Source organism: Barbatula barbatula (genome assembly GCF_947034865.1).
Source record: "Barbatula barbatula genome assembly, chromosome: 1".
NCBI lineage: Eukaryota > Metazoa > Chordata > Actinopteri > Cypriniformes > Nemacheilidae > Barbatula > Barbatula barbatula.
Genome location: NC_136766.1, coordinates 6,904,152 through 7,010,328, shown reverse-complemented (window position 1 = coordinate 7,010,328; position 106,177 = coordinate 6,904,152). Strand labels below are relative to the sequence as shown.

General features: G+C 38.8%; 4 protein-coding genes across 12 annotated transcripts in view; 3 read left to right on the top strand and 1 right to left on the bottom strand.

Moving 5' to 3' along the window:
* The first annotated feature begins 3,120 nt into the window (after positions 1 to 3,120).
* On the top strand, positions 3,121 to 60,184 carry tead1b (TEA domain family member 1b). Of its 4 annotated transcripts, XM_079459570.1 has the most exons (14): positions 3,237 to 3,362; positions 3,783 to 3,891; positions 23,400 to 23,652; positions 42,938 to 43,002; positions 45,025 to 45,087; positions 47,800 to 47,811; positions 49,539 to 49,673; positions 49,907 to 49,953; positions 50,956 to 51,011; positions 51,091 to 51,215; positions 52,435 to 52,608; positions 54,153 to 54,293; positions 55,940 to 56,092; positions 57,170 to 60,184. In XM_079459570.1, exons 3-14 carry the CDS (start codon positions 23,505 to 23,507, stop codon positions 57,281 to 57,283), a joined length of 1,233 nt encoding a protein of 410 aa, XP_079315696.1. In that variant the 5' UTR covers positions 3,237 to 3,362; positions 3,783 to 3,891; positions 23,400 to 23,504; the 3' UTR covers positions 57,284 to 60,184. The 4 variants fall into 4 exon arrangements, with proteins under 4 accessions (XP_079315698.1, XP_079315697.1, XP_079315696.1 ...); XM_079459571.1 differs by lacking the exon at positions 47,800 to 47,811 and having other exon boundaries at positions 3,172 to 3,362; positions 45,025 to 45,096; XM_079459569.1 differs by lacking the exons at positions 3,237 to 3,362; positions 47,800 to 47,811 and adding an exon at positions 45,180 to 45,248 and having other exon boundaries at positions 3,521 to 3,891.
* Positions 60,185 to 62,210: 2,026 nt separating this feature from the next.
* Positions 62,211 to 64,254, top strand: rassf10b (Ras association domain family member 10b; the record flags this gene model as incomplete). The annotated part of the gene is made up of 1 exon (XM_079451136.1): positions 62,211 to 64,254. The coding sequence occupies one exon, from the start codon at positions 62,211 to 62,213 to the stop codon at positions 63,570 to 63,572; it is 1,362 nt and encodes a 453-aa protein (XP_079307262.1). The 3' UTR covers positions 63,573 to 64,254.
* A 23,942-nt stretch (positions 64,255 to 88,196) lies between these two features.
* bmal1b (basic helix-loop-helix ARNT like 1b) lies at positions 88,197 to 102,949 on the top strand. Of its 4 annotated transcripts, XM_079486779.1 has the most exons (22): positions 88,225 to 88,332; positions 89,606 to 89,669; positions 89,892 to 90,023; positions 92,128 to 92,190; positions 92,307 to 92,445; positions 93,009 to 93,029; positions 94,067 to 94,135; positions 95,854 to 95,889; positions 96,317 to 96,355; positions 96,473 to 96,630; positions 96,714 to 96,793; positions 97,131 to 97,223; positions 97,306 to 97,423; positions 97,618 to 97,767; positions 97,844 to 98,090; positions 98,905 to 99,011; positions 99,104 to 99,254; positions 99,366 to 99,448; positions 99,866 to 99,974; positions 101,170 to 101,266; positions 101,812 to 101,905; positions 101,990 to 102,949. In XM_079486779.1, exons 5-22 carry the CDS (start codon positions 92,315 to 92,317, stop codon positions 102,148 to 102,150), a joined length of 1,944 nt encoding a protein of 647 aa, XP_079342905.1. In that variant the 5' UTR covers positions 88,225 to 88,332; positions 89,606 to 89,669; positions 89,892 to 90,023; positions 92,128 to 92,190; positions 92,307 to 92,314; the 3' UTR covers positions 102,151 to 102,949. The 4 variants fall into 4 exon arrangements, with proteins under 4 accessions (XP_079342904.1, XP_079342905.1, XP_079342907.1 ...); XM_079486778.1 differs by lacking the exon at positions 89,892 to 90,023 and having other exon boundaries at positions 88,197 to 88,332; XM_079486781.1 differs by lacking the exon at positions 94,067 to 94,135.
* Positions 102,950 to 103,092: 143 nt separating this feature from the next.
* Positions 103,093 to 106,177, bottom strand: part of btbd10b (BTB (POZ) domain containing 10b) — a 6,526-nt gene continuing 3,441 nt past the window's right edge. For 2 of the 3 annotated variants that reach the window (XM_079464119.1, XM_079464120.1), the window contains 6 exons: positions 105,983 to 106,177; positions 105,591 to 105,693; positions 104,717 to 104,837; positions 104,335 to 104,532; positions 104,134 to 104,244; positions 103,108 to 104,008 (listed from right to left, as the gene is read on the bottom strand). The exon at positions 105,983 to 106,177 is cut by the window's right edge and continues 85 nt beyond it. In XM_079464119.1, coding sequence (XP_079320245.1) covers positions 103,686 to 104,008; positions 104,134 to 104,244; positions 104,335 to 104,532; positions 104,717 to 104,837; positions 105,591 to 105,693; positions 105,983 to 106,177 — 1,051 coding nt within the window. In that variant the 3' untranslated portion in view covers positions 103,108 to 103,685. Of the gene's footprint in view, positions 104,009 to 104,133; positions 104,245 to 104,334; positions 104,533 to 104,716; positions 104,838 to 105,590; positions 105,694 to 105,982 lie in introns of all 3 variants that reach the window. The other variant, XM_079464118.1, reaches the window with a different exon arrangement.

The following is a 106,177-nucleotide window of genomic DNA, read 5'->3' as shown; positions in this document are numbered from 1 at the left end:
CTCACGATTACTATTACTGACGTTTGTTGATCCTTTGTCGTTGTAATGTTTTGTAGTCATTCTTCTAAGCTTTATCAACTTTGCACATCTATTTGCACATCTAGAAATGTTGAATACAGAACTTAACTAAGGACCAATTTATCCAAACATATATACATGTTTTCATGTTGAACTCGCAAGTTTAACAGGTTATTTACTCCTGCTGTACCACCAGCACCTTTCTGACACAGATGCTCTCAGGTTTCTGCTGTGCATCAGTCGCTTTGTTCTGTGGCCACACCCAGCGTGTTAATTCAGGTGAGCCCTGTTTGTGTGCGCTGGCTGTGCAAGCACATGGAGAGGGTTGAGCGTGTGTGTGTGCATTTCGGTGTGCATCTGGATCATGGGGTAGACACTTGAGATTGTTTTGGGGTAAACAGCTTACAGCCTTTGAATTCATCACAGCCCTTTCGTTTTTGCCTGAGGACACAGTCTGCTGGTGCAGGTCACAACCAGAATAAAAAAGAAAGCGTCAAATAATCATCGATTTAATATTTAGGTCCTTCTTTAGTTGTGCATTGTGTCTATTTGTTCCAGATGTAATTCAGGTGTAAATTTATAAATGTCACAGTCAGTCATCATATCCAAAATGTAGTTCCATAACTAGGCCAAGGTTCCAGTGAATTGTGTAAGTCTTTATATTGCTTGTGATACATCAAACTGCGGTTGAACGATCAGCCCCGGGCATTTCGGATTGCGAGAATATTGCTCAATTGTACCTTGTATGAAATTGATTGAATCAGATTGCAGAATGCTGCATGAAGCTGGAGTGCTTATTGGCTTCTCAAATGAGCCACTTTATCATTTTATCTGCGTCTACCTCAACCATGCCATAGTGAAAAATCTAGTGTCATCCATACATTGAAAGACTGTTTAAGTTTTGTGGTAGTATGAGACTGTCTTAAATTGTTTGTGACTGGGACAGGTGTGTGTTCTGTACTACATTAGCCAATATGTTTTACTTCTATTTATAGCCACTGACATTGTTTTCGGGCTATACGTTTGTATATGTGGATCTGCATTTCCTGGGATTTGAACCCACGTCCTTTGCATTGATGCATGCTTAAGTTAACCATGCTGAAACACTATTTAAAAAAAAATTATTTTATTTTTGGCTGGATCTATGCATGCATTATAAACTACTGTACGTTATACGCCATTTCGATTCGGTCTCTAAGCATTGACATCTATGTTTAACAGCACCATTCGCTTTGACATTATTTGTCAAGAACGATATTTCCACCTGAGTTCAAAGACACCGGCCGATTTTCATATGGCTGCCTTCCACCAATCGAATCTGCCAGGGCAGCTCAGCTCTAAAATAAGGCAATGAAAACAAGCTCTGATGTAAGGCTATGAAGCCATTTACAGTCTGCTATTATGCAGGGATCCTTCGCTTGGCCTTCTTGGATACACAAAGCTAATGTTTAACAAGGAGCTTGTGAAACCCTTCTGGCAGATGACCCATGACGGTGAATGAATCACTGCTGTGACTGTACTCAGGTGTTGGATCTCTGCACGTAGCCGAGGGGGCCGAGGTGGTGTTTACATTAGCCCGTTGTCGTACAAAAAAGGAGTTTTAAAACGAAAACGATCCTCGCTTATAGTGCCGTTTCCACATGCGGTTTAGAAATAAATCTGTGCTTACACTACACTACCGAAAACGCATGTCACATGACAATTAAAAATTAAAATACTGAATCAGGGAAGCAAGCGTAATGACGCAGACGACCCAATCAGCAATCGAGCCATGTTTTCTGGATTTGAAAACTCTGGAGTAGTGTAAACGCCAGGTGTAACCGTAGCAAGAATTATGCGTGTTTAAAGGAGTCATATGACAAGTTTAAAATGAATATCATTGTTTGTTTTAGATTTAGTGCAATGCGTATACACGATTTAACACTGTATTCTCCACATACCTTGCATGTTTGTATCTCCTCTTTGCCCCTCCTCTCTGAAACATCAGGTTCCAAAGCAATTGTACTAACAGGTACGCCCACCTCACTTGCGTTTACATATAGGCGGTCTTAGTCAAATCACACCAGGAACGGATGTAGGTCTTTCAGGCAGGTCTGGATGAGCATTCACTTTTAGATAGAATGCATCTTTTGCTCCGACACTAATTTAACGTGTCTAATACATACATGGGTAACTTATAACACACCTGTTTTCGCGCCATATGACCCCTTTAAAGGAAAACGCAGCAGCATAAACGCCACCTGACTGGCTCCTTCAGGGCTGGCTGTATTAACATAGATAAGCCTTTCCTTTTGATGCTTAATAGTTTGGTATTGAAGGAACCGACACCATCCGTGAGGAGGAGCAGCAGAAGATAAGCAAGCTTTGAACAGCAGACGTAGCGCTGATTTTACAGATAAAGCGTGGCGAACGAAAAGAATTGCAATTGTACAGGTATAATATCAGTAGGCAAAAGTCATTGGATTTTAAAGACTGCAACCGTAATATTTCATATAGATCACACTTTGTAAAACATTTCACCTTTTTGTTTACTTTAATCGTACCATGATGCAAAAATATTTTAATCGCATGCATAAATTGAAATGCAATTGAAATGTCAGGAGAATAAATCCAATATATTTAACACAATTTTAAAGTTGAAACACCCAAACAAAGAAACATTATGACATTAAATGATTGATGCAGACATGAGCTATATCAATTAATAACATACTTTTACAGCATTTATTGATGTCTGTAAATAACAATAGTAACATAGTAACAATAGTATTCAGTGCACTACATCGATGTCTGTTCATTTTGCATTAGCTATGTCAACTCATACAACTTTTGATTTTAATAATACGTAAGTTAAAACTAATATAATTGATATAATTAGAAATACGCAAAATAAAGCATTTTATGAGACGTTTTAAATACATATCGCAGTAAGAAAGTGCAACGTATTCAACCGAAACCTTCAAACGATTGGGTTATAAAGTATAAACAAGCCTGTGTCCTCTCTTATTGGCGGATGGTTTGGACGTGTCCTGTGAGGTCATCCCCATGGATGTGGTCCCTCCTTCCCGGGAGCAGCTCTGGGATGGATGACGCCACCCTCTCGCTCCGCCCTGTCGCAAACTCGACGCTCGCGTTCATTTCATTCCTGCTCTCATTCCGAGCATTCTTCGCATCTCTATCGGTGCGGCGGAGATTCACGTTCACATTCCCGGCCGGCCCAGAAACACAAGAATAACTTTACACAGTTTGCAAAGAAAAAAATTAACTATACAATCCCACACTAGAAAAAAGCAACATCAAGGGGGCCGAACTTAAAATTTGATATTAATAAAGCGGACAGCAAGGTAAGTTTAAAGCCCACAATGGTATGCGGAACGGTTTGAGGTAAAACGGATTAAGTTGGGGCGGACGGGCAGATATAAAGTGTAATGCGTTATCGTGACCATTTGATAGGCATGTTACGAGAGGGGTCGGGCTGAAAGTATCTTTTCAATGGGCTTTTTAGTTCGACGCGGCTGCAGCAACAGGGTGCTTTCACTTTGTGCACCGACTCAGTGTGACATAGCGCGAAAATCTTTGACATTTTTCGCATTTTTGCTAAAGAAGTCTGACCTCGCGCGCGCGTGCCCTGCCGTAAGTCCCGTAGATACACACCAGAAACGATAAGCGTCGTTTCGGGGGACATTTACGGACGTACGTTATTGCATGAAAATAATCTTTGGACGAGATGACGGATCCAAATGTTGCTGTTTTCTCATCCCTAGTTGGCTGCTCTGCACGTTTCCTCGCAACGTTGCGACAATATAGCGAGGAGAGACTTGTTGCTTGCGTATCTTTGGCGTTTATTCACCGTCTTCTGTGGAAATCCTACCCGTGAGTATACAGAGTTTTCTTCTTTTCATTTACCTGACTTAACCCAACCAAACGCATCACTTGCTTGACAACCGTCGTTTTAATTCGAGCGGTTGATACGTTTGATGGATGCCAGATAAGCCCGGTGCTTGATGCTTGTCTTGCATTTAAAAACAACAACTCTTGCTAAACTTCAGACACGCTAAAGAAACTTCTGGCGACCGCTGCGGATATAAAACGAACCGTTTGTTTGATCGAAGCCGATATTTACGTGTGTGTATAATCCTAGCTGTCGTTGACTTTGTTTTAGACGTATTGGATTGTTTCAGAAAGGTTAACATGGTAGAATCTGGCCGCTATTCCTCTGTCATTTCCTTTGTTGGGATTGCCCGCCCTGTTTCTTCATGGAGTCGTGTCGGGCTTCGGTTTAACGTGTTTGGACTTTATGGGCGATAATGTCAGTACAAGTTACTGTGTGTTACAAAGTCAGTTGTCGAGAAACGCAGTTTCGTAGTAAAGTAACGAAATTCGTGTAAATGTACACCGATAAGAGTTGAACGGCGTGACTTAGCCTAGCACCGTATCAAAGACTAGCCCTACCAAGTTTTCCATCCAGATTATTATTCTAGCACGCTTGAAGTGTTGCTTAACTATTTATCTGCGTTTTTATGAGCTGTATTAAAATCCCAGAGTAAACGTGGACATGCGCTGTTATTACTGTTGTTATTATCGTGATGCGAATAACTATTAGAATAAGATTTTATTATAGCCACTATATCATAGGATGACACGTTTATAGCTTTCAAAAGTGTTTAGAGACCACATAGATGTTGTATTTTTTTAGATGCAATCTAAAGCAATGTACTCTGTGGTAGCATCTAGGTTTATGTAAATGTGATTAATTTGCTTGACCGTTTCGCATAATGTTACGGCTGTAATTATACTGTAATAACTGCATGTTTTACTATAACGTTTAGCAGCTTTTTATCATCTTGGCTATGACGTGTGTGTATCTTTAGATGGAGTTTAATTCTTGAAAGGAAACAAGCTCCTCGTTGTTGAAATAAAACAACAACTTTCCTTTCATATTCTACGTAAGCTCTTTTATAAGAAGGGTCCCAGCGACACAATGTGTAGTTTGCTTGTTCTATCCGGGCCATTATCATGTGCCACAGTAAACAGATTGACATCTGTCAGATGAAACTATAGACTTATTGCAGTGACACAAATCGGGCAAGTTGTTTAGTTTTGTGCAGTGTATATTGACCTGTTGAACATAACCATGTTTGACAACTTGGACTAAGAAAATGAGACGTTGTCTTATAACTCATCAGTTGATGCAGGGCATCCAACCGTATCAGATTTGTTTAGAAAGTGGAGAAACTATCCGAAAGCTACATCTGAGAAATCTATATATAAACAGTGCCTAGAACGTTTAAAATGTAACCTTTTTTGGGGTGTTTTTGTTATTTATTTTGTACTAAACATATTGACTGTTATCTGTTATATAATATAATGATGTAGCGCATTGGATATAGAATAGAGAGCACCAATATGTACATTTTGGCCAATAGCGATAACCCTTAATTCCTTAACATCGGAAGCCGATAACCAATATATTAGCCGATATTCAGCATCTAAATATTAATATAAAATTCCCCAAGACTGAAAAAAAAGGCAAAAAGTGGAAAACATTTGAAAACATTGACTGCCGAAAGCAAGGAAACCATTAGAAAATCATGTTCTAAGCCAACTTTACACTAGTTAACGATTCTTTAACCTTCAAGCTTTTTTGGTATATTTTTTATTTAATAAACAAATTATAGATGATCTTCCAGAGCAACCCAGAAAACGTTTCTTAATGGCCACATCTATCCACGTCTAACAGGTCTCAAGACAAAAGTCATTCAGACAGCAGTCTGATTCGAACAATATGCTTTTGTTCTTATAATTTACACATTCATAAATATCTACTTCACAGAGTCTGACATCAACAATGTTTTGCTAATAACAGTAAGTGAATGATCGCAACAGAAATATAGAACTGTACTGTATGTAAACTGTTAGAAGCATACAGCTGAAGAGGTTTAACCAGAGGAAAGGTTTTATGATTAATCAGCTATTGTTAATCGGCTTAAATGTTATTATCGGCTGATAATACCGATGCCGTCGATACTTTATCGTGCATCCCTAATATAAAAGTATGTTCAATATTTAGTGCATAACAGTAAATCTTTAAGTTGTTATCGATTTGTCAAAACATGACTGACAAAAAGCAGAAAAAAAAAGAGTTTTAGGGTGGATATGTTTTCTTGTTGACCACTGCAGGTGTTTAACCTAATGTTTATTTTTCAAAAGCATGATTTTAAAACCAGCTGTTAAAGAAAATCCGGTGTTACCGGGCATGAATAATGAATTTGAATCCAGAGGCAAAACCATTAATTTCAACACTTTCTGTTTGGCTGGTGCTCTTGAGTGTGGCTGAGGATGAAAGACGCCTTTCAGTTGTGAAATGAGAAGAGAATAGGTGCATTGCTTTGACATAGTGGATTGGGTTACCTCTGGGAATGGAGGATTGTGGGGGAATGGGAGCGCACAGAGAGAACCTATTGTTTATCCTGTTGCTGTGCTGGGTAGGAGTGTGTGCGCCTGTTGAATTGCAGAAGGCAAACAGTGTTGTGCCCCAAGTCGACATCTGGTTTAGTCCCTTTCTGCACCTGTAAGGGGAAAAAATGCAAATATGAACGATTGCTGTTGCATTTACTGCTTAGGGAATCCAGGCTAACTGCCATTGGTCACACTGTGCCCGTCATTCGCTGTCTAGACCCGGCCATTGTTGTGCCAGCAACAGGCGGCAGTGGCCATGGCACCATATGGACTGTGTATGCTTCAGATAAGATAACTGTTCACTTACCTTATCGAGGCATTTCAAATCAGTTCATGTTCGAGTCTCTAACTTTTTGTAGCCCTGAAGTTAATTTTGTGTTTTGTGATGAAAGTCAAATATTTTTCGTGTGGTCTGAGTGACATCCTGATCGCCAAACAATAGCATTTCCTTAGTTTGTATTTTTAACGTTCCTCCGTGGGATATTTGTTGAGAATTTTATGTAAGAGCAGACTCGCAGATGGAACTCGTACGAAGTTGAAAATGACATATTTTAAGAACCTGTTGATTCAGTAAAAATCATGTACAATTTACAGCCTGTGCAGACTATTTGATTATACGCCTTCATAGTGTCAATCAAATTTTTTCATTGGTTAGTCCCCCTGTCCCCCTGCTGGAAAAACTTCATCATTTTGGTGATTCATTTGGAGGTTTGTTTTGAATAACGTCTAAATTAGATGTCATTTTTGAATTTACACCTGGCGCATGGAATTAAAATGAAAACAAATAGGCTTTCAGGAAAGTGTTGAGCTTTCTTGGGCTTGTTCTCTCTCACATGTTGATGCTTTAACTGACTTCATTTGATCTCTACATTCACTTTGCGGGCAGCATGGAGCAAATAGGTTTATAATGGCAATACACTATGAAATAGGGTTTACCTCAACAAGGATAGAACAGATATGAATGAACCACACAAAAGTGCCTTTGCCACTTCTAGAAGCAGCTAACTCACTTTTCTTTCATCTGTGGTTATGGGGTAATGTGAACTACTAAACTCTGCTGGGATGCAGACCAACACAAACAGCCACGTCCTGTGTGTTTTACTCTTCATAGGCATCATTTCCTATTAGAATCTATCTGCGGTCAAACAGGAATCGGGATTATTGCAGAGAGGGGAAAAAATCAAAGCGATGGAAAATATTGTACATTTGTGAGGTCCTTGATAGGTCCTGGTTTTAATGACTGACATAATAGCAGGGATATGTTAAAAAGGAATTCCCCCAACTGTATTTCATTTTATACACTAAGGTGACAAAATGGTGGAAATGATGGAACGGTTATATAAGAAAAATATTCTTGTCTTTTCTCACAAGCGCATACTTTAAGAAGTGGAAACAGCTGTTGTAAATAAAGGGCTGAATTGATCAGATGCACTTTTACACAAACCCGAGTATTAGTCACTCTTTCCTGTTTGATGAAACTTGAACAGATGTATTTATGGTCTTTGGATAGATTGACTGCTTTTGTTTGTAACACTATAAAATTTGAAGAAAATGATTCACAATACTGTACTTTCAATGGAGAAAAAAGATCATAATGGGCGAGTTTGGTTTTAACAACGGTTTGACCCTTTTCAACCTGTGTCGATGTGCAAAGAAACAGCAGCTCGTACATTTACAGTTTGTTGGAGTCAAGTCTAAATTAGTCGCTGTTGATGGATTTAAGTGTAATGTTCAACATATTTGCCAATTAATGTAAAATTTCAATTTTTATTTCAATCGTTAATCCATTTTAATAGTAAAGACATGAATATGAAATCATTAGGTTCATCCGTTCTTGTGAATAGCAGTGTGCGTATCTACTATATCTCATGATAGAGGAACATTTCTGTTGTTACTTGTAACATTTATCTCTTTTATCTCTTATGGTCTGGCTCCACTTATTGTTGTTATTCTGTTTTTTCAAGTTGCTGCTGGCACCCAATGAAGATTGTGATCTGTTACTTCACTCTTGAGTCACTTAAGCACCGATCAGATTTGTTTCAGACATATTGGACCTTGTGTTAAAACCTGTAATGAAACTGTGTAAAATAATACGTCAGCATTGTTAAAAGTGTTAAATAATGTGTTAGTAGCAAAGCGTTATTATTATGCTGACAGCTTGCTTTGTTTAGACAGTCTCACAGCCACAAACGTGCGGGGCAGGCGTCTTTAGGTATCATGATGCGTCCCTTAAAGATGGGGTAACATGCTAGTTCATGCGATCTGACTTCTTTACACTCCTAAACGTCCTGGCTTCTCGTGCTTAACATAGTCAGCTTGTTAAAAAACGAGTTGGACGAATATAACGTAGTATTTCTGTGCTCGATACACTCCCCCAGCACTCAAACTTTTTTCAGAAAGTTTTTTATAAGTCTGGATCCCTGTTGGCATTCTCCCGGAAAAGCACGGCCGAGTGAAAGAGCGCGCCCTCTCGGTAGCTGCAGAGAAAGAGCTCGATAATGCAATGATGTGTTGGCCTGCCTCGGCTCGTCTTTTTCCGGAAATTATCGCATTCTCTCTTTTATAAATATGATCAAACTAAATATTCTTCGAAGATACGACGTATACAATACTACCGTCCATTGACTTAAGATAAATTTGAGATTTGCTGAAACTGCGTGTGTCACCCCATCTTTATTACGGGTGTTCTACAGGTAAGAAAATTTGTCTTTGAGACCTGTTTCATCCTACCGGGCCTTCATTATCTATTAGTCTTTTGCGGTGTTTGCATCATAATCCATTTAGAAAACGTGTGCATTTGTTGCGTGTCAAATTGTGCATTTCGCAGGTGGTCAGGCTCTTTTATTTTGTAAGAAAATACTTGTCTCTTACCGACTGTTATCTGTTATATTGTACAGTAATCTAACCAAAGTCACTAGTCAAAATTGATGCTGTAAAATTGAAGCAGAAATGTTTAGCCTGCAGCCTGTGCGCGACCTTAGGTAAATTGATTCTCCAAGGGAATAAGCGAGTGTGGTCTGCTGTTTAGTTGTATCAACAAGGCCTTAAAGAAGCTGAGGTAAATTGCCACCAAAATGAAAAGCTGGCTGCAGGCCACTGACGTCATGCAAGTAAATGTATTTCAGGACTACTGCCATAAAATGACTTCCAGCTATGAAGTGCACTTTGGTTCTCACTACCATTTCTGTAAGCACAATTTAGCTTTTTACCTAAAAAAGATGTTTATTATTCAAGTAACAGTAACAGTAACAGTAACAAAGTTGTCAGTCTATGGACTTATAATGACACACAAAAGCATATTTTTTTAAATTCTACTTTAAAAAAATAAGACCACTTTAGTTTTTAGTAGTTCTAGTTGCAGCATGATATTGGAGTGCCCTTTTGATAAGACATAAGTATATGGATGAGACGTCTGGAGGATTTTTTCTTGCTGTTATGACAGAAATGACTAGCGACACCAGTGCGGCAACATTTTAAAGTTATAGCCTTGTAACTCGTACCAGATGGCAGGCTTAGTCACTTTGGGAAAAAGTAATGTTGATACAAACAGCATCTGAAATGGTTAAAAGAAAACAACAATTCTGATGGATTTTGCATTATATCTAATAATGCAATACCTTTCATATCTCCCACATGTGTAAAACATTTACGTTCTTTTTAAAGCAAGTTTTTCCATGACCAGAGACATGTGAAAAGCAATCTCTAATCCATGAATCATTAGATGAGTCAGTTCCTGAAAACGCCATAAACGTCCAACTTCTTGGCCACAGCTGAAAGCAGGAAATCCAGGCTCCAATAACTTCCTTTCCCAGCGCTGGCCACGCTAGCGATTTAGTGTGCCCTGTTTCTTACTAGCAATAGTAAGATGTACGCTCGTGGAACAAAGACACCCAGTCACTTCATTTACTGAAACTGTGTATAATGTGTGGCTTGTATTCAAATGTCTAGCGTCCAGGCTTGCTGGCACCATTTTCTGTGTTCCTGCGTCGTAATAAATCCAGAGCAGTCCTTTCATTAATTGCTGCTGTATTGTTATCATGAGCGGTGTAGACCGGGCAGATTCCCGCTGGCCTGGACTTACAGAGGGAATATAAACAGTCTTTAGGCAATCTCTGAACATTAGCATGCAAAGTGGGTCTTTTCAGGGAGTTTAACATCTCACAAGAGTGAAACCTCAGCTTTGTAAATGGTGCGTAACTCTTCAGTTCCTTATGCAAATACTACAAGAGCCAGGGTTTTGTATTTACAGGTTGTTGTCAAGATCAATTTGAAATGTTCTTGGGATGTTGACTAATAAAATGTTCAGGTAATGTTGGGATAAGTCTCATTTTGTATTTTTTGGGGAATGCAGCACATTCTTACTAAAGATGTGTCATGTTTTCTTTTTCTTTAAAGTGTTAAAAGTGATTTTCATTTCAGACCGGTTTGTGAAGATATTTTAAAGAATGTTGTCAACTGGCACCATTTGCTTTGGTTATGTGTCTAGAAATGAAGGGGTGCCGACGCTATTCGGTGCTGTTCTTCAAAATATTTTGTTTTATGCAGAAGATAGAAAGTCATGCAGGTTTAAAATGACAAGAGGGTGAGTAAATGATGACAGAATTCTCGGGTGAATTATCACTTCACTTAATCAATATAGTTTTGCAGCTAATATAGTTTGTAATAATATAAAATAGAGCAGTTTTAACTACTGGTGTCAGACTTTTGCACCCCACCATACTTTTCAATTATACAATAAATACCTATGCTTTCAGGTGTAGGCTATATTAATATATTTTAATTGAGGTTCTCATTTAGTCAGTAGGCTGTGATCATTCACAAACCTCCCAAAGCCGAGCTCTCTCTTTTAATGACAATAAATAAATAGTGTTATTAGACCTGCCCTGCCAGAGTTTTACTAACAAGTAGTGCAGGGTCTATTGGACGGGTCTCATCTGGTCGCCTCTGTTCACGAGGCACCAATAAACCCAGGCGTATCTCTCTGCCGATGGATGACAAACAAACAGCATGTCAGAAGATTCCATGTGACCTTTCCGCCATTAGAGCTCTGGTGAGAAGAAGTGATTTATGACAGATGGAGGTGCACTCCAAACAGACGCTGTCTTTGACATGCTGGGACTTGTGAAATGCAGATGGCTTCGCCGCTCATGCTGCCATCTCATTCCTCATGCCTCGCCGCGTGTCGCTCGGCCCGTGTCCGCAGCACTGGCTGGGGAAAATCTCTTACAATAAGCTGGCTTTATTTGCAACATTTATTGTGAGTTTTTATATGCAGTATTTCTTTAGCGTGACGGGATGGTGGAATTTGTTGCATATTTTGATGGATAGTTTTTTATTAAGGTCAACATATGCATTCTAAAGAAGCATAGATAAGGTCAACGATATCAAAGTAGGATTGATTTCTTAGTTTATTTTTGGTCTAGCCTTTATTTGTGATAATGCTATTGGCACTATTTAAATTATTATTTCATTCAAAGAAAGTAAAGGATGAAAACTGGATCGGTATACAAGTCATCCACACGACTCATGTACATAATACTGTATTGTTAATACATAATTATTGTTTTAAAATAGGCAGTATCAGCCTTTTGTTTTTGACAGAGAAAGTAAAGTCCCACATGTTTAGGATGACATGAAGGGAAAGTAAATAATGACAGAATTGTACATTTTTAGATGAATTATGTCTTTAATCCTCGGTGCTAAAAGTGGGGCTTCTTCCACTTCATGCACCATGAGTGTGATCTGCCAAACATTGCACCTGATTGTGGCGCATTGGAGGCAGGTGAACAAAGTTGTTTTGACAGGCCCTGTAAATCAATCCAGCATTCTGGCCCGCAGAAATTGATCCCAAAGTGGCCTGTACATGCAGCACCAGGCGGTGGGTTTCAGGCCTCAGGTTTGAGTTGGATGTTATTAGAGGGTTTCGTCGCGTCCAACCTCGCCAGTTTAAAGAGGCATGAAATAGACGCTTGGGTCTTGCCAGCAGGAGAACTCCGTCCTCTCCGCTGAACCATTGCTGTGTGTTTGGGGAGATCGGTCGTGAGAGACTCGATCATTGATTCATCAGTGCACTGGGCTTTAGATTTATTCATGAAACCTGGAGAAATGTCCAGTACAAAACAGATCTATTGATTTCTCTTACAGCGCTGCCAGGAATTCTTGTGAAGTCCATGAATTTGTTAAGAATTTGAAAGGCATTTCTAATGACCTTTATATACCTGTTTAATTTCAAAAATGCTTTTGTAGATGCAAAAAAAGAGAACCGTAAAATAACACAAAGGTAATATGCAAAGAGTTTGGCACACATGCCATTTTGATAAAACATTTAAAAACTATGAAAATGTAATCATACAAATCATGTTAATGAAATTCGAATGGTGCCTTTTTAATTTGGACTTAAAAATTTGTTAAATTAGCTTTCAAGGTTCATGCGTTGTATTAAAGTCATTTCGTACATTCCAGCCATAATGAATGTGTTATAATGACGAGCACACCGTGCGGTTATTCGCTTATGTCCCGTCGCCATGAATATACATAATTTGATGCTGCTTGTTCCAAACAAGCATACTTTAAAATACTTTACACATTACTGAAATAATTAACCAGAGAAAATAATATGCAGTATGCGGTATTTAGCAATTATGGGGTAATTATGGCTTTCGATTCGAGGCTTCAAATGCTACGGGTCATTACGGGGTCAGTGGAAGTCATTCACGGAATCATTACTGGGCATTCAGAGATAACAGCACAAAAAAAGCCACACAGAAAATTACGTTTCAGACCTCTCATCTTCTTTTTCATTACCCCGGCCCTGCGTGATGGCTCAAATTGGATCTCTTCATTTAGGGAGTCGAATTCCTGCTTAGCAAGAACCCGAGTGGTTTATGTAATCCGTCGATAAGTGTCGTCCCCCATCATGCCGTGTCACAGCCAAGGGCCGCTCTCACGGCGCCTTTCACTTGTTGCCTGCTTCCTCCTTTATCTCACTAATAAGACCATTTCCATGGTGCTGGAGACGAGCAGATAGGAACATGCAATTATTTGTTAGGGCTGCAACTGTTTCCACAGGTGACATTCCGGTCTCTAAGAAGCTGTGATAATTAGTCTTCTAACAGGCTATAGCACACTAGACTTTGGCTTTGACGGACTTGTGGCCAAGATGTGGCTCGGTAAAGTTAGTGAGAGACTAATCTTGCATCTCTGGATGTTCTGGGCTGTTGCATTTATTTCATCTCGGAAAAATGATGTGGGATGGTAAAATGAAATAAAAAGTATTACAAGTAAATAAAAAAAATGTGGGGTCTGAAACTGTATTTTGAGGATTAGCATGGGGTCGTGCTTTTGCGTGCAAATCTTATCATATGACTATGAACTACATATTAACAAACCGGAGTTTAGTTCTGGATCTTAATTTATCAAATATTTTGGCATATTTTATCATTTTTCCTGCTACGCTCAATACCACTTAATACATTTTATCATATTTAAATCCATTTCACAGATAAAGTATACAAAGCGTGCATGGTCCCTGAAGGACTATACAAGAATCCTTTGAATATTATAATTATCTACAAAAATTGTATATAATAATGGCAAGTGAATGCACATGTAAATGAGTCTTTTCTCTATTCAGCATATAAATATGCCGCTAATGGCTGTAGCGTAAGAGCGGTAATTTAGAGGCGACACTGCAAAACAAAAGAGCAACCTTATAAACACCTCATGTTGGAAGACCTTAATTCGTATTCCTACTAACTAAAGATGTCCCGATCACACTTTTTGTGCCCCCGATCCGAGTCATTTTATATTGTGTATATGCCGATCCGAGTCGTGATCCGATACTTGTATTTTCCTAGTGCTAGGTGCACACTCCAGGTATATTAAGGTTATTAAAATATTACTATTTAACAGTTCAACATAACTATAAATGATAGCCTTATATACTGTAGCTAACGTATTCATATATCTCAAATTCTTGCGAAATGCTGGCAAGGCCAGAGATGGGAAGTAGTTTAATACAATGTATTTAAAATACGTATTTAATTACTTTTAAGTATTTTGCCATTTGTATTTTCCTCAACAAAAAAAGTCAAATGTAATTTATATTTAAATACTTTGAGAGACTGTATTTTGCATTTTAAAATATTTATTCAAATATGGTGTTTTATATTTGCGTAGAATAACTTTCATCACCAGGCAGGGGTGGCTCGGAAATTTTAAGAAGGCAATATTTTAAGACATATTTAAGCATACCTTTAATAACTTTAAATGACCGATTTAAATAAATTCCAAGTATACTCTATGCAATAATATGGTGTATACCTCCTATATTCCAATACCTCCCTAAAACATATAAGATTCTTAACTAAAGACTGACTTAGACAATTACAACAATTGAATTATTCCTATTGATATAATTTCAAGCAAAGCACAAATTTATAGTTATTGATGTGCTTCAGAAAATCAAATAGACATTATTGCACAGATTCTACATGCATACCTGACTGGTTCCAGGAAAATCAGTTTAATCATCTTTTTTTCTTTATTTGAAGGATTGTTGTTCCTGAAAATGTTAGCAATAATGCAATTATGCATCAAATGAGATCATGCACTCCGATATGTCATTGACTTCCACTAGTTGTCCATTCTTATTTTACTATACTTTCTCATATCCCAGCTTTATATGCAGAATCCTTTTAAGTAAGCCATTTGAAGGTTCTTCCGATGGTAAAAATATTGTGGTTCTCTTTAAACAGTTATCTATTTGTTTGAGTGTTCAGAGCAGCTTGACATGGACACATTGGTTCAACCAATCACTTGGGTTTTGGGTCGGACTACAAGTTGTGGGGTCGGAGTGAAAGAAACCTACTGTGTCTGAAACATTGATTATTTCTGCAATTCTATATGTTGACGCTAGTGGTGCATACATTGGGCAACTAAACTTGACAACCTGCGCTCTCTCTCTCGCTCTTTCTCGCTCTTTTTCTCTTTTTCTGTCACCTCATACATTCCCTTTCTTCAGCATCCTGAGTTGTGGAGTTGCTTGAGGGAGAGAGAGCCTTTAATGGCATTGAGTTGTGAGAGAGGCATGTTTGGGCACATCCTCGGTCAGATCTGCTGGAGTATTAACAGCACCTCTCTCTCTCTCTCTCTCTCTCTCTCTCTCTCACACACAACGCAAAATAAATATGCTGACAGACTTTGGGGGCTAAACGAATTTGGTCCCGGCTAGGGCCAGAGCGTCTCGAGCCAGGGCTTAAATTTGAAGAATGTGCAGGGCTCTAGTTTGAAGCACGATCAGAGCGATGTAGAAAGGGTTAAATGAAGTGCTTTTGGTGCTAAATAAGGATATTAGAGGACATAGCGCAGAAAGATCATCATTATAAATGTCATGGGTGCACGTGATGCGTACAGCTCTGTTGGATAGATGCGCTGCTCATTTTAAACGACAGAAATTGTGTTTGTCAAATGTCCCTATATACAGACTGCTATTTTGGCTGGAAATAATATGGAATTGAACATAATGATGCTAACTATCTGTTTGCTTTGTCGTACACTGATCGAATCACTACTGGTGTATTACTGCAGTGAATATTGAAACATGGTTAGATTTTACTTACCTCAAACGATGTTGTATTCAGTAGGCCTATGGCTTGTCGACGTCTCAAATCCTAGCCAGTTCACGTGTCTGCGTTTCAACTGCGAAAGCTGAAACATTAGCAAGCGTGCGTTCCGACGTACAGTATGTTTTTGTTAGTGTGCTGTGCACATTGTGTTGCAACAACAGAACGGGGTGCATTTCATCTAGCTGTGAACAGTGGTACAACAACGGAGCAGAATTCAAAGTTAGAAATATTTATGTTGTTATGGCGGGCCGCCATAGTCTCGTCAATGAATGGGAAACACAGAGCGTACAAAAACTGTAACCGAAAGTTCTTCTGGAACAGCGTTGCATCAGCTTTTGCTTCCAAATATAGTTTCTATACAGCTGTGGAAAAATAAAGAGACCATTCCAAATTTTCATTTAATCAGAATTTCAAAATGTATTGTGCCATTCCAGACCAATATAAAGGTATTCTAACTGACAGCATGACAAGACATGAAAACTGTGATAAAAATCGAGGTTATCACAAAAAATTTATGAACTTTTCCTAAATACATGAGCCAATATTATGTTGTATTGCTTATAAGTGAATATGAACTTGTTTTCTTTGCAGTATTTGAGGTCTGAAAAAATACAGAGCATCTTTTCTGTGATTTTGATCCGTTTCTCCAGTTTTCAGTTTTCCCAGAAACAATTTGGGAGAAATATTGTTAGTAGTTCATAGAAAGAAACAAACAATATAATTTTACCTAAACACATACCTATAAATAGTAGCATCGAAAAACTGAAATTGGTCTTTGAGCGGTTTCTTTTTTCCACAGCTGTATTTTCCCTAAGTGATTAGACGTATGGCTTGTCTACACTCATTCTAGAAGTAAAAAAGTGATCTCAGCAAATAAGCATCTCCTGTTTGTTTCTACTTAGACACGATGTGCAAGAACTGACAGTTTGGTGTGAAATATTTCTGAGAGCTCTTAGAATAAGATGATATACAGGTATACTGTATGTGACCTGATACAAAATAGAATCTATTAGATCAGTGGTGTCAAATGTTTTTTGCTCATGAAACACAGCAAGTACATTTTGTATGTTTTTTGATTGCTGCAAGGTGTGAAGGATTTTTTTTGCACGGTTCTGATGAAAGGTGACAAGGCTTAAAGATAAAAGCTTGCTTTAATCATACTCCCATTTCTTGTGCATGTTGAAGTAATCCAATAACAGAGAGCTCTCGAACTAGGCGGAAATTATCATTATCTTTCAGGCCTCATTGATCTGGGCCTTCCCATGAGAAATGTTGCATGAAATAGTGGCAGAGGTAAATCAGTTACTGTGATGTATTGAAAGCTGAACGATCATCTAGGGACTCCAGCCATGTAGCGTGATTATGCTGTTAATGCTGTTGATTTTGCTTTTACTTGTTTGTGTTCATTCGTGCTTGTTTGTCTTGAAAATGTCATCTTGGCAATTTCAGATTTCTGTATTTTTATGTGTAAAGCAGGGTTTGGACACCTTTTTGACATGGCGTACCATTTACATTTTTCTGGGTAATTACTGTGCCGTATCAACAAATGTATCTCAATATAATTAATCAGAATATGTAATCTGCTAACCGAAACATTAAAATAATTTTCAAATCTATTTTTGAAGAAAAAGTGTGATGCGTATAGGGCCTATATTTTTATAAGAAATGGTGATCAAAGTCAGATAACAGTTGTGTTATCATAACTAAGATGATTCAATGTTGTGGAAGTATTTTTAGTTATGCTAATGAATGATGTAGTTTACTAATGTATTAAAGGAAACCTTATTGTTTTCTGTGACTACACACAGCAGATGCGCCATATTGTGTCTGGTGGTGGCGCTCCGCTACAGCTCTTGGCTCCACACATAAATACATCTACAAAGTACATAAAAACTTCATCAAAGAGACTGCAAGATATATTTATCTGTTTGGGAATAACGGAAAAAAACGTGCATTAGTACAAAAAGCCTTTCAATAAGGTGCTATTAGTTAACCTTAGTAAATGCATTTGCTAACGATTTATAATCTAGTTTTATTAATCCTTGTTAATGTTAGTTCATGTCAAAGCAGTTACTCATGTTAGTTCGTGGTGCATTAACTATTGTTAACAGGGACAATGTTTGATTTTAATGTATTGGTAAATGCTGAAATGATCATGAACTAACATTAATAAATGCTGTATTAGTATTGTTCATTGTTAGTTCATTTTAGATGATGCATTATTGTAAAGTTTTTCCAAAAAGCCTTATTTGTTACTCAATTCTACCACATTAATAGCAGACACAGAACAACAATAACGTTTTAACCAGGATGCAATGTGATGCATTCTCTCTTCACAGTATATTTGAAGGCTAAAACTGTAATACTATCAAGCACATACCTGTTTTTCTTTAAATTCTTGAACGGGTCGGGATGCTTTGCCAAGCTCTTGGTCTGCATGTTTACAACATATTTTAAAGGCAGATTTTGTGGTGCCCCATCGCGCCTTTTATCTCAGTGATCTTCTCGTGTTTAGTTTCAAAGTAAGATTGGTAGACAGTCTTTAAAAGATTGTGCGGCACTATTTCCTTGATCAGCACCTGGCTGTGCACCAATTCCCGGAACGCTAATGGTGTTATGGTTGTGGACAGAACCCAAGCGCAGGCAGACATGTGTCGAACAACAAGACTTTATTTCAAAACAAAGACCCTCGATGGGGAAAACATGAACACAAACAAGACTGAAAACTAAAACTTCCCACAAGGGGGACAAAACAAACAAGGTCTTAAGAATAACAAACTAAGTCCACAAACTTGAGTCCAGGGAACAGGAACACGGGTAATCCAGACAGACGAAGGGTAAGTGTGCAAAGTTAACCGACAAGGGACAGAGGGGAAACTGGGGCTTGATAAAGGGAAACACTAACAAGGACTGATGACACAGGGAGAGTGGCCGCAGGTGAAATGGATGAAACACTAAAGGAAAGCTAACAGGAGGATTGCACGAGGCAGGTGAGGGGACTGAAACACTAAGGGAAAGATGGACCAGGGCTGGAGACAAGTCTAACACTAATGGACCGCTAACTGGGGAAACAAGGGGGCGGGACTAAAGGACGTGACACCGGAGAGAGAGCATGGCTTCTCAAACCAAAACAATGCTCTCTCCACACAAAACACATGGGACTGACATGATCCTGCCACAAGACTCGAAAACCAAGACAAGGAGAGGCAGGATCATGACAAATGGCTGACATGAAAACTGTAATTTGATTATAAGGATTTGTCGTAGGAACCCGAAATGGGCTTAAAAGTCTTCGTAAACTAAACCAATAATATTTATTTTGGAATTCATTTTACATTTAACTGCATTTGCTTGGCATGCCACTGATTCGCTTTCAGCGTGCTAATAGTGGCACGTGTCTTAGGTTGCCAACCACTGGTGAAAAGGCAAATCTTTGCACACGCTTCAACCCTTGGTCTGGATCCTGGGGCTTGTTCAAGCTCAAACCGGTGTACAACGGGGATTGAGAAATGTTTTCTCTTGTTTGGTGGGTGTGTCAAAAATGTCGGCCCAATCAGCGGCAACATGTATATAAACCATGCGGTATGAAGAGGCAGCTCACACAATGGGTCCAAGTAAAGTCTTTTACAAATGTGTCCGCTGCAGCTCGGTATACTCAACAATTCAAGATATTAGAAGTGATGTTTGTCCAGAAATTCTTCAAATAAAACACAAAGAATGGCCTTTTCAGTTGCCATAGTGGGAACTCTTGCGTCATCAGAACAGGATGTTTAACGCACAACATTTCCCTTTAAAAAACATTTTGCATGTTTTATCTGGGCTGAACCTGGTTACCTGGTTACTCAGCCATGTAGCCCTTGTCTATGTCTACGATCTAATACGTCGGGTCAGTTGGTCCATCCTTCCCCCCACTACACTAAGATCCCTGCCTATCTAGATTTAGAAACTCCTCTTTCCATTACCATCAAAGGCAGAAAAACTTAAAATTTACATTTCCACTTACATTAATTGAAGAGTAGATTCATCTTGTTTGATGATACAATTCTGTGAACTGTATAAGTGGTTATAAGTTGCCAAGGCCCAGTTTTGCAAATTAAGCTTTAATTGTTTTATCATGTTTTTCTTGAACGGATTAAGTAGTATTTAATAGTATGAAAATATGTCACATTTAATGCATTCTGCTTCTGGTGTGGTTTAATAGGCTTTGTAATTCACTTATACGTTTTTTTGTATTGCAAATCTCTTCATTGCAATTTTCTAAAGGTTACTTTGATCATGAGTCTAATTTTGATTTAGTATTTTTAGAGCTTTCCTAACTGATCAAGTTTCTAACTTTTAAAGGGATAGTTCACCCCATTACTCATTCTCTAGTTGTTGGAAATTATCTACTTTGATCATCTGCTGTTTTGGCAGATTTTTTGGTAAATTTGTAATGGGAACTGAGCTTCCATTAAAATAAGTAGACAAAGTTGAAGACAACATTTGCAAGTACATTTTTCATGGATGTACACTTTGAAAAAAGTGTATTATTTGTTGGCTTTGCCTACCTTTTTGTAATATTCGATGACTCGGGAATCGTTCATTCTTTTTTGATAGTCCTTAGGACCAAATGCATGTGAATCGGCATTAAGCAAACGTAAATGAATACGTTTACATGCACCCTCATAATGCGATTATAATTGGATTTCGGCCAAACTTCGAACACTTTACTTCTTGTAAACGCGATCATTCCATGTAATAATGTGATCAAGCGCATAATTGAAGTAACATATGTTATCGAAGTAACGCCGCAATATAAAGGCATGCAAACACCTTAATCGCATTTAAGCTGCTCTGATCAAGGAGCGCATGTGCTTCGTCACACACCTTAAGCGCAAAATTATGCCAAACATGAAAGTCTGAAGTTTTACCGTCAACACACCTCGCTGTCAGCAGTCTCTGCTCCTGTTTTTCATACTGAAACAACTCGAACGCAATTAAAACGTACACCACCGTTACGGAGAAAAGATTTAAAAAGAATATAGAAAGATATATCTATATTCATCACACGGCTGAATAACCATAAAATTCGTCCACATAACAGTGTTTTGAATTTGACGCGGTCACGCGAATATATTAAAACGATAGCCAGTAACAGACACTTCTGTATCTGAGATCATCGATTGTGTTGTGTATTAGCAAATAATCAGACTAATAAAACTTCCATGTAAACGGGAGCAAAGAGATGTTCTCCTGTCATGTAAACATGTTACTCCGATTAAGTCCTTACTCTGATTATCTGAAATAATCGCATTATTGGTGTTCATGTAAATGTAGTCATTGTCTATTTGAATCTACCTTTAGGGGCAATCTACCTGAGATTTTCAAATCTACTTCAAAACCGCACCCTCTGCCACAGGTGGTGTCTCTTAAAGGGACAGTTCCGTTATTTATGCATGGCTTTTCTTTCACCCATAAAGCACAAACTGAGATGTTGATGTCAATGTGATCAGTTCTTATTCATTAGGTGGAATAAAAGTCTAAACAATATACTATAGAAACAGAGTTTTGAAGAAGTAATGTATATTAAGAATGATATGAGGGTTAGTAAATACATTTCAGAATTGTAAGTTTTGGGTGAACTGCTTAATAAACTTAAAGAATATGTGCCAAAATGTCACTGTGTAGCGATATCCAATATGCACAACAGACACGGCCAAACATTTGCTATCACATAGGTCCACTTTGAAACAAATCTACCATTGGTGCCAGTTTCCCTATGGTAGCCAACAATAAAAGGATTGTACTTAGCTCCTAAACTTTACCCTTAAAATGTCTGTCTTATAACAGCATGTATATCCGATAGTAGGGAGGATGAGGAACTGTACATGTTTGCTCTAGTTCTGGAAATCATTACCGATGTAGTTCATTATTCAGTTAGAAAAGATCAGGGCAGAAAGAAGGCCCAAACCATTTAGTGGTCAGAAAAGGGGAGGCTTTTTTTCCTCTCATCAGTCTGTGAGTCTGTTCTGCAGCGTCAGCATTCGACACACAAAAAAGGAATTCAGTAAAAGCTCCCTCCGCTCGCCCAGAGCGTTTTCCCCCCTTGTTTCCAACAGCCAGCTCCCATCCCCCCTCGCGAGCTGACATTTTAGAAGAAACATATGCTGCTAGTCCCACATCACAACAGCTTGCGCTGTTTGCCTGAATGAGAGCAGGCTGGGAGAGAGGAAGCTGTCAGGAGGGAGGGGGCCGAGGGCTCAGGGTGCTACCCGGAGTATTGGGGAACACTTCAGGAATGCTCACAAGTCCCCCGAGTTTTTGCATGTTCGCATCTTTAGCGACATTTTTTAAATTGCGTTAAGATTAGAACATGCATGCAAATTTTGTGCTACGTAATTTGCAAGCCAATAACTGAATAGACTACACAAAAAAACTCTTAGGTTCATATATGGGAACTGTCCCTGTAATATGTGGATTGTACATTGCTTTTGATAAAAGTGTTTATCTACTTGCTCATGATTGCAGTTCATGTTTCTTCTTGCACTGCAATTTTCTTATTAGATTTCACTTTTGGATGGTGCTTTGATTATTTACATTACGGAAACACCAGGCATATAAAGAGCTCTCCGAGACATTTGAATGAAATGACAAATTCGCTAAGGGCAAAAGTTGGGTTTCATTATTTTTCATGGGGTTTTATTATTCATTTCATTTGGTATGAATATGATGCCAGCATTGCCCTGGATGCTTGCAAAGAAGGGCAATTTGAGACCAAGCAGCAGTTTAAATTGTTGGCATTTTTACAGAGGAATAGGGCTTTACGTTTTACGTTTTTTATGCAATTTTATGCAGAAGGTGGTTTTGGGAAATGTTTAAAGTTATATACCCTCTAGTCACAGACATAATTTCCTCAAGCAATTGGATTTCAGTTACAGCTATTTTGCATGTCTTAAAAATGAATTCAGTCATAACTCTCCTCAGTGAAAAAAGAAGCTTATTCAGGGGTCTTTGAGAACATTTTTATTTGGGAATTCCTGCATTTCTCTGTTAAATAATATTACCTGCAAGTACTTGTAAGTTCACTTTTGTGGCTTTGGGAGCCTTTAAAATGAATGCTGGTTGTGTTTTGGAAAACTGTTCGAAAACAATCATTATTTTTACATTTCTGTTTGGCCCTTGTAGTGAGGAAAAACACACCTTTAAATTGCTTTTCATTCTTTATAACACATCCAGCGGCACCTGAAACCTCCTTGTGGGCAGATGTCTGTGCTATAGAGAGTAACCACTGTTCTGTGTTTATTGTCTGATTTTTAGGATTCACCGTAGTTTGCTCCAGGCTTCGGCTTGGAGGTCTCAACCGCCATCATTGATCCCAGCAGTTGGAGTGGCAGTGAAAGTTCTGCCGAGGACATTGAGAGGATGAGCGACTCTGCGGAGAAGCCGATGGACAATGATGCAGAGGGGGTTTGGAGCCCTGACATAGAGCAGAGCTTCCAGGAAGCGCTGGCCATCTACCCGCCCTGTGGACGCCGCAAAATCATCCTGTCAGATGAGGGCAAGATGTATGGTGAGGCGTATATTTATTTGAGACAATTAATTTCATAGGAAACCTAATTTGTTGCTGAGAAAATGTTCTGCAAATTGTAGCTCTATTGGAACTGTAAAAATGTCAGTCCTTTTCAAATAAACATTTTATGTTGACTGCATGTACATTTTTCAATTGGCTCTTTTAAAGTTTTGTAAATTTCCCAAATGGCTGAATAGACTTTCCACAAGTGATACATTACTGAAACCTGAACCAATTAAAAAATGTAGATGTTACCAGTCACTAGAAAATGTTTGGCTACATTTTTTACAGTATTCATAGCAATAAAGGGTGATTTATAGTTCTGCATCAGACCTACGCAGAGGCGCATACCCTACGCCCAGGCTAGTGTTGGGCGATATTCTTCATAGTCAGATCGTTCTATCACCAGCCTGTGGATTGCCGATACACGATAGTATGGAGGCGCTGGGCAATTTCCGCATTTATCTATGACAAGCTGGATTTGTGGACAAAAACAGAAGTTTACGTGGCGAGAAAATGCTCATGTGTGACTGCAATTAGCATTCTATCTGAGTATGAGTTCAGTGAAGTTGGCCACATTGTTACTTCCCACCGCAACCTTTTAAACGAGAGAAAGTAAACTATTGCTATAAGTCAATATCATTAAACCAAATGCGTCATTGATGACCGTGTGCGCTGGTTTTAAACTTTCACGCGCATAGCAATTCCTGCAAGGAAAAGCCAGAGCCGCACGCATCACAAGGTCTCTCTCTCGTTAAACTAAAACTGAAACTGAAACTGAAAGCCTGCACATTATAAACTCTAAATATGTCTGAGTATCGTCGATACACGATAGATCCGTCAATCGGAACAACCCTAGCCCGGGGTATTCAATTGGGGGCCAGCGGGCCACACCCGGCCCTCCATGTAATTTGTTCCGGCCCTTCAAGTAGGATGGTGTGAAAAAGAATCTCTAGAATAAATTGAGTTCAGTAAGGAACGGACCCTGCAGTTATTAAGTGACCCACATCTTTTCCATTCAGCACGAGCTGCAGCAGCACAGAGCAGGAGTCACGTGACGTTCGGCAAGTGGCGCGACTCGCAAGCAGCCTCTCCTGGGAGACACGGTGAACAGGATAATCAAGGATTAGAACTTTTATTAGTTTCATTTATGACATTTTGCTAGCACGAATAGGACCACCATTTCAAAACCCGGCATTGGTTGAGAATGGGTATGCATTGACGTCACTTTCCCACTTGAACATGCCGGGATACGCTCCACTTGAGCGCCAGGAGACCTTCCCCTGAGTGGTAAAACACACAGCAAAATGGCTGAGGAGAATAGGAGAAACAAAGAAACCAGTTATTTGCTGAAATTACAAGCAGCTAGACTTGACGGTGATCCTTACGACTTACAAAGGAATCAGGTGTGTCCTGAACAATGCAATGTTGCATTGAATTGCGTTTCCTGGTATTGTAAGCAGTCATTTTGCTGAATATTTTTCCCCTCACAGGGGCGCGCTCTGGCTTGCTCACGTAGTGTTTACGTGATAAAGTGACGACACGTCCATACCCTCTATAGCGCGTTGGAGAACAGCGCCTGTGTAGGTTAATGTTGTTTCACTGAATTTCCCTTGTTTTGTTATGCAGTTTCAAAATACAACAAATGAACATGTTTGAATGTAGAAAAAGCCTGCTTGGGCGTCTTACAATGCACCGATGCTGTTGAATTGCGGAGTCCAGGCATACAACATATTTCGCTGTATAACGCGGCATGGCACAGAATACATTTTTTGGCATATGCCAAAGAAAAGCTTCTTTGGCACATGCTGGATACTGCCAGCAACATGTCCATGGAAACTGCCCACTAGCGGTCGGCATGTGCAATTGCACGTTGGCACAGACAACAACGCAGAAGTATCAATAAAAACACAAGCGTTTGGTCTGACGCAGAACCATAAATCACCCTTTTGAGTGTCTCTCCTCCAAGTTAGTCAGGTTTATGCTTAACCAGTCACAATCTTTGGTTGCTTTGTTTATATTTTTCTCAGATTTGCTCTATGTTTAGAGGTACAATCACAGTAAAATATCATATATTTCAAAGTCAACATGAAATCAAAATTGAAATGTTTTTGGCAGACTTTCAGCATATATCCCTTGTCTAGTACTGTAAGTGATTAATTTGGTGAACGTTATTCCAAAGAATAGAACATTTATTTATGGGCCCATATTTCTCTGCCGTTCTACTTTATGCGATGCAGTCATTTCCTTATGGATTAAATCAATTAATTTTTTTGTAAGCAATTTTGGATAAAAGCATTTACGAAATGGCAAGGTGTAAACAAATATCCTGTTTCAGTTAGCAGTAGGTCACATTACAGAAGTACAATAGGTAGCAACTGCCATTTCGTGTTTCGCTGCGGACAGTGAAATGATGTGGAAGATGTGTTGTAGGAAACGTGTTGCATCGCACCTGGTTCAAGTACACCATAAGTGTGCCACATGACACGAAGCTGTATGTTCTTCAGCACTCTGTGTTTGAATCAGTCCCAGAGGTGAACGCTGGAGGTGAGAAGTGAAATTCAGGGCTCAGAGGAAACAGGCTGAAGTAACAGGGCGGAGCTTACAAGAGTAATTGTAAATCAGGGGTCTCGGCTTTTGCGGGCCTCTGCAGCAGGCTGCTTCCCGTTCATTTGACTGTTTTCTGAGTAGTAGGAGTGTAAGTAAAGCAGTCTGAACTATTAGTCAGGAGCAGATGGTACCACGGCTGTCACCAGCTGTGCCACCCCCCCTCCATTCCTGGCTGGTTGATGTCATGGAAAGAGGGTATATTTTCTTTCTGCAGCGCTGGAGTCTCTTGGAGCTTGTCAGTGTCAAGTGAAAGCAGAACACCCTGGGGCCATGCGTTTGCAGCTGTCATGTGACCCCTCCGGCCAAATGAAATGAAATGTAAAGTTTAGGAGTGGCAGCGATGCCTCTCAGCTGCCACTACAGAAAGCGTTTAGGGCCACGCTGATGCCCAGCACGCCCTCTGCTGCTCTCAGATTCACTTTCTCTCTCTCTCTTTTCAGGATTATAGTGTAAAAAATGGATCGAAATGTTTCACTCCAAAGGCAAAATCTATTATTTTTTGTTTATTTTTGGGGGGAGTTAAAAAACTGAACCCAACACGACTGTGTGATAATATCTCAAAATCTCAATTTGTTTTGCTTTATCTCAAAGGCATTTGCGTTGCTTTACATGTGTTCTAGGATAATGCAAAACAAGACAAAAACATTATTTAAGAAATAGGAGCCATGCACAATTATTTTGTACAGTTTTTGTACTTTTGTGCACAGGAAGTTGCATGAGAACAATAGACCCTTTTAGACAGCGGCTACATCACCTGATTTTCAAGTGATTTTGAGCAGAGAACTTGGGTTTTGTGTGCAGTGGGTTGTGTGATTTGTGAATTGACCGGAGGTCAACTTAACCAGCTGTTCCTGGTGTCCGGTTTCATGTTTACTCAACAACTTTGTCCATCGTAGCCTCAGGAGTATTGTTTCACAGTCCAGGAGACCACAGGAAGAGACAACAGAAAAACAGCACGCCGTCATAGATCGCAAGCAGAAGATCACATAATGTAGACATTGTTTGAGATTTGCCTCAAAAATCACTGCTGGCAACTTTTAGACTTATAAAGCTTATGGAAACAGATTGTTTCACTGAGATTTTTGATTGTGTTCTTAATCTGCTACAGAATGGGAGCATTTGAAATCAAAGACAGATCAAATAGAAGACATATTGTTGTGCCGTTGGGATGACATGTGTCGTGAGGATAGTGAAAGACTGTAGGCAGATTTCAAACAAAAGAGCAAATTGCTTTGATGCAGCTAGCTTAATTAAAATGTCATTTTATTTATTTATTTTAAAGCAACGCACAAACATATACACATCAGATTTGGTGGTATTCAATCCTTTTCAATATGATGTTAAAATGATCGTCATCATTTATTCACCCTCTTGTCATTTCAAACCTGTTTGACTTTCTTCTGCAGAACATAAATGAAGATATTTTGAAGAATGTTGTTAACTTAACAGTGACTGTCACGGCACCCATTGACTTGCATTGGTTTTGAGTCCATACAATAGAAGTGAATGGGTGCCGCCACTGTTCGGTTACCAACTTTCTTTAAAATATCTTCTTTTGTTTTCTGCTGAAGAAAGTTATACAGCTTAGAAATGATGAGAGGGTGAATAAATTATTTTTGGGTGAACTTTCACATCTATGCCTTCATGTACACAACACTTAATTGTGTGTATATGTGTGATGTGTTTGATAATGTTTTTGCAATGTAAACACTGTAGACATCACATTTGGCCTTTCACAGTTGAAACGAAGTTTGGCAGTCTGAAGACTCAAGCGAGCTGAAGACGGCAGATTGCGGCTGTCCTCTATCCGAGCGTGGAGCTCTTGCGTAGCATCGCCTTTCAGTTCTGCAGCTGTCACTGGGTCCTAGTGCCAAATCTGCTGCACCGTGAACTGTGACCTGCTGGCTCGCTTAAACATTAACAAGGGCCGTTACAACTGTCAAAACAAGAGGGTGCCTCTGTCAGCGGGGTTCCAGGGCAAATTAGAGAAACGGGTTTGATTGGCATTTTTTGTGAATGGAGTTTAGTTAATGGGACGGTTTTCTATAGTGTTTTCTTGACTGTTGGGTTGTTGTGCTTGTCATTTGTGTGCAGTATAGACAAAATAGATGAAGTGAGATTGTGGTAATGCATTTTGTTATGCAGTTTTTTCCAAAAGCTAATGATAATCCAGTAAATTTAATAGTAACCTTGAAATTGAAGGGTGTAGTTTCTCTGCCACTAGCTGCACAACATTAAAAAAATTATGGGGACGTCGCCCTATGTGTGGCCTAAATTTTTATAAATCTTCCCTTTCAAATCTGTCAGTCTAGAACCAGTGACCTAAGAACGTCCAGACTTATGTTTCCGCAATGGTTCCCATGGTGCTATAATGAAACGCACTAGCTTGTAGGCTGTTCTCCAGAATGCCACAGGATCTGATGAGATCCCACATGAGTGGTCCTTCATGCTGATGAATCACTCTGATTGGCCGGGGATTCGATGATTATTTTTGTTTTAGGGCAGCGGACAACCTGATGGCATCAGGACTCTTACATTTCTCTAATTGGCCTCCAGCCGCCTTTAGTCTTGATAAAATGACGACCGCACATCTCCTACAAAAAGGAAGGAGAGGCGCAGGTATTTTGGTACAGAGAGACCCGCGGGATCGCACACATTCACAGCGCATAGCTCTCTGTGAGAGACGGCGTCCTGAGCACCCTTAAGCCCTTTGTTCCCCTGGCTGAATGCAGTTAATTAGCAACAGTCACTATAGCAACTGCCTCTCACTTCAAAACAATGTCTAATTTTTGAAGCAAAGCTTATCATACTGTTTACCTGATGGGTTCTCTAGCGCCCTGAGTTGCGCCATGGCTGGCTCCTTGCCCAGCCTCGGAGGTTAATTGTGACAGTGGTGAAAAACATCACAACAGCTGCTTTGTGATGAGAGTCGCATGAAAAGGGTTGGAAGAAAGTGGCGGTCCCCTTCATCAGAAAGAGGCGAAGATGCAGCACTTACATAATTCACCTGCTTCGCCAGCCTCTATTCAGCATGCCCTGCGTGATTGCATACCCTCTGGAGTATACAAATGAACACATGACCAGATGTAAAATATGGCACAAGATGCACAATAGGACATTGAGTTCCAAGAAATTGCATTTAATGGGTGTTATTGTGCACGCAGCAGAGCCTTAAGTCAATTTGGTATGAATAACGCCTAGCAGCATGCTGCCGTCCGTAACGCAGACACGTGTTTGTGTGTAGAGTATATAAACTTGCATACTTTTATTTCACACAGATTTGGTATTCCTGTTCAAGCAGGCAAACGATTTTAGGATATTTCTCCGCTTGATGCCTTTTATCAGTTTATGTGCTGCCCTAGAAAAATCTAACTTGATGCAGGTAGTCACGATCTGGTTTTAAAAAGTCGGCAACAGGTTTAGGGCCAGTGATTTTAGAGTGACCTTGAAGGGGCAGTTCACCAAAAAACAAAAATTCTGTCATCATTTACTCACCCTCAAATCTGTTATTCTGTTTTTTGTGACATTTATTAGTGTCTTTCCTCCGATTATTAGCATACAGCAGTGCAAATATCACAGGATCGTGAGAATAAACAAGACTGCTGTAATTATTACTTGTGAAGCGACCATCTGTTTCACAAGGTGCTTTAGTGGCAATGCGTCCTGCTTCTGTAAGCCTTTTGCCGTTACATTTGTTCCCATAGTTTATTGAAAGCAGCAAACGTTTATCATATTGTGTCATTTCAACGATGACCAAAGGATGAAAGAAATTTAAACCGATAGCTCTATCGCGCTAACATTGGCTGGACCGGTTTGCCAGAGTTACCAACGCTATTGTGAGGCCTTTTTTGTTTGCCATGTTATTATAGATATGCAGTGTGCTCAGTCATCTCATCAGGGCCGAACTGGCGTCTCCGACGGGCACTAAGTGGCACTTGGTTTGCAGGGCTGCCGTGGATCATTTAGGCCTAATGAGCGAGCCTGGCCTCCCCCGTGGGGCTGCCAGAGCGCTCTTCCCAGACCTGCCTCTGTGGCGGCCCGCTTCACGCTCACACCGACGGCGCACCCTAGCTACCCGCTGTGAGGATAATGAGGAATTCTGGGATCCGCTCAGGTCTCTGTTTCTTGCGTGCGCTCAGAATGTAGTCTGTAGAACTTTAGTCGTACACACACCTTCAATGTAATCCTTTGTTTGCGTGCAATTGTGGTTTTGACACGTCGCAATGATTTTACACCTGCATGAAACACATTTCCGATTACAAAACTAATATATTTTGCGCTGTCAAAATGACTCTAATAACTTTTATTTCTTTATTCGTATTTGACTAAATAGGCAGCTGCTCTGGTTTTTTATGGATAATACAGACCTGAAAACTAGTCTTTCTCTCTGTGCCTTGCAGGATGTCTTCATTTTGCTGAAATATTTGAAGTGCTTCTAACAAAGCAGATTGAATTTTCGTTCATTGTGTGCACTAAAATGATTATTACGGCCGTCCCTCCATCTTCACATGAAGATTGAGGGGGGGGCTGTATTCATTTTGTGATTACAAAAATGTGTACCAGAGTATTTATTACCAAAAGCCAGGCATTCATTTTTTATATAAACAAATATTTTTAAATAATTACATTAAAATTGTGTGAGCAATTCATTTGCATATATTTTATTTACGTATTATATATGCTTTGTAAGAAATACATATCTTATTGTCATATATCATTCCACCCCAGTGGCAGTGTTTTCTAGCATGATTGACGTAGAATTTATCTTGAGCCCCTTGCTTCTGTCACACTTGACACAGCTCATTGTTAACGTCCTTGTTGGGGCTTGTCAGAACCTTATGTTTTGTACTATGGCAATTGAATAGGAAGATATTTTGTGTTCAATTGGACCCAGTTACTGAGATGTTGTAAAGACATATGGACCTGTCAGAGAACCGAAATGATCATTTCAACACACCGCTTGTATTAAGTCAAGCTGATTTAAAGCTGAGGTTTTGGATTTCTTTACAGCTGTAGGATCCGTGGCTTAAACGTGCCCCTGCGTTGACCTTTTGAGTTGTTTAAATGACCCAGGGGTCCAAAGCTGCATGTCCACACTGGTCGGACATTCTCCTTTCCTGCCAGGTGAAAAGAAGTACAACCCAAAGTGTTTTAGGTTGTCTAGTTCATCTCATGGTTGACTGGCCAAGTCTGAAAGCGAAATGCGCAGGGCATTCAACGTTGATGTTTGTTGACCATTGTGTGACATGATACTATTGACAGCTTCTCAGATTGCACAGAGAGCTTGTTTTTAAGTTTGAGACCGTGGGGGCTTGTACAATTTGAGGTCATCTTCAAGCAATTTCATCTTTAGCATTGACGAAACCTGTCAGTTTGTGTTTTCTAAATGATGTGAAGACTTGGAATAAAAGATACAAATAAAAGCAGACACAATATCACCACTTAACATTTTTAAAGTTAGTAAACAACCTGTTATGTCTTATAAAGAGTGATTCTGTCTGTTTGACTGCATTTTTTGGCATGACTGTAGAGATGTGTCTAGTCATCATCATGTGGGCTTTCTTCTTCACTGTGGAGCAGATGCTGGTCTCATATTTCACCTCTTCAATTGGCTGCTTTTGTTTGCGCAAAGTGGGAAACGGCTTCATTTAAAGCTGCAGCACCACCATTTATTGGTTTATATGGTAGCCTACGGTGGTTTGCATATTTTACAGTGAACAATAATACATACAAATACTGAATGTCTTAAATGTTTCAAGTTCAATTAATTTGGCTTTGCAAGTCATTTCAATGTAATGTTTTAAATTTGGTGTAGTAACAATTGCTGTTACTTATCAAAAATCAGTTAATACATTTGTTTTTGTGAATTAAAGGGACAGTTCACCCCCCCTCAAAAAATCTGTCTTCATTGCCCTTGAGTTGATCAAAATCTGTGAAAATTCTTTGTTCGGATGAACACAGAGAAAGATATTTGGAAGAAGGCTTGTAACCAAACAGTTCTTGGCCACCATTGACTACCATAGTAGGAAAAATACAATGGTAGTCAAAAGTGCACCAGAACTGTTTGCTTTCCTACATTCTTCAAAATATGATATTTTGTGTTCAACGGCATAAAGAAATGTATAAAGCTATTTTTCCTACTATGGTAGTCAATGGTGGAGAAGAACTGTTTGGTCACAAACCTTCTTCCAAATATCTATATCTGTGTTCATCTGAACAAAGACATTAATTTTTAACTTGAGGGTAAGTAAATACAGTAAAGAGAATTTAGATTTTTCTGTGAACTGTTTCTGTGTACTCTTTATTTAAATTAAAGCACAAATTATGCACAAATGAATGTTTGTAGTAATGGGTCATAATATGGACAATACTACAGAAATAGCGTGTTGAGGTGTAGTATGGTGTGCAATTCCCAAAATAATATTCCCTTAAATCATGATTACGGAGCAGGTTTACAGAACGTAGTTACATACATTTTATGAAAGGTTAATAAAATAACATTATATTCAGATTAAGGTGCACACATGGAAAACAATATGACTAGGAGAGTGTATTGAAAGTGAATAGGGTGAATATGTTTTAGGTTGCTGTGTTTAATGCTTAAAGATGTAGTGTGTATTTTCTTTACCATTAACATCACTATTTTTATTGATGTATTTTGTTGCAGCTGTAAGGCAAATAGGTGGTCCCATCTGTGTCAGCTTTAATGGGATGTTTTGTTTTTGCCGTAGAGTTCAGACTTATGACTTCACTTACAGCTCTCTCTGCAGCAGGACAGGAGAAAATGTTTAACGTCTGAAAAGTATTACACACTTCACCGTCTTATATGCCTTTAAATAACACAGCTAGACGACCTATTATGAAAGCCTATATTAATGTTTGTTTATTCTGATTGATGGTCCTAGAATCTGAATTGGCACAGGGTCACAGTTCACTTGAAACATCACTTGAGCTCAGAGTTGACAGAGAGCTGTTGCAGGAGATGGGAACTTATAGAACAGGCCCATCATACTCATGAAGTCTGGCTTTTCATTTACACGTATTGGTGACTGCTAACAGGTTTCCCTTTATGTTCCGATGTGGAATTGATCCTGAGAGATTGAAAATATTGATTTAACCCTGTTTCTTGCTCTGAATGTGTGTTTGCGAGGAGGTGCCAGCCACCGTCGCGTTCACACGTCCGCAGGGCAGGAGCTGGATTTCTCTTTGCTCCTCCGGGGAGCCCTGATTACACCAACCAGCTCCAGCATATCTCTCCATTGTCCGACCATCCATCTTCCTCTCCCCTGCTCTCTTAACCCCCACAACCAGGCCTGCCTCAGCAGTAATATATGTGATGATGTACTCACCGCCCCCTAATTGATAGAGTGATTCAGAGGAGTACTAGCTGTAATAATTGGTCCTATGGGAGCTCAAGCAGACCCTGGGAGGGCGGGCGTCTGGATGCTAGGAAACATAGAGGAGTTGATTTGAGTTACACGCAGACCTCCACTTTCTCCCTAGCTGCCAATTCACTGGGGGGATTTACAGTAGGTCATCTAGCGTAATCCTCTCTGCCTCTCGAAAGGTTTTGGGTGGCGACCCACAGGTTTCTGTCGGTGGCCTGTGTGTTTTCATAACGGACATCCACCGTAAATCCTGACGTGTTTTTCTGACTCGTGACCCTAGTCCTGACCGTTAAGGCTTCCCAATTGTCACAAGCCGTAATCTATCAAGTACATTTTGTGTTGCTACACTTTTAATTGATTTTTAAAGTGGTATTTGTTATTTGTAAAGACAGTGTTATGAGAAATTAATCGATCGAGTGTCATGTCGATGTACTGGTGCTAAGACTGATCATCTATTAGGTAGTGTTAAGTACAACATTACTAAATTGTAGTCTTAAGTCATACTCATCTACGTCTTTGTTTTTCGATTTTTGGTTCCCTTTTATCTTGTGAACAGCAATTGTGATGAAACTCTGATACTGAAAATGGCTAACATTTTTCCAAATCTTCAATTGTGTTCAGCATAACAAAGAAATGTATTCAGGTTTTTGGAACAACTTGAGGGTTTTGAGGGGAGTAAATAATGACAAAATTTTCATTTTGGGGGGAACTGTCCCTTTAATGAATCAGTAAATGCAAAATGGAAATCACAGTGTATGTGAGAACTTTGTGTGGAATTAAGTGTGAGATGACGTAAACATAACACAACGTTTGACAGTATATGACTTATTTAAGAGGAAGTTATTCGATTTTATGCAATGAATATAGCCCGAGGCCAAACAATCTGAATCAAGGCCAGTTACATTACCGGTCAAAAGTTTCGAACACTTACTCAGTCATATTTTTTCTATATTTTAGATAAAAACACAGAGGGAACTTTGAGGATTATGTTTCGACTAAAAAATCGAAACCAATTATAATTTAGCATCTTCAATTACATCACCTTTTGCCGTAAATTTGCAGAAATGTGCCATTTTCTCAAGCAGCTCAAAGTGCCTTTCAAACAGTATTAAAATAGTTCCCATCTATTCTTCAAATGCATGGTATTATTACATTTGCAATAAGATGTACAAAGAACTAATTGAAAATAAATTTCTGTTAGTTTGTAATCATCTTACTGCTGTTTATAGCGCAATGCAGGTATTTCATGTAGAAAACTATAAATCACAAAAAATCAGCTGTGTTTTTACATTGTCACATTTTTCATAAGATAATCGCTTGACCTATTAGAATCAGGCTTTCCAAAGAGTCCTAAAAAAAGAGGACAGATCTGATCTGTAGGCACTGGTAGTGTGTTATGGCATTTTCTCTTACTGTGTAGATTTAAGTGATGGTCCGTTAACCACGTGTGCTTGTGGATCCCAGTGACATACCAGATTTCCACTCACTGTAGAACAGCAGCGTGCAGTGTGACAGTGATGGAGCGGGGGATATTTTTGGTCAGACGTAATAGAATAAAAAACATTAGCCAGTTTTCAAGCCTGCTGGTCTGTTTGTTCATCGTTTTAGAGCTACATGGTTATTGATGTTAGCTTTGGACACACTGAAAGATACACACCTCGTCTAGCACTAATTCACCATCCATCAGCATTCGCTATTGAAACATTGAGAAATAATGGGTTCAAAGAGAAACTGCCATTTCTACATTAATGTTAAATGCTTTCAAATAGTTTTATGTTCATTGAAGTTGACTTATGAAGCATAGCCATATAGATATGAAGGCTGGGAGATAAAGCCAGAAACCTTGGCTGAAGTGTTGATTGGAATAAATAAAAGCCTTGGAAGATTAGATTTAATCACTATATGAAAGATGAAATGCGATTGGGGGCCTGTGGTCTTGTGAGAGAGGTTGTACATTATTGGCATTATACAACAGCAGATGAATACTTTCTTATGAGATAAGATTTTAATGCATTCGCAAAAAATATATTGTCTGGTGTGTTGAAAAGATTTCTTAGCATTTCCATGTCGTTCTTTCATATAATATGTCATGCAGTCTGGTTTTGAGCTCTCTAAATGTGTTTTCGGCTTACATTTTTTAAAATAATGGCTGATTTTCTCTGTAGCATGAACCAAATATTTTTTGTTTACAGTTCTTAATGGTTTTGTCAGTGATTTGTTTCAACTACATTTTGACATTTCATAGATTAAAAATGTGAGCAGTATTTTATGTGGCACAACCTTACTAACTGGATACCAGGGTGTTACTATCAGGATGCTGAATTGTTCTGCTGTTGCTAGGGGGTTTTGTGTGGTCGCTGATGATAACTTCGTGTCCAAAAAGCTTACCCCTAATGCTTCATCTGGATTTGGCTCGAGTCCCATTTCTTATCATTTCGTTTTAGAAAACAAAAAATACACCTCAACAACGATGCACAATTTAAAGAATCAGGCATGTTATCATTTGGGCTACAGACACAAATAGGACAAATACATAGGTTTGGGGTTTTTCCAATTGGGTTTGTGTTAGCAAATGTTGTTGTTCACTTCATCTGACTACGCAAGTGTGTGCGCGTAAGGCCTTGCTTTCTCAGCAGGTGGCAGATGGCCCTGGCAGAATGGCCTTACCTCAGGCACGCTTGCACGCTTAGGTCACAGTGCAAAATATATAAGCTCTTGGCTTGTTAAAGAGTAACTATTACAATTCTCTTAAAATTACATTTCATGCGGTGTATAATGTTGCTCAGTCTAAATGTAAGCAGTCTACCAAGTTGTAAAGACGAAAGTGAACCAATAACACATTTATTTGCTTAGGAAAAAAGGAGTAGACTGTGAATCACACCAACGAATCGGCGGTAATAATAACTGGCAAGTAGCCGTGTAATAAGCGGGATAATGTACAAGCAGCCGGCTGTTTTCTCGAAATGAACCTCTACAGTGTGTTTGAGCTTCACCTCGGGTCCTGATCACACTGTCAGGGCTTATCTCTGCAATAACAACCTGTACACTATACCTTACATAAACCAAAGTAGGACCTTAAAAATAACAAATTTATTACTCTTTAAAGCCACAGGGTGAGACAAAGGCCAGTGCTTTGACCCAAAGAAATGGCCTTGAGTTTATCTTGCGACCTCTTTAGAAAGCCAGAGGCCCCGTCATGAGACTCAGTCACTCGTAAGAGCCAGCTGGTTAGTATGAGTCAGATGTTGGGAACGGACGTTTTAACTGTTTGATTTGGAATTCAGTAGCTGGGGTAGAATGTCTTATGGCTTTATATCAAATTCAATATTTGAACAATAATATTTTTTTTAGAAAAGGTACATCAGTACATTATTTTGTACGTTTGCGTGTGTGACACTCATAGCTTAACATAATACTTTTAACTCGTGTCACGCAAAAGCAACAGATTGAGAATCACACAAACTTATTTGACATTTTGCAAGAGAAACTTGCACCTGTACGCTTGAATTGGGCACTGTGTCACCTGCTCAACTTTCAAGGCACAAATCTTGCTCTTTGTCTCCTGTCTGTGTGTCTCCCCTCGTAGCAAGCCGTGTTTTTGGATGCCGTTGTTCTTGTGTGTAAAAGGCTTCCTGCCTGCCTCCCTTTGCCCTTCTTTGGCCCTTCCCCCATCCCAGTCGAGCCAGGGACCCTTGGAGTGAATGCCTCCATATTGTTGGTTTAGACTATTGTGATGCTAATGAAAGCCGGAGACCCTCAAGTCATCTATCACGCGTGACAGGGAAGCAGGGTCTTTGTGTCTTGTACTCAACACAGGAGAAGGACTGCTGTCTCCACAGGTCTCACAGGGAGAATATCCAATACAAAGAATTCATGCTTTTGTGGTAGTATGTTCACGGTGACTGTATTGAGGTACTACTTTCTTTCAAATTACGATCTACTTTGAACCACACTATAAAAACTAGTTCCTTATTTTAAATACAGCTATGTATTGGCAAGCGCTTCCCGATACGGATAGATGGGTCACAATACGATATATTGCTATGCATTTCGATACGATACACTTCCAACATATTGCAATACTTTAAATAGAACATGTTAAAGGTAGACTAAGAAATACAACATGCTGTGCACCACCTTGGTTTTTTCTGTAGGGATAAGTGTAAAAACATCCCTTACCATTGCAGAGTGGCCATGATGTGCGATGTGTATGTATGTTAGTTGTTTTTTATCATTGCCATTTATAGAGTTTATTCTTTGTTAGAATGTCCTAATAAGGATAGATTTGTAGTGAGCCTCGACAGTCTCTCTCTTCTTATCGACTCCTCGGACACGTTCCAGCATCCGATGACATCATCCCTGCCCAACCAACCAGATGTGCGGTCAGACCGGCTTTAAACAAATGTGCTACAACAGGAAATGAGCCCCTTAGAAGCTCGGAGGAAAAACCCTGATGTGTTTTAGCAATCCAAGGCCATAGCAGAAGCCATTAAAAGGCTTAAATATGGCATAACTATAAATGAGGACAATGTTTGTTGCATGGGGTCTCAGCTGAGCTGCATGATTTTGCTTTGATTAAATCATCTTTGCTGTGACATGCTGGCAGGAAGGATGATGGGGCTTTATTTGCTTCACCCCCTTAGTGTGGAATCAATGGCAATTTTATGCTGTCTTTTCAATGATATAACACACTCCTGCTGTAGAGGCTCTTTGGCTCCTGCCGAGTGCTGTCTGTGAGGGGCTGAGAGGATGCTAATGGATGTGCTGGTGGTGATGGTTTCATCCCAGTTAGATCTGTGAGGTGGAGGGAGCTGCCACGTGTTGCCTCACCCTGCTGGAAAAAAACTGGTGGGACTAGTCTAAGGTCCTCGAGCTGACCGCTGTGTGCTGAATTGAGATAATTATACATGAACGGTATAAATACAATAGACAATTACTTTTTATGTAATAATGCTAACGTATAGCATATGAAATATTTGCAGTGATGTAATTTATTCTATAGACGGTTTCGGTGTCAACAGCGTAAACAAACATTATTTGGCCCTAACTTAACTTCCGGTAGACCTCCGCAAAGAATCAATAACTGTAGAATAGTTTTAATTTAATAAATGTATTATAAAATATTCATAAAAATGTATATTAATATAAATTAAATATAAAATAAATAGTTATATTATAGCTAAACACTTCGGGCCAGCGTTTGTGTGTGCGATGAAACTGTCAATAGTTATCCTTTTCATCATTTTATTTCTGATTTCTATACTATGATGAGCCTAGTAAAAGCAGGCCGGGGCCAGTAATGAAACCACATGTAAATGAAAGTGTGATGCAGCATTGTAAGACAGAGTGAATGTGAGGTACAGTGGACAATCAGGGGGTCGTGGGGTGCTCGGTGGAGTTAGGGCCCAGACCTAGCAGCTGTGTAAACCTCATCCCTTCAGGAGAAGCAGGAGCCCAGTGATTGACGCGTGTATTTAGAGGATGAACTTTTGTGCCAAGACTGTCAATTGTTTTCCATCAGCTAATGTCCAGCTACAATCGCACATCAACTCCAGAGTGCAATTTCCAAAGACACACCCTCCTCAAAGAAAGCCCCCACAATGCTGTCTTTCTCTGAATTGGGTGTGTCTTTGATAATTTGCACTCTGGAGGTGTGATTGTAGCTGGACAATAGACAATTATAAGTGTTGGCACAAAGATCTGTCTGTGCATATCTGTGCAGTCAGAGCAGGGGGACAAGAACTGGTGTCTAAATTAGGGAGGGACCGCCGATGGGTCTCGGTAGGAAGCGAGGAGGGAGTCTGCTTCTCTTTCTTTAGAGGGAGCTGGTGCCAAGGGCGGAGGTGCATTCCTAATTGAATGAGAGTCAACCGGGGGGACAATCCTAGAAAGAGGGGTGCCGCTGGGTCCCACTGAGAGTCCTCTGCTGTTTCAGGAGCTATTGATATGGACTCTGGTGTCTTTGAAATTAAGGGAAGCCTTTTCTTACTCGAGGGAGGAATACACACTGTCCTTGCTATGCTCAGTTCCCTGTGCTCTGCTTTTGGGAGAGTCAGGTCATAAATACCTAATCCTTACCCTGCTGTTTTGACTGACAACGTGGAGAACTCTTTCAGTAGATTTGCATTCTTCCTGATCTAACCTCCTGCGCAGCGGTCATACTTTTTTCTTCTGTTTTATACGTTTAATACAACAAGGAGAAAACCTGGTGCCACCATTTTATACTCCAGCTCAATTGGTGGCGCTAATGCTCAGGCACCTGCTTTGCCCACTGATGTTCAACACCCAAATAAATCCATAAACAGCTACGAAGCGTTTTTGATCTCTGATTTCTCCCTTTTAGTCTTAGGTCATTTCAGAAACCTTTATTAAGAGCTTTACTGATTTGACCTACTTTTAGTTTGTGGAAATGGTGGAAAAATGCATTGCCACCTGTAGTCTGTAATAACCTTTTTGGCCAGCCTATTTGTGAATAGATTTTTTATTTGAGTGTTTAATAAAGATAAGAGTTGCACATGCACACTAGATGATGTGTAAAATGTTTAATGGTTTGTATTAGTTTTAGAAATAAGCAAAGATCTGAATTTACATCTGTACCATCTACTGTATGTACCTGTTGGACAAATTGCAACAAATGTCACGTGACATCATGAATCTCATTTTAAATATATAGTTGAAACAAAACAATATATAGTACTTAAATCGAAGACATCTTCAAAAACATCTCACATGGTCACATGAACTGTCTTTCATGTACAGTACACCTTGTCACCTCAGATAAAAGCATATGCCAAATGCCTACATGCAAAATGTAAGTTTTAATAACCAATGAAAAGAATAACAGCATACAGACGTCATTACGTAAGAAATATGTAAGAATAAAAGACTGTTCCTTTAATACTTTAAATAAGACACTTTAGGGGTTCCCTTGCATCCACATGCAGAGCCTCTGTTCGCCCTCTTTCTGAACACAACTGTAACACAGAATGGGGGGGCAGCTTGTTTCCTCCGCTTTCCTTACTTCCAGTGTGTGCCGTCCTTCTTTTTGTGACTTCATTTCTCTTTGCCAGTGTTGTTTTGCACGGCAAACGCAGGAAAGAAAGCGCGCTGGCCAAGTCCCGCTGAGCGTGTTTTTTTCAAGGCATTGAAAAGAATGAATTATTCAGCAGTAAGCATGCTTACAGCTGGCCGTTTGTGAGCTTTGATCTAGGAATCAGGCGTCTGCATGAATACCCTCATTGTCGTGTTATGTGTACACAGTGTGTGAATTATTGAAAGTGGCGAGGCTCTGGCTTCATCTGGGGGAGATTACAGTGTTGGCATGCTGGGGACCTGGGCTGAAACAGAAAATCCCAAGATGCTATTTATTTGTCCACGAGGTCACGTGATTCCCGCCGTTGTTACGGACTTAACAAAATGCTTATGTGAGGAAAGAGAAACTGCTTTTTGTGCATCACGCCCGTTGTAATCGCGCTCTCATTGGCTGATGAGTTTCTCCTTATGTTGCAAAACACACACTAGGCCAGAATCTTCATAGAGTGGGCTTTTCCTTTTTTTTATACAGACATATCTTGCCAAAATTTGTATGCATCTGGGATTGGTAAAGTCAGGTTAGGGTAGATTTGTTTTAAATATACTGGAACCAAATGATTTTCATGACTTCTGAAAATGTTTGCGTACATTACTTTACTTTTGCAAATGTTTCCGTTTATTTCAGATTTTGTTTTGGCATCACTTTGCGATAAGTATTTTAAATATTTTCATATTTTTTATATTTCCAGATATCTTTTATTCAAAAGTATTAGAATAATCAGTTTAATTAAGGATTAGTACTTTTTCTACTTCACGCCAGCATTAAATGCTTCATTCAACTGCGGGTTTCACAATATTTGTGTGTGTGTGTGTGTGTGTGTGTGTGAGAGAGAGAGGGAGGAGGGGAGTGAGAAAGAGATTCCGTTTCACACGACAGGTGTGTCTAATAGCAGAAGCTCAAAAGAAATTACACAGCCCACCTGAACACGACAAGCTTTCCCCCAACACACAGCAGGTGGAGGCTGCAGCTTGGCCGTCTCTGTGTGTGCCCATTTGACAAACAACAGACCTCGGCCAGCCTCCGTCACGCCAGCCGCCCCACACTTCACACAGAACACATCTGCTGCCATTCCGACTGCTTTTTTAAATATTCACTTTTGGTCAGATAGTATAACACGTAAGGAAATTAGGAAAAAAGTAATGTAATCTCACAATATTTCTCATGTGAAAATTGGGTCACCCTGAAATGATTGTAAATCGTGCTTTGTGGAAGGAGTGGCTTAGAGGTCTGTTACACTGGGGTTCGCATGGGTAAGATCAAAGTTTGGCTATTTTCAGATTTCCCTTTTCCTCTCACACAAATTTAATGCGTGCCCATCGCATTAAAAATGTCATATGCGTTCAGACGTAAGTGTGTTTCTATTCACTGTTCCTTTTTCTTAATGCAAATTATACCCCTAACAAAGCACAGTTTAATGTTGTTCCAAAGCAAATTGTAAACTGCAGCTACATCAGTTCTGCGGTCGCATGTTTAAAAAAGCTAGTTTTGTTAAATGGACTCCGGGAAAAAATCAAGGGCTCTATGGCAACCGTTGGCTACAGTTGGACACATAATTAAAGTGGCTCCTTACCTATAATTTGCGTAATAGTTTTGGGGTGGCGGTATGTTATTAACATATGAAAAGGCTAAACAGGGGTCATTGTGCCCTGCATTAGTAATTAGAGCAGAGCAGAGGGCGCAAGAATGTGTCGAGCTGCCATTAATTGAAGATCGCTACAAAACCACGCTTTAATTATTATTTAGTGAGAACAGCAGTGTGTTAAATGAATATGTTTCCACTGCCATTACTTGCTGTAAACGTATGAATGTCTGGATCCGTTTCTTTTCAAAGGGTGAGGCTTTGAAGAAATTGGGATTAAATTAGATTAAATTGAAGGCTGTGGAGTTCTGGGGCTATTTTCATGGTAATAATGCGCACGGCCGTGTTTTCATTTAAATTAGCCGTGTTTGTTTGTTCGCCGGGGAGAGGCTGCAACACGATGCTTAGAAATTTTGGCTTTTGCATATGAATACGAGGCCATGCGTGTCTGCTTTGATTGGGGTAATTGGAATCCAAGTATGTTTCTTGCGCGCTTCTTTACGTGTTTGTATATCTTGTCGTAACATGTTTTATTTAAGGCTGCTTTAAAACAATACACAGAGACATAAAGCACTGTGTCATTAAAACTGAAGTCGTCTTTTGTTTTTTCTGTAGGTCGGAATGAGCTAATAGCCAGATACATTAAACTCAGAACTGGGAAGACGCGGACGAGGAAGCAGGTAAGAGAATGCGCATGGTCCTGCATGCACGCTGCTGTCCGAGCTTCTGCAGGAACATTTTTAGCTTACACGTAGACATAAGGAGATACTTGCACTTACTCATTGGTTGGGCGATAGAAGCAAAAATGATGATAGTATTCGATTTTTTATTAGATAATCATATTGAAAATGCACTTATGCAAATCTTTTGTGGAGAAGTTATTTACAAAACTACAAATTGCAATGAATTGTGTCAAATAAAAATAAATTAGGCAAATGAACTTACATTGCAGAACACTGTTCCAAACTTTTTGAATAATTTCTTTATTTACTACTATATGGTCCCTCTGAAACCTAATATGTCCAAATTTTTGTTTTTAAGGAAATGAGATATGCACTGACAACACTGTATATAATTATTTAAAAAATACAAAGTTGACAAGCATTTTTAATGTTTAGATTATTGGAAAGCCGAGTGACAATCATAAAGAGTGACAAATAATAAGGATTTATGACAAAAACCCCCCACAAAAATAGAGATACTAGGTTTTGAAAGGACACAGACCATAAGTTTTTTATTTATTTACCCATAAATAAAATTTGACAACACCTGTTGCTTCTAAACTATTCTAAAGCCTATTAATGCCGAATTTGAAGTTACTGAACCGCATCATTTTGCATAACTGATAACTCGAATTCTGTGTTTGTTGGCCACCCCTACATATAAAGACAGGATATACACGCATGCATGCACACATATTGTCACACACGGAGGAGCATGAAGCTTTGCAGCTGGGTGCAAGAACGCTGGTGACACTTCAGGAAAAAAGAACCATCGACGCTGGGCTTAGCTAGCAGATGTTTTATTCAGCTGCATGAGAGCACGGCGCTAAACCACAGCTGTGGCTGAAAACACTGAGTCAAACATTAGCAAACACAAAGCATCACTATTTTAAAACGTGCGTTTAAAAAATAGCCAGATGTTATTACACAGTTGACTGGTTCAAGAATGTCTGTTTTTACATGTAATGTTATTTGAATGTTGTTTTATATAATATTGTTGAGATAGCTGTAATTCTTCAATCTGCTAGATTTACTTCAAATATAGGCACGTTGTCTTTTATCACCGGAGATCATTTAAACAATCTTTACGTTTCTGCCGCAAAACAAACTTAAATTACAAGTGCAAACACGCTTTGTTTAATAAATCAATAATCTTTTGGCACTGAAGCTGTTGAAAGAGCTCAAATTTAATCCAGAAAACAGGGTTTACAATCACAGCCATTTGATCCTACAGCATAAAAAAAGGCAAATAACAAAACGTTTGTTAACATTTCTCTGACTCAAAGCAAAGTGAAAAGTCCAGAAATCGACCCAAACGTTTTCGCATCCCATTCTAATTTCATTTGGCTAAGCACGAACCATTGAAGTGATTGTTGTAATTAATTTGGAAAGGTCAAAGGACCACTTGTGGAGCTGAGATATGTGTAAATGTGACTTTGCCGGCCTGGAGAGGGGAGAGCGGCGGGCCTCCGGAGACCACCGACCTCATTAACACACCGCGTTCAGCGTGAGGCCCGTTAAACAGCCACTTAAGTGTGATTGGCCTGATTAAGATGAGGAACTCCATCCACGTAACCTCTCGTGACGGAGCCTAGCTACAACATCGCACGCCTCCCATCACTATTAATGCACCATTAGTACATAAATCAGAAACACAACCGTGACTTAGTGGAATATGTAGAGCGACGGTTAAGGGGCCACGGGGCCCTGCGAGCCCGCTCTCGATCTCCTCCCTGAAGAATACTAGACACGGACATTCTCATTCCGAACACAAAAATTCACATCTGCGCTTTCCTAATGTGCTTAAGACGCCTGCAAACTCCTTAATCAGCTCACTTTAGCAAGGTGAGCGGGTAGCCGTTGGCACGCTTTCCCCCTTTAACAAAGCCGAGCTTAAACCCCCTCATCTAATGTTCTGCTTGTAAAAAAATTGTCTACAATTGTTTACGGTTTTCTTTTCTTTTTGTTTGAAAACTGGAGGTGTCTAGTCACATACAGGTCTTAGCAAGAAAGAAAGTTCGAGAAATCCAAGCTGCCATCAAGGTACGTCTGGCTCTGCCCAGTTGCTGGGGGGGCTTTTCATCGCCATGGTTACAGGCTGTTCCTTTGTTTTCCTCCCCTTCCCTACCCCGCAGGTGTCTAGTCACATTCAGGTTCTTGCCAGAAGGAAATCTCGTGAGTTTCATTCCAAGCTAAAGGTATGCGCTTTTCTGCTTTTGTGCTCGTGGTTGCCATGCCTCTCACTTCCTGTTTCCTTGGGATGCAAGTGAATGCCCTGTCGCTCTAATTCTCGTAACCTAGATCGCTCGCATGCGACGGCCTGTTTAACATACATAATTCATCACCTCCACCCCTCATCCAGTCCCCGCGTGCGTCTTCCTTCCACGCTCTGCAGTGGACGTCTGTGTCAATGACTGTTTTCCCCCTGCATGTCGGTGACCGCAAAGTGTACGTGCTTTGAGACTATAACGCTATAGATCTTACTGTAAGTAAATATAGTGGGAATACAGGAAAAGAAGCGTAGGCTGCAGGAATTAATATGAATGAGAAATTCAATATTCTTTGGGGAGTGAAGGTAACTATTACAAGTCTGTTCCATAATGCAGAAAAAATGCTAGCCGAGTTGGAACTGAGGTTTTATAAATCCCTGAATTTTCCACCCCTCTAATTAAGGGGACTCTGGGTATTTTTAGAAAAGTTCACAACACGACATGTATTCCATCTTTGTGGCATACTGAAGTCCTACATCAAATAACGTTACATAAAATTGTTTTGTTGAGTTGCTTCTCTTTATAATCTGGTATAAATTGTTAAACTTACATTTCAGGGAATTTTTAACAAAAGAAACAATATAAGAGAACCTTAAAAGCCTCTTGCACTTTGCTGGTCCTGTGAATGTTGTGTTTGCATGTGTGTGATGTGTTTGGTATGTGTTTTCTCAAGCTGGCAGTATGCTTTCTTTGGTGAGAGAGGCTGAGAGCTGGAGGTCAGCAGGATTTCGGGCACTGCTTGTAACAAACGCGAGCGGCCACACGACCGCAGGGAACAGCGCTAGGGTCTAGAGCACAACAAGCGCCACTTTGCCTTTATTCCTCCTGGAGTTTAATGAGGTCACCTGTTCTCCTCAAACTCTCTGCACTAGAAGTCCAGACCAAAGGGGCCCATTAGAGCTGTCGCTTGGATGCTTTTTGTTGCGTTTCCCTCTTTTCTCTTTCTCTTGGCTTTTTCCCAATAACCCACTGGCCGTCAAACACTTTCCTCCTGCTGCATTAATGAAACAGCGAAATCACCCCTCCCTATTGAGCCCACCATTTCCAAACGCCCGAATCCCCCCCTGGTGAGATTCAGCCGAGTAAACAGCAAAGTGTGCTGCATATAATCACCTAACATCAAATACATCTCCTCCACAAAAGATGCTGCCTACTAAAAAGGAGGCCTTTTGTGGAATACATAATCTGATAATAAATTGACCTGTCATTTAAGACACATCTGCAAGGGTCGTTTCCTAATGTCTCTGTTTACAGAAAAGACCTCGAGGTTGGTCTGACTTCTCTCTTGCCTCTTGTTTCTTTCCCTTTCTTTTTCAGAGGTTATGACTAACTCCTTTTGACCAACACACTTTTCCACAGTTTCCAGTTTACTCGGATATATTAATGACTCCTCCATTTATGTGTGTGTGAGAGAAGTGCGTGTGCGAGCATCTGTGTGCGTTTGCGCTGTGAATGGCTGGTCTTTCAGGGACACTGGCGGCTGCCAGAGTAAAAACAGCCAGCTTTTGTATGGATCTTTATCTGCTCTCATCTAAAGCAAATTAGAAATCAGGAACGGGGAAGAATTTGAGCCTCCTTTCTGTCATTTGCAGCGTTGCATTATAGTAAACCTGCCCAGTGTGCTCTTATCTGAGATATGTTGACTGAAATGACTGTCATTATGGTGCTACTCTTTGAGCTGGTCTGTAATGAAACCCCAGCCACCGTGATCTCAAACCGGCATATTATCAGCTATGAATCTTGCCTAAAGATGCTTTCTGCAGTTCATCTCGCATTGAATTTGAATCTTAGCTGTAGAGGTCTTGGCAAATCAATTTTTAAGAATACAACTGGTTGTATATTGTTGAAATGATAAGGTGCTTTTTGAAAGCAGTGTGATCTAAGGTCGCCAACATTTTGGTCATTGTATTTCAATCCTGCTGAAAAGACCAGAGTTATTTTAATACCGGTGAGTACTGGTGTCTTGCAACTTGCATTGTCTACACCCCAAAATGTTCAAGATGGGCAGGTGTCCGTTTTATAACATTGTGTCTTCCTGGTATATGTTTTTTTACGAAGTACATCTTGTCATAAATCCAAAATTCAACATATACTGGGGATTTCAGCAGGAATTGCTGTTTTGTGTACATGTGTAGAAAAATGCAAAAGGGATAGTTCACCCAAAAATGAAAATTCTGTCATCATCTACTCACCCTCATCATTTCAAACCCTTACACAGAACACAACGGAAGATATTTTGTAGAAAGTTGGTAACCGAACATCTGCGGTGCCTGTTCACTTCTATGGTATGGATCCAAAACCAATGATCGGTCACCAGCATTCTTCAAAATATATTATTTTGTGTTCTGCAGAAGAAAGAAGGCCATGCAGGTTTGAAATGACATTTCACTCAATTTTGGGTAAACTATCCCTTTAATGTACAATGCAATATTAACAAAGAGTGCCGGTTATTAATTAACAACAAACCTTGTTTGTTTGCCCTTAGGTGACAAGCATGGTAAGTACGAGTTTTTATTGCTGTATGTGCATTGACGTGTCGCTCGTCTGGCTGAGCTTGTCTTTTGCTTGCACTGTAGCAGCTGCTAAACACCTGCTGAAGATCTAAGCCCCTCTGCCCCTCTTTCTCTTTCTCTTTTATGTATTTATATTTGTGTAGCTACTGCCAGCATGTTCAGGCTCAATTCATGCTTTATTTGCCTCTTTTCTGCTGCTACGCTGTTTCACATGCTTACAAACAGGACAACAGTGTGAAACACATATTTATTCACTTTAAAGTTGGCACTTGTTTGCATTTATAGCATTCAGGCATATACACTTGAGCGCAGTTAATTAAATAGGCAGTTTTATAAATTCATCTGTGCTTGCATCTTTAGAGTCTTTAAAAGTCTACGTTCAGATTACATCTTCAGCCTCATTGTGAAATAACCAGATGTTTAAGGAAGTAGCAGCGGTGTCCTTAAGCCCCGTTCTCCAGCATGTTCTGTCGCATACTGTTTGAAGACCTTGATTCAAGCTCTTTCAAATGCGAACATTATGCAGTACAGAAAAGAATGTTAAATTACTTAACCTCCGGCCCCAACAGACACTATATCATTATCCAGGGGCTGAGGAATGAAATAACATCAATGTCATTTCTCATTAGTTTTAGTTCTTCACTTCATAATAAACGCTGTCTTATGCCCTCTGCAATACGCTGATAAAAATTGTAGCTATTCATGTTAGCATGCTTTCTGTCTGTGGATCTTGTGTGTGTCATTGTGTGGGCTGCCTTGTCTTTCTGTGTTCATGTTTGTTCTCTGTAGGGGTGTAACTGTTCTCATTTCTCACAGCTCGGTTTGTGTCACAGTTCTGTTGTCACGGTTTTTATTTGGTACAGAAAATATAATAAATCAATGATAACTCTTATTTTCAATGCTGTTTATAATGGTAAAATCACTAAAAATTATTTGTCAGACGTTAACTGTTTAAACAAATTATGTTGCTGTTGAAGAACTGTGTACCAGATCACACAGCAAAAATACATTTCTTAATATTTTGTCTTGTTTTCCTGTACAAATATCGAAACATTCTCAAATCAAGATAAAATCTTTGAAAAGCAATATCACTTCAGATATTACAGTAAGTGAAAAAGATATAAATTGACTTTATGCATAAAACAAGACACAAATATGGGGTACTAAATTAAAGACAGAATTAAATTCAAAATAGCAAATTCATATGTTTTGTGGAATGTTGTAGTGTTTTGTACAAGTGACTTATCTGGCACTTCATAATCTTTTTATTCATGATCTTTAATAGAAAACATTGACCTCCTCCCCTCTCGAGGTCAAATCTGCCTCCTCTCTGTTAGCAACGCCCATCTGCCAATGATCCAATCAGTTCTCTATGTGGGAAATCCCGCCCTACATTTGCTCTCACTTCAGAAGCCGTTTCACCCGGAAATATGTCACAATACGGAAAAGAATGCCATCGTTACGTCTGTTCAGTTTTAATCATATACTCTCTTTTTTTGATGATTTATCAGAAAACGCGACTTCATCTTAGGTCATTCTGCTTCTCAAGTAAATGTATCTTAATTTAAGAATGTTTAGATATTTGTACAGGAAAATGATACGAACATTCTATATAAGAAATCCGTTTTGCAGTTCAATAAGAACAGCTTCATCCCTAGTTTACCCATTCATACACTTTCTGAGTATTAAAGTCTTGTAAATGCTGTTAAAGGATCAAAGCGTGAAGGACAAAGCTCTTCAGAGCATGGCCTCCATGTCCTCGGCCCAGATCGTCTCTGCCACAGCCATCCACAACAAGCTGGGCCTGCCAGGTATCCCGCGCCCAGCCTTCCCGGGAGCAGCAGGGGTAAGACGCCCTCCGTCACCCACACGGCTGGCCGGCGGGCCGATCCATTCAGATCCAATCCCATTACACACCATCCCTCATCTGATAAGGCCACTAATGCCAAAGTCAAGATAACTGCAATGCATGGCACATAGTACACCTCATTTTTCAATCAGCATTATATCTGGAGTATACAGATGGTGTGTGGATGGGCCGTGTTTTATTGTCTTATTTATTTGTTTTTAATTCTCTAGATTTGGCAGGGCATGATATCCACAGGCCAGCCTGGATCATCTCAAGAGTGAGTTTTATTTATTTACCTTCATCTTTCAGTGTTGCGATCTGATCTATTTACAGAACTTACAATATGAAACCTTCTAGTTTTTTTTTCTTCGCACAGTTTAATGCAATTTTATTGTTGACTTTGTAGTCCTAAAGTTTTGAGTTCCCTTGGGAATTTCCTGTGGGTTTTACAATAGCGGTTTTGGGTTTATGTGTAAAGTATGGTCCGTGGCTTACATTAAATAAAGACACTTTCCTGTTTTGTTCTACAACATAAATGACAGACAGTCATACCTCAAAGGTTTTTTTATGCCAATGGTTTTAATGTAAGTTCCTAATTAAGGAATACAACTACCATAGGTATGTGACAACCCTTGTAATCTTTGTATAGCAAGCTTTTTTAACAATTTATAAGCAGAAAGACATAGTGTACAGAATAAATGCAAAAAAACAACTACTGCAAGAATAAATGCATGGCCATTAAATACAACCTAAGCAAGCAGCATCGCAAATTTGCATGGTTGAAACTACAAGTCTAGAGCATAGTTCCTTATTATTATGACACGTAGACTTACATGCATCATGCTTTTAAACAAAGTAAGCAAGCAACATGCATTCTATATCCATCATTCTAAATATATACAAATTGAATTTGACATCTTTAGTTTGTCATGAAAATAGAAGCGCTGTTTTTGAAAAGTACACATGCTCTTGGAACCTAGGCGGAGTGACGTAGGAGGAAATATTGTGAAATAAAACATCAGATAACACAAATAGCCTTTAAACGCAATGTATGTTATCTAGTAGACGTCATTACTCCACCATCTGTGTGGCATCTTTAACTAGATTGCTAAACCAACTTGGTTCTCCGACAGAGTTACTATGGTTTCGGGAAACAGTCATAACTACATCATTAATCAACGATACATGGTACTGCGCTGTTTAATCAGCGAGTTATGTCGTTATTTGCTATCTTATATGTATTTTCTTTTTTTATACATCTCCTATGTCTCTGTTTCAGCATCAAGCCATTTGCCCAGCAGGCATACAATATCCAGCCAGCAACTACAATCACAAGTATGTCGGTCACCATCAGCCATGTTTTTTATCACTTCAGATTCAGAAAAAGGAAGCTTATATGGTTTTCTGTGCACAGGCTATGAGCCCCCGGCAGCACCAGCGCCCGCAGCGCCCGCCTGGCAGGGCCGATCTATCGGCACATCTAAACTCAGACTCGTAGAGTTCTCGGCTTTCCTGGAACACCAGAGAGATCCAGATGCTGTGAGTATTCACCATGAAAACGGACCCTTGAAGGGTAAATCCACCCAAAAATTTAAATTCTGTCATGATATTTCTCACCCTCTAGTTGTTCCAGACATGTATACACATATATATATATACAACCAGCAGTTCTGAATTAGCATTGACTGCCAGAGTAGGAAATGTTTTTGCTAAGTTTTTGGTTCTGTTGAACACAAAATATATTTTGAGGAATGTTGGAAAACAAACAGTTCTGGGTTACTTTTGACTACATTGTAGTTTCCGACTATGTGAGTCGATGGTGCTTCAGAACTGTTGGTTGCTAACATTCATCCAAAATATATTTCTTTGTGTTCGACCGAATAAAGAAATGTATACATGTATGCAACAACTAGAGGAGTAATTCATAACCGAATTTTCATTTTTCGGTGGAGTATCCCATCAATTCTTTATGAATTGTTATTTTGGACAATTCATCAGTGCACATTATTCCCAGGAAATAAATGCAAAACTGTCAGCTTATGTCAACAACTATCAGTTAATGGTATCCTGTTTGCCTCTTAAAAACCTTGACAGTTGTTAGCAGCACAGCAATTTAATTGTAGATACTGTAATAAAATTCATGGTTATAATAGCAAATAACATCATCATATTGCTGGAGAACACTTTGTAATATCATGAAAGTTGAAAATTAAGCTCATCACTTTTCTGTTTTATTTCACAATGAAGACTACAGTTCACATACAGTGAATTGCTGTATATACACCAAACAGAATCTGAACACGCCCAGAAAAAGATTCCCCTCATATTCAGCATATTTCCTCCTGCGTGTTTGTTTAATATATTAATTAATTTAGGTAATGCTTTCTGTGCCAAAGAGTTGTGTGTTCTGCTTTATTTACCACATTTTACCAATTGGGTATTTAAATCAATTCCACTGATGTTTTTTCTTTAAAATCAATACAATACGATATGTCAATACGGTTATTCATTTTTAGTCTGTTATGCATTATCTTCTATTGTTAACAGATACAGCTTTTGATTAGAAATGTGTTTATAAATGGTTAAATTAGCATGAACTAATATTAATAAATGCGGTAGAAGTGTTGTTCTTTTTTTGGTTTATGTTAGCTAATGCATTGACACTTATTGTCAAGTTGTACTAAATATTTGGGATGAAAATGTATTATTATTGTCAGAAACAATTTTCTTACATATGTTTTCTCTGTGTTCTCTGCAGTATAACAAGCATCTTTTCGTACACATCGGTCAGACAAATCACTCTTACAGCGATGCCTTGCTCGAGTCGGTGGATATTCGTCAAATTTATGACAAATTCCCAGAGAAGAAAGGAGGGCTGAAGGAGCTGTTTGGCAAGGGTCCTCAGAATTCATTCTTTCTCATAAAGTTCTGGGTGAGTGAATTTCTCTGAGCATCTGTTTAGTGATTAACAGCCCACCCCCACAAAAGGCACGGGGCCAATTAACTACAAAAGAAGACATTGTAACGCACAATTAGTCCTGGAACAATCATGTACTTTTTATGTTCCCCCCCAAAAAACCACATACGCTCTGTGTAATGTATGCCTATCTGTCCCCGGATTTCTACCCCTAATGAGAGTAAAATTACCTCAGTTTATGTTTACCTCCCATACAACTGCTTATTTATTACAAATATTTATCCATCGAGTGATTACATGCATGAATAATTGTGCATTTCCCGAAAAACGCTGTGCCACTTCTCTCCGTGCATCCAAACTGCCAGCTATATTTGGCACGGCATAGCTGGAGAGTCTGTGATCAAAGCTTTCACTTATTCCGTTTAATATTTAAAAACAATTGGATGACCTGGTTGCCCCTCTAATAGCTATTCAAACATTGCATTCGTTTTGTGAAATGCTAACTAGCGGCAAGCAACAAAGTGAGGCACGGCGTGGCCAGAGATGGGCTCCGTTTGAAGTGACAGCGGGATCTGAATTTCAAATGAAACTGGATCTACACAATAATGCCACTTGAATATGATGTGAATGTAACAGGCTTGTCTTCTTTTGGTTTTAATACCAGCATTGTGGTACCGTGCGGAAATATAAACTTTTTTTAGATACATTTTTTTAGTGGGGTTTAGGACTAGTCCCAAACTAAAATGAAAGTTTAAGCTGTGTTAACTGAAAATAAATTGCCCTGACATACATTTAAATATGTAAATCCCATTGTTTGGTCTCAAGATGCACACCAGTAATGTTTTTATATAGGCATTTTAATAAAAGCGACTTATAAATGTCCTAAATTTGTAGAAGGGCTGTTCCTCGATTAGTTTACATAATATATGTCTGTGCACTATGCATATTAATATCGTATTCATAAACACATACACATCCGTGTATGTAAAATATAAAAATTTATAAATGTTGATATATACTTGAAATGCTATATAAATATTAATATACACATACAGATATCAGATTTCTCCGCGTTTATAATACAAAAAAATATGCACAGTGCAGAGACATATATTATGTAAACTCAAACTTTTATTCTGGATGCAATTAATTGTGGAACAGCCCTGTAGTTTAATATATGGATTATGTAGAAATCTTAAATCATAAAGGATTTTTTTTACCCAGAAATTGAATTTCTGTTTTGACACATATATACATATTTCTGGACGGTATAACTTTCTTTCTTCAGTGGTCTCAGTAGTCTTCTTTATTATATGAACGGGCCTATCAAGGTGTAAAAGTAATACAAATATTAGGCATATTAGGACACCATATGACTTGTGGCATTGGATTTGAGTAGAGAACAGACTACAAAATGCTTAAAGTTGCCACTAGATGGCAGTTTTGTGTTTAAACAATGTTTGGTAAATTCATCTTTTTTTGTTGTCACAGTTGCTTCTATCTAAACATTAAATGTAAGTGGGAAAGTCACTTAAAACTTTGATCTAATTGGCTCTCAGGCGGACTTGAACTGCAACATTCTGGATGAATCTGGTGGCTTCTATGGAGTGACCAGTCAATACGAGAGCCCGGAGAACATGACAATCACCTGCTCCACCAAAGTTTGTTCGTTCGGCAAACAGGTCGTGGAGAAAGTAGAGGTACGCATCAATCATACCTCACATTTTTACTAGCGTTCCAGCTGTAACAGCCAAAGCAGATGTTGTCCAACTATAAGACTGATAGTACTATTTTTGTATTGCTCTTGCTTTCTTTTTTATAGACGGAAGAGACAGTTCTGCTTCTTTCAATTATCAACTTTGTTTCAGTTGTTTCTTACGGAAGCCGTAAAGTGCCAAACAAAACAACAAATCGCAAAACGCAACACCAAATCTGAAAACACATTAACAAACCATAAAGCACAACAACAAATCCGGAAACAAAATAACAAATCAGAAAACACAACGACAAGTCAGAAAACACAACGACAAATCCGGAAACAAAATAACAAATCAGAAAACACAACGACAAATCCGGAAACAAAATAACAAATCAGAAAACACAACGACAAGTCAGAAAACACAACGACAAATCCGGAAACAAAATAACAAATCAGAAAACACAACGACAAATCCGGAAACAAAATAACAAATCAGAAAACACAACGACAAGTCAGAAAACACAACGACAAATCCGGAAACAAAATAACAAATCAGAAAACACAACGACAAATCCGGAAACAAAATAACAAATCAGAAAACACAACGACAAGTCAGAAAACACAACGACAAATCCGGAAACAAAATAACAAATCAGAAAACACAAGGACAAGTCAGAAAACACAACGACAATTCGGTCAAACCGGAAAAGGTAGGTCTTTTGTGTGACCGGGGTAGTTACTGCTGATTGGAAGGAACCCCTGTCAATCAAGATAAACAGGAAGTACTGTTCTGTAGCTAGCGGCACAGAATAACAAGAAGTAGCTGGCGTCAGTGTACACAAATATATAATGTATTATCCTTATTGTGGGTTCAAATTTGGTGTTTTGCATCTGCTCTGAAAGCATTCCTGACATCGATTAATAGGGAATCGTTTTTTCGTCTGAATAAACCTGCATTCTTGAGGTGTCTTTCAATAGAGCGCAAGCTGATCTTAATATCATGATATGTTAGAAGCATATCTAGAATCACGCCATATGAATGTCCTTCTTGAAAGTAGTGCTGAACAAACTCCATTATTTTCTATGAAAAAACACACCTGACTGTTTATCTTGATTGACAGGGGTTCCGTCCAATCAGCAGTAACTACCCCGGTCACACAAAAGACCTACCTTTTCCGGTTTGACCGAATTGTCGTTGTGTTTTCTGATTTGTTATTTTGTTTCCGGATTTGTTGTTGTGCTTTATGGTTTGTTAATGTGTTTTCAGAATTGGTGTTGCGTTTTGCGATTTGTTGTTTTGTTTGGCACTTCACGGCTTCCGTAGTTTCTCCTAAAATGCCTTAAGAAAATAAAAGTAGGAGATTTTTAACTAAAGCTAAATATTAGAAGCAGAAGGACGTTTGCTTAAGGTCTCTATTTTCTTTCCATTTAATCACATCACTGCTTTGGAGAAGAGATTTCATTGGCTATTTTGCTCTCTTAAGTAAAGTAGTTTGTATACCATGGTATTGGATAGTAACATTATGGTACAATGTGTTACTTATAACGGTACGTCAAAGAATGCTTTTGGGCTCTCGTGGAAATCATGGTATTACCGTGGTACTTTTTGTTCGTTTTGTTTTCATTTTCTTCACTCTCTCCTTGCAGACTGAGTACCCTCGCTTCGAGAACGGACGCTTTGTCTACAGGATAAGCCGGTCTCCCATGTGTGAATACATGATCAACTTCATCCACAAACTCAAACACCTGCCTGAAAAGTACATGATGAACAGCGTCCTGGAGAACTTCACCATCTTATTGGTGAGTGTGCTTGTCTGTCGGTCATCTTTAACCAATCAGTGAGAGCTGTCAGTGGAGGGTGGAGCCTGTGGCCTACGAGCAGAGATGAGCCAGCGTTCCTGTGGTGCTGAATAGAGTCTGATCATCTCCTGTAGAGGGGAGTGAAACCTCTTTTAACAGTCATACGCATGAGGATTAGAGCTCTATTCTCCCCTATAGTGAGGGTCTTTCTAATGCACCGGTGGGTGTGTACGGTCCATGTTCACTTCCTTTCCCTTCGGTTCCTCGCATCCTGTCGCTCCGCTGGTGGCAGTGTCGATTCAAACCTGCTTCTGTGTGTTTTGACTCTCGCCTGATGTCATCTGTTAAGATCACTTTCACAGATTGACGTGTTTGAAATGCAAATGCTGATTTGTCAACAGTGAATGATCACCAACCTAACAATAGCATCAAGAGCTCTAAACTAGGTGTGTTTGATAAGAAATGTGGAAAAGCATAATACAATATATTAAGGAAACTTTAAAGAACATTTTTGGTATAGCCTGAGATTACTATAATGTTAAATAAATTCTTTTCAATTATTATTTTAATGTATTTAAAGGAATAGTTCACTGGAAATGGAAGTGCAATGCCATTGAAGTGGTTTCAGAATATTTTATAAAGAGAAACGATATGTTATATATGAGAGAAACTAAAGAGTTAATTTAAAAAGAAAAATGTTATTGTGTTTTATTTATGTATTTTGTTTTATCATGTATTTATGTATTTCGAGTTATTATTACTTAAACAGTTTGATTGATATTACTTGAAATGCACAATGAAACATGATTTTTAACAAATTTTTCTTTATTTTCAAATTAACAAATGAATTTTTAAATATAAAAATATTATTTAGCGATCGAGCCTACCAATAGTTATCAGACTATGGTAAAGGAGACACAGATTTAGATAAAAAAAATTAACTGAATTTTGTTTAAAATAAAAAAAAGTAATGGATCACAGTCAAAAAAATCACAGTGCAAAAAAAGTGCATCTTTTTTCTGATGCAACCCCAGTGTAAATCGTACAGTAAATACTTTCTCTCATTCTCGGTTTCAGGTGGTCACAAACAGAGACACACAGGAGACCCTGCTGTGCATGGCCTGCGTGTTTGAGGTGTCGAACAGTGAGCACGGAGCCCAACATCACATCTACAGGCTAGTGAAGGAATGAACGAGGCAGCTCTTTCACATCCAGTAGACTCTCAACCTCATTACTGTGGCAGTGCCTCCTCAACATTCACTCAACATGATTTTGTCACGTTTGGGCGATGCTTATAATTATATATATTTTTCTTCATTATCCACGTGTTCCACGTTTAACTGCAGCTGTGAATCGCGGTACAGTTGTATTATGTTTTAAAATGGGCAGGAATGTGGACGAATGCCGAATCAAAATTCGGCTGTACATATAAAGTAATATTATCATTTGACTTAAGGTTCGGGTCGAGTGAGTCAGACAACCTCATTTGAGCATTTTCATGCAATGTACACAAAAGATAACAAACTTTAGCCTTCTGTACATGGTATGTGTCTGTCATTTGTATGGAGGCGTATGGGTTCAGCCATAAATCTGTGTGTGAGTGTGTATATATGTTCTCACATACTTGTAGGTTTTCCCAAAGAACAAGTATTCGAGAAATGTCTTTCTGGAACTTTGATTTATTGAAAAGAAAGCTACTGTAGGTGTCAAAGAAAAGATTCCTGTGGCCATCACAAAAAAAGAGTTTCCTGCATTCAGAACGTTCAGAGAATTCAGGGAATTCAGAACCCCAGCCCTTGAAAATAATCTATGATTTTGTACGTGTTCATTTGTGTCTTTTCTCGACATCCTGAGGATTAACTGCACTGTGATAACACAACTTTTTACCAACCTTTCTCTATTTTCACCTGCAATAAGAAAACGCAGAGATTTGACCCGCTTTCCTGTACAACTAAACGCCTTCTACCGACATGCTTTTGTTAAAAGGGTACCTGTAACTCAAGAAGCACTGTATTAACTACCGGGGTTGATGGATTAACCTGTCAACCTTTCCCGAGCACTTGGATTTACTTGCTGGACTTAGATTTTCTCTTCAGCAGGACATTTGGTTCTCAGACACGCAGAGGAAGCCACCAAGCCCATCCGTGAGCGTACTGTATATCACGGTGCGCTCCTGTCTTCTATACGGATTTAGTTATGAAATGAATCCTGTCCCAGAGTTCTTTGCTGCCTTTGTCATTCCCACACAGCCTGCGTCTCTCTGGCCTAATCGTTTTCTAAGACTGCAAGCCTTAAAGATGTTTGTGTGAACTCCAAAAGATGCCACTAAAGCTGTGACCTCTTTCCTAAGCTGGAAGACGTTCTTGTCATTGTCACATGTTGAAGGAATTGTACAGTACGAAACTGCCAAAGTGTAACAATACAAGCAACAGTGCCTTAGTGTATAAAGTGAACGCGGAGAGTTTTTTTAGGGGGAAAATAACACTAAGATTATATGTGTCATCTTTATTATAGAGCACTGGCCTGCGTGCACATTTGGTTGATCTTTCACTACATCTTGCTGAAATGTCAGATAATAGATTTAAGAGATACAAAACTATCCGATCTTGCCTTTCATATAACCGAAAACACCAAAAAGTTTGTGGAGATGCATTTATCTCCTCTTTATGTCCTGCACTGTAGCATGAAAGTGCCTTTGGTTCAGATTTTTCCAGCTTAGAAAAGACAAACGTTACTTTGCGTTACGAAGATGATCAAAAACCAAATAAGTGGATGTAGGTAAAATATTCACCACATTGCCTTCATAAAATTTTATAGATGAATCAACACGGGCTAGTGAGTGGATATGGACTGAAACAAAATGTAATATTTGACAAATTTCTATCAGCATTTGATTTGGTGGTCGTGGCGAACCTGTATTTTTTTCTTCTTCTACGAGACAGAGATTTAGCTACTTTTCTAGTGCATAATCATATTGCATAAGTGAAAAACTTCACTGCACCATTGAGATTATGAATGCTAAAATGGTGTTATTTTCCATGTTCTATGTTTTTGTTTAGAAATATACTAAACACTATATTAAGTGACTTAAAAGTGTGTTACTCCTCAATCCTTAGCAAAGATAGTAGGAAAGGATATTAACCACAATATAAGTCACGTGAAAATCCTTAAAGGATAAAAGCTGGCTTTCACCAAATCATATCATTGTCGCTACATAATTTATTCATACCGTTTGTTTAAGTGGACGATTTAAAAGAACCATTAACAAAGTTAGATTTACAGCTCTGTATGTTGTACTGCTTAAAGTAAACTGTGGAGTCAAGTACGCTTGATATCAAAATGGCAAATGATGTTGATTGTTTGTGTTCTCCTGCACCCTTTGTTATCGTTCATGGTTCATAAATGACTTTTAGAGATCTTCCTGTATTGTTCTACATGTGTGCGATGGTTTCGTGATGACTTCAGAGCCCTTTCGGGTGGCGATACTGTTTCCGCTGCTGTTGCGTTTGTTTCGTCTGTCCCTCCTTAACAGTGCCCTTTAAGGGGCCTGAGAACTAATGCCTTTAATATGATGAATGTTAAACGGACATTATTTTGCTTGTCATGGACACTAAACGAGGATTTTAATGGAACGTGGACTACAGTATGTCGGCGGTTTAGCTCATATTTTTGATCGTTTCTGTTTTGTCTGTGTGTAGGTACTGGTACCTCCTATGTTCATTACCATTTGAGATGTTGGCTTTAAAGTGAACTTTTATCTAGTTCAGATAGTATCGTTAAAAGATATTGGGTTTGTGTGCAGAGATTTTTTTTTCTTTTTGTAAAAAGGTGCTTTGTATAAAATTATATATTCTGGCTTTTCTTGGTACAAAGGTGTGATATCTTTTAGTATCCCCGATGATGGAAAAACAGCATTGGAGCAGGCCTGACAGAAGAGAAAATCAACCTACTATGTGTGTGTTCTTTATCGCAATTGTTCTGTCTTTGCTCCGTAACATTTTGATGCCTTCTTGAAAAAGTGGTAGATATTTTGTAGCTTTCTAGATACTTTGTATGTATACGATATTGAATAAAATAAATCCTTAAAATGCACATTGTCTTTGCCACCTGTTTTTTTTCCAAAGGCTTGAAAATATTTGTTTCTTATTTCATGCATTGAGACTTTAACAACTGCTCTATTTAACAGCAAGTCTTTTTAATTTACTCAAGCATGGATTTGCAGCTCCCTCTAGTGCCAACCTTTACCTTTTCTAGTTTATCCTTTTCATTATAATGCGTCTACTTTTGATAAGATGTATGTTAAAATGTCCAAGAAAAATGTGACCACTCACCAGCATATATCGTAATATAGTCAGTGAACACTAGGAGGCGTGACGGCCGTCATCCGTGATTCGTTTATAAAAATGAACGGCAGGGGTCTCCAAACGATGTTCTGAATTGATCAACAGGTGTCTAGTGTGGAGGTCGACTCGTTTTACACTGTCAGTGGGCCCAACGTTAAGTTTAGGTTTCATATAACAGACAAAAAGAGACTGAAAAAGCTTAAACCATGTATTAATATGAACATTATGTCTAAATTAGAGGTCGTATGAAACGTTTAGTGCTTACGAGCGAGCACGAAAGAGCAAAAAGTTAAGCCAGAGTTTAAGTTCTAATGTGCTTTATCACGCACAGTGTACTTTTAAAGCAGGAACAGATGCTGTGTTAATTTCTAAGCGTAATGGTTGCTGTCACACGCAAGAGGGCGCAGTTGCGCTTTGCGTGCGCTCTTGATACCTGTTGGGTCAAATGCAAGCCTGCACAAAAGTTGTACTCTGTCGGTAACTCAGGTGAGCGTTATCCATCGTGAGTTGTTTCAGGCGCTGATGGCAGGCAAACGAAGGTATCTGAAATATGTTTTGGCAGATTAACAGTGGGTGGTTTGGACAGGCTGCGTATCCAACTTGGAAACGTCTCAGGTTAAAGATGAATTGATTAGTGTGGAATGAATTAAATAATAACAGATTGAACATTGACTAACAAACCACAGATCTTAAACATATTTGGAAAAGTAGGCTGATGTAGATGCTGTGCAGGGAGGTTAGAATTGGAGCCATGAAATGATCAAATCCGAGTTGACAGCAAAAACGCATTTACACCCAAAATAATTGCAGGCTTTTCCATGTTTTGTAGCCCACACAATAGCACCCGTAACGTGTTTTATTTGCAGATGTATTGGTTTTAAACCAAAGGAACTCTTTCTGCCATTCCCCACTTAGGAGGTAGGGAAGGGGTCCGAGCCCCACCTGTCTCCGATAGCCAAAAACAAAAGGGTAATAAACTTTAGGTCCATTGTCTGTCTTAGTTTTCTTTGCTGGTGCAGATAAATGTAAGGCTTACATTTAAATATCGTTGTTTTGAGTGTATGGTCAATAATAAAGTAATTAATAGAGAAAAATGACCTATTCCCCACCAGTGGGGCCCGCCCCACACTTTGAGAAACAAGCTAACTTACTATGTGATAGTATTTGGCTGATAACTGATGGCTAAAGTATTAAAGACATTATTTCGTATTTTTATCTTTTTATCTTGTATTACATTGTTTACTGTTTGCATTAAAACGTGCATAAAAACCTTTCTATAATCTACAAAACAGTACTATTTTAACTATTTAAAGCTTTTAAAAATGTATTTCCAAAACGGATAGGCCTGTTGAAAAGCAATGTCAGTAAAACTGTAGATGAGTTGTTTTGATTTAGTAAGAATAACAAAACAAAAACACAACGAAACACAAAAAACGTGACTTTTGCAAATATGCTCTTGAAACGTTCACGTATGAAACAGGCAGGTCGTGTGTAATAGGAAGAGTGATGCACGTCACGTGACCGGAGCAGAAGAGTTTCAGCAGGAGCGCTGTCCCGTCCCGTCCCGTCCCATTCACTCACTCACTCACAGAGACAAGCGCACAGGGACTCTGCATTATGGATAAATGACTTTACATGGCATTTTCAACACTTTAGAACATTTTCCGACAATACAGAAAAGTACTTTTTTCAAAATAATCATTTTTCATAGTTTTTTATTTATTTATCCGGAATAATCTCCTCCACGACACCTCCAAAGGCAGCGAGCGCAAGAGATGGAGGCGGAGGAAAGCAAAATATCAGTGTGGGTTTGTCGTGAAGAGAAGTACGTGTCGGGCTTAACGAAGCGCACGACCTGCGCGGATGTGATCCGGGTTTTACTGGATGAACAGAATGTGGTTGAACTCTCTCTCTCGGGCTCTCCTCGGTCCTACTGCATTGTGGAGAAATGGAGAGGATTTGAAAGGATTCTACCCAACAAAACCAAGATCCTGCGCCTGTGGAGCGCCTGGGGAGAGGAGCAGGAAAACGTCAGGTTCGTGTTGGTGAAAAACGAAGCGTCTCTGCCCAGCAGCGAGCCGCGGAGCGCGGAGGCGCGCGTCGTGCTCAGCAAGGAGAGCCCGTGCGCGTACAAGGGGACCGCGAGGGTGACCATGGCTCTGTCACAAGAGAAACAACGACGGATCGTCCGAAAGGCATTTAGAAAGTTGGATAAAATCAATAAGAAGAAGGCTCAGTCTGTGTCCAAGGACGCATCATCTATGGAGAAGATGGAGACCATGGTGCACCTGGTCGTATCTCAAGATCACACCATCCGCCAGCAGGTTCAGAGGATTAAAGAGCTCGACATGGAGATTGACAGGTATGAGGCTAAAGTTCATTTTGATAGAATGAAGATGCACGGGATCAATTATGTCCAGGATACGTATTTAGTGGACACGAACCCGGATAAAGCTCTGCTCGGCGAGGGGGACAACGTAAGTTCGGCAGAAGCTCTTGCTCAGTTTGAGAAATATGCTGAGAGATGCGAGGAGGTGATCAAACTACAGGAACAACTAGCCGAACAAGAAGCTCTTATGGAGAGTATCACGACTGAGATTCAGGAAGAACTCAACCAAAGGTGGATGAAAAGGCGACATGAGGAGCTTTCTAATAAAGACCCTGAAATCGTCTCCTCCGATGCGTCTCTCACGGTTACTCCAGAAAGTGATGCTGGACTTACGGCGGCGGATGTATCTTCTGAAAATGAGCTGGTTTTGGAAGAAGAGAGAATCAGAACTCAACTTGACACGAGTTTGTACATCGGTCTGCGGTTGAACACGGATTTGGAGGCCATAAAGAACGATTTGGACTTGACCGATGAGATTTGGAATGCAAAAGAGAATGAACTTATGGATTTGCTGAAGAAAGTGAACTGTATGAGTTTTGAGGAGGATATGGAGGACGACGGTGATCTGCAAGGAAACACGATAGAAACGGAAGAACCGATGCCGCTGAAGGGAGAAAGTGTTTGGGTCGAGCAGGCACGAGGACTTGCGAAAACATGTGATATAAACGATGACGATTCAGATACGGGACTCAGTTCAATGCATAGTCAAGACTCGGATATCACAGCCATCTTTGAATCTTTAGTGTAAATCTACTGTAAATTCCAGTTTCATCACCATACCTTGTATTCATATTGTCAGTTGCTGGATAATGGATCGTCATAATGCAACAAAGCGAGAACACAACTGTGCACTTAAAGTTGTTTTCATTTATTCATGTTTAACTACAATAATCAGTGTTAATTTCATCTAGATGAAGAATATTTACCATACTTTGTTGGATCTGCACATGGTATAATTTGAACCAAATACTATACTCTTACATGTCCTTTTTTAGGTTATGTAACCTAAAGTTATCTAATGATTTTTTTAATTCACACTTTATAGCCTACTATTTGTAAAAATACCTTATTGAGACTGTCCTGGAAAGCCATTATTTACATTTACATTTAGTCATATAGCAGACGTTTTTATCCAAAGCGACTTACAAAGAGTTCGGAGAGCAATAAGCGATATGTCATATAAGAGCAATAGTTCATGAGGTGCTAATACATTATTCATCTATGTATTAAAAACTGAATTATGGTGCTCAAAGATGTGCCCACATGTTGTTGCTCATGACATATCAGCAAGCCTGTAGTTCATTGTCATTTTATGAGCCCTGCATTGTTTATAATTTGGATTTTACGTTACGTTATAATATTTCCATGTTTTTACGATTGTACAAATGTAAATGTTGAGAATGTTATGATAAAGCAATAAGAAGTTGTGATTAAGTAAAACGCTGAAGAAAGTTTTCATTTATTTATACTTTCAACAGTTCTGACCTGCTGTGTGCACTGAGAGGGTGAATATCACAAAATGAGGACGTATTTCACGTATAGCCTGGAAAAACTAAGAGACCATTTCATATTTTAATGTAATCAGCATTTCTAAATGCATTGTGGCCATTTTAGTCCAGTGACTGTTGAATATAGAAAAAATCAAACCTCTGGACTGACAAAGTCATCCAACAGCAACGTGAAAGACTGACGGCATGGACACTGTCATAAACTCGAGGTTAATTTTTTTCTAAATGCACGTGCAAATATTACCGTTGTATTACTTAAACGTGAATATGAACTTGTTTTTTTCTGAGAAAATACAGGGCATCTGTTATTGCGACCTGTTTCTCCCGTTTCTCCGTTCTTATTAGCAATTTGGGAGAAATACTGTTAGCAGTTCATAGAATGAAAAAAAACCTGATAAGTTTACCTAAACACATACACATACAAACAAACAACAAGTAATTTTGACATGCTGTCTTAAGCTGTACACACACCTATGCCATGATTTATATGTACTATAAAGTATAATGCTAATACTATGCAGTTCACTATGTTGTTTAATACGGCATTCAGTTTGTTCCTGATCGTTCAAAATGGCAATGTTGTGGCATATGTTTCCCTGGTTGCATTGTTGTGACACCTTTGTTCAGACTGAAAGGAACCGTGCTCTCTAAAAGGGTAACCATGAGGGAACAGGGTAGGCAAGTTGCTGGTGGCTTAAATTCTTATGTAACTATCCTCTCCCAGAGGAACGACTGGCAGGGCACAATTGTGGAGGTACAAATTTGACTTTTGCACAGGTTTCCATCGCGCTTCATTGTGAAAGCAGCGCATTTACATTATGCACCCAGATAACCTTCTTTCGCGTGCTCGTACCTCAGGCATGCGGGAGTGAAACATCACAACCACAAAAGACATGAATCACATAATGGCAAAAGACTTCAGGCTCGCTCAGCAGATATTATTGAACCCTGTGCCAGTTTGGAAGGCTCACCGTTATCACACTTGAGCACTGAATAGCCTTTAGCTGTGTGATACTAGAGGAATGCTATTGAGACGCAGGTGTTGTGTTACAGACAGTAGGTTGTGCCAATTGTTGTACTTTACTGAAAGATATTTGGTCCTTTCGAAATGTACTGTTGTGGTTACACGGTGTAGTGATTCTGTATGCACTGGTGCTTTACGTGTACCATGCGACGTAAATAAATTATTTTACCTAGGTACTCTAAAATGAAATAAATACGTATATTATCATACCTGCCTGAGAGGCTCGCCCAAAAAAATATTACAATATACTCCTAGGACCTAAATCTCATCACAGGGATTTGTATCTGATCCACACAAGTGTGACTCAACAGAGGGTGGTACATAGTTGCTCTTTTCTTATAGTTTCTGTGAGAGTATTGAGTAATTCCACATATCAGCACAGCAACACGTGCACAATCCTCAGCTGCTGGTACAAAACATATTTTGAGGCAAATGTCAAAGCGCTGATATGTAAACACATTGCGCATGTGGTCTACCATTACATCTGTACATCAACATTATTAAACACACATTGTTTAACCAGTTCTGTGTTCCCACAGATCGTAAACATGTTGTTTGATGTGTTTAATATGCCAGAGGCATTTGTGCCTTATGTTTATGCAGTTACATTTCTTTGCAATAAATCTGTTAGCACATATTGAGTGACACAACAGACAGAAATTTTCACTTTTTAAATGCTTGTGCAAGAAGCGTTAATGTGATGTTCATGAGGGTAATAAATGGATGCAAATCGGTTTGGGGTGGGGTTAGTTCGATAAAAGATGCTATTAAAAAGTATTTTGAAATACTTGAGCTCATGTTAAAATGAATTGGAAGAGATCTTTTTATTATCTCGGTTGTTTCTATTGGGCATCAACGAGATTAAATAGAAAAAAGCAAATGGGAACGTTTGTGTCATGCGTCTATTTCTCCAAAGAAAATTACCAAAAATATAAGAAATGGCTCGAAAAGAGTTTCACACATGAGCAAAATATGCAATCAAAAGTCAAAATGATTTGCACATTTTAGATACATACATTTAGATACATAGATAAATAATGTATATCATTAGTTAAACTAACTTTATTCAGTACCAATGTCTTTAAACAGTTAAGAATTCTAAATCAGATTTTCTGAGTTATGAAAACCACGAGTTATAAAATCATGCTATTGTATATTTGTCACTGTAAAGTATCAGTGTCATATAGCATCCTTTCTTTATAGTATTTGTTTCTCTGCTATTCTGCTCGTTCACTCTTGACGGGTTAAGCTAGTGTCAAACAGACTATTTCCACATCCTGAAAAAGGGCTGTGAGATTTAAGGATGGCCACACAGGTTCGGTGTGTAAGGATGTAATGAAGCGGAAAGGAATGTAACCTTTTTGGTGGGCTGCGTCAGAAAGCCTCCAGGTCAACTTCTTCATCAATTCCTTTCACAATGCCCAATCCAATCCGGCCGGCAAAGTTTCAGATCATTCACTGAATTTCATAATAGGAAATGCTCAATATTGAATCCAGCAGACGGCTCTTCAGCAGTTATTTGTTTACTTGTGCAAATGCTTTATTTACCCATCATTCCTCCATGTGAATTGTTATTAATGGATATCGGCGAGGGGTAGAGCTGCATTCAGATGAGATTTCATGGGTCAAGCTGTAAAGGTGCTTTAGGCGAGTCATGTAAAGGAGACGACAGGTCAAGCTGTCATTCATTGTGTTTCGTGGCCTTCTCTCTGCAGGGCAGCTGTAGCCTGTGTGCGTTTGTGTGTGTGTTGGTGGTATTTGAGGTGGGCTGCATTGTATGGTTGAGGGAGTGGAAGTGGAGTGGAAGAGCCGAGTTGGAGCCAGCTGTGGTCACTACACAAGATGTGGGCCTGCTTTATAACTTGTTACACACAGTGAGCTCTCTATGCACATTAGGTGAACACATGATTGGGGATGATTATGAATAGTGAGATACAGATTACATGCGGCAAAAATGAAACAGCATGACCTTGATTTTCTTGTTCAATGAGGCACGAAAAGAACTGACTGCTGTTTTCGCTCCCACCCAAATGTCACAGGGCTGAACAACAAGTTCTGTCCTTGTCAAGGAAAGCATACTGGATGACAATGTAAACATGAAATAATTTTTGTGTTATCTGTTGGTGCATCTACATTAACATGACTCTTGCCCGCAGCGCATTTTAATACTGCACAAAATTTCAGAAAGAAAATCGTCATTTAACTTTGCATTGACTAATGAGTTACTCAGAAACTTGTCAGAACACCATAGCAACAGCAGAGCTGTCCCCTGACAACTCAAAACATCATGCCATTGTGACCAACCTAATCTCACGGCTATTCGTAACTATTTGACTCTGTATGAATTCGTACGTTGTCTATCGAACAAAAATATACGATTGCTAGAATAAATGAATACCGAAGCCCAACCCCTAACCCCGCCCCTAAACCTAACGTCAGTGACGCAAAAAGAAATCGCACTAAAATTGTACGAATTAATGCGAATCAGCCTAAATTAACCACCTCTTAAAATTGTTACGTGTTTGCTGTGAGATTGTCTCGATTGTGACGGTAAGTTTTGCACGTGTAAATGTGTCATTTTCTTTGGAAAATGTAAAAAAATCCAACAGAATCTCACAGGAATTTGTAACTATTTCGTGAGGTAGCTAATTCATATAAATTTGTACGATTCTATTTGTGTGTTTTACTGAGATTTGCTCACGCCAGTGACATTAGGTATAGTGGTGGAGTTCAGTATCGCTTTTCATGATTCATGTCGTACGAATTAGCCACCTCATAAAATACTTACAATTTCCCGCAGGGTCAGTAAAACATTTGTATATTCTGGTGACACCTCAAATATCGATCTTCTTGACCTCCTTCGAAATTATCTAATCTAACTAGCTAATGTAACTAGGCAGCTAATGTGGTCACCCTTAGCTGAAAGCTTTTGAGCCACTATAAATTGATTTGGAACAAGCCCTGAGAACAAAAAAAAGCATTTCAGTCATGCCTCAATAAACCAAACTCTTCCATTAGGACTTCTTTGTTTACATTTGGCCTTCGCTTACTTCCTGTTATGCGGGTCTGTAACAAAGTTACACACCTACACCAAGTCTCTAACTTATTTATGTGGGGTTTCTCTTTTGTGGATAGATCAACATATCTAAGCACTTATAGGGTTGCAGTTTACACCAATATCTAAAGCTCTGAATGGATTGCTCAATCGCTCATGTTAGCAAACACAATGTTGGACAATGTGAGTGAAATTGTAACCGGAGTCACTTTGCTTACCTGTGCTAGTTAACTGTGAAGCATGTTTATTTAATGTGTATCTGTTTCACTACGCTGTAAAAAAAATGCCGTAAAACACAGATAAAGTACTGAAAATGACCAATACATTTTCCTTTATTTTACAGACATTTTCGTTAATGCTAAAATGCATTTTAATGCTGTGCAAAATGTAAAATACAGGTAAAACGGAAAATTCCTTCATATTCATACAGCCCTATTTTGCACATGACACGTGTAAAGCCATAGGGGTTGATAAGGGTTATAAGGGTCCAAATGTATAAACGCAGTCAGTCAGGTAACTCTTTTATAATATTACATTTATTCAATCATATATTAGCTGAGAAATGCCTTCAAATGAAGACAATACATTATTGTGGCAGACAAAAAAATGTTAGTTGGCAAAAAGGCAATAGATCTCTGGCTTTACACTGAGCATTGCACCATGACAGTGTTATATTATTTACATACAAATAAAGAAAGAAAAAATAAAGAAACACAACATCAATTCATTTAAGTTTTGTTGTAGATGCTTCAGTCACTTTTATTTCTGGAATCAGGTCATCTTAGATGTTTGTTCATCGTGAAAAGTGGCAAAACAGAAGCTCTGCGGATCAGAAGATATACACAGAAAGATCCAAGAAATGAAATGTTGGCAATGCTTCAAAGAGACAGCTTTTACAGAGATATGATAGTTGAATAGATTCCTCCTTTAACAACTCGGGATACAGTTTCAAACCTGGGAGCTATACACGCACACGCACAATGCGAATTGCAAACACTGAAGCACTGCGGTGGCTGACACAGGACTAAGATGTTGTCACGTTTTCGCTTCATTTTCTCAACTTGTAACTATTGCACGAAGTGCAATATTCATGTAAATTAGAAAAAAAGCATAACGAAGCGCCTCCCCTAAACCTAACCATTACTGGTTCGAAAACAAATCGTGCTAAAACGTAAGAATGAGATACAGTTCTTGTTGTGTGTGTAAACATGATATGGTGAATCTCCTCAGGTATTAGTTAACCGAGTCCGGCACTTCTACGCTCACAGTACGACTACAGCAACCAGCTCAACAGCGAGTGATACTAGATCCGTGTTTGGCAGATTGAGGGTCAAGTGTTAATGTGTGACGTGTAAGGGGAGACAGTGTCTGTCCTCCGCGCCTCATCCCTCAGCAGATGTCCATAGATTTGAGAGGTACATTCAGCTAACTCTATTCAGCTCAGTCCTCTCGTGAGAATTGTCAAGGCCTGTCAGACATGATCTCACGAGAGCGCTGCACAAAGCTGGCTCTATGCTTGCATTTGTACATGCTGAAAAGCACAATTTCAATCTAATCAGAAGTAGGACATAGACATGCATGTGGGAGAGAAAAGATCTTACGGAATATACAGTACAAACTAAAGTCTCAGAACAAAATGACATAAGTCTTACTGATGGAGCTGTGGGCTATGACAGTAAAGATACTGTTAAAGTTACACGAATATAATATAGATATCTTCGTCTGATAGGACAGCCCTGATGTTTTTTGCTTCACCTCCATGAGAAACTTCGGGGAAAGGCAGTGCCTGGAGAGTTGGAATTGTGGTGGCTCTGGCAACAGCACAACTTTAAGTGCCTGCTCACTTTCTCAGCCTCGCTGACACAGACCTGTGGACTACATGCACAATACTGCCTTTCATCTGCCTAGAGCCGCATCCCAAGATAGCATCGCTGTTCTTCTAAGGGTATGCTTTTAAAATGTTGGTAAGAAAAATACAGAGAGGCAGAGAGAAAACCTTTAAAGGTCCAATGTCAAGTCAACTTTATTTATGTAGCGCTTTTTACAATTTTCATTGTTTCATTGTACAAGAAAACATCGACTATAAGCAAAACATATAAGGTTATGCAAGTCAAAACGCAGGTCAAATATCAGACAGACTATAAATTCCTATATGCAGCGTTAATAAAATAAAACTATAAAATAGTAATGTGTAATATTTTGGAGGATCTATGTCTTCAGAGGTGTATAAATATCTTAAATAATGAAGCGTTATGTTTTTATTAGCTTAGAATGAGTTATTTCTATCTAGACACACCCCGGGTCCTCTTACATTACTGTTTGCCTGGCTAGAAATGTATAGTTTTATTTAATTTACACTGCAAATAGGAATTTATAGTCTGTCTGACATTTGACCTTTGTTTTGACTTGCATAACCTTGTGTTTTGCTTATAGTCAATATGTTTTCTTGTAAAAATGAAAATTGTTAACAGATTAGCATTTAATCATTTAAAAGTTTTTTTCCATCTCCTGAAAACAGCAAATCTGGAAATCTGAGATTTTGGAAGGACGATATATTACAATATATTCAATATTCTGAATAACACAGGAGTTCTTCACTTCATATATTCAAAATATATAAGCACTTGGTTCCAATATATAGAAATGTACAATTTCATGTATTGCATCATATTTTCCAGTATATTCTCATACATTTTTGTTCATTAGAATATGTATGATAAAGAATCCCACATGCCTAATAGTTTTCTGTCTAGACAAAACGTAGACATTTTAATTCGTGACTACAGTGTTACTGCATACACTCCCCAGTTATTACACGCACTCAAACGTTAATAACATAATCCACACACTTAGATATACACACAAACACACTCTGGGAGCTGTGCGTCATATCTCTGAAACGAAATCTCCTTGAGGCTTAACACAATTTGTTCAGAGTATGTGGGACCCACAGGGCTGAAGATGAATTGACTGTAAAACACCAAGAACGACCCTCCATCAGATCTGCTGAATGTAGACAATGAGTCAGCCTCAGCATTGTCTGTGTGTTTGTGTCTTGAGGGCACGGCGAGCTGTTTTCATGTAGCCATAAATGAAATGAACATGCCTTCAAGTCAGACCCAGTCTGATCTAAGATACGCTGTGCCCTTCAGATGTCACCAAGATAGCGTGCGTAGAGATTTATTCTGTCTGGAGGCAAGACGCTTACCTTTTACTTTTTAAAGCTATAAATAGTCTCCTCGTGCAACACAAAAATAACACTATCAGTGAGATCCTTTTGATTTGATTGATCAAATGCTGCAGGAAATATGAAATGGAGAGAAAACGAAGACTCTTGCTCCTTTAAAAAAAGAAGCTATCAACAATGTCTCAGATTTGAGAAGACACCATGGTCTGAGATGAAATCTCTGGGATTTCCATATAAACACACTTCTCCAGTCGACTTCTCCAAAACCGGATTATCTGAGCTGTGATGTACACATTATTTTAGCTTTGTCAACAATGGTCCCTGTCTTTTCATGTCTCCTACGAATTGTTAGGAAAAATATTTAAGAGACGATTTTTTTTTATTTTTTATTTACTATTCATATGTGTATATTAAGGGACAATTATCATTTTTGTTTCATTCTGTGAACTGACAATATTTCTAACATATTTCAAATAAATAAATTGTTTCCATTTGCGTTTAGTGTATATGCAGAAAATGAAATCGGGGGAAATAGGTCAAAATAACAGAAAAGATGCTCTGTATTTGTTCAGACCTGAAAAACTGGAAAGAAGTCAAGTTTACATTTACCTTTTAGCCATACAACATTAATATTTGTACATGAAAACATACAAAAATGTATGTGATGACCTAAATTTATATCACAGTTTTCATGTGTTTTCACAGACACTGGACTAAAATGGCCAAAATGGAAACGTTAATTAAATGCAAACTTGAAATGGTCTCTTAATTTTTCCGTGGTTGTATATTAAAATGTGTTGTTGAAAATGTATAACTTTCAGGAAAAAGTTCAACCGAAAAGAACATTCTGGTGCTCTCGTGTTGCCGGCTTGTACATGCCGGCTCCTGATTTGACCTGTGGTCAGGGTGTGAGGACTTTCATTAGTCCTTAAATCCCTTTAAATTGCGTGGCTGAATAGCAATACGTTAACAAAAGCTGGTGTCAGGTGGTTCATGGACCAATGCCTAAAACTGAAGGTCTAAAGGTTGGCACTGAAGGATTCACAATACTAGCTCTCTCATGTCTCACCAGAAAAGGCCGTGCACTCAATAGGCTTGGCTTGGCTCAAGCTGCAGCTTCTCTGTTTGGCTGGTAAATAAAACGTTGGTTTCAAAACTAATTAAGAGAAAAAAAGTTTTTTTAGGACAACAAAAGATGCTGAGTTTGGAAAAAGTGTAATGATGTGCTGTTTGCGAATTCTAATCAGTTAATTTCATTAAAAGAAAATTCATTCATTTCAAAGTTGACTATTTGGTTAAGTTTGGGCCACAGAACGTTTGTTTACGTCGCCGCTGAATCCGTCTACAAACTTTCTAGACGTTCGCAGTGCAAAAAGAAATATTTCTAAATATTATATAAAATGTGAATTTATATTTCTTAAACGAGCCCATTTCACACAAGTCATTTCTGATATGAGATGAAAACAGCTTAAGCACGCGCGATCTCTGATGTCTAATGGGCTATATCTGTTAACTGACGTTCCCCAAAGCTACACCCAGTTGACAGGCCGTTTATCAGGTAGAGATTCTCCACTGCTGACAGACAGAAGAGGTGCCCTGCGCAAACCACACAAAGTCCCTGTGTCAGGTCTCCATTGTGCCTGCTCTGGCTTATAGAGACTCTCCCTCCAGAATAGAACAACAGATAGATGAACACAAAAAACTAGAAGACACTATGGACTGCCTCCAGACATTTAAGAATTATTGTGAAGCATGTACCTCAGCATGTTTTTGACTTACCCTGTTGCACATAATTCTAGTGCGGACCATTTTATGGCTAAACTATTTATCAGGAATCCAGACCTCCTCCTGAGAGTCTGAAGAAGTGAATATGACAACTGCCGTAACAACTGTATGCCTAAATATGTTACTTTAACAAGGAAACCTCACATGGCCCTTGTCTTGAGCTTATCTTGCTCAGTTGGCACAGAGTCAGCCACTGGTAAAGATCCTTTTACGAATACTGTAATGTGTGAAGTTTGGAGATACAAAGTACTCAAGTACAGATTAGTTGTGGTGGTATATTTACAGTATTATCAATATTCATAATTTCCACAATGACTTGTTTTTGGAAACTAGTTGTAGTATTTAGTTTCTTGTTAAAATTGCATCCATGCAGAAAAACGAATAAACAATTACTGAGAGTGTAGTGTCATAAATTCTAGAAGAACTCGCTATCAACTTACAAGACTGGATGTAACCCGTTTATCACTATGTACAATTGAAATTCTGATAACATAACAAAGAGCCAAGATCAACAAGTATGACAACACACATTAGTTTATTCACTTAGAGAAATTCAATCATGCACTCCATTTTAAAAGTAAAAACTTCAAAAATAAACTACAGTTTATCTCTCTTGACCACATTACTGTCAATTGTAAATCTTTTGAATCACCGTTCACGGACTGTTAAGTTCGGTACTGTGCGTACCAAACTTGACCAAAATGTGTAATCTGTTTGACAGATCACAACATTTACCACAACTCTATTAAAGAAATTAGTTTGCAGCTTACAAACATAGATAGTGGATGTGAGTGGAATTCCTTGGTGACGGTTGTGCCGGGGGGCTTGTCTAACCTCAGCTTTCATCTATAATTTTGATAAGCACAGAGAGCAACGAAACTTGGATCTGATCTTTATCCCTTATGATAAACATTAAAATCGGGAAGGAAGGGCTTTGAGCTCCAGATGTTATGTACTGAAAATTCAATTAAGCAAAAGAGTGAGTCAGAAATATTGTGACAGATTTATGAATCCTTTAAAAACCACATCAATACCATCAATATCGCTACCTTTTTTTTAAAGATCTTTCAGATTACTTTTGGGAGGTTGCAAGACTGGCGAACCCGCAGGGCAGTGCTGAAAAAAAGCATTTATGAACTGCATTCGCTCGCCTAACTTAAGGTTACTTTGCTCACTTAACATGGACGTAAAGATCCCCAACGTTACCGGCTGTGACTCGCCACAGAGATGCGAATTATCCAATGAAATCGTCTGCCAAAGGTAATGAGAAAGCTAATGGGAATCTTTGTTGAAGCCTGCACATGACTGTCATGACTGTCATTACAGTGCCCTGTAAGATCCATAAGCTGGCCAAGTGTCAAAGTCAACAGCCTCAGTGCTCTGATGTATTGTGCGAGGCTGAGGTTTCTTATTATTTACTCTCCTATGTTTTATAGCTGTGGTTTGACATTAGAAACTATATAAATCAGTCAAGAGCAGTCGGTTGACATTCTTAATGCTTTAGCATTTGTTTGTTCTGAATGGGTGTTCCCTTGTGCAAAGCAGAGTGAAAAACAGACCTTTTTCTTATAGCTTTCTACAAATGATTTTAACTCGCATTATAAAAAAGTTTCTAATGGCCAATTTCCATGTTCAATGTTCTTTTATTTCGCTGTGCATTTGTGTTTAAATGTGTTCAGTGGAAGTTCAGGTCTAGGCTTTGTTCAGGCCAGTTCAGTTTCCCCCATATCATACTGTAAGTACACCATTTTTTAAGAGAGGTTCTTTGTGTATGGGGGCATTGTCATGTTGTAAGAAATGTACGGGCCATTCTGTTTGTCAGAAAATTGCATGGCTGTGTTTAATTATGCTCCCGTCTTTACTGGGTGTAGGTGAAATAACCAAACCCTTTTATTTTGGAGGAGGTGCACACATACTTCGGGCCATGTAGTGTACTATAAGAATGTTGTGAAAGTTAAAGTAAAAGTGTGAAGAACAAATTCTACAAGGAAAAGGTAATCAACTAAAATAATAATCAAAAGGACTTTTCCATGGACACACGACCATGGAAATAACCCATACGAAAATATGTTTTTATCATGTATAGATGTAACTCAAAAGCTGTTTTTATGAATAAGCTACTGTAGTAAAACATGTAAAACAGTACTGTGCTGTAGCACACTGTAGAATCAACATAAAGAAAGAGTTATGGCGTGCACCTTAACGTCATAATGACATAATTTAAACCATGACTATCATTAAGTCGATGTGACTAAAGCCGTACTATAGCTAAGTGTGATAAACAGACTTAAATGTTTTTGGCTTTCAGTTTAAATTGTGTTTATTTACTGATCTTGATGTCTGTGCACTTTGGCGCATTCAAGAGAGAAGTAGCCGATGCCCGAGTCGGGAACAAACAATTGATAAGGATCTTTTCGGAGTCTCTTGGTCCAGTCCGGTTCGGTTACTTCCGACCGACCAGAAGAAATGAGGGGGTTGTGCAGTTCGGATTTGTAGATACTTTCAGGTCAACGGAGAAAGCAGGTGAAAGTTTACGAGCGAGTTGTGATCTGTCAGCGTGTCGCAGTGTTATAAAAATGGCGGTATTGACGCTTGTTACTTTATGTAGTGCTCTGTCTAGGAGGTGTTTGCCAAACGCGTGCTGCGTTCTGGTAATTTCTAGGAGTTCGAGAGCGTGCAATGGAGTAATTCAATATTTATGGACAGAGCAAAATTTTTTATTTTTGCTAGCTGATTAATGCACGAAAAGCCACTTCATCCTTTTTCAGCCAATAGGAAAGGCTTACTGGGCAAACGTCACACAACATATTTAATATGATAAATTCTCCTTTGCCTATGCATAGTAGGTGTAAAAACACATAAACACTCCAATATAAACTATGGAGATGGTTGATATGCACCTCATAGAAGATTTATTGTTCACACCTGATGTGATTTATGTTTTTGAAAATATGATTTATGTTTTTTGTTGCTCTTTAGAATGGATGAGAGTACACAGATAAAATGAAAGTGTGCAAATAGCTCCAAAAAAGAGATACAAATAAATACGAATCAAATGTTTGGTTTTACGCCCCATTGTTTCATTTCTGGGGCATAAAATGTTTATGTTACTTATATTCATACTGTATGTCTGTGCTGAAATAATTGATTTTGAGATTACAAGTTGTATAAATAGATTATTATATCATGCTCCATGACACTATAACAGAGTAGATCAAAGTTAACTAAATAGACTAAATTAACTAGACGAAAACGTTTTTATATCTGCTAAGTGTACTGTATACATAGTTTAACATGCTTTGTCTTCAGTTCACCAGTACTTCAAGATACTATACCTTTAAATCTCATCATTGAGCATTCATTCTAATAAATGGCTGGATTAGATTTCCTAAACATGTTTTGTTAGTGATTTTAAAACCATACCTGTCCATGCTTATTTGACATGCTTTATCTTAACACCTATTGCTATTTCACTGTAGAAGGTTTGCAACTGTGCTCCGGGAGACAAATTACCCAATGACAGGCAGTCTGTGTTAGCTGTGAATAATGTTGACATGGTGCATTTCACATTACAGTACATTTATTATTCTTTGCAGCTGGAATATCACATATGTTATCCAAAACCGTGTCACCAAGCTTAACGGTCTTTGTAAAGGAGTGTTCAGATAAATCTTAGCTTTTGAACTTCATCGTTTCGATTGACCTGTGAACGTTTCGTGCCCTGAATCACAACTGTCTGTGCTTTCTTAACATAGTTAAAGCTCTCACAGCATCTGCTTTTTCTTCTTCACTTCCTCAGTTCCCACTGGAAACTGTGGAGTCTTCCTGTGTGGTGTCACTGTCCACAGGGGTCTACTGTGCTTCATTAAGTTTTGCCAGGGAGGAGCCGGATGAGTGACATTATCCATGCTGGACTTTCCGCTTGTATCAAAATCTCAGCAAGGGTCTTGGGTGCATTTCAGCACAGAAGAACTCAAGTATTGACAAAGCAAGCTATGAGCGATCGTATATTTTATGCTAGATATTTTACCGCCAAGGATCTGGTATTGCACTTTGATAAACTGATCCTTTTATAAATGCATTAACATGTATCTCATATTGTTTCAAACTTGTACTGTGCTGCTCGAAAACGTTTTTCGTGGGACACAACGTTTTCATTTCTCTAAAAGAATCATGCACACGTTGAGAGAGATTCAATTATGACATCATTTGTATTTTTGGTAAACTATCCCTTTTAATACTCGTGTAAGATTCATTAGACAGCAATGATTACAATTTACAATCACAAAACTATTTGCAGACATATTATTATCAAATGTTCAACAAGAAATATGAATGTGAGACATTTATATTGGTTTACAGTAACGTGTACATACATCATTTGTGAAACAACTAAATATGTTTTCATCCAGTGTTGACTTTTGAGCTTTCTGTGGATTTCGGGGTGGGGTTTTATAAGCTTCTTGACATGAACTTTGACAGGTCAAATGCACAAGGCTTGTAGGAAATTGTTCATTAATTTTCATGTCTTTTCATTTTTGCGCGACATACAATGTAAATGCATGAACATTATCACTTAATCCCATATTGTTTCAAACTTGTACTTTTCTCGAAAAATATTTTCGTGGGAAACAAAAGTGTGAAGAGTTTTAATGAATCCTTTAGCTTGTAAAAGGGATAGGTCATCCAAATCTGAAAACGATTTCATCCCTTACTCACTCTCATTTCCTTCCAATCCTCTTTTCTGCAGAAAGATTTATTTTGAAGAATGTTGGTAACCAAACAACATTGTATAGACAAAACCGTTGAGACATTTTCCTCAAAATATCTTTTTTTGAAGAAAAAGTCATGCACAGGTTAAGAGTGGTGAAATAATGATATTGTTTTTATTTTTTAATAAAAAAACTAGTCATCGACTCATTAGACAGCAAAAATCGGCCCAAAAATAGGACACGATTCAGGTTGAATCTTTCCTATCACAGTATATGTTTTCTCCAATAAATGTTCTTAAATTGTATCCACAGTGCAAAATCTACTGTGGCTGGCATAAGAGAGAAGTATCATGTGTAGTTTTATTCCTTCACCAATTGTATCAGAAATCTTCACTGTAGTGATTCTATCATTTTGAGAGAGCATTTTCAGGCCATGCTACAGTTTGGAAAAAGATAACAAAGCAGGGGCAAAGGTCAATCCCACAAAACCAGATCAGACCCTACAGTTAGACCCTAGTCTCAGATATGTGAGAGTTCTGCGCATACTTACCACGCGGTCTCAAGAAGTCGAACAGTGCAAACAAATGCCACAAATACTTATTTCAGAGAATATGGGCTGTGAGGGGCAGAACATGGCATGCATATCACATCCTCTGTATGACATCACAGCAGTGGCGTCTCTGCGGGCAGATGACCCCTAAATCCACAGTGTGCTGTGAAAGACCCCAGAAATGTGCTCAGGGAGGAGGGAAACAGATCGTCATACAAGCGCCACACACTTCAGCTCAGATGTTTTCTCATGGCCCTAAAACTGCTCTCAATGGGATCCCTTTATGTTAGAGAACCAGTGCCTGGTTTGTCATCTGTAAATACTATTTTGCATGCCTTTGTCAACAGAGAAGCCAAGCCATCTGTGAGAAGCTATACGACATGATTTACTTCTTTTGTTACTTTGAGGAACGTGGTTAAGTCAAGCGTGGGAATTCCTCGAGTAGGATTTACTTTCTATTTTTTAAAGGTGAGGGCCAAAATTAGCTCAGATATTTGTAAGCTTTGCACAGGAATTGCACCTTCTAATCACAAAACTATTTTGTAGGTTGCCATTTATTGTATTGTTTTACAGTAACGTGTACATACATCATTTCTGAAATAACTAAATATGTTTTCATCTAATGTTGACTTTTGAGCTTTCTGTGGATTTCGGGGTGGGGTTTTATAAGCTTCTTGACATGAACTTTGACAGGTCAAATGCACAAGGCTTGTAGGAAATTGTTTATCAATTTTCTTGTCTTTTCGTTTTCGCGCAGACTTAGAAATGAGGGAGTCAGAAGTGTGAGTAGCACGGACTGAATTTGTACATTTGATAGATTGATTTGAAGCTCATGCAGGCGGATGGGATTCCTGTGGTTACATGAACTCCGACCGGTCGTTCATAAAACATTTAGGTGTGTTTTTAAGCAGCTGATTTAGTCATCATTAGTGCCCCGTGGGACGGTCAGAGGTCAAAGATCAGAGATGCTTTGAGGTCAAGCATGTCTGCAGGAAGGTACAACTAAGTTCACTCTAATCATGTTCTTTGCTTTTTGGACTCAAGTGTAAATGACAACCACAAAAAGAAGTCTTTATGTTTAAATCCAAAGTACCTGGGAAAGATGAAAACCATGCTAAATATTTTGGACTACTAATGATCGGCTTTGTGGTATATGACTTAGCAAGTGTTAAATTCCTTTCGTCCTGGTGAATGCGCAGTGGTCAGTGTGTGGAAATAATAATCAATGGCAATAATAATCAGCCTGCATTAAAAAACTTTTAAGATGCCCGTCAGACTAATGCGAATGTGTTTATTTTCTAAGAGTTTATTTTCTAAAACTGTTCATGCAGCGAACAACAGGCATCGTCAAAACCATTGCTTTTTATTTATAATCTTCCTGCATACACCATTCAACAAAGCCTCTCTATCCTTGTGTGTCTGCCTGTGGATCATTGTTTTGTTTTAACCAGTATGTTATGCATCGGGTGCAGGTATATTTCCTATGGCGTTATGGTTGGATCAACTCATAATAACATAGTGCGAAAACCCCATGCCATTTTTTGTGAAGAAAGAGATGATAATACGCTCTTATAAGTCTGACGTGTTATGAGGATTGCATTTTAGGGGAATTTGCTCAAAGCTGCATGATATCTCGATGGGTTCTCATAATCCCAACTACTCTTAAACCTAGAAACCTACTAAACCTAAACCTATTTTAGTGTCATAATTTATCGCTTGTATTTATTTTTCAGATTGACTTCATAACACACATCTCACCTGTGGGAACTTGCCGTTGGCTGTCACCTGCCTAAATGTCCCTTTCAGTTTTGCTGCAACCGACGCCAGTGGCTTTGTAAAGACATTTAAATGGAGAAAACTAGTTTTGTTATTGTTTCTAAAGATTTATTGAAGATTTCAGGATCTGCTTTTTCATTTGAATTTGCTTGTTTTATATCAATATACAATTCGTTTATAACTGCTTCCTGTACGTTGAGCGGTGATATTGTATACTGAAAGAATATGTCCCACAAAATGCTGAAATTTAATACGTACCTATTGTAAACCAAAACAAACTTTCCCTCATGAAATGATAATGTGTTGGGGCTTCAGCGATTGTTTGCATGCAAGACACCGTTTGTTTATGCCCCAGGGCTTATCCTTTCACTTTTTATGGAGGAAGAGACAATTTGAGGAGTTCAGGAACACCCACACGTTGTCATTTTGTCTCCTTTTAAAGTGACACCAAAAATAATGTGCGGACTCCTCTGAGTGCATGATAAGAAATAGGCTATAGGCAGAGATAATCACCCATACAGTATACAGCTCTGCTGTAAAAGCTTGTCTTCTTTTGGACAGTGGGTGTGGTATTGAATCTGATCTGTCCCTGGAATTGTGTTGAACATTATCTCATCTTTAAATGCTCTTATCTCGTGCCTGGAAACATCTTATCGAATAAGTGGTTTATAGTGTTTGCGTTTACAAACTAAATACCACATGCAGTGTTTTTCAAGAAATTATTAGACGATCGTGGTTGGAATGTGGATGTCACTGCTTTGTGAAGTGATTGTGTTACAGATCCTTTATTTTGTGAAGTGGGTCAAGAAAGCGCCGTTCGGTTGTCCCTGTTTACGTCTGTACAGTAGAATAAACATATAGTACTGATCTGTTTTTATGATGTACAAAATATATCTGCATACTGTAAAGAACATTCTTTCATACTATCATGCTTTCTTTAATATTGACTGAGTAAGGCCATGTCTAACATTGAAATCATTGTTTAGGGAGCCAACTTTAGGTCTTTTTGGTGCAATATAATAAATATAAATACAATAATTTCAAGGTCAGTATTTAAAATAAAGCATTTCTTATTTAAAAAAAATATAAGATTTTATCTCCAAATATGTAATATAATCTATCGTTTGCAGTGATGAACACACATCACCACTTGTTGAGTTTTATTGAGTATTGTTAAAGTGATTGTTCACCCCAAAATAAAAAAATTCTGTCATCATTTACTCACCCTCTTGTCATTTCAGACCTTTAAGACTTTATTTCGCAGAAAACAAAAAAAGATATTTTGAAGAAAGTTGGTAACCGAACAGCACTGGCCCCCATTCACTTCTATTGTATGGACACAAAACCAATTCACAACCATTCTTCAAAATATCTTCTTTTGAGTTCTGCGGAAGAACACGATGACAGTGTTTTTAGTTTTGGGTGAACTATCACTTTAAGTTGAATGTGTATAAGCTCTGATTGTGTTGCCTTTAAGGGCACGATCTCCTTCAGTCACACATCCGTGGACACAGACAAAACACCCCACCGAGCAACTTCCGAAACATGTTCATACCTGACATTCCTCTCTGTTTCCATGTCAGTGCATGCATTGGCATTTCCAGAGTAAGAACTGGGACATGGGGGTCACCGAAAGGATTATTCCAATTCAACACAACTTTGGCAAAGGTTGAGCTCCCCATTCAACGGCAGGCTTCAAAATCGAACATCGGCCAGAAAATCACCCAGTTGTCAACAGATTTGATCCGTGAGTGCTACCCACAGTATGACTAACAAGCAGATATTTAAGCCTTTCTTCTCAATTGGGATTTTATGTTACACAGTAGAATTGAATGAGAATGCTGAGGACGTCAATGGCAGACTGGCTTACTTTCACAGGAAGAATTCTGGCTACCTGAAATCTATACCTAGATATAATGTAACCAGATTTTTCCCACCCAGATTGCACCTGTTCTCATGTGTCTACTATTTTGTAACAATGTTGATGTTTGTCTGTTTTTTCTATTCTGGCTTTTTTTAAAGGAACATTGAAATTGTTCGGAAAATTTGGTTTTGGTCTGGTTTCACAGGAATCACATTAGTTGGTGATTGTCCAACCTATCAACTTGCACATTTGGGCAAACTGCCTATTAGAAAGAAAGATAATTTGGTTATAATACCAATCATTTCTGATAATAAACCTTGTTTGTCTTGACTGGGCCCTGTCCTTGTTGTGGCTTGCACGCTGGTTCGTGACTGTGGGCAAGCACGACATCTGCTCTTGGCATACATGTAAAGCAAGCTGAGGATGACAGGATGTAATGTTGGAGAAGTTAAACAAGTCCTATAGGACTTTTAGGCTTTTAAGTTTGCGAATTTCAACTTGATATTTTAAAATTTGTATAAAACAAGTTTAAACTTATTTTGTTCAGTTAAAGTGTTGAAAAAAATGTAAATAGTTAGTGTCTTATAAAGCTGATTTGACTGTCCTTAAAAATTAAAGGCAGCAATATTACAATAACAAATTTTCTGCTTATTGGCAGAATATATTTTTAAACCAACTAAGTTTACAAGTAGGCCTACTTTTGAATACCTGTTGTAAACAAACAGTTATCCTATAGATCATATGTTAATAGTGGAAACCAATTTTGAGCCATGTATCTATAGGAACCATAGGAGTATCATAGGGTAAATAATAGTTAAAAAAATCTAAATAATTATTTGTTGATGTTTGATATAAAAGAATGTATAGATGATTTAAATCGTTTTGCCACATTTGCACAAATATGTCTTTTGCATTTTATTCAAACGTGTGTCAATGCCAAAATCGACATTCACCCCTTTTGTACAGATAAACTTGCTTTGTTGTGCTACTTTGTTGTGTCCCTGCCCCATCCAAAGGCCTTCATTCCAAAGTGGAAATCTCCTGTGGTGCAAACGTTGCTGTCCCACACTGTGAATGAGGTCAAAGTCTACAGCAGGGCCCCACCACCCCGGTACACCTGTCATTACTCTTATACGGCGCCGTCTAATGAGGTGGAGCCCATCGTAATTCCTGAGGACACTTTGCTGTATCTCCACAGTGGGCCCCTGATCTCTCCGCTCTCAGAAACAAAGCGTACGGAAAACCTCCCGCGTCCTGCTTCGAACAGTCACTGGTTTGGGTGAAGTGTACTTGAGCAGGTCAGCCCGTTGCCATTGCTGATTGGCCCCCTGTTGGACTATGGTGGTTTGGGGAGGGTTTGCAGTTCTCTTCAGCGCCTGGCTGCATTAGTGATGCAGTGGTAGGTCCGTTACACGTTTGGCAACACGACACAACGCCAAGTGACACATTTCACAGATTGGAAAAGGTTATAGTAGAGTCAGGAATGGAGAAAAACGATTTTAAAATTGTAAGGACATAACCTGTTTCTGTCAGACTGAGCTATATACATCAGTGTGGTATAGCGACACCATAATGTGTACATTTTGTTGTTGTTTTTAACACTCTGGTTTCAGCACACTGAAAGTTGGTAACTTGTTGTTAGTTTGTGCTGGTTTATCTGTTGGGAAATATGTATTGTTCTTCTCTCAATACTGCCAAGGGAACCACTCATTAAAAAGGCAATGGGAAATTTCTCGCAGAGGACCCTTCAAATTCCCGCTGACCCCCTCTGATTCACAGGAGAGAACGGGGCAAAACAAAACAACTTCATCTGCTTTGGGAACATGGGAAAGTTGCTTTAAAATGGATAGATACAACATAGTTAAAGGACAATCCGCTTGCTACCTGAAATGTGTATGTGTGTTACACCCAGTTTTACTTCATTGTTTCGTTTTAGACTAAAAAACACTGTTTCTTTCTTTTCCCTGCTTTGTTTAAAATGAGCCAGTAGAAGGACTTTGTGTCTTTATCTTCTAACAAGGTCACAAAACGTGATACTGTTCTTCCTGCAAAACAGAAATGATATTGGTCTCAGTAAATTCTCAATTTGTAAAGATAAAAGTGGTTGTTGAAAACGAATATGTCTGGACTGTGATATACCGATTACAAACAGCAATAAATAAATCTTGTATATCTAATTATGCAGCACAAGTCACCCGTCTCTCATAACAAAGATTTTTTTGTACTATAAATAGATGAATACTGTATATCATTCGATGTAAAAGGATTGTTGGTACCACCCGATAAGAAAGATGAGATTTTTCAATCTGACTTTTGATGGACAGCAAATGGAAACTTTGCGTGAACGTTTTTGTTAGTTTTGATGCACAATTGCCCATTGTGTAGTGTTTCAATGCTAACACCAAACACATATTTCATCAAGATCTTCTGTGCCTTGCCTTCACATTAAATTGTACGCCCCATTAGTAACTCTTTCTTCAACCACTGTTCCATAAACATGATAAACATCATATTTATTTCTAAATCAGCAGTATTTGACATCCATTTCAGATTCATGTCGTGCCAAGGCAGAAACATACAAACGATCACAGCAAAACAAAACAACGTACCGTACATTTTTATCATATAGTTCCTTCAGATAGTTTTAGAAATGTCTACTCTGGGTTCTGAGACTTTACCGAGGCCATTTATTTGCAAGTCCATAAGATCTATATGTAGTTACACCCAAAGTACATAACGCTAGAAGTCACTTCAAGAGGCTTTCCACAGTGAAAATCTCATTCACAACAAGGCTCGGATGTTTGCCATCCCGAACACATTCCCCTGGATCATTTGTCACCCGCCTGCCTTTCTGTGAGTTTGTCTGCATCAAAGTCAGGCCAATAGTGGCCTTTGCATGTTTTAATCTGAATGTAAAAGAGAGACTTGTACACAAGAAACCTGTACATATTAGCCAGCAATTGCTTTGTTTTATTGCTGCTTAGCTTAGTGTTTTATGGTTTACATGTGATGTGTGAACCTGAATTTCACATGGGTTTCATGTCACACATGATTCAGTGAAAACTGTTCATTCAAACACAGCGTTGTCAGCCTGCCGCTCTCTATTCTATCTGCATGCCTGGCAAGAAAGGCAATGTTTGCACACCAATCACTTTTCTTTTCTGTCCCTTGAAAAGAGGCTGTCACCAAGCCATCACACGCTGTGCCAAGCAAACAACTCTAAACAGAACTTTCTGAAGCTGAAGAGTGATTTCAAAACATTCAGTGATTTTTTTTATTTTAACATGTGCAACAATGTACATGCTTTTAGACGAATGCAAGTAGTTACTTTGCTGGCTGTTGCTGTTTTTAATCCGATCATATTTATGAATTGGACATAAACATGGAAGACATATGTCTCTACATTTGCAACAACGTCTCACTATTAAGTTGCTTAGAAACAATTTTAATTTATTGAAGTTGTCGATGCATTTGTGCATTAATGTGTCTGCAAGACCCCATAAGCTGCAGACAGAGGTCAGATCTATAGATCTGAGGGTGTCATGTTTCCATTTCCATCCTTTAATTATTGTCATTTGTCTGTAAAATGACAAATAGCAGATTAATTTCCTCGTTTTACATATAAAAGGGATAGTTCATCCAAAAAAGAACATTCTTTCATCATTTATTCACACTCACGTAATTTCCTACCTGTATAAATGACATAGTTCCGATGAACACGAAGATATTTGGAAGAATGTTAGTCATTTTCAGTTCCGGGACATACTTGACTATCATAGTAGGAAGAATTAAATGGTAGTCAAAGGTGTCGGAGAACTCTTTGTTTTCCTAAATTCTTTAAAATATCTCGTTGTATGTTCAACAGAAGAAAAAGGACTATGATAGTGAATGATATCCCAGAACTGAGAATTGTTAACGTTCTTCCAAATATCTTTCTCTGTTTTCATTGGAACAAAGACATTTATACTGGTATGAAACAGCCCGAGGGTGAGTAAATGATTACAGATTTTTCATTTTTGGATGAACGATCCCTTTAAGCTATAGTTTCAGAATCAGAAGGAGCTTCATTACATTTAAATGTACGCATTTGGCCAAAGCGACTTACATTGCTTTAAACTATACATTGTTTTATTGCTTCTACGTATGTGCAATCCCTTGGATGGAACCCATGACCCTGGCATTGATAACGCCACGCTCTAACCACTGAGCTACAGGAAAGCTATTTACCAAGTATGTTAAGGAAAGCTTATGATCAAGTACGTGCAAGTTTCTGCTTGGCGCAGAAGAAAGTATGGTGCAAACATAGATGTAAGAGATTATATATAACATTAAGATAGTTTATGTTATATTTCATTGTTTATGCATTTCACAATGTGCATTGTTCCAAAGCAGCTTTACAGGAGAAAATAAGAAAAACAGAAAAAAACACAGAAAAGGTAAAACACAGCACAGTGCTTGGTGTTTATAGAACAACCAGGATCATTCTAGCTAATTTTATCTAATAAATTCAATCTCCCCGTGAGCAAGCCAACAAGGCCCTGTGGCGAGGAACCCAAACTCCGATGATAAATAAATGGAGAAACCGGTCTCAGCCCTCACAGCTGCACTCAGTGGCTTTGATAAAAAGTTACTGAGTAAATGTTTACGAAAATTGGAAAGAGCTTCTCACTTTTGATTTTGGAAATGTCATTTGTAGAAACTGTTCTGGTCTAATTTTGTCTTTTTTTGTGATCGATATCAGACAACAAAGGGACCTTATAAGCAGGGAAAAAAAGCAATGGCGTAATGTCACTGAGCGCATCTACCACTACAAACTGCTGTCATGTGATGTAAGTTCAGCATTCAATTCTAAATACTGAAATGTACCATTAATGTGACCAGTAGTCCTTCTTAGTTCTTGGTTGGTGATGGAATTGCCTGACCGAGAGGTGGGATGGTCAGATGGTCACTTTGCTCTTGGGTGGCGATGGTGGAATTGCATGAACTGTAGCTGGGATGGTCAGACTAAAGCGATACACCAAAGCTAATCGTCTGCAGACACGATAGGGTCAGCCCGGCCATAAATAATAGATTATGCAGGCACTCAAGGGATCAATTTGTCCTCTAAACACATTTGAAATGTCCCATGAGGCATCTTATGGTTACAATAACATCAGTGATCAGAGCCCATCCTCGTTCAGCTTGCCAGCGTTCACTGTAGTTGGTCTGTGACATGAATACAACATTTAAAGTGATTCGATTCCTTGTGTCAAAATGTCAATCATTCTATAAATCTTAAGGTAGAGTCGTCTTGCGAACCTGAGAAGTACATAGGCTACTCCAAAGGGCATTGTCTTTCGTGTTGTGTTTTGGCGCCTCCTAGTGGCTCAAACATGTACGTGACGATTCTTTCAGGTTTTGCTCAAGTTTGCGTCGTCTTCAAATGAACGAAATCTGTTTCCTTTAAGCAAGACATGTTTATTCATTTTCGTAACTGTATTGCATTGCTACAATGTCGACGTGATAAAGAAATAACCTCAAACGTATTATTTTGCTAAGCATACCTATTTAATTCCAACCCATTCAAAGCCAAAGACCATTGAACTTTGCGTACAGACCATGCCCGTAAATATTTAGCATTCCGCACGTGCGGGGTCGACAAAACCGTGAACATTTGGATAACACTAAGATAGACGGAACCATGGATATCCACGGACGGAACACCCATTACCCGTTGCCATAATAACTAGCTTTCCTGAATCTTCCACCAGACCTTTCTTGTTACGACGCTACACTATTTGGGCGATTTTAACGGCGAATTGTTTCATTGGGTGTGCTCTTACTACGCGCGTTCTCATTCGCTATTCGAAACGCAACTCGCTGTTTGATTGGATAAAACAGTCGGCGCACAGTCTGCAAACGAATGCCATTGGCTCATTAAGTAGGTTATTGGTCCGCTAGGTATAACACCCAGAGGAAAGTAGGTCAAAGCGAATATATATAACGTTAATACTGCACAGCGGCGTCCACACATTCGCCTGGTCATACATGTGCTTTTCTGCCTTCATGTAAGTATGATCCATCTGTTCTCTTTACGTGTCATATTGCGTCGTCTTTCTATATCTCATTATATTTCTATTCACCTTAGGCGAACTACGTTTAACTTTTAGTCTGAATTGAGCCTAGCTTGACTATCCTGGCTGACGTCATCTAATCGAGTTCTCCTCTAGAGTGGTTAATGTCTTTCTTTCTTTATTTCTGTACAACCTTCCATCCTATACCTTATGCAATGACCGTTTCAGTCATATAACAACGTGACGACATTACATTTGTTCATGCAAATAGTCACGCAAGCTAAGCGCATATAGGCGAAGTATGTGTGTCAGAACACCGTAAGCACCGTGTCTCGAATACATTATAGCATGGGCGTCATTTTGATTTAACATAGTTTTTACTAGTTAACCATAGTCACCGCAAATGTACGGTCTCACCACAATAAACATTGTTTTACTGTTGTGCATGGTTACTAAACTTTACTGATATTAAACATTAAATATCGTTAATGTTTTAATGCCTCTGTAGACGAGCAGCATCTCTCGGGCTTCTTGGGGAATGCGCGTTTTTGACATTGCATGCTGAGTATATGAATAGTTTGGTTCCAAGATGAGAACTCCTTTTTTAGATGTGTCAAAAGTCATGTTTTGTAATGACGTTGTCATGTTTTCATTGTATTCTTAGTTATTATGAAACAAAACAAAGCAACTGCAGTTTGATTGATAGTTATTGGAATGCAACAAAAAAAAAACATGATTTTATCATTCTCATTTTGGAATCTAACTGTTCATATGCATCATGTCTTTATACCGTACACGGTATTTTTATATTGTTCATTTCACCACATTGTTGGAAAACCGAGGCATGTTTCTGTTATTTATGTGTGCTGCTGTAAAGTACATTAGAAATATTTGCAGTGCATCCTGTACTTTAGGTCTGTCAAAGGTCTTGCGATACATCCATGGTCAAAGTTTTTACCATCGTTGATCGTTCTTGTTCGGCTTCAATAAACTGTTCTTCGGCGGGACACCTGTTTAGGTGTCATGCCGTGCAGGTAAAGCACACATCGTGTTAGATCGGGCTGTTAAGCGGCTTGAATCCTTCACCGCAGTCAAAACGCCTCTGTCCTCCCATGATCCTTTGCTGCACTACACCATCTGCTGCCCCAATCAAAGATATTACTCCGCACAATATTCACTAAATCTGCCTACACATAGCAGTTCTGAGGAATAATGTTGCTTTCTAAATTTTATTCTGACTCTGGTGTTTCGTCCTCTTCTCCCTCAGGTCCAGTGCTTGTTTGTGTGTTTCAACAGAAGCCCGAGCTGTGAGGAGACGGCTGCTGTCTGAGGTACCGTATGTGCTTTTGGATATTTGGAAATGGGGAGTGGAATTATTGTGTAATGCAAATATAAAGGAATGGTTCGAGCTAAATAAGTGAGCTCAGTCATCATTTACTCGCCCTCATGCTGTTCCAAACCCATATGAATTAATAATCATAAAACACTCTTCGGTGCATAATGACTTCGAAATTTCATATGGCTTTAGTTTAATGGCATGTCATGAATTACAGGCAGAACCCAGGCGCAGACAGAGTGGAGTGAACAGAAGGCTTTATTATAACAAAAAACTGAAACAAAAACTCACGATGGGGAAACAGGAAGGACAAGATCATGACATGGCATCTATCTTCCTGTACTTGCATGTATGCAAAACAAATGTAGTTCTTTCGTCTTTAATGCAAGAAAGTCATTGTCTGGGACTTTTGAAATGACATATACATTGACGTTTTATTCATCACATAAATCCAAAGTGACTCACAAATGATTTTTAACATTTTGTCTAATGAGATCAAAAATAAGTGTGGACTTCAAAGCTTTACATGTAGGACTGACGTTGAAGGTAGGGAAAGATGAAGTATTTATTGTAAATATACAGTATATGAATGGAGTAGAATTGTTTGTGGTTTGTTTTCTCTGAAATATTAGAAATAAAGACTTTAGGATAAATAGATCAGACTTAGCAGTCATTAAAGAAATGAAGGCAAATCATGTCAGATTATTTCCTTCTTGAAAAACATCCTGTAAGTTAACAGGCTTACTTGAGTGACCTACATTCACCAGTGCTGCTTTTGTGATCCGCCGGTTTTTGTCTGGTATTCACATAGGTGACCTTTGGTTTCCTTCTAATGTAACCTACCTTGCTCTGGTGTGATATTGGGGTTACATTGAAACAAAGACAATTTGATAAGATTATAAGATTTTCCAACTTTATATGAATTATTTCCTTCCACCTACCGGTTGATAACTTTGGTTGCTTGACTTTAGATTTGAATATTTTCCTTATGAAATGTGAGTTCGTGCTTGGCTTGGCTGTGGGTGCCAGGGTATTTTGAATGTTTTTCAGTCTGTTGCTAAGGGGTTGCTTCCTGGTACAGGTCAAATGAGTGTCCCCTAACTCTCAATTACAATGTTCCCAAGAAAATGTCTTGGCTCCCTCCTTTAGTGAAACATGGCACATCTGATGGCTTAGAAACCTCTCATTCATTTCTGCAGGTCAATCCATGCATGCTGAAGTTTAATAATAGTAATAGTGATTTTGTTTTATTGTTTTTGATAATCGTTGACAGTAGTCATCTAACTATGGTACATTTCACAATGCAAATAAGAGATGTAAATACAGTCTTGTTAGTAAATGGAACAGTAAATGATCTTTGCACATTATGGATTTGCTGACCTAACAGGCTGCCGGTGGCATGGGGAGCTCAGGGTGATAATTGAAGCTGTAGTTATTGGGTGTCATGGCCACCCAAGTTGGTCAGGTCAGTTGGATCAAGTGTGCGGTAAGTAGGTGAAAAATAGGTCAGAGTTAATGATTACATCACAGAGATTTCATCAATGTCTCAACAGTGACTATATTTGCAGAGATACTAAGGTCTGTAAAAAAGTATATCAGTAAGAGCTCGAGCATTTCCAAACATGATGCCAAGAGCAATTTATCTGAGCTGTGTTGTTCACATGTATTTTGTAGCTGAACGGTATGTGAACTGTTGAAATTGTGAAAAACCTTTTTATTTCTTAAAGGTCCAGTGTATGAAATTTAGCAGCATCTAGTGGTGAGATTACGAATTGCAACTGAGCCTCTGACCCCTACCTTCCGAAGCACTACGGTGGCTGACACAGGACTAAGATATCATCACGTTTGCGCTTCTTTATCGAGGGTGATAACGTATTTACGAAACACGCTCTGTAGAGCAGTTTGTCCTTTTAGGGATACCGTAGAAACAACATGGCGAATTCCATGCAAGGGGACCACATTGTTGGGGGACCACAGCGGTCTATGTAGATGGGAAAACTTATTCTTAGGTAATAAAAACAGAAATTCTCACAACGTATGGTCTTTATGCACTTCTGCGCACATACTTATGTAGGTTATATTGCATTTCTCTCAATAGATCCTCCAAAAAATTACACACTGGACCTTTAAGCAAAAACAAAAGAGCTAGGACACCTAGTTAATAATAATAAATCAACAAATTTGCCACTTTAAATTGTGCATACCTTTAATATTATACATACTAGACATATACTAGGCAGCTAAAGATTTAGTCTGTAAATTATAGGTGGCTTCATCTCCTGATCGTATCCAACAGAGGGTTGTTGTCGCCCATCTGTCTTAAAGGTTAATGAGGTCACATCCAGGAGGGGAAGTCCAATCTTATCACCTAACCCCTCTCTTGTAACCGGGTTATAAAATGCTTGCACTTGTGTCAGGCTTGTGATTATATCTCCAGCTGTCTTTCCTTACAGAAGGGTTGTGGCACAAAGCCTCAGAAGATGGTGAAGTAAGAGTGGACCTTGACAACCTCTGTGGTAAAGTTACCTTTATATTTCTACCTCCATTTACTTGTTAAATATTTTCTGTTTACCAAAGAGAAATGAAGGTTTTAGGGAAATTCTGATTTTGAGTTAAGGTTTACATTTTACAGATGATCTGATGGCTGACCAAAGAATGGACATCTCCTCCACGATGAATGAGTTCATGTCCCCCAGTTCCACAGACCTGATCTGCAGCTCCATGGGTTTAGACTACAACCGCAAGAGGAAGAGCAGCTCCTCTGACTATCAGTAAGAGCTCCATCATTGACACACCCATAGAATTGATGCTCAATGTGTCCATAACTTCTGTTTCTCAAATATATCATCAAGCACCAAAACAGCAAGACATAAGAAACGTTTCTTTCATCATGCCATCTACATCATGACAGTTAAATGCTCTCCCCACTGAGCAATAAAATATGTGCATTACCAACTACTTAATATTCGTAGCTATTTATTTATTAACCTTAGGCTACTGATTTAATACAATTCTTTTGACATGAATTGTCTTTTGTCAAAAGTGTATTGTCTTTACATATTTATTCTTTACTTTGTGTTACATATCTTGTCAATTTCAACTGTATGTGCACTGGAAGCTTGTGTCAAATTCCTTGTGTGTGTAAAGCACACTTGGCAAAAAAGCTCTTTCTGATTCGGATATTACATTTGTAAAATTGAAATTTTGTCAATTAAACTTGACAACACAAATGTTGCATTATAGTGTTTGATATTTTCACCACAGAATAGCAAACACAAAACATTACTTGAAATGTGGTAAAAGTGTTAAACTGTCAATGTCTGTCATTTCACAGAAACGATGGATTTTCTTTCGAGTAAGTATCAGCATAAATTACTCATAGTACAGTAAATGTGCACTTAAAATATACAATAGTAGACCCCGGTTAAAGGAACAATTTAACCCAAAAATTACATTTTGTCTTAATTTATTCGCCCTCAAGTTGTTCCAAATTTATCACCTTTATCTATAAATGTCTAGTATAGTAGAAATATGCTTTTTAAATGTCTTTGTTCTGTTGAACACAAAAGAAGATATTTTGAAGAAGCCAGGAAAGCAAACAGTTCTGGGACACTTTTGTAATTTTTCCTACATTGGTGGCCAAGAACTGTTTGGTTAGAAGCATTATTCCAAATATTTGTCTCTTTGTGCATCTTAACAAATTAATTGATACAGATTTGGAACAACTCTAGGATGAGTAAATGATGACAGAATTAAAATTATTTGGGTGAACTGTCCCTTTAAGCCATTCATGGACACTACCGTGAGGATAATAGAGGGTATGGAGGTGTCGTCACTTACCCTTGTGAACTCCTGGGTGGCAAAACCCTCAGCAAAATGACTGCTTTCAATATCAGGAAACGCAATTCTGCGCAACATTTCAGTGTCTAGGAACACCTGATTCCTTTTTAAGTCGCAGTGAAGCCGTAAGGATCACCGTCGAGTCTAGCTGCTTGTAATTTTAGAAAATAATTACATGTTTTAGTCCCGGATTCTTTGTTTCTCCTATTCTCCTCAGCCATTTTGCTGCGTGTTTTACCACTCAGGAACATGTACTCAAAGGGGGCGTGTCCCACCGTGTTCACGTGGGGAAGTGATGTCAATGCATACCCTCTATACTATGGTATTCTTTCATTTACACTTACATGGTGTATAAATATTATAGTCTTTCACTACCATATTACAGTATATATATATTATGGCATCACCCTCTGATAACATCTCTGAGCCAAGGTACGGTCAAAGTACCAATATGTGAGGGTTTTGTAAGACCCACTTTGAGCACCGGTTTATTATATCTAAAATATGAAACCCCTTTTGTTTTTGAGACAAAAACCAATTTTATCCTCTCAGATCAGAAGCTTCATGGATGAGGTTCCTCATCCCAAACTCACAGCTCTCACAATCTCCTGAGATTGAATGGTCAGTGAGTATTGATGAAGAGACAACAAATGGTCAAATCATTGTTTCGTGACAAATGTAAAATGCAAATAGACGTAAGAGATATCAGAACAACATCTTAAGAGATGAAGAAGAGTTCACTCAAATGTGAAAATTCTTTCAATATTTACTCAACCTCATGTCATTTTAAACCTGTATGACTTTCTTTCTTCAGCAGAACACAAAAGAAGATATTTTGAACAATGCTGGTGCCCATTGACCTCCGTTGTATGGATACAAAACCACTGATACATTTGTCAAAATATTTTTGTGCTCCACAGAAGAAAGGGTCATACATATACTGTAGGTTTTGAATGACATGAAGGTGAATAAATGACTTTGGGTGAGCTAGATTTGAGAATCGGGGCATTATTCTAATGGAAAATAGTTACTTAAGTGCCAGGATTAAGTTGTAGTCCAGATGTTATCAGACTTATTGTTGTCAACCACTTAGGTCATCGTGTTATTTTACTCTAATTCAGAGCAGTTATGAAACAGGCTATATTATGAAATGATTGCACCGATGGCGTGTGAAAGGGTCCTCATGTCATTGGATATGCTTACTGTTATACAATGCATCCGGAAAGTATTCAGGGATTCAAGAATCCCATTCATCTTCGTAAGATCTCAAGCTCCCTCAGGTTGGATGGGGAGCGTCGGTGCACAGCCATTTTCAGATCTCTCCAGAGATGTTCAAGTCTGGGCTCTGGCTGGGCCACTCAAAGACATTCACAGAGTTGTCCTGTAGCCACTCCTTTGTTATCTTGGCTGTGTGCTTAGGGTCATTGTCCTGTTGGATGATGAACCGTCGCCCCAGTCTGTAGTCCAGAGCGCTTTGGAGCAGGTTTTCATCAAGGATGTGTCTGTACATTTCTGCATTCATCTTTCCCTCGATCCTGACTTGTCTCCCAGTTCCTGCCGCTAAAAAACATCCCCACAGCATGATGCTGCCACCACCATGCTTCACTGTAGGGATGGTATTGGACAGGTGATGAGCGGTGCCTAGTTTCCTCCTGACATGACGCTTGCCATTCAGGCCAAAGAGTTTAATCTTTGTTTCATCAGACCAGAGAATTTTGTTTCTGATGCTCCGAGAGTCCTTCAGGTGCCTTTTGGCAAACTCCAGGTGGGCTGTTATGTGCCTTCTTCGGAGGAGTGTTTTCCGTCTGGCCACTCTGCCATACAGGCCTGATTAGTGGAGTGCTGCAGAGATGGTTGTTCTTCTGGAAGGTTCTCCTCTCTCCACAGAGACACGCTGGAGCTCTGTCAGAGTGATCATCGGGTTCTTGGTCACCACCCTGACTAAGGCCCTTCTCCCCAATGCTCAGTTTGGCCGGGCGGTCAGCTCTTGGAATGATGGTTCCAAACTTCCTACATTTACTGATGATGGAGGCAACTGTGCACATTGGGATAATAAGGTTGTAACATGACAAAATGTGGAAAAAGTGAACCGCTGTGAATACTTTCCGGATGCACTGTATATTCACACTTACGATGTTGTGAAATTAAGTCTTGACCTGCCCCCCCACTAACCTAAAGCTTAATCATAAAGGATTTGTATTTCGAAGAATCAACAAGTGAGAACCGTCAATTAGTTTTAAAGATAAAGATTTATTTGGAATACATTTTGAACTTTGAGTGTATACAAAAGCAATTCATGTTTTTGAGTAATGTATTTGTACTGTTGTTTTGTTTTCAAGGGACAGTATGGACACAGATATGGAAAAACTTGGAAGGTAAGTGTATTTGATTAAATTCTTTTTACTCATCCTATTTTAGATTTATTTTTTTGATTTCATGTTTGCAATATCATGTGTTAGGAAGACTATAGGGTTAGTTGTACATTTATTGAATCATTTATTTTAGTTCTGAAAGATTTTTCTCCTTAACTCCATGCCTTAAAGTCTCTGCTACCAATAAACTATATTAAATTGTAGCTGGTTTTTGGACATTTAAGATAAAAAAATTTTTTACAAAATATTAAGCTTTGGTTAAGAGTGCTCTAGGTTCGCGTCAAAGCAATTAGTTGGACACCAAAGCGTCCTTATACTTTTTCCTAATTTAATAATTGAAAACAGCAGGATTTCATTTGTTGTATTTTTCTTAACACGTATATAGTCAGTTTATGCTATTTACTAACCGTTACCTTTTTTCTCTGTACAGGGACTGTGTCGATCACCAGGGTCGGATTAAGAATGCAAGGTGCTGAAATCCGAAATACGGTTTTAACCTGTTTACAGTATATGATCAGCATACAAACATACTCTATTACTGTCTATTATAACATTCCTTGCATCGTGTGCTCTTGGTTTTCCACAGGGAAGCTCACAGTCAGATAGAGAAGAGACGTAGAGATAAGATGAACAACTTCATAGACGAACTGGCTTCATTAGTGCCTACCTGCAATGCCATGTCTCGGAAACTGGACAAACTCACTGTGCTGCGCATGGCCGTCCAACATATGAAAACACTACGAGGTGAGATTCGCACCCGTCTCATTCAGACAGTCCATGAACAAACGGATACTGTCAATAAGACTCATAACTACTGTCTCTTTAAGGTTCATCAAACCCATATACTGAAGCTAACTATAAGCCCGCCTTCTTATCAGACGATGAACTAAAGCACTTAATATTAAAGGTAGGTGACATAAAGAAATACTAGATATTATTTTAAGATTTCTGATTTAGATGCTCATTATTGCAAAGTAAACTTATTTAGATCGACAAGAAAACCCAATAATCTTTTTAAATATTTTTTTATAATAATATATAAAATAAAACATTCAATATGAGCTTAAAAATATATTGTAAAATGTGAAGAGTTCATTTGCAAATACAGATGACTTGTTTCTTTTTCCCCAGTTAATATCAATCAAATTGGGTTGTTATAATTTAGTAATAATAACTCAGCTAACTAACACAATAAAACATGATAACATAATAAAAATTACATTTAAAAACTACATGTCTTCTAGGCAGCTGATGGTTTTCTTTTCGTGGTCGGTTGCGATCGTGGAAAAATTCTGTTTGTGTCAGAGTCTGTCTACAAAATTCTGAATTACAGCCAGGTAGGACCTGTTAATGCCAATACAGACTGTATAGTAACCGCATGACTCAGTCAGTAATGTCACTGCGTTGTCTCTCTTTCAGAATGATCTGATTGGCCAGAGTTTGTTTGACTATTTGCATCCTAAAGACATAGCAAAAGTGAAGGAGCAGCTCTCATCGTCTGACACAGCACCGCGGGAGAGACTCATCGATGCAAAGAGTAAGTCACCTACGGACACTTGGATCAGAAGAACATTACACATGTGAATTGAGTGCATTACATTTAGATACTTTGCATCCTGGAGTCCTTTTTACTAGTAGCAATGCATTCTGGGAATGAATTATCCATCATTTATGATGGTTGATGTCTACAATGTTTAATGTTTGAATTAAAGTGTGTTGTTGTTTTCTCAGCCGGGCTGCCAGTTCGGACAGACATCACACCCGGTCCCTCCAGACTGCGCTCGGGTGCCCGCCGCTCCTTCTTCTGCAGAATGAAGTGCAACAGGTCGCTGGTCAAAATGGAGGACAAAGACTTTGCCTCCACATGCTCCAAAAAGAAAGGTTAATGATCAGGAATGACCAGTAATACATGCACGCGCAGACAACTCTGTTTAACGATAGGTTTTCATCTCTCCAGCCGATCGCAAAAGCTTCTGCACCATCCACAGCACTGGCTATCTAAAGAGCTGGCCGCCCACTAAAATGGGCTTGGATGAAGACAACGAGCCTGATAATGATGGCTGTAATCTCAGCTGCCTGGTGGCCATCGGCCGCTTGCATTCTCACATTGTCCCTCAGCCCTTGAACGGAGACATCCGGGTGAAGCCCACTGAGTATGTCTCACGCCACGCCATTGATGGGAAGTTTGTCTTTGTGGACCAAAGGCAAGTCGGATTTGGATTTGACACGGATGAAATGTGTTTGTAAAACAATGCCACGGCTAGAATAAACATCTAGAATAAACAACATTTGATTGGTGGTTTACTGACCAACCCTCAATTTATCATGACCGCTTATTTGTTTTTTTGAGTTCAGTGGTGGTCAATATCCAAAAATAGCCAAGGAAAATGTTGCGGTGGGGGTAGAGGCTAAATTTAGGGCAAACATTTCACCTAAAACCAGTCTTTGTGATAAAAACACTGTTCGGATTGTATGTCAACTGTATGGATAGAGGTCCAAATCTTAGGTGTTTTTTCTTAATTTATACCCCTATACTTGAATGTACAATTTTATGTGTATGGGAAGCTGCAAAAATAATCTTGTTTTTATTAATTTTTCCATTATGCATAATACATAAATGGAATTTTATGAATTATATGACCATAAATGGTCTACTTTGTCTTTTTGCTTTAGTTTTGAATATTTATTCTGATTTCCCACTCTAAATCCAGATTATTAATCTATAAAACAGATTCATTTTACTGCTCCACTAAACCTATTCGTTTTGGTTTCATTTTAATCTTAAAGACTTCAAAGAGAAACATCTGAGACTAAGAGCAACCTCTGTGCAATACATTTTTATGCAATAAACTTTTTATGCTTCTCCAAACTTGTTGGTCACCAACGTTTCTGTAGATCAGATTGCCAACTGCAAACAAAAAATAACAAATGCAATGTTTGAGGAAGCTCAGTTGGCTCACATTGCTGTTTTGTAAATTGCTTTGTTCTTTGAATGACGGGCTCATCTTTTCATTTTAGGGCTACGGCTATTCTTGGTTATCTACCTCAGGAGCTGCTGGGCACATCGTTCTACGAGTATTTTCATCAGGATGATATTGGACATCTTGCTGAATGTCATAGACAGGGTACTAATACAGTATAGATCATTTTTCTATTCGTTCACCGAGTTTGAGTCGACTGGACTCGTGATCATTTATGTTATGTTATTCTTTCACAGTATTACAGATGAGAGAGAAGATCAAAACTAACTGTTACAAGTTCAAGATTAAAGATGGATCTTTTATAACTTTAAGAAGCCGTTGGTTCAGTTTCATGAACCCTTGGACCAAAGAAGTGGAATACATAGTTTCAACTAATACGGTTGTTTCGTAAGTGATCATACTCGCTTTATTGTTTCCATTGATAGATATTATGGGTTATTCTAATGGTTTGAGTGAATTTCCTGACTAAAGTGAGATGATGTGTGTTCTTATGAGCAGTTCTCCTGAAGGGTTAGATCCTGGATATCCACAGCAGACTGCCTCCCCCCAGAGTATGGACAGTGTCCTTACAGCCGGTGACAGTAAGCACATTTCAACTGTAACCAAAACTATATATGAAACCGATAGTTTCCAACTAGTGAAAATATTTATAGGAAAAGACATATTTTCATGAAGGATATATTAGTATTTTTTTATTATTATATTTAATTAATATTATATTGCAGAATTATTTTAATAGTGTTGCCATGCATAAACCCTGCATTAAAGAATATGCTCCTATGGGCTTGTACATTGTGGAACACAGCAGTGGTATATAGAAGTACTGATCTACCATATTGCATAGAGCCCATTCGGATGGCTCATTTAAACTTTTCTGTGTTATCAACATGCAGGTTTTTCGCTTGTTGACGCACAACATTTCATCACATCAGCGGAGTATTACGTTTGTAAGTTTGAAAATCTTTATTGTTCCTCATTTGTGTTCTCATTGGCTGCAGGCTCAGGGAAGCGTGGGTTTCAGACTGTGCCCGGGATCCCTGGAGGGACGAGACCTGGGGCAGGAAAGATCGGCCGCATGATCGCTGAGGAGGTGATGGAGATCCAAAGGTAAATTCATTTAAAAATGTCACTTTTATAATCTACATTTGAGTAAATCAGTGATGTAAAAAGGATTTAAAAGCAATACCTGCGTAAAAGTACAAAGTTATCTCCGAAAATTACTTTGATAGAAGTGAAAGTAACCTTTTAGAATATAACTCGAGTAAAAGTCTTAAGAACAATGTTTATCTTTTACTTTTAGTATCAAAAGTACTTTTTATATTTAATCTAAAGTTTTTTAAGTAAAGTTGAAGCAGACGTTGTTAAATGCTGAAAGTTCACTCATAAAAATGTCTTTGTTCTATAAAACAAAGTGAGATATTTAGAAGAATTTAGGAACACAAACAGTTCTGGGGCACCTTATCCTACCATTGTCATATTTCCTACTATGGAAGTCAATGATGTCACACAATTGAAAATTGCTACAATTCTTCCAAATGTCTTTTTTTCCTGTGTCTGTATAATTTATACAGGTGTGAAATGACATGAGGGTGAGCAAATGATGACATCATTTTTTATTTTTGGGTGAACTATCACTTTAATAAAAAATAAATGTAGAACTCTGAAAAAGCTCTGTCTCAAGCTTAGTAGTGTTATCTGGAACAACATGATATCAAAAAAGGTTCAGAAACCACATCTTTATAAATTATAACTTTATTAAAGTAAAGTGTTAAAGGATAGTTCCCTCCCAAACCCAATATTATCCTCTAAGAGAACATCTTGGATCAAAATAGGCAAATCTGTCTGGCCCTCACTTCTTTCCTTACATTTCCCTTACAGTAACAACCCATTCATTTGATAATTCATTGAAACCGACAAATTTGCTGTTTATCTTTAAAAGAAGCAGCACATAGAAACCTTGTGCTGAAATGAACAGCAGAGAGCACGGTTTTGGACTTTTACATCGAGCTTTAACCAATGATTGGTTCAACATTGTCATGGTGACCGGTTCGCTCGCGTCTTGTCTATTTCAGTTCTGTTTCTATGCTTCTATGCTGTTTATATTGAAGTAACGAACATGCTAAGGGGAAATGTATCTGAGTAAAAGTATACATTTTGCTCAGGACATTTAGTGGAGAAAAAGTCTGCAGAAGTATTTTTTGGGAGTAGCTGTACTTTACTTAATTATTTTTACTCAGTAACATTAGTAAAGTACTCAAGTAAATTGATGATTATTGACTTTTATTTACTCTTTGACTTACAGGATAAGAGGCTCCTCCCCGTCTAGTTGCGGCTCAAGCCCTCTTAATATAACCAACGGCACACCCCCTCCTGACACATCCTCACCTGGAGGCAGAAAGGTAAAGTGTACTATTAGGTATATGACTCATCTGATACCTCTCCTGGTTTTACCTGTACTAGTACTACGTACTTTCAAAATAGACCATCTGGGTGATTTTCACGAAATCTAAAACACTTTGTATCAACAAATTTCCTTTATACTCATTTAAAAAGGGTATGATATGATTAAAGGCCTTAATTTCCTAACTTTTACTGACAGTTTAACACTTTAACTTTTATTTTATAAAAAAGGCCTTTAAAATTCTCATAACCGCCCCAATTAAATCTGTCAATCTCGTAGCATGTTTTGCAAACACAAGCGACGCCATGATGCCTGAGCAAGTTTTTATTATTCAATCATAAGATAATAATGAATTATACTTTAAAAGAATATTATGCATGTAAAAAATACACAGCGTGACAAGAGAACAAGAGAGCTAGAAAAATATAAGGTTATTTTTTAACTTTTTTCACCACTAGTAGATGTGTTTCTTTACATAAAATCAAACTTAATGACCCATTTATGAAGAATGTAGATAAAGTCAACACAATGTTTTTTTATCAGATTTCCAATCGTGGGACTCCAGACATTTCTTCTGCAGGGATGGTGTCAGGCCAGGATGCTATAGGATATCCTTATTCCAACAGCTCTATTTTAAGTAAGCTTTAGTGGTGAAATTCAGAACTACAGTTGATTTGTCAGCAGTGCTTTTAAACGATATACAATGTTGTCTTCAATCTAGGTGATAATTCACACATCGGTATTGGTGACATCATGGATGAGCCTGGCTCCAGCAGCCCCAGCAGTGATGAAGCTGCCATGGCGATCATCATGAGCCTTCTGGAAGCGGATGCTGGTCTGGGAGGTCCAGTGGACTTCAGCGACTTACCCTGGCCACTATAAGAGCACTGAAAGACTTTCTCTTCTATGCGTACAACGTGTCACACTGTCATCACAAGGTGCAGTGAGATTCAACAATCGATGAATCGTCATCGTCTGATCATGTTGGTCCTAACCAGCTATGACTGATAAGCTACGAGTTACATTTCTCTTGATTTCTGATGCTTTTGCTCTGGCAGTATTTTTGTTTTACTCCGGACAGAAAAAGTGACTCCTGACTCTGACACATGAAGTGTGCAAAAGAACTTTTACACGCCAGTACCAGTATTGCTATTTTTATTCCCAAACAAAAGCTAAACTAAAACCATTTACGTTTTTCCTGAATGACGTTTTTCTAGCCATCTCTACGCATTTTTGTTGTTGTTTTTCAGCACATATTATAAAAACTGTATCATACTGTAGATCTGTTTATTGTAACAAATATGATTTCTTTTATCTGAATGTATATGGTTTAAATGGACTGAAAAGTGGCCTATTTTTTAAATAAAAAGCATTTCTTGCTTTAGATTTTTTCCTACTAAGCACACAGTTCTGAATCCTAAAATGTCACTTAAGTAGTTTACATTTTTTAAGTTGTTAAGACCACAATTTATTGTGTCTTCCTTACAAACTTAAACCACACCTATTGTCTATAAGTGCACAAAGGATGAAAACATTTTGTGCAAAAGTTTGCTTATCTGCACTGGTCGACTCTTCAATGTGTCAAGACATTCCACTCCCTCATCCCCTGATGAACCACAAAACTGTCAGGGATCTATAAACATCTTTACTTGGTGTAATAAATGTCACCCAACTCAAGTGTAAATTTGTTTATATTTTGTGCAATGGACTACAGGTACAAAGTCTGTTCTAACAGTCTATTGCAGACAGTTTGACAATGCACTGATTTGTTAACTCTTTTAAAACCGATTCTGACATTTGACAACTAACGCTGGACACACGACCAATAATCACATACTTTATTTTATATAGCTTTATTAATACAATGATTTCAAAGCGCTGAACATACAGATCTTGAGCGGATAAATTAATGTCCGCTTAAGAAAATACTGTATTCACTCACCAAGCAATGGACCTCCCGAAGAATCGTGCTGCACAGGAGCTCGGTGGATGTCGTGGGGAAAGCTTTTCAGATGATCAGTGTGTACACAACCCAAAACGCTTGTAGTGAAAGTAGAACTCAATAATAATAATAATAATATATAATAATACTCATTGCAGTAATAAAATGGAAAAGAACATTTGTAATAATAATAATATAATAGGCCAAATTAGAAAATAGGTGAGGTTGCGAACTTGTGTCAAACGACAAACAAAAATAAAATTCCTTTGGTCGAGTAAAAAAAGGAAAACAAAAACAGAGTACAGCACTGCCCGTGCCGATAACCAAGCCCACGCTGGGTTTGTTCTGTTTTTTTATGTTTAAATACAGTATCTAGACAGTCGAGGCTCTAAGGCTGTGGAGAAGGTGCGGAAGGCAATCTGGTTATAGTGTCACTGGTTCATGCTGCAGCATGCTGTTGAAGGAGAGTCTGCTCTCAGACCGCAGGTGAGGGGGCGTCGGGGTCGGGCTCGTTGTTGCTGTATTGATGACCGGGTGGAGGATGGTTGGGAAGAATGTCCAGTTCATCCACTTGCGGTCCAGGGTGCATGGCCACGAGCTGGTCCTGGGGAATGTCCGCGGCGGCTGCTGCCAAGTTCGTGATGGACTTGCTCTTCACGCATTGGAAGTCCACGTGTCGACTCTTGCCCTCTTCCTTCTCCCAGGACATCCGGATGAAGGGTCTTTGGACGTAGTTGTAGATAACTTCAGGTCGACCTCCTGGGCGCTTTTTGACCTTTTCTTTGTATGTTGGATAACCTACAGATGCATGAATGGACGATAAATATCATGATGTATTTAATAGAACTGAATCATTGGAAATCATATGAAGAAACATAATAAAAAGTTGTCAATTATGCAACAAAGGATTCACAGCATCTTACCTTCAATACCCAGTCTGATTTTCTTGAGTCCTCGCTCTTTCAAAACTGATTTGGCTACTTCTCGGTTTTCTATGTACTTGAAGAAACGGTACAGTTTTGTACTGTATATTACTAAAATAAAAAAAGCAGAACAGAAGGATTGTTAGTACTTTAAACAGTTGAAATCCTAATTAGGTTCGGACAGGAAGGTTGTGTGCTCACTCTGTGAATACTCTTCTCCCATTTGGGGTGGGTACTCCTCATCCCAGTCGACTACGTCATCGTCTGTGAGAACGACAATGTGACACTCCCTCTCCCCGTTCTGAGCGCTGACCACCATAAGAGTAAGCACCATCTCCTCCAGGTAGAACTCGAACTGCTGCCGAGCGCCGTCGTTGGACAGCTCGTGCATCAGGGCACCTGAAAAGAGGAACCAGGTCATCAGGACGAAACGAAGAACATCAAAGTATTTGTATACTATTTCAAATCATGAACGACACTTCAAAATACAGAGCTGAGAACACCACGGTGAAAACACCACTGTTGGAACTGATGACCATACACATCGATATCTTGTGTGTTAGCAAGAGGAGGAATTACTCACTCAGGTCCCGACACTTGATAGTACTGTAGTCAAAAGAGATACACAGATAGTCGCATGCTTCCCTCAACTCAGGTATGGAGATTCCATCAGGGCAGCGGATTATCCCAGTTTTATAGTAATCCTGCCAGTTAAAGAGAGAACAGACAAAACAAATGGCATTAAAAAAAGCTGATCCAATTAAAGACAATGTTCTCTAAAAGCTAAATGGATGCAAGCCAATGTTATTATCCGAGCATTGCTGCAGTTTCACGTCTCTGAAGACTAACTGGCCAGAACAGTGAAGTTAGGATGAAAAAATGATTCAGATCTGCAGGGACAGAGACGAAACTTCAAATTGTCTACAAAATTGCTGTGGGAACAGAAGGTGCATTAAGTATCAAGAAGACTATTGAAATTTCAATCGGTGCCGTTTTCAGAATCTAGGCGCTTCTCCTTTAAAGAGCTCATGCATTGCACAACATCTGAGCGGACTGGTAGGCAGTGACACTGTTTAAACGCATTCATCTGTGAGTTTATGGATTCTCTACATGGCTCCGAGGCACACGAACACTGACCTTACATCAACCCCACCTAACACCATGCTGAAACATCATTACAGCAAAGCTGATGGCAGGTTTAATGCTGCACTTTCCTTTAATATTGCAGATGGACCTTACAGATTTTATTGACCAGTGCAAACAGATTTCACAGCAATGTCTTGTTGTCCTGCTTGTGCTAACTTTTCAGAAAGGTCAGTTGGGGATATACTTGACAGGAACCATTATTCTCCTACAAGAGATACTTCGTTTTGAAACTAAAGGCTGTACCCTTGGTAAAAGTTTGCAGTTAGAGTATATACCAAGAAAGAGGCATTTCACGGATTCTAAAGACTCACCAATATAGCCCTGAACACAGTGGAGCTGATCCCCTCTGCCACTTCATACTCTCCTTTGTCATTGGGCCGAGTGAAATTGTGCTCCCTCCCAGATCCAAACATTCTACAACAAATACATGCATACTTTTACATTCATGTTTTTATCATATGCAAGTAGTGTTCTTTTCTTATCTTCTCCAAAGTCTTAAATATAACTCATTTAAGAAAATGTAGAAGATAATTTTTTATTACAAATGTACAGATTATAAAACTCCTTTATTTATATTTGGTTCACCAAACCCGTCACCATCTGTCTTATGTCCTTCAAACCCTTTATGAAATTGAGATATTTACAAGTCTGTTATAAAGCAGTTATCTGCACTTTCCCAATTTCTTCATTTTGAGACACATACCTGCCCAGCATGGTGTTGGGCTGTGCTGTGAAAATCGAGGGGTCCACCACGAAACGAGTGTCGTCCACAATGAGCGTGACCTTCTCTGATAAGCGTACGCTGCGGCCTCCATCTTTCACATTCTCATAGATGAACACCATCTCACCAGGGCCCATGCTCTTGTAGGTACCATCTGAACTAGACAGGCTACTGTTG

Excerpts from the sequence above, each read along its gene's own strand:
- tead1b (XM_079459569.1), top strand. The coding sequence starts at position 23,505 with ATGAGCGACTCTGCGGAGAAGCCGATGGACAATGATGCAGAGGGGGTT. Across the intron at positions 23,653-42,937 it reads AGATGAGGGCAAGATGTATG|GTCGGAATGAGCTAATAGCC; the intron begins GTGAGGCGTATA and ends TTTTTTCTGTAG. Across the intron at positions 49,954-50,955 it reads CAGCCTGGATCATCTCAAGA|CATCAAGCCATTTGCCCAGC; the intron begins GTGAGTTTTATT and ends TCTCTGTTTCAG.
- bmal1b (XM_079486778.1), top strand. The coding sequence starts at position 92,315 with ATGGCTGACCAAAGAATGGACATCTCCTCCACGATGAATGAGTTCATG. Across the intron at positions 93,030-94,066 it reads AACGATGGATTTTCTTTCGA|ATCAGAAGCTTCATGGATGA; the intron begins GTAAGTATCAGC and ends TTATCCTCTCAG. Across the intron at positions 97,424-97,617 it reads GAGACTCATCGATGCAAAGA|CCGGGCTGCCAGTTCGGACA; the intron begins GTAAGTCACCTA and ends TTGTTTTCTCAG.